Source organism: Coregonus clupeaformis, unplaced genomic scaffold (assembly GCF_020615455.1).
Source record: "Coregonus clupeaformis isolate EN_2021a unplaced genomic scaffold, ASM2061545v1 scaf0645, whole genome shotgun sequence".
Lineage (NCBI taxonomy): Eukaryota > Metazoa > Chordata > Actinopteri > Salmoniformes > Salmonidae > Coregonus > Coregonus clupeaformis.
In genome coordinates, this window is record NW_025534100.1 from 17501 (window position 1) to 145000 (window position 127500).

At 45.9% G+C, this 127500-nt stretch overlaps 2 protein-coding genes across 5 annotated transcripts in view; both read right to left on the minus strand.

Annotated features, from left to right (window-relative positions):
• Positions 1–17308: 17308 nt before the first annotated feature.
• On the minus strand, positions 17309–92516 carry LOC121554123 (SH3 domain-containing protein 19). 3 transcript variants are annotated; one of them, XM_041867568.1, is made up of 15 exons: positions 92130–92516; positions 74669–74702; positions 71679–71719; positions 71326–71374; positions 61834–61969; positions 52102–52291; positions 49475–50854; positions 47009–47210; positions 41223–41508; positions 33246–33341; positions 33093–33151; positions 21847–22085; positions 20427–20621; positions 20203–20294; positions 17309–17465 (listed from the first exon to the last, which is right to left on the minus strand). In XM_041867568.1, exons 1-15 carry the CDS (start codon positions 92233–92235, stop codon positions 17343–17345), a joined length of 3228 nt encoding a protein of 1075 aa, XP_041723502.1. In that variant the 5' UTR covers positions 92236–92516; the 3' UTR covers positions 17309–17342. The 3 variants fall into 3 exon arrangements, with proteins under 3 accessions (XP_041723502.1, XP_041723501.1, XP_041723500.1); XM_041867567.1 differs by having other exon boundaries at positions 20439–20621; positions 33246–33470; XM_041867566.1 differs by having other exon boundaries at positions 33246–33470.
• A 22639-nt stretch (positions 92517–115155) lies between these two features.
• LOC121554494 (F-box/WD repeat-containing protein 7) overlaps positions 115156–127500 on the minus strand; it is a 56128-nt gene continuing 43783 nt past the window's right edge. For both annotated transcript variants that reach the window (XM_041868097.2, XM_041868099.2), the window contains 4 exons: positions 126086–126311; positions 124834–125044; positions 119362–119533; positions 115156–116027 (listed from right to left, as the gene is read on the minus strand). In XM_041868097.2, the coding sequence (XP_041724031.1) occupies positions 115925–116027; positions 119362–119533; positions 124834–125044; positions 126086–126311 (712 nt within the window). In that variant the 3' untranslated portion in view covers positions 115156–115924. The remainder of the gene's footprint in view (positions 116028–119361; positions 119534–124833; positions 125045–126085; positions 126312–127500) is intronic.

Sequence of the window (127500 nt, forward strand, 5' to 3'; positions counted from 1 at the left end):
ATAATAACTTTTGCAAATAATTCCTAGAATTAGATTGATAATTATTTTAGGAGCGCTTGGGTTTGTTAATATATTCTTCCAAAAGGGCGATTCTGATACCTTTTGGGAAAATATATAATAGCTCGAATAACTGAAAAACAATAATAACTTTTGCTAAATAATTCCTAAAATTAAATTGATAATTATTTTGGAAGCGCTCGAGTTTGTTAATATATTGTTCCAAAAGGGCGATTCTGATACCTTTTGGGAAAATATATAATAATTCGAATAATTGAAAAACAATAGTACCTTTTGCAAAATAATTCCTAATAATAAATTATTGAAAAATTCTTTGTGTACGAGGGTGGAACATCAGAGATAAGTCTGAGTCAGCGCCAAGAATACATTGCTGGTTTCGGCCAGTGACGGGCTAAGTGCACCAAGATAGTCTAAAAACAACAACTGTATAACCATGGCAACCACTACCGTCCCAAAACTCAAGTTTAATGAATATCTAGATCAAAAATACAGGATAGAGCGGGAGGGAAAGAACAGTATAAGACAGTAAAGAAAGTGTGGGAGGGAGTGAAACTCAAATGGACACAGGCAGGTTACTTTAGCGGGGTGCCCCGTCTAAAGGGCAACTCACCTCTATGGAGAAAGAGCTAGGGGAGGCAGTGAGGGAAGGAACAGAAAGTGAAGTGGAAAGGAATAAGTCTCACTTATTCAAGAAGGAAGGGACTAAACACAGAGAGAGAGCAGAGGCTGAGCTAAGGATAGGTACGTGGGCAATTGAGGAAACACGACGAGCACACCCATACAAGAAACCAGACATGATGGGTGTGGTGATTGAACCCACAACTGAGACAACACCAATAGAGGGGACACAGTCCATGAGTGACATACCAGCGCCCTCAGCACCACTGTATCCGACCCTGCCACAGGAAGCGAAGAGCACACCACCCGCATACACACCCACTCCTCCAACTAACCCTTATAACCCATTCCTAAGTCCTGCAGTGGTACAAGCGCCTGTGTTCGTGGTGCAAGGAGGACACCTAGAGGGGAACATGGCACTAAGCGTAGGGCAAGGAGTACTTCACTGTGTGGAAGTCCGAGCCAACAGCGAGCCACAAGGACGAGAGGAGCCACACCCGGCCGGCGGAACCCAACCCAGACCCAGTCCCACAAGAGGGGGTTCCAACCCAGAGTCCCTGGTAATGATGACTCAAAACCAACCGTCAGATCTATACAGGAAAGGGGGGAGCATCTGGCCTAAGACAAGCAGCTGCACCCAATCAGCCTAAACCCAGACTCTCAGAATGGTTTGTCGAAAGAGAAAGGGGAAGTACCCAATCCATGACAGAAGGGGGGTGCAGGGGACAATGAGCTTTGGGGGTCGATAGGGTCTGGCTCATTAAGAAGCTCACGGGGGGGTCTCAATCGGGGACCCACCAAGTGAGGATGATGAAGGAGAACAAAGGAAGGAAGAAAAAACCTATGAGGCTGAGTGGGATGCGTGTCAGGGACAGGCGTCACATAACACCACCATAATAGAAGAAGCAGAGAAGGGGAAGACCTGGGCCTTGAAAGGGGTGATGGTGGGGGAAGTTGTTGACTTGCATGAACCCATCAGAAAATCTGCCAGACTTAGGGAAAGGGGATTGAATTCCCAAATGCCACTTAGACCAACAGCAGACCGACAACATGAAGAATACCAACCCTGGAAGATGACTGACCTGACCGCCCTGATGGATCAGATGCCCAGCCTCCATGGTGGAGCGTCTGCTTGGCTGTTGCAACTTCAAACCCTTACATCTGGATTTAGGCTTGCTCTGGCAGACATGAAGGCACTCTTGGCCAGGGCCACAGATCACACCACCATGATGGTACTGACAAGAGAGGCAGGTCTGGAAAAGAGCGGAGGTGTGACGCCACCGGAAGTCTATAGAACTGTGTTGTGGGAAGTTCTGAGGAGGGCATATCCTACCGAACGAAACCATGCAACACTGACCTCTTTTACCATCGGCCCTGGGGAACAGCCAGCTGCCTACCTGGACAGGGCCAAAACCACCTGGAGAACGGTCCATGACGAACCATATGATCACTCCGACACCACGTGCAGCATGTGGAAAGAGATGGTGGTGAGCGGGACCCCAAGTGACGTTCGAACCAAACTAAGGGGAACTGTGGGATTAATGGCACTCCCTAGGGCGCAGTTTAGCTCCCATGTCCATCATCACATCACCCAATACAATAAAGACAAGGGAGGGGCGGAAACACATGTCCAATCCCTGCAGGTGCAGCTGCTCAAACTACAACTGAAAGAGGCACAGAAGGGAGATAAGCCAAAGAAACAAATGGTGGCTGAAGACCAGCCTGACATTTCTCAAATAATTGAAAAAACTGTCTCACAAATGATACAAACACAACAACCGCCTCCAACAACACTCCCAACGATCGCAATGGTGCCTCAGCCATACTATCAAGCACCAACTCCACCATATCAGCCACCGGTGGCACCATACCAGACTCAATGGGGACAGCCAAGGACACAAGGTAATGGGGGGGCCTGTTACAATTGTCATCAATATGGCCACTCTGTCAGATGGTGTCCATTACCACCTAGTCCGCAACAACTACACTGGCTGGCAAACAGGGGTAGAGGATATGCCTTCAGAACAAGAGGAGGCCCAAGACCGATGTACCAGCCACATGCTGCCCTACCAGCATATAACCACCCACAACAAGACCCAAACCAACAGCCTAACCAGCAGCCAGCTCCTACCTTCCAGGGCATGTCAGACGAATATCCTCCCTGGCCCTGAAGCTGCCCACCACCACAGAACGGGAATGGGGGTCAGCATTTTCCACTCCACACTGAACCAACTGTCATGTGTGAAGTGGAGGGAGTTACCCACCAATTTTTGGTAGATACAGGATGTACGTACTCTGCCATAAGATCTCGTCAACCACTCTCTTCGGAATCAATACAGGTGGTGGGGGGTATCAGGAACACCGAAGCACAAAACAAGACCATACCATTGCTCTTCCAATGGGGCCCTTCCAATTTGAAGCATCAATTCCTATATTGTCCCAACTGTCCAATCAACCTATTAGGAAGGGACCTATTGTGCAAACTGAAATGTTCAATCTACCTTACCGAAAAGGGTGTGGAGGTTTCCATTGATCCCATTACCTCCACACCAGTTCATCCAGTTAGGGTGCTGATGCTACCCATCATCCCAACCCCAGTGCTCTCCTGACCCAAGAAATATACTGGTTGAAGTGCATCGAATCCGGCCAAGGAACCCCTGAGGTTCAATTCAAGTTCAACCAGCTGAGACAACTCATTTACACATTTCACCCATACAAGACTCCTCAAGCTGAAATCCACTGTACACTTAATGTGACTGACAATGATGTCAACCCATATACCGATGACTGGGATGAAAACATGATGCACCTGACACCAACAATCAGATGTTGTACCATAGTGTGTGGACAAGAAGGAGTGGCTGCCCCGGTTATCCTACCTTCCCATTTGAAATCCTGGTACCTACTGGGCGAAGAATCTGCTCCCCATGTTACACTGGCAGTTGGACACGGTTTTGAGGCAAGGAGCCTTGGGCCTATGATCAGAAGAGCATCCAAACTCCAGTGGGAACCCACCCAAACTCCAGGAATAACCAAAGCCACCACTGAGAACATGTGGAGGTTTATGACAGTTGACACAGAGGAACATTGCCTTCCTGAACGTTTGACTCTCCCAAGACACCATGGTAAACCCTTACACAGACCACCCCTCATCACAAGCACTGCTTTCCACCATTGATGAAGGCATATGGACACACACCCCATTTGATGTTGGACAACTACAGGTGGCACCAGTCACCATCACCTTACTCAACCCTGATCAAATTCCTATCTACCGAACACAGTACCGCCTGAAACCTGAACAGACCATGGGGATCAAACCAACCATAGATGGGTTGTTGGGAGCTCGTGTCATATATCGCACTGTGTCTCCATGGAACACACCAATCTTACCAGTCTTGAAAACAGGAGGCGAAACATACCGGATGGTACAAGACTTCCGAGCAGTGAACGACGTCACTGCACCCATTGACCTACCTGTCCCTGACCCTCACATTACACTGAGTAATCTCTCACCAAAACACCAATACTTCACCGTTGTGGATCTGGCTAATGCCTTCTTCAGCATTCCACTGGATGAGGCTTCACAGCCTCTCTTTGCCTTCACATATGAACATCAACAGTATACGTATTCGGTTCTTCCACAGGGTTACAGGTGTTCTCCCGGAATCTTCAATCATATCTTGAAGACACACCTGGCCGAATTGAAAATCCCTGAAGGAGTGATACTCATCCAATATGTAGATGACCTTTTGCTGGGGGCTCCCACATCTGATCTCTGTCTACAAATGACAAAAACCCTACTTGACTTCTTGGCTGTCAAAGGCTACAAGGTCAAAATGAGCAAAGTCCAGTCCTGTCGCAGAACTGTCCTTTTCCTTGGCAGAGAAATCTCAGGAGAAGGTGCTGGTCTCTCGAAATCCCACCGAGATTCCATACTCCATCATCCACGTCCCATCACAGTGTCAGGCATGTTGTCCTTCCTGGGGTTGACAGGGTACAGCCGTACCCACATCCCTGACTACACATCCAGGACTGAACCACTGAGAGAAATAGTGAGAGCTGACCAAGAAACCTACACTCCTCACTTACCTGGACACCTGAAGCATCAACAGCATTTGCTCTCCTAAAAACCGATCTCTCGGTGGCAGCAGCTCTGACAGCACCCGACTACAAAAACAAATTTCATCTTGATGTTTCTGAAAAGGAGGGGTTCACTTCTTCCATCCTTTTTCAGAAACAAGAGGGGGAGAGAAGAGTACTGATGTATCATTCCTCTAAGTTGGACCATATTGAAGCAGGTCAGACAACATGTTCCAGGTACGTGGCTGCAGTGGCAAAAGCTATTGAAAAAACCGCCCACCTGGTAATGTGCCACAAATTGGAAATCCATACGCACCATGGGGTTGCAGCATATCTGATGAGCAAGGAATTCACGTTCAGCGCTGAAAGAAAGAACAAAATCCAGAATAAATGCACCCAATCACACATTACTTTTGTCAACACCGACAAAAACATGGCAGACGCACTCAATGCAGAAGAAGGGGTTGGCACACTCCCTGCGAAGAGAGGGCGGCACAGGAACTGAAACTGCGACCAGACTTGGGAAACGAACCCCTTACCAATCCTGATCTATGGTTGTACACCGATGGATGCTGCTATAGAGGAGAAGAAGGGAACATAGCAGCATATGCAGTGGTACAGCAGCTTCCAGACGGGTCACACGTGACCCTGGAATCAGACATCATCCCACAACCTGCCTCAGCCCAACTAGCTGAGATCATTGGTTTGACTCAAGCCCTGGAAAAGGCTGAAGGAAAGACTGTGAACATCTACACTGACTCAGCATATGCTCATGGAGCAGTCCATACAGATGGACCACAATGGGTCAGACGTAACTTCACCACAACAGGAAACCTTCCGATCAAACACAAGGCACAAATGGAGAGACTGATAAAAGCAGTCTCACTACCTGAGCAGGTGGCCATCATGAAGTGCAAAGGACATCAGCAACTCAAGAACAAAGTCAGCGAGGGAAATGACGCAGCTGACAAAGCAGCCAAGAAAGCTGGGGGCTACACTCCAAGACAGATGGTGCTGCAGACTCAACCAGCTAGAACAGAACTCACAGACCAACACATAAAGGAACTACAATTCACAGCGGGCCCGTATGAGCACTCGGTATGGGGACAGATGGGAGCCACCAAAGGACCTGATGAACTTTGGAGATGCCATGACGGCAGGTTGGTGGCCCCAGCTAATCTCTGTCCCGAGCTGATACGTGAGGCTCATGGGCCCACCCATGAAGGGAAACTCAAAACTTTACAGAAGGTTTCCCATATTTGGTGGCACCCACACATTAAGGACATGACAGACTTGTTTTGTGATGAGTGCAGCATTTGTGGCAGCCACAACCCAAAGAAACCTTTCCAAACACCCATGGGTTCATACCCAGTACCTAATGCATGTTTTCAGGACATTAGCATAGATTACACTGACATGGGGGGCTGATAATGTAACTAATGGGAAAAGGTACTTATTGGTAATGGTAGATCGATTCTCCAAATGGGTTGAGGCAATACCAACAGCACGTGAGGATGCTAGGTCAGTTATTAAGTGGCTGCAGACTGAACTCATACCAAGGTATGGGGTTCCAAGACAAATTCGATCCGACAACGGGTCCCATTTCAGTAACCAACACCTGAGACAGGTGGAGGAGAGGTTCGGCATTGTGCACAAGTTTGGGTCTGTGTACCGGCCGCAATCTCAGGGCCTCGTGGAACGTGCCAATCAAACTTTGAAGGCTAAGATAGCCAAGGTATGTGCAGGTTCAAAGTTGACGTGGGTTGAAGCTCTGCCCCTGGCGTTGATGGCCATGAGAGCCTCTCCAGGAGCAGGCACCCATCTCTCTCCACATGAGATTATGACTGGTAGAGTCATGCCTGGTCCACCAAGGGAGGGAGGTCATATGCCCGCCCTTGATGTACAACAAATTGTAATGTCTGAATATGTGAGAAAACTAACGGAACTCTCTGCAGCTCTCTCCAGACAGATTCACAAGGTCCAAGAGGGGGAGCTGACGGGAGATCCGGGCGCCGCTGAAGGTAAAGGTTGGCGACTGGGTAAGGATCAAGGTTCACAAAAGAAAGTGGCAAGATCCCAGGTGGACTGGACCGTACGAAGTGAAGGAGGTTACTTCACACTCAGTCCAGGTCAAAGGTAAATCAGGCGCACCTTGGCACCACTTGACACATTGTACACCAGCACCAACTCCTTCCAGAACCCTGACTGAAGTCAGAAGTGATTTAATCACATTAAATTCGGATCAAATTCTTGACACCAACACTATCTGAATATGTGGAGGAGACTCCCATCTTCAGATACTGGAGGGGAAAGACAGAGGAGGGACAGACCACCATGGGAGAGACTGGGGTGCTCTGCTCCACTCCTTGTTTTGCTGATTGTAACTATTGGGGTTACTCTAGGAATCATACTCTGGTCAGTACAGCACATGACACAGACACCCATTACACCCACTAGTAAACCTAACGACACATTCAATGCCACAACCATACGTCCGACCGACCTGCACTCCGACACATTGAGCCCAGATCAGAATGTAAGCCACAGCCACCACGTAAATAAACGACAAGTTGTCTCTAACACCCTTTCCTGTGGGCCCAGACAATTGCATAGAAGCACCACATTATGTATACCCTTTAATGTTACCACTACTGCGACAGTGCCGTGGGTAGACTTCAGAGAACTTACCTACTACCGTGACTGGGACTGGTATATGACAGTGGGGGTCACCCATAGCGATTGGACTTGGACAAACTTGGTATGTGAGACTAATTATGACTGGTCCAGTTGCACCTCTACTACATTAGGAAAACAATGGAGGAAACTCTTGACTTTGACAAAAACTCTAAAGGACTCAAATTTACTATCTATCCTGGTATTGCATTAGGCTGCCAGGACTTTAGACTTGCTCCTTATGTAAGCTGTACCACTGCACCAGTCCATTGGAATGTTCGAATTTGTCATATTAATAACACAAAAGCACAGGCTATTAATGAAAATGGTAATAAGAATAATTCTATTATTTTACTTACCACTCCACCTACTTTGGATGATGCAATCCTGACCGCTACAGGTGTCTCCGGCCTTTCTAACAACTGGCTCTTGTTGACTGAGGAAGCGGCAAAGGTGACTCATCAGAGTTGTGTGGTTTGTATGGGGGCACGGCCATTGCTTCGCATTATCCCTGCCGCCATTACGCCCAGAATGCTTCCTGTCTGTCATGAAACATGACAACCCTTCCGCAAATTGTACACTATGGGACGTAGTTCATCCCTTGGTTACTAAAGCAACTAAGAAACCAATTTTTTCCTATCAGGTGGCTAGAGCTAACTTTACCTGTGTTAATCTCACGAAAGGTCTACCATTGTTGGGTATGGTACCTGTTGGATGGTGTCGGTTTATCTATACGCCTAATGCTGAGTTTAAACCTGTTTCCAGGGCTGATGTCTGGTGGTGGTGTGGAGGCGTTCATCTGTTTGATGGACTGCCTGGAAATGCCACAGGCACCTGTGCACTAGTCTCTCTTTTGCTACCAATTTCTGTGTATCCAACAGGTGTTCAGGAGCTGGTGACCCATGTGTCTGACTTAATTCCTACCAGGACCAGGGGCGCTGTGGGCCCTACTCATGGGGACCCAACCTACATTGATGCAATTGGGGTCCCTAGGGGGGTACCAGATGAGTATAAATTGATTGACCAAGTAGCCGCAGGTTTTGAATCTTCATTTTGCTGGTGGTGCACGATTAATAAAAATGTTGACAGAATCAATTATGTCCATTTTAATGTTCAAAAATTAGGCAATTGGACACAACAAGGTTTTGAGGCGGTGCATGGCCAGTTGGCTGCGACCTCTCTCATGGCTTTCCAAAATCGTATTGCTGTCGACATGCTCCTGGCTGAAAAAGGAGGAGTATGTGCTATGTTTGGTGAACAATGTTGTACCTTTATTCCCAACAATACAGCCACAGATGGCAGCTTGACTGTCGCCCTGGAAGGGTTACGAACTCTTAATGGCAAAATGAAGAGCCACTCAGGGGTGGATACTTCAATGTGGGACTCTTGGATGGATGCGTTTGGTAAATATAAAACGCTTGTTTCTTCTATACTTGTATCCATCTCTGTTTTTGCTGCAATTCTAGTGCTTTGTGGATGCTGTTGCATTCCATGCATACGGACGCTGACAACCAGGATTATAACCACCGCTATTGATCCACATCCTGCAGATAACGGTCAGATGTTTCCTTTGCTTGCTATTGACGATGCTGACCAAGGATATCTGGATGATGAATAGCATTTAAGCTTTTTGTCACGTCTCTTGTGAGACGTGAAGAGGGGGAATGTAAAACTTTATCTTCTGATAAAGTTTTCCCTATTTTGCCAATTGCAGCATTTAAGCTTTTTGTCACGTCTCTTGTGAGACGTGAAGAGGGGGAATGTAAAACTTTATCTTCTGATAAAGTTTTCCCTATTTTGCCAATTGCACTATTAAGCTTTTTGTCACGTCTCTTGTGAGACGTGAAGAGGGGGAATTAAAACTTTATCTTCTGATAAAGTTTTCCCTATTTTGCCAAATTGCAGCATTTAAGCTTTATGTCACGTCTCTTGTGAGACGTGAAGAGGGGGAATCAAAACTTTATCTTCTGATAAAGTTTTCCCTATTTTGCCAATTACACTGTTAGCTTGTGTCACGTCTTAAGTTTTCCTTCTTTACTGTTACTTGGTCACGTCTCTGGGGAGACGTGAAGAGAGGGATTTGTCGTAGTAAATATATAATGTTATAGCTTGGTCTGACTAAAATCTTGTGCATGACCCATCTTGTGTTGGGCCTTTGTATTTAATACAATACACAAGAGACTTCTATCTTGTCGGCCTTATCAGCAGGTGGCTATGGACAACACCCACGCCATAGGTCTCTCAGTTCTTCCAACTCACGAGTTCTTGCGCTGAGGACACACACACACACACCCCCACACACACACACACACACACATCATCATTGTTAAACATACACACACATACACACACACACACACACACACACACACACATACACACACGCACACACACGCACACACACGCACACACATCATCATTGTTAAGCACACACACACACACAAAAACCCCCTTCTCTTAGGCTGAACATCTGAAGACAGAGAACCCGACTCAGAGCCAATGCAATGGAGGTGACCTCGACCAACTCATCAGGACCAATCAGAAGATCAGAACTACTAGAATCAACCTACTTTATTTTATTGTATAAAATGTCAGCACACAATGTATTAGGGCTCTCTCTCAGATATCTCCCTACGAGATTGACGAACGGGTCCGTGCACGCTATTCTCAGATATCTTTACCTCTGAATAAACTGCCTTATATTATACAATTATCCACCTTGTCCAAAAGTCTCTACTTGGTCTCCGTTCTCCAGTAAACTTGTGATCATCAACACTAGCTAGCTATTTCACATGCTGATATTGACTTTGGTATTATTGGGTGTAGCTACGTTTGCTAGCCAGCCAGCCCATAGAGAGAGCATTGCATTGTGGGTTTTGTAGTCGACTTGAGCAGAAACATATTTCTACAACGATTTTTCACGTTGCAACCAACCTTACTTATAATGACAAAATGAAACATTTGTTCACAAAAAAAAAAAAAATGTTATCACATAGTGTTATTTAACACTGAATTATAGGAATGAGTGGTTTTGGTTGGATTTTTATTTTAAGGGGACTTTAAGCGGTTCTGGACGGGTTCAACCAACATGTTTGTGTACCAGAGTTGAGTGGTCAGAAATCCTGGTCACCGCTGGCCACAGCGCTCCACCTCCTTTCCAACCACTCCACTAAAAACCGCTCCTTGCACACAGGAAGAGAAAAAAAACCGCGCTCCAAATTCGCTCCATTCATTAAAATCACAATTTAACCAACAGCCATCTATTTTTGTGACCACCTGGATCTACCATTTGGTTTTGAAGTATTGAAACCAAACCATATGATTTGAATGAAAATTATTTGAATAAACATGAAAAGGTGACTGTAAGAAGCGCACATCATTTCAAATAGCCTACATGTCATATTAAAACAGCATATAAACACTCTAAATAGGTCAGGAGTCAGACAGGAAGCCTTAGAAGGAACGAAAATGAATAATTTAGGCTATATTATTTCAATTATTTCAAAGCTATAGCCTACAAAGAAATACATTGTGAAGCATTTGCGAGTGTGACACACTAGACTGGTCGGGACATAAAGCGTTCAGCATTTAAACACCATTTTGTTGTATTAAATCATTATAGTCTATAAATTGCGCAAATAGGCTGTGACTTACTTAGAATGAAATACAAATTAAACGGGAAAAAAAAGCCTAATAAGGCTCAGTGCCTTTGAATTCATTTTTAGAAACACGAGTTTGGCCAGTCTGTGGCTTCAGGCTCATGCAATGGTGAAGGTTGGACCGAAATCAATTAGGGCCCTATTGTATGCATTTTACATTTTTAGTCACTTAGCAGACGCTCTTATCCAGAGCGACTTACAGTTAGTGAGTGCATACATTATTTTTGTTATTATAATTTTCCATACTGGCCCCCCCGTGGGAATCGAACCCACAACCCTGGCGTTGCAAACGCCATGCTCTACCAACTGAGCTACATCCCTGCCGGCCATTCCCTCCCCTACCCTGGACGACGCTGGGCCAATTGTGCGCCGCCAGGGTAGGGGAGGGAATGGCCGGCAGGGATGTAGCTCAGCATGGTGTTTGCAACGCCAGGGTTGTGGGTTCGATTCCCACGGGGGGCCAGTATGAAAAAAAAATACTAAAACAAATTATGTATGCACTCACTAACTGTAAGTCGCTCTGGATAAGAGCGTCTGCTAAATGACGTAAATGTAAATGTAAGAGATCTGATTCTTAGTTATCTACCCCCATCCTTCCTTTCTGTTAGCATGTGGTCGTAGTAAGTACACCGTCATAATAATAATAAGCCATTTAGCAGACGCTTTTATCCAAAGCGACTTACAGTCATGTGCGCATACATTTTTAACGTATGGGTGGTCCCGGGGATCGAACCCACTACCCTGGCGTTACAAGCGCCATGCTCTACCAATTGAGCTACAGAGGACCACATGCTGTTGGGATACGTGTCTTTTCAGATTTCACAATGATTCTTTAGTTGTAGACACTACATCACCACACTCCCTCTCTTGCTCTTGGTCCTCATCTTTGTAAGTCACCTTGATTTAGCGCCTGTGTGTTTTATCAGTTTCTTGATGAAAATATTTAGCGAACTCCATGACAGTAGCTAAAGCAAGGGGCTATTAGCAGCACACAAGTAGACTACTTGAAGGGAGCGCTACTGGAGCGAAATTGTAGAGGGCCAGAAGGCTTTATGCTCCTCGCTCCGCTCAGCTGACATACTCTGTCGTGTACAGAGCGCCCTGTGAATGGAGCAACATCAATTGCTGCGCACTCTGGTTGTCCCGCTTCGCTTGCCGTTCTCCGCTCGCATCTTGAAACGCAGTATGTGAAATCTGACACCTCATTTGCATAGGGAGCGACACGTCACATTTTCTGGCCAATCCAGACAAAGGATTCCCCTGGTTGTGACCTTTCCAGCTACGGCAGATGAAACGCGACTAGCGATTACAGCAGACAGGTTCATCTCACTCAAATATTCTCATGCAGGATTTAGAGCTCTCAATATTAAACAATACTAAATCATTTCGTAGAATTGAAACAAGACCATTTTCTCTTGGTCACAGAGGGGCGAAATCACCCCGTGCTTAAAAGCTGAAGTTGTAACGAGTCAGTAGACATTTGAATGGTGGCTCTGCGCCTCAGACGACGCTGGGCAGACAATTCTCTGTCATATCAGTTAAATGAAATGGGGGCCAATTATGTACTGTCACTAAGTATGATCATATTTGTTTTACAGTTATAAGAAAGGTGAAATATGATAGTAAGTCGTTCATAATTTGATTGTTACTATATTTAGAAAGCATCTTCATGATGAAGATATGTATTGTGTTTCTGGGAAGGGGGTATATGTTAGTTAAAACAAACTGGTTTGATGATGAAAATGTTATGTATTGTGTGTCTGGTGGGGGGGTTATGGTTTGTATCTGCAACAATACATAAAACAGTGAGAATAAAGGATGCAACGATGACATCTTGACTACTGGTCATTGATTGTTTACTTGTAGACTACTGGAATTCTCCTTCCTGCCTTTCGCCAACTGCCAGAAAATCTTACATAACATGAGTCATAGAACCACTAGTATTAAAACATTATCATTTTTATTTGGATTAAAAAGCCTGTATGGAATATCCAGTTATACTGTAAATTGTAAGTAATATGACACAAAGCACTTAAACACAGAAAGAAAATCCTAACCGATTTTCACTTAGTCATGCGTTGATAATTCATGACAGACTAAGTGAAAATTCAAATGACGTGGAAGTTAGGATTAGCCCCATAGGAAACTGTTGAAGTGACCACTAGGTTACATGAAATACATGACCAGTTAGCACAGGTTAAAAACAAAGAAATATAAATCAATGGAATGGCCCTTCAGACAATGGCAATAGGACTGCATCCCCTTGGGTACACTCAAAATGGGCGCCGCACCACCCATTACAGACCCACAGACTTGAATGTGGATTACCATTCTAGTAATTATATTTCTATGGTTGAAAAGCAGTGTGCTGTAAGGCTGGCTTGCTGGTGATATTCTGATACTGGGATAGATTCAAAAGGATTCAGCAAACCATGTTTCCTATGTAGAATTACAACGGCTGCCATTTTGGCACCAATGTAAAGTTCTGAGATGTAAAATGGAGGATCGTTTAGTGTCAATATGGAGGGTAGTTGGGTGTCAATATGGAGGGTAGTTGGGTGTCAATATGGAGGGTAGTTGGGTGTCAATATGGAGGGTAGTTGGGTGTCAATATGGAGGGTAGTTTGGTGTCAATATGGAGGGTAGTTTAGTGCCAATATGGAGGGTAGTTTAGTGTCAATATGGAGGGTAGTTTAGTGTCAATATGGAGGGTAGTTTGGTGTCAATATGGAGGGTAGTTTGGTGTCAATATGGAGGGTAGTTTGGTGTCAATATGGAGGGTAGTTTGGTGTCAATATGGAGGGTAGTTTGGTGTCAATATGGAGGGTAGTTTGGTGTCAATATGGAGGGTAGTTTGGTGTCAATATGGAGGGTAGTTTAGTGTCAATATGGAGGGTAGTTTGGTGTCAATATGGAGGGTAGTTTGGTGTCAATATGGAGGGTAGTTTGGTGTCAATATGGAGGGTAGTTTAGTGTCAATATGGAGGGTAGTTTAGTGTCAATATGGAGGGTAGTTTAGTGTCAATATGGAGGGTAGTTTGGTGTCAATATGGAGGATAGTTTGTCAAACTGTTTTGTATCTATCCCTTATCATACTGAGATGTAAACAGAATGCTTCGCTCATCAACCACATCAGTGCTACAACCCTCAACTCATTCATTCTTTCGTTTAACAAACTCACACTTTCTCTCCGTCCTGTTACCTCTCACACCCACATCATACATATAGACCTGTTATATACACAGTGGACAAAACATTAGGAACACCTTCCTAATATTGAGTTGCACTCCCCTTTTGCCCTCAGAACAGCCTCAATTTGTTGGGGCATGGACTCTACAAGGTGTCGAAAAGCGTTCCACAGGGATGCTGGCCCATGTTGACTCCAATGCTTCCCACAGTTGTGTCAAGTTGGCTGGATGTCCTTTGGGTGGTGGACCTTTCTTAATACACACAGGAAACTGTTTGAGCGTGAAAAAACCCAGCAGCGTTGCAGTTCTTGACACAAACCGATGCGCCTGGCACCTAATACCACGCCCCATTCAAAGGCAATTAAATATTTTGTCTTGCCCATTCACCCTCTGAATGGCACACATACACAATCCATGTCTCAACTGTATCAAGGCTTAAAAATCCTTCTTTAACCCGTCTCCTCCCCTTCATCTACACTGATTGAAATGGATTTAACATCGATAAAGGATCGTAGCTTTCACCTGGATTCAGCTGGTCAGTCTGTCATGGAAAGAGGAATGCTTAGTATACTCAGTATATTGTTGTTGTTGTGTTACAGCCTTAATTTAAAATGGATTAAATTGAGATTTTTCACTGGCCTACACACAATACCCCATAATGTCAAAGTGGAATTATGTTTTTCAAATCTTTTTTTTTTTTTTTTTATACAAATGAAAAACTCAAATGTCTTGAGTGAATAAGTATTCAACCCCTTTGTTACGGCAAGCCTAAATAAGTTCAGGGGTAAACGTTTGCTTAACAAGTCACATAATAAGTTGCATGGACTCACTCTGTATGCAATAATAGTGTTTAACATGATTTTTGAATGACTACCTCATCTCTGTCCCCCCACACATATAATTATCTGTAAGGTCCCTCAGTCGAGCAGTGAATTTCAAACACAGATTCAACCACAAAGACCAGGGAGGTTTTCCAATGCCTCGCAAAGAAGGGCACCTATTGGTAGATGGGTAAAAAAAACAAAAAACAGACGTTGACTATCCCTTTGGGCATGGTGAAGTTATTAATTACACTTTGGATGGTGTATCAATACACCCAGTCACTACAAAAGATACAGGCGTCCTTCCTAACTCAGTTGCCGGAGAGGATGGAAACCACTCAGGGATTTCACCATGAGGCCAATGGTGACTTTAAAACAGTTAGAGTTGAATGGCCGAGTTTAAAGGTTGTGATAGGAGAAAACTGAGGATGGATCAACAACATTCTAGTTACTCCACAATACTAACCTAAATGACAGAGTGAAAAGAAGGAAGCTTGTACAGAATACAAATATTCCAAAACATGCATCCTGTTTGCAACAAGGCACTAAAGTAATACTGCAAAAAATGTGGCAAAGCAATTAAACTTTCTGTCCTGTATACAAAGTGTTATGTTTGGGGCAAATCCAATACAACACATTACTGAGTACCACTCTCCATATTTTCAAGTATAGTGGTGGCTGCATCATGTTATGGGTATGTTTGTAATCATTAAGGACTAGGGAGTTTTTCAGGATAAAAAATAAACGGAATGGAGCTAAGCACATGCAAAATCCTAGAGGAAAACCTGGTTCAGTCTGCTTTCCACCAGACACTGGGAGACAAATTAACCTTTCAGCAGGACAATAACCTAAAACACAAGGCCAAATCTACACTGGAGTTGCTTACCAAGAAGACAGTGAATGTTACCAAGAAGAGTGGCCAAGTTACAGTTTTGACTTAAATCTGCTTGAAAATCTATGGCAAGACTTGAAAATGGCTGTCTAGCAATGATCAACAACCAACTTGACAGAGCTTGAAGAATGTTTTAAAGAATAATGGGCAAATATTGTACAATCCAGGTGCGGAAAGCTCTTAGAGACTTACCCAGAAAGACTCACAGCTGTAATCGCTGCCAAAAGGTGATTCTAACATGTATTGACTCAGGGGTGTGAATACTTATGTAAATTAGACATTTATGTATTTAATTTTCACTAAATTTGCAAACATTTCAAAAGACATGTTTGACTTTGTCATTATGGGGTATTGTGATCCAGGTGTGGAAAGCTCTTAGAGACCCAGAAAGACTTACAATGTAATCCATTTTTTTGTAACACGACAAAATGTGGAATAAGTCAAGGGGTATGAATACTTTCTGAAGGCACATATTTATATACACACTACATTACGAAAAGTATGTGGACACCTGCTCATCGAACATCTCATCAAAAATCATGGCCATTAATATGGAGTTGATCCCCCCTTTGCTGCTATAACAGCTTCCACTCTTCTGGGAATGCTTTCCACTAGATGTTGGAACATTGCTGCGGGGACTTGCTTCCATTCAGCCACAACAGCATTAGTGAGGTCGGGCACTGATGTTGGGTGATTAGGCCTGGCTCGCAGTCGGTGTTCCAATTCATCCCAAAGGTGTTCGATGGGGTTGAGGTCAGGGCTCTGTGCAGGCCAGTCAAGTTCTTCCACACCAATCTCGACAAACAATTTCTGGGGCATTGTCATGCTGAAACAGGAAAGGGCCTTCCCCAAACTGTTGCCACAAAGTTGGAAGCACAGAATCGTCTAGAATGTCATTGAATGCTGTAGCGTTAAGATTTCCCTTCACTGGAACTAAGGGGCCCAGCCTGAACCATGAAAAACAGCCCCAGACCATTATTCCTCTTCCGCCAGATTCGTCCGTCGGACTGCCCGATGGTGAAGAGCGATTCATCACTCCAGAGAACGCGTTTCCACTGCTCCAGAGTCCAATGGCAGCGAGCTTTACACCACTTCATAATAACAGCCCTTACAGTTGACCGGGGCAGCTCTAGCAGGGCAGAAATTTGAAGAACTTACTTGTTGGAAAGGTGGCATCCTGTGACGGTGCCACGTTGAAAGTCACTGAGCTCTTCAGTACGGGCCATTCTACTGCCAATGTTTGTCTATGGAGATTGCATGGCTGTGTGCTCGATTTTATACACCTGTCAGCAACGGGTGTGGCTGAAATAGCTGAATCCACTAATTTGAAGGGGTGTCCACATACTTTTGGCCATGTCATGTATATATCAATCACATAGTGTACATAGTCCTATTTGTAGCTGTCAGGAAGCAGTGTCAGGTAGTTTTTGGGGACCAGGCCTCGCCTCCCTCCTGCATCCCCCAGATACCACTCCTCATCTACTGTCACCACCCCTGTCACTACCTCCCCCGCCTGGGAGAGAGAGAGGAAAAGACAGGGGGAGAGAGGGGGAAAAACAGGGGGAGAGAGGGGTAAAAACAGGGGGAGAGAGGGGTAAAAACAGGGGGAGAGAGGGGTAAAAACAGGGGAGAGAGGGGGAAAAACAGGGGGAGAGAGGGGGAAAAACAGGGGGAGAGAGGGGGAAAAACAGGGGGGAGAGAGGGGGAAAAACAGGGGAGAGAGGGGGAAAAACAGGGGGAGAGAGGGGGGAAAAACAGGGGGAGAGGGGGAAAAACAGGGGGAGAGAGGGGGAAAAACAGGGGGAGAGAGGGGGAAAAACAGGGGGAGAGAGGGGGAAAAACAGGGGGAGAGAGGGGGAAAAACAGGGGGAGAGGGGGAAAAACAGGGGGAGAGAGGGGGAAAAACAGGGGAGAGAGGGGAAAAACAGGGGGAGAGAGGGGGAAAAACAGGGGGAGAGAGGGGTAAAAACAGGGGAGAGAGGGGAAAAACAGGGGGAGAGAGGGGAAAAACAGGGGGAGAGAGGGGGAAAAACAGGGGGAGAGAGGGGGAAAAACAGGGGGAGGGAGGGGGAAAAACAGGGGGAGAGAGGGGAAAACAGGGGGAGAGAGGGTAAAAACAGGGGAGAGAGGGGTAAAAACAGGGGGAGAGAGGGGTAAAAACAGGGGGAGAGAGGGGGGAAAAACAGGGGAGAGAGGGGGGAAAAACAGGGGGAGAGAGGGGGAAAAACAGGGGGAGAGAGGGGGAAAAACAGGGGGGAGAGGGTAAAAACAGGGGGAGAGAGGGGTAAAAACAGGGGGAGAGAGGGGTAAAAACAGGGGGAGAGAGGGGGAAAAACAGGGGGAGAGAGGGGGAAAAACAGGGGGAGAGAGGGGGGAAAAACAGGGGGAGAGAGGGGTAAAAACAGGGGGAGTGAGAGTGAGAGAGAGAGAGGAAAAGACAGGGAGAGGGGTAAAAACAGGGGGAGAGAGGGGGAAAAACAGGGGGAGAGAGGGGTAAAAACAGGGGGAGAGAGAGTGAGAGAGAGAGAGGAAAAGACAGGGAGAGGGGGGAAAAACAGGGGGAGAGAGGGGGGAAAAACAGGGGGAGAGAGGGGTAAAAACAGGGGGAGAGAGGGGGGAAAAACAGGGGGAGAGGGGGGAAAACAGGGGGAGAGGGGGTAAAAACAGGGGGGAGAGAGGGGGAAAAACAGGGGGAGAGAGGGGGAAAAACAGGGGGAGAGAGGGGGAAAAACAGGGGGGAGAGAGGGGGAAAAACAGGGGGAGAGAGGGGGGGAAAAACAGGGGGAGTGAGGGGGGGGAAAAACAGGGGGAGAGAGGGGTAAAAACAGGGGGAGTGAGAGTGAGAGAGAGAGAGGAAAAGACAGGGAGAGGGGGAAAAACAGGGGGAGAGAGGGGGAAAAACAGGGGGAGAGAGGGGGAAAAACAGGGGGAGAGAGGGGGAAAACAGGGGGAGAGAGGGGGAAAAACAGGGGGAGAGAGGGGTAAAAACAGGGGGAGAGAGGGGGGAAAAACAGGGGGAGAGAGAGTGAGAGAGAGAGAGGAAAAGACAGGGGAGGGGGGAAAAACAGGGGGAGAGAGGGGGGAAAAACAGGGGGAGAGAGGGGTAAAAACAGGGGAGAGAGGGGTAAAAACAGGGGGAGAGAGGGGTAAAAACAGGGGAGAGAGGGGTAAAAACAGGGGGAGAGAGGGGTAAAAACAGGGGGAGAGAGGGGTAAAAACAGGGGGAGAGAGGGGTAAAAATAGGGGGAGTGAGAGGAGAGAGAGAGAGGAAAAGACAGGGAGAGGGGGAAAAACAGGGGGAGAGAGGGGGAAAAACAGGGGGAGAGAGGGGTAAAAACAGGGGGGAGAGAGGGGGAAAAACAGGGGGAGAGAGAGTGAGAGAGAGAGAGGAAAAGACAGGGGGAGAGAGGGGTAAAAACAGGGGAGAGAGGGGGGAAAAACAGGGGGAGAGAGGGGGGAAAAACAGGGGGAGAGAGGGGTAAAAACAGGGGGAGAGAGGGGTAAAAACAGGGGAGAGAGGGGGAAAAACAGGGGGAGAGAGGGGGAAAAACAGGGGAGAGAGGGGGGAAAAACAGGGGAGAGGGGGGAAAAACAGGGGGAGAGAGGGGGGAAAAACAGGGGGAGAGAGGGGGAAAAACAGGGGGAGAGAGGGGGGAAAAACAGGGGGAGAGAGGGGTAAAAACAGGGGGGAGAGAGGGGGAAAAACAGGGGGAGAGAGGGGGAAAAACAGGGGGAGAGAGGGGAAAAACAGGGGGAGAGAGGGGGGAAAAACAGGGGGAGAGAGGGGGGAAAAACAGGGGGGAGAGAGGGGGGAAAAACAGGGGAGAGAGGGGTAAAAACAGGGGGAGAGAGGGGGAAAAACAGGGGGAGAGAGGGGGAAAAACAGGGGGAGAGAGGGGGAAAAACAGGGGGAGAGAGGGGGAAAAACAGGGGGAGAGAGGGGTAAAAACAGGGGGAGAGAGGGGGAAAAACAGGGGGAGAGAGAGAGAGAGAGGAAAAGACAGGGAGAGGGGGGGAAAAACAGGGGAGAGAGGGGGGAAAAACAGGGGGGAGAGAGGGGGAAAAACAGGGGGAGAGAGGGGGGAAAAACAGGGGAGAGAGGGGGAAAAACAGGGGGAGAGAGGGGGAAAAACAGGGGGAGAGAGGGGGAAAAACAGGGGGAGAGAGAGTGAGAGAAAGTACACAAATCATTAAGACTTTGCTACTTAATTGGTAACAAAAGATGAACACACAGAGCTGAGCAGGCCCACCTTCAGTGAGAGTTCATCTTCACTCTCTGCACTGAAATCAAACAGGACCTTGGCCACGCCCCTGGCCACAGGCTGGCCCGTCATTGGCTGAGCTGCAGAGAGGAGCAGAAAGTATGGTTAAACTCTGTCCATGTTGTGTGAAACTTCCCCCCAATCTAAACCTTAACCATTAGTGAGGGGGGGAAAGCAAAAACTGAACCAGGATCAGTGTAACTTCACCCTACTCTGTGTGTCACCTGTGTTACAGGTGTGTGTGAAGGTAGTGGGGAACAGTCCCTCCCGTCCGTCCAGTGTTCCTCTGGTCCAGTCGGCGTCTACGCGCCGTGTTACTCTGATCAGCGCCCCCTGCTGGAACCACAGGTCCTCTGCAGTCTGACCTGGGAAATCATGCAGAGCCACAGCCCACTGTTCTGCACCTTCTGATACACACACACAGAGAGCGCATACACACACATATACACATTTAGAAATATTAACACACACACACACAAATCTTAATGTAGAGAAAGACAAGGCTATAGGATCACCAGCCTCACTGTAGAGAAAGACAAGGCTATAGGATCACCAGCCTCACTGTAGAGAAAGACAAGGCTATAGGATCACCAGCCTCACTGTAGAGAAAGACAAGGCTATAGGATCAACAGCCTCACTGTAGAGAAAGACAAGGCTATAGGATCAACAGCCTCACTGTAGAGAAAGACAAGGCTATAGGATCAACAGCCTCACTGTAGAGAAAGACAAGGCTATAGGATCACCAGCCTCACTGTAGAGAAAGACAAGGCTATAGGATCACCAGCCTCACTGTAGAGAAAGACAAGGCTATAGGATCAACAGCCTCACTGTAGAGAAAGACAAGGCTATAGGATCAACAGCCTCACTGTAGAGAAAGACAAGGCTATAGGATCAACAGCCTCACTGTAGAGAAAGACAAGGCTATAGGATCAACAGCCTCACTGTAGAGAAAGACAAGGCTATAGGATCACCAGCCTCACTGTAGAGAAAGACAAGGCTATAGGATCACCAGCCTCACTGTAGAGAAAGACAAGGCTATAGGATCACCAGCCTCACTGTAGAGAAAGACAAGGCTATAGGATCAACAGCCTCACTGTAGAGAAAGACAAGGCTATAGGATCAACAGCCTCACTGTAGAGAAAGACAAGGCTATAGGATCAACAGCCTCACTGTAGAGAAAGACAAGGCTATAGGATCAACAGCCTCACTGTAGAGAAAGACAAGGCTATAGGATCAACAGCCTCACTGTAGAGAAAGACAAGGCTATAGGATCACCAGCCTCACTGTAGAGAAAGACAAGGCTATAGGATCAACAGCCTCACTGTAGAGAAAGACAAGGCTATAGGATCACCAGCCTCACTGTAGAGAAAGACAAGGCTATAGGATCAACAGCCTCACTGTAGAGAAAGACAAGGCTATAGGATCAACAGCCTCACTGTAGAGAAAGACAAGGCTATAGGATCAACAGCCTCACTGTAGAGAAAGACAAGGCTATAGGATCAACAGCCTCACTGTACCGAAAGACAAGGCTATAGGATCACCACATACAGCTCACCACTAGAATCCAGTTGGCCAAATCTATGTAGGTCTATATGTTTGGCTTTGTAACTGAAGGACCTTGGGTCTAATCACCTGAGGATTCAGCTGTCTTCGTGGTCGTCTCGACAAGGTCGTGTAACCCTGCCGACGGGGGTGGTTCCTCCAGGATCTCGGTGAAGGCCAGGGGGAAGATTCCTATTCGCCCGTGGATCTGACCCCGCCCCCACTCCTGATCAATCACATCCGTCAGAGCGATGACATCACCCTCGGAGAATGTCAGCTCGTCTTCCTCCTCCCCCTCGTAGTCGAACCGCGCCACACACCTGGGACCACTACACACACACAGAGACAGGGGACAACAATACATTACACCTCACCAATACACACACACGGAGACAGGGGACAACAATACATTACACCTCACCAATACACACACACAGAGACAGGGGACAACAATACATTACACCTCACCACTACACACACACAGAGACAGGGGACAACAATATATTACACCTCACCAATACACACACACAGAGACAGGGGACAACAATACATTACACCTCACCACTACACACACACAGAGACAGGGGACAACAATACATTACACCTCACCACTACACACACACGGAGACAGGGGACAACAATACATTACACCTCACCAATACACACACACAGAGACAGGGGACAACAATACATTACACCTCACCACTACACACACACAGAGACAGGGGACAACAATATATTACACCTCACCAATACACACACACAGAGACAGGGGACAACAATACATTACACCTCACCACTACACACACACGGAGACAGGGGACAACAATACATTACACCTCACCACTACACACACACAGAGACAGGGGACAACAATACATTACACCTCACCACTACACACACACACAGAGACAGGGGACAACAATACATTACACCTCACCACTACACACACACAGAGACAGGGGACAACAATACATTACACCTCACCACTACACACACACGGAGACAGGGGACAACAATACATTACACCTCACCACTACACACACACAGAGACAGGGGACAACAATACATTACACCTCGGACCACTAACACACACACAGAGACAGGGGACAACAATACATTACACCTCACCACTACACACACACGGAGACAGGGGACAACAATACATTACACCTCACCACTACACACACACGGAGACAGGGGACAACAATACATTACACCTCACCACTACACACACACAGAGACAGGGGACAACAATACATTACACCTCACCACTACACACACACAGAGACAGGGGACAACAATACATTACACCTCACCACTACACACACACGGAGACAGGGGACAACAATACATTACACCTCGGACCACTACACACACACAGAGACAGGGGACAACAATACATTACACCTCACCACTACACACACACGGAGACAGGGGACAACAATACATTACACCTCACCACTAAAAAACACACAGAGACAGGGGACAACAATACATTACACCTCACCACTACACACACACAGAGACAGGGGACAACAATACATTACACCTCACCACTACACACACACAGAGACAGGGGACAACAATACATTACACCTCGGACCACTACACACACACGGAGACAGGCGACAACAATACATTACACCTCACCACTACACACACACGGAGACAGGGGACAACAATACATTACACCTCACCACTACACACACACGGAGACAGGGGACAACAATACATTACACCTCACCACTACACACACACGGAGACAGGGGACAACAATACATTACACCTCACCACTACACACACACAGAGACAGGGGACAACAATACATTACACCTCACCACTACACACACACAGAGACAGGGGACAACAATACATTACACCTCACCACTACACACACACGGAGACAGGGGACAACAATACATTACACCTCGGACCACTACACACACACGGAGACAGGGGACAACAATACATTACACCTCACCACTACACACACACAGAGACAGGGGACAACAATACATTACACCTCACCAATACACACACACAGAGACAGGGGACAACAATACATTACACCTCGGACCACTACACACACACAGAGACAGGGGACAACAATACATTACACCTCGGACCACTACACACACACGGAGACAGGGGACAACAATACATTACACCTCACCACTACACACACACAGAGACAGGGGACAACAATACATTACACCTCACCACTACACACACACAGAGACAGGGGACAACAATACATTACACCTCGGACCACTACACACACACGGAGACAGGGGACAACAATACATTACACCTCACCACTACACACACACGGAGACAGGGGACAACAATACATTACACCTCACCACTACACACACACGGAGACAGGGGACAACAATACATTACACCTCACCACTACACACACACGGAGACAGGGGACAACAATACATTACACCTCACCACTACACACACACAGAGACAGGGGACAACAATACATTACACCTCACCACTACACACACACAGAGACAGGGGACAACAATACATTACACCTCACCACTACACACACACGGAGACAGGGGACAACAATACATTACACCTCGGACCACTACACACACACAGAGACAGGGGACAACAATACATTACACCTCACCACTACACACACACGGAGACAGGGGACAACAATACATTACACCTCACCACTAAAAACACACAGAGACAGGGGACAACAATACATTACACCTCACCACTACACACACACAGAGACAGGGGACAACAATACATTACACCTCACCACTACACACACACAGAGACAGGGGACAACAATACATTACACCTCGGACCACTACACACACACGGAGACAGGCGACAACAATACATTACACCTCACCACTACACACACACGGAGACAGGGGACAACAATACATTACACCTCACCACTACACACACACGGAGACAGGGGACAACAATACATTACACCTCACCACTACACACACACGGAGACAGGGGACAACAATACATTACACCTCACCACTACACACACACAGAGACAGGGGACAACAATACATTACACCTCACCACTACACACACACAGAGACAGGGGACAACAATACATTACACCTCACCACTACACACACACGGAGACAGGGGACAACAATACATTACACCTCGGACCACTACACACACACAGAGACAGGGGACAACAATACATTACACCTCACCAATACACACACACAGAGACAGGGGACAACAATACATTACACCTCGGACCACTACACACACACAGAGACAGGGGACAACAATACATTACACCTCGGACCACTACACACACACGGAGACAGGGGACAACAATACATTACACCTCGACCACTACACACACACAGAGACAGGGGACAACAATACATTACACCTCACCACTACACACACACAGAGACAGGGGACAACAATACATTACACCTCGGACCACTACACACACACGGAGACAGGGGACAACAATACATTACACCTCGGACCACTACACACACACGGAGACAGGGGACAACAATACATTACACCTCACCACTACACACACACGGAGACAGGGGACAACAATACATTACACCTCACCACTACACACACACGGAGACAGGGGACAACAATACATTACACCTCACCACTACACACACACGGAGACAGGGGACAACAATACATTACACCTCACCACTACACACACACACGGAGACAGGGGACAACAATACATTACACCTCACCACTACACACACACGGAGACAGGGGACAACAATACATTACACCTCACCACTACACACACACGGAGACAGGGGACAACAATACATTACACCTCGGACCACTACACACACACGGAGACAGGGGACAACAATACATTACACCTCACCACTACACACACACGGAGACAGGGGACAACAATACATTACACCTCACCACTACACACACACAGAGACAGGGGACAACAATACATTACACCTCACCACTACACACACACGGAGACAGGGGACAACAATACATTACACCTCACCACTACACACACACGGAGACAGGGGACAACAATACATTACACCTCACCACTACACACACACAGAGACAGGGGACAACAATACATTACACCTCACCACTACACACACACGGAGACAGGGGACAACAATACATTACACCTCACCACTACACACACACAGAGACAGGGGACAACAATACATTACACCTCACCACTACACACACACGGAGACAGGGGACAACAATACATTACACCTCACCACTACACACACACGGAGACAGGGAACAACAATACATTACACCTCACCACTACACACACACAGAGACAGGGGACAACAATACATTACACCTCGGACCACTACACACACACGGAGACAGGGGACAACAATACATTACACCTCGGACAACTACACACACACGGAGACAGGGGACAACAATACATTACACCTCACCACTACACACACACGGAGACAGGGGACAACAATACATTACACCTCACCACTACACACACACGGAGACAGGGGACAACAATACATTACACCTCACCACTACACACACACGGAGACAGGGGACAACAATACATTACACCTCGGACCACTACACACACACAGAGACAGGGGACAACAATACATTACACCTCACCACTACACACACACAGAGACAGGGGACAACAATACATTACACCTCACCACTACACACACGGAGACAGGGGACAACAATACATTACACCTCACCACTACACACACACGGAGACAGGGGACAACAATACATTACACCTCACCACTACACACACACAGAGACAGGGGACAACAATACATTACACCTCGGACCACTACACACACACGGAGACAGGGGACAACAATACATTACACCTCGGACAACTACACACACACGGAGACAGGGGACAACAATACATTACACCTCACCACTACACACACACGGAGACAGGGGACAACAATACATTACACCTCACCACTACACACACACGGAGACAGGGGACAACAATACATTACACCTCACCACTACACACACACGGAGACAGGGGACAACAATACATTACACCTCGGACCACTACACACACACAGAGACAGGGGACAACAATACATTACACCTCACCACTACACACACACGGAGACAGGGGACAACAATACATTACACCTCACCACTACACACACACGGAGACAGGGGACAACAATACATTACACCTCACCACTACACACACACGGAGACAGGGGACAACAATACATTACACCTCACCACTACACACACACAGAGACAGGGGACAACAATACATTACACCTCACCACTACACACACACAGAGACAGGGGACAACAATACATTACACCTCACCACTACACACACACGGAGACAGGGGACAACAATACATTACACCTCGGACCACTACACACACACAGAGACAGGGGACAACAATACATTACACCTCACCACTACACACACACGGAGACATGGGACAACAATACATTACACCTCACCACTAAAAAACACACAGAGACAGGGGACAACAATACATTACACCTCACCACTACACACACACAGAGACAGGGGACAACAATACATTACACCTCACCACTACACACACACGGAGACAGGGGACAACAATACATTACACCTCACCACTACACACACACGGAGACAGGGGACAACAATACATTACACCTCGGACCACTACACACACACGGAGACAGGGGACAACAATACATTACACCTCGGACCACTACACACACACGGAGACAGGGGACAACAATACATTACACCTCACCACTACACACACACAGAGACAGGGGACAACAATACATTACACCTCGGACCACTACACACACTCGGAGACAGGGGACAACAATACATTACACCTCGGACCACTACACACACACAGAGACAGGGGACAACAATACATTACACCTCACCACTACACACACACGGAGACAGGGGACAACAATACATTACACCTCACCACTACACACACACGGAGACAGGGGACAACAATACATTACACCTCGGACCACTACACACACACGGAGACAGGGGACAACAATACATTACACCTCGGACCACTACACACACACGGAGACAGGGGACAACAATACATTACACCTCACCACTACACACACACAGAGACAGGGGACAACAATACATTACACCTCGGACCACTACACACACTCGGAGACAGGGGACAACAATACATTACACCTCGGACCACTACACACACACAGAGACAGGGGACAACAATACATTACACCTCACCACTACACACACACGGAGACAGGGGACAACAATACATTACACCTCACCACTACACACACACGGAGACAGGGGACAACAATACATTACACCTCACCACTACACACACACGGAGACAGGGGACAACAATACATTACACCTCGGACCACTACACACACACAGAGACAGGGGACAACAATACATTACACCTCACCACTACACACACACGGAGACAGGGGACAACAATACATTACACCTCGGACCACTACACACACACGGAGACAGGGGACAACAATACATTACACCTCACCACTACACACACACAGAGACAGGGGACAACAATACATTACACCTCACCACTACACACACACGGAGACAGGGGACAACAATACATTACACCTCACCACTACACACACACGGAGACAGGGGACAACAATACATTACACCTCACCACTACACACACACGGAGACAGGGGACAACAATACATTACACCTCGGACCACTACACACACACGGAGACAGGGGACAACAATACATTACACCTCACCAATACACACACACAGAGACAGGGGACAATACATTACACCTCACCACTACACACACACAGAGACAGGGGACAACAATACATTACACCTCACCAATACACACACACAGAGACAGGGGACAACAATACATTACACCTCACCACTACACACACACGGAGACAGGGGACAACAATACATTACACCTCACCAATACACACACACACAGAGACAGGGGACAACAATACATTACACCTCACCACTACACACACACAGAGACAGGGGACAACAATACATTACACCTCACCACTACACACACACGGAGACAGGGGACAACAATACATTACACCTCACCACTACACACACACAGAGACAGGGGACAACAATACATTACACCTCGGACCACTACACACACACGGAGACAGGGGACAACAATACATTACACCTCACCACTACACACACACAGAGACAGGGGACAACAATACATTACACCTCGGACCACTACACACACACGGAGACAGGGGACAACAATACATTACACCTCACCACTACACACACACGGAGACAGGGGACAACAATACATTACACCTCACCACTACACACACACAGAGACAGGGGACAACAATACATTACACCTCACCACTACACACACACGGAGACAGGGGACAACAATACATTACACCTCACCAATACACACACACAGAGACAGGGGACAACAATACATTACACCTCACCACTACACACACACGGAGACAGGGGACAACAATACATTACACCTCACCACTACACACACACAGAGACAGGGGACAACAATACATTACACCTCACCACTACACACACACAGAGACAGGGGACAACAATACATTACACCTCACCACTACACACACACACAGAGACAGGGGACAACAATACATTACACCTCACCACTACACACACACAGAGACTGGGGACAACAATACATTACACCTCACCACTACACACACACAGAGACAGGGGACAACAATACATTACACCTCACCACTACACACACACAGAGACAGGGGACAACAATACATTAGACCTCACCACTACACACACACAGAGACAGGGGACAACAATACATTACACCTCACCACTACACACACACAGAGACAGGGGACAACAATACATTACACCTCACCACTACACACACACAGAGACAGGGGACAACAATACATTACACCTCACCACTACACACACACGGAGACAGGGGACAACAATACATTACACCTCACCAATACACACACACACGGAGACAGGGGACAACAATACATTACACCTCGGACCACTACACACACACAGAGACAGGGGACAACAATACATTACACCTCACCACTACACACACACAGAGACAGGGGACAACAATACATTACACCTCACCACTACACACACACAGAGACAGGGGACAACAATACATTACACCTCACCACTACACACACACGGAGACAGGGGACAACAATACATTACACCTCACCAATACACACACACGGAGACAGGGGACAACAATACATTACACCTCACCACTACACACACACAGAGACAGGGGACAACAATACATTACACCTCACCACTACACACACACAGAGACAACAATACATTACACCTCACCACTACACACACACAGAGACAGGGGACAACAATACATTACACCTCACCACTACACACACACACACACAGAGACAACAATACATTACACCTCACCACTACACACACACAGAGACAGGGGACAACAATACATTACACCTCACCACTACACACACACACAGAGACAGGGGACAACAATACATTACACCTCACCACTACACACACACGGAGACAACAATACATTACACCTCACCACTACACACACACAGAGACAGGGGACAACAATACATTACACCTCACCACTACACACACACAGAGACAACAATACATTACACCTCACCACTACACACACACACACAGAGACAGGGGACAACAATACATTACACCTCACCACTACACACACTCGGAGACAGGGGACAACAATACATTACACCTCACCACTACACACACACAGAGACAGGGGACAACAATACATTACACCTCACCACTACACACACACGGAGACAGGGGACAACAATACATTACACCTCACCACTACACACACACGGAGACAGGGGACAACAATACATTACACCTCGGACCACTACACACACACGGAGACAGGGGACAACAATACATTACACCTCGGACCACTACACACACACAGAGACAGGGGACAACAATACATTACACCTCACCACTACACACACACGGAGACAGGGGACAACAATACATTACACCTCGGACCACTACACACACACAGAGACAGGGGACAACAATACATTACACCTCGGACCACTACACACACACAGAGACAGGGGACAACAATACATTACACCTCGGACCACTACACACACACAGAGACAGGGGACAACAATACACTACACCTCACCACTACACACACACAGAGACAGGGGACAACAATACATTACACCTCGGACCACTACACACACACAGAGACAGGGGACAACAATACATTACACCTCACCACTACACACACACGGAGACAGGGGACAACAATACATTACACCTCACCACTACACACACACAGAGACAGGGGACAACAATACATTACACCTCACCACTACACACACACGGAGACAGGGGACAACAATACATTACACCTCACCACTACACACACACGGAGACAGGGGACAACAATACATTACACCTCACCACTACACACACACAGAGACAGGGGACAACAATACATTACACCTCACCACTACACACACACGGAGACAGGGGACAACAATACATTACACCTCACCAATACACACACTCGGAGACAGGGGACAACAATACATTACACCTCGGACCACTACACACACACGGAGACAGGGGACAACAATACATTACACCTCACCACTACACACACACGGAGACAGGGGACAACAATACATTACACCTCACCACTACACACACACGGAGACAGGGGACAACAATACATTACACCTCACCAATACACACACACAGAGACAGGGGACAACAATACATTACACCTCACCACTACACACACACAGAGACAGGGGACAACAATACATTACACCTCACCACTACACACACACGGAGACAGGGGACAACAATACATTACACCTCACCACTACACACACACAGAGACAGGGGACAACAATACATTACACCTCGGACCACTACACACACACAGAGACAGGGGACAACAATACATTACACCTCGGACCACTACACACACACGGAGACAGGGGACAACAATACATTACACCTCACCACTACACACACACAGAGACAGGGGACAACAATACATTACACCTCACCAATACACACACACGGAGACAGGGGACAACAATACATTACACCTCACCACTACACACACACAGAGACAGGGGACAACAATACATTACACCTCACCACTACACACACACACGGAGACAGGGGACAACAATACATTACACCTCGGACCACTACACACACACAGAGACAGGGGACAACAATACATTACACCTCACCACTACACACACACGGAGACAGGGGACAACAATACATTACACCTCACCACTACACACACACGGAGACAGGGGACAACAATACATTACACCTCGGACCACTACACACACACGGAGACAGGGGACAACAATACATTACACCTCACCACTACACACACACGGAGACAGGGGACAACAATACATTACACCTCACCACTACACACACACAGAGACAGGGGACAACAATACATTACACCTCACCACTACACACACACGGAGACAGGGGACAACAATACATTACACCTCACCACTACACACACACAGAGACAGGGGACAACAATACATTACACCTCACCACTACACACACACGGAGACAGGGGACAACAATACATTACACCTTGGACCACTACACACACACGGAGACAGGGGACAACAATACATTACACCTCACCACTACACACACACACACAGAGACACGGGACAACAATACATTACACCTCACCACTACACACACACAGAGACAGGGGACAACAATACATTACACCTCACCACTACACACACACGGAGACAGGGGACAACAATACATTACACCTCACCACTACACACACACGGAGACAGGGGACAACAATACATTACACCTCACCACTACACACACACAGAGACAGGGGACAACAATACATTACACCTCACCACTACACACACACGGAGACAGGGGACAACAATACATTACACCTCACCAATACACACACTCGGAGACAGGGGACAACAATACATTACACCTCACCAATACACACATACGGAGACAACAATACATTACACCTCACCACTACACACACACGGAGACAGGGGACAACAATACATTACACCTCACCACTACACACACACAGAGACAGGGGACAACAATACATTAAACCTCGGACCACTACACACACAGAGAGACAGGGGACAACAATACATTACACCTCACCACTACACACACACGGAGACAGGGGACAACAATACATCATTGTGTGTCTGTGTGTGTCTCACCTGACAGGTGCTGTGACCGGTTGGGCCTTCTCTACACGGGGCTGAGATGGGAGGATGGACTGAAGGAGGAAACGGAGAGATAAACTAAATAGAAAGATTAATTAAGAAAAATAAAACTCATATTTTTTAAAAGGATATATGTGATGCATTTACCGGAGGTTCTGATTGGCTCTTGTATTCAGAGGGAGTTTTCAATTGGCTGTTGTCGTCCGAGGCGGGATCGAATTGGTTGTGTTGGTCACTGGGAGGCTGTGATTGGTCAGACAGAGGGGTGATGACAGTCATGTGTGACCCTTGTACCCGACCTGACTCCTCCCCCAGGAGACAATCTTTGTGGGCGGAGTCTGTCTTCTCCAACAGAACCAGGACGTCCTGTTTCTGAGACACACCCATATAAGGAGTTCATTAAATGGAATAAAGGGAAATGAGCTAGTCCCCTGGAAAAAGTATGGTGGAAGCTTTACCGCTACACTGATTATACCTACCCAGTCCCTTCAGACATGCTAACACTGCTTATACCTACCCAGATCCTTCAGACATGCTAACATGCTAACACTGCTTATACCTACCCAGATCCTTCAGACATGCTAACACTGCTTATACCTACCCAGACCCTTCAGACATGCTAACATGCTAACACTGCTTATACCTACCCAGATCCTTCAGACATGCTAACACTGCTTATACCTACCCAGACCCTTCAGACATGCTAACATGCTAACACTGCTTATACCTACCCAGACCCTTCAGACATGCTAACATGCTAACACTGCTTATACCTACCCAGACCCTTCAGACATGCTAACACTGATTATACCTACCCAGACCCTTCAGACATGCTAACACTGATTATACCTACCCAGATCCTTCAGACATGCTAACACTGATTATACCTACCCAGACCCTTCAGAAATGCTAACACTGCTTATACCTACCCAGACCCTTCAGAAATGCTAACATGCTAACCAAGCTTTAGGACCAAGGGGGAGGGAAAGGGGTAATTCGAACTAGCTGCTCTATTCTGTTCTGAATACATACCAACAACAACACATACATACACATTCTCTATAGAGGTGAAAGTCTATAATAGTTCCCTTTGCACCCATCCTCCCTCCTCTCAACACTAATGTTAAAGCCCCATTACCTACCATCCTCCCTCCTCTCAACACTAATGTTAAAGCCCCATTACCTACCATCCTCCCTCCTCTCAACACTAATGTTAAAGCCCCATTACCTACCATCCTCCCTCCTCTCAACACTAATGTTAAAGCCCCATTACCTACCATCCTCTCAACACTAATGTTAAAGCCCCATTACCTACCATCCTCTCAACACTAATGTTAAAGCCCCATTACCTACCATCCTCTCAACACTAATGTTAAAGCCCCATTACCTACCATCCTCTCAACACTAATGTTAAAGCCCCATTACCTACCATCCTCTCAACACTAATGTTAAAGCCCCATTACCTACCATCCTCTCAACACTAATGTTAAAGCCCCATTACCTACCATCCTCTCAACACTAATGTTAAAGCCCCATTACCTACCATCCTCTCAACACTAATGTTAAAGCTCCATTACCTACCATCCTCTCAACACTAATGTTAAAGCCCCAATACCTACCATCCTCCATCCTCTCAACACTAATGTTAAAGCCCCATTACCTACCATCCTCCATCCTCTCAACACTAATGTTAACGCCCCATTACCTACCATCCTCTCAACACTAATGTTAAAGCCCCATTACCTACCATCCTCTCAACACTAATGTTAAAGCCCCAATACCTACCATCCTCCATCCTCTCAACACTAATGTTAAAGCCCCATTACCTACCATCCTCCATCCTCTCAACACTAATGTTAAAGCCCCATTACCTACCATCCTCTCTCCTCTCAACACAAATGTTAAAGCCCCATTACCTACCGTCCTCTCTCCTCTCAACACAAATGTTAAAGCCCCATTACCTACCATCCTCTCAACACTAATGTTAACGCCCCATTACCTACCATCCTCTCAACACTAATGTTAAAGCCCCATTACCTACCATCCTCTCAACACTAATGTTAAAGCCCCATTACCTACCATCCTCTCAACACTAATGTTAAAGCCCCATTACCTACCATCCTCTCTCCTCTCAACACAAATGTTAAAGCCCCATTACCTACCACCCTCTCCTCTCAACACTAATGTTAAAGCCCCATTACCTACCATCCTCTCAACACTAATGTTAAAGCCCCATTACCTACCACCCTCTCCTCTCAACACTAATGTTAAAGCCCCATTACCTACCATCCTCCCTCCTCTCAACACTAATGTTAAAGCCCCATTACCTACCATCCTCTCTCCTCTCAACACAAATGTTAAAGCCCCATTACCTACCATCCTCTCAACACTAATGTTAAAGCCCCATTACCTACCATCCTCTCTCCTCTCAACCCTAATGTTAAAGCCCCATTACCTACCATCCTCTCAACACTAATGTTAAAGCCCCATTACCTACCATCCTCTCTCCTCTCAACCCTAATGTTAAAGCCCCATTACCTACCATCCTCCCTCCTCTCAACACGAATGTTAAAGCCCCATTAACTACCATCCTCTCTCCTCTCAACACTAATGTTAAAGCCCCATTACCTACCATCCTCCCTCCTCTCAACACGAATGTTAAAGCCCCATTACCTACCACCCTCTCCTCTCAACACAAATGTTAAAGCCCCATTACCTACCACCCTCTCCTCTCAACACTAATGTTAAAGCCCCATTACCTACCATCCTCTCAACACTAATGTTAAAGCCCCATTACCTACCATCCTCTCAACACTAATGTTAAAGCCCCATTACCTACCATCCTCTCTCCTCTCAACACAAATGTTAAAGCCCCATTACCTACCACCCTCTCCTCTCAACACAAATGTTAAAGCCCCATTACCTACCATCCTCTCAACACTAATGTTAAAGCCCCATTACCTACCATCCTCTCAACACTAATGTTAAAGCCCCATTACCTACCATCCTCCCTCCTCTCAACACTAATGTTAAAGCCCCATTACCTACCATCCTCTCAACACAAATGTTAAAGCCCCATTACCTACCATCCTCTCTCCTCTCAACACTAATGTTAAAGCCCCATTACCTACCATCCTCTCAACACGAATGTTAAAGCCCCATTACCTACCATCCTCTCAACACTAATGTTAAAGCCCCATTACCTACCATCCTCTCAACACTAATGTTAAAGCCCCATTACCTACCATCCTCCCTCCTCTCAACACAAATGTTAAAGCCCCATTACCTACCATCCTCCCTCCTCTCAACACTAATGTTAAAGCCCCATTACCTACCATCCTCCCTCCTCTCAACACGAATGTTAAAGCCCCATTACCTACCATCCTCCCTCCTCTCAACCCTAATGTTAAAGCCCCATTACCTACCATCCTCCCTCCTCTCAACCCTAATGTTAAAGCCCCATTACCTACCATCCTCCCTCCTCTCAACCCTAATGTTAAAGCCCCATTACCTACCATCCTCCCTCCTCTCAACACGAATGTTAAAGCCCCATTACCTACCATCCTCTCAACACTAATGTTAAAGCCCCATTACCTACCATCCTCTCAACACTAATGTTAAAGCCCCATTACCTACCATCCTCTCAACACTAATGTTAAAGCCCCATTACCTACCATCCTCCCTCCTCTCAACACTAATGTTAAAGCCCCATTACCTACCATCCTCCCTCCTCTCAACCCTAATGTTAAAGCCCCATTACCTACCATCCTCTCAACACTAATGTTAAAGCCCCATTACCTACCACCCTCTCCTCTCAACACTAATGTTAAAGCCCCATTACCTACCATCCTCTCAACACTAATGTTAAAGCCCCATTACCTACCATCCTCTCAACACTAATGTTAAAGCCCCATTACCTACCATCCTCTCTCCTCTCAACACAAATGTTAAAGCCCCATTACCTACCACCCTCTCCTCTAAACACTAATGTTAAAGCCCCATTACCTACCATCCTCTCTCCTCTCAACCCTAATGTTAAAGCCCCATTACCTACCATCCTCTCAACACTAATGTTAAAGCCCCATTACCTACCATCCTCTCTCCTCTCAACCCTAATGTTAAAGCCCCATTACCTACCATCCTCCCTCCTCTCAACACGAATGTTAAAGCCCCATTACCTACCATCCTCTCTCCTCTCAACACTAATGTTAAAGCCCCATTACCTACCATCCTCCCTCCTCTCAACACGAATGTTAAAGCCCCATTACCTACCACCCTCTCCTCTCAACACAAATGTTAAAGCCCCATTACCTACCACCCTCTCCTCTCAACACTAATGTTAAAGCCCCATTACCTACCATCCTCTCAACACTAATGTTAAAGCCCCATTACCTACCATCCTCTCAACACTAATGTTAAAGCCCCATTACCTACCATCCTCTCTCCTCTCAACACAAATGTTAAAGCCCCATTACCTACCACCCTCTCCTCTCAACACAAATGTTAAAGCCCCATTACCTACCACCCTCTCCTCTCAACACTAATGTTAAAGCCCCATTACCTACCATCCTCTCAACACTAATGTTAAAGCCCCATTACCTACCATCCTCTCAACACTAATGTTAAAGCCCCATTACCTACCATCCTCTCTCCTCTCAACACTAATGTTAAAGCCCCATTACCTACCATCCTCCCTCCTCTCAACACTAATGTTAAAGCCCCATTACCTACCATCCTCCCTCCTCTCAACACTAATGTTAAAGCCCCATTACCTACCATCCTCTCTCCTCTCAACACTAATGTTAAAGCCCCATTACCTACCATCCTCTCAACACGAATGTTAAAGCCCCATTACCTACCATCCTCTCAACACTAATGTTAAAGCCCCATTACCTACCATCCTCCCTCCTCTCAACACTAATGTTAAAGCCCCATTACCTACCATCCTCCCTCCTCTCAACCCTAATGTTAAAGCCCCATTACCTACCATCCTCCCTCCTCTCAACACGAATGTTAAAGCCCCATTACCTACCATCCTCTCTCCTCTCAACACGAATGTTAAAGCCCCATTACCTACCATCCTCTCTCCTCTCAACACGAATGTTAAAGCCCCATTACCTACCATCCTCTCTCCTCTCAACCCTAATGTTAAAGCCCCATTACCTACCATCCTCTCTCCTCTCAACACTAATGTTAAAGCCCCATTACCTACCATCCTCTCTCCTCTCAACCCTAATGTTAAAGCCCCATTACCTACCATCCTCCTTCCTCTCAACACGAATGTTAAAGCCCCATTACCTACCATCCTCTCTCCTCTCAACACTAATGTTAAAGCCCCATTACCTACCATCCTCCCTCCTCTCAACACGAATGTTAAAGCCCCATTACCTACCACCCTCTCCTCTCAACACAAATGTTAAAGCCCCATTACCTACCACCCTCTCCTCTCAACACTAATGTTAAAGCCCCATTACCTACCATCCTCTCAACACTAATGTTAAAGCCCCATTACCTACCATCCTCTCAACACTAATGTTAAAGCCCCATTACCTACCATCCTCTCTCCTCTCAACACAAATGTTAAAGCCCCATTACCTACCACCCTCTCCTCTCAACACAAATGTTAAAGCCCCATTACCTACCACCCTCTCCTCTCAACACTAATGTTAAAGCCCCATTACCTACCATCCTCTCAACACTAATGTTAAAGCCCCATTACCTACCATCCTCTCAACACTAATGTTAAAGCCCCATTACCTACCATCCTCTCTCCTCTCAACACTAATGTTAAAGCCCCATTACCTACCATCCTCCCTCCTCTCAACACTAATGTTAAAGCCCCATTACCTACCATCCTCCCTCCTCTCAACACTAATGTTAAAGCCCCATTACCTACCATCCTCTCTCCTCTCAACACAAATGTTAAAGCCCCATTACCTACCATCCTCCCTCCTCTCAACACTAATGTTAAAGCCCCATTACCTACCATCCTCCCTCCTCTCAACCCTAATGTTAAAGCCCCATTACCTACCATCCTCCCTCCTCTCAACACGAATGTTAAAGCCCCATTACCTACCATCCTCTCTCCTCTCAACACGAATGTTAAAGCCCCATTACCTACCATCCTCTCTCCTCTCAACACGAATGTTAAAGCCCCATTACCTACCATCCTCTCTCCTCTCAACCCTAATGTTAAAGCCCCATTACCTACCATCCTCTCTCCTCTCAACCCTAATGTTAAAGCCCCATTACCTGGAAAGAGACTTCTCTAGAATTCCTGCCATTGCAGTCCTGCTCTGCTATTTCCAGTGGTATTCCCATATGGGTATTAGACAGGGAAACACATGGATTATCACTCAGTCACAGGAAAAGACAATATGGAATATAGCCCTTCCTTACCAAAAATACCATTTAACTACTAAGCCAAACGCAAACCCTTACCTTGACCTTAAAAGAGATTCTCTGGTACTTAAAAAAAAAACAAAAAAAACTTTTTAGCCTGTAGTTCTGAAAGTAGAGCTAATGAGCGAAAAGTGGTCCACATAATTACGCACTACATCACAGATGCACACGCGTGCGCCACGTCACTGCTCTCTCTCTCTCTCTCTCTCTCTCTCTCTCTCTCTCTCTGCTGTGTGTGCATCTGGCTAGCTGTCACTCAAATGGGGAGGGGCTGAAGCTCACTGGCTAGAACTCAAATCACTAGGGGGCTGGCCCAGGTGTGGGAACATGGCGCAGCACAGCTTCCAGAAAAACAGTCGCTTTCAAACTAGGGATTTGGTGGCTAATTGAGGTAAGACAGTAATTCAGCTCATATAATGAACAAAAATATAAACGCAACATGCAACAATTTCAAAGATTTTACTGAGTTACAGTTCATATAAGGAAAATCAGTCAATTGAAATAAATAAATTAGGCCCTAATCTATGGATTTCACATGACTTGGAATAAAGATATGAATCTGTTGGTCACAGATACCTTTAAAAAAAAAGGTAGAGGGGCGTTGTTCAGAAAACCAGTCAGTATCTGGTGTGACCACCATTTGCCTCATGCAGCACGACACATCTCCTTCACATAGAGTTGATCAGGCTGTTGATTGTGCCTTGTGGAATGTTGTCCCACTCCTTTTCAATGGCTGTGCAAAGTTGCTGGATATGCTGTCATACACGTCGATCCAGAGCATCCCAAACATGCTCAATGGGTGACATGTCTGGTAAGTATGCAGGCCATGGAAGAAATGGGACATTTTCAGCTTCCAGGAATTGTGTACAGATCCTTGCGACATGGGGCCGTGCATTATCATGCTGAAACATGAGGTGATGGCTGTGGATAAATGGCACGACAATGGGCCTCAGGATCTAGCCAAGGTATCTCTGTGCATTCAAATTGCCATCGATAAAATGCAATTGTGCTGGTTGTCTGTAGCTTATGCCTGCCCATACCATAACCCCACCGCCACCATGGGGCAATCTGTTCACAACGTTGACATCAGCAAACCGCTCGCCCACACTACACCGTACACGTGGTCTGTGGTTGTGAGGCCGGTTGGACGTACTGCCAAATTCTCTAAAACGACGTTCGAGGCGGCGTATGGTAGAAAAACGAACATTAAATTATCTGGCAACAGCTCTGGTGGACATTCCTGCAGGCAGCATGCCAATTACACGCTCCCTCAAAACTTGAGACATCTGTGGCATTTTATTGTGTGACAAAACTGCACATTTTAGAGTGGCCTTTTATTGTCCCCAGCACAAGGTGCACCTGTGTAATGATCATGCTGTTTAAATCAGCTTCTTGATATGCCACACCTGTCAGGTGGATGGATTTCCCACTAACAGGGGCAGCCGCAGCAGGGCAGAAATCTGACGAACTGATTTGGAAAGGTGGCATCCTGTGACGGTGCCACGTTGAAAGTCGCTGAGCTCTTCAGTAAGGCCATTCTACTACCAATGTTTTTGTCTATGGCGATTGCATGGCGGCGTGCTCGATTTTATACACCTGTCAGCAACGGGCGTGGCTGAAATAGCCGAATACATTAATTTTAAGGGGTGACCACATACTTTTGTATATACAGTATAGCGTGGGTACGGCCAGTGTATAGCCTTAGTAGATGTTTGTGTTTACCATGTAGCTCTTGTACAGGGGATGTCCAGGCTTGGGTCGGGGGGGTAGAGGGGGGCCTCTCTTTGGTGCCCTCTGATCCTGCGGCTGATTGGAGGGGGCGGGGACATCCTGGGGAGGGGATGGCTGATTGGATGATATAGTAGAGGGGGCGGAGACAGCCTGGGCAGGGGGCTGATTGGCTAATGTGATGGACGAGGCAGAGACAGCCTGGGGAGGTGGGGGTCGACCAGGAACAGTCTTTATGGGAGGGGGGCGGAGGGGGAGCATCTTAACCCCTCCCTGGGTTCTGAGACACAAACAGAGAGAGAGAGAGACAGAGACAGAGACAGAGACAGAGAGAGAGAGAGAGAGAGAGAGAGAGAGAGAGAGAGAGAGAGAGAGAGAGAGAGAGAGAGAGAGAGAGAGAGAGAGAGAGAGAGAGAGAGAGAGAGAGAGAGAGAGAGAGAGAGAGAGAGAGAGAGAGAGAGAGAGAGAGAGAGAGAGAGAGAGAGAGAGAGAGAGAGAGAGAGAGAGAGAGGTTAAGAGTGTGTGTGGTCTGGAATATATAAAGAGAGATGTTCATGACTATTATACTATTTTATATTTTATTAGTATTGTATATTTCTACTACTTTGAGAGCAGCTACATGATACCCAGGAGGACTATACATATATATACACACTGCTCAAAAAAATAAAGGGAACACTTAAACAACACAATGTAACTCCAAGTCAATCACACTTCTGTGAAATCAAACTGTCCACATTTCACATGCTGTTGTGCAAATGGAATAGACAACAGGTGGAAATTATAGGCAATTAGCAAGACACCCCCAATAAAGGACTGGTTCTGCAGGTGGTGACCACAGACCACTTCTCAGTTCCTATGCTTCCTGGCTGATGTTTTGGTCACTTTTGAATGCTGGCGGTGCTTTCACTCTAGTGGTAGCATGAGACGGAGTCTACAACCCACACAAGTGGCTCAGGTAGTGCAGCTCATCCAGGATGGCACATCAATGCGAGCTGTGGCAAGAAGGTTTGCTGTGTCTGTCAGCGTAGTGTCCAGAGCATGGAGGCGCTACCAGGAGACAGGCCAGTACATCAGGAGACGTGGAGGAGGCCGTAGGAGGGCAACAACCCAGTAGCAGGACTGCTACCTCCGCCTTTGTGCAAGGAGGAGCAGGAGGAGCACTGCCAGAGCCCTGCAAAATGACCTCCAGCAGGCCACAAATGTGCATGTGTCTGCTCAAACGGTCAGAAACAGACTCCATGAGGGTGGTATGAGAGCCCGACGTCCACAGGTGGGGGTTGTGCTTACAGCCCAACACTGTGCAGGACATTTGGCATTTGCCAGAGAACACCAAGATTGGCAAATTCGCCACTGGCGCCCTGTGCTCTTCACAGATGAAAGCAGGTTCACACTGAGCACGTGACAGACGTGACAGAGTCTGGAGACGCCGTGGAGAACGTTCTGCTGCCTACAACATCCTCCAGCATGACCGGTTTGGCAGTGGGTCAGTCATGGTGTGGGGTGGCATTTCTTTGGGGGGCCGCACAGCCCTCCATGTGCTCGCCAGAGGTAGCCTGACTGCCATTAGGTACCGAGATGAGATCCTCAGACCCCTTGTGAGACCATATGCTGGTGCGGTTGGCCCTGGGTTCCTCCTAATGCAAGAAAATGCTAGACCTCATGTGGCTGGAGTGTGTCAGCAGTTCCTGCAAGAGGAAGGCATTGATGCTATGGACTGGCCCGCCCCGTTCCCCAGACCTGAATCCAATTGAGCACATCTGGGACATCATGTCTCGCTCCATCCACCAACGCCACGTTGCACCACAGACTGTCCAGGAGTTGGCGGATGCTTTAGTCCAGGTCTGGGAGGAGATCCCTCAGGAGACCATCCGCCACCTCATCAGGAGCATGCCCAGGCGTTGTAGGGAGGTCATACAGGCACATGGAGGCCACACACACTACTGAGCCTCATTTTGACTTGTTTTAAGGACATTACATCAAAGTTGGATCAGCCTGTAGTGTGGTTTTCCACTTTAATTTTGAGGGTGACTCCAAATCCAGACCTCCATGGGTTGATAAATTTGATTTCCATTGATAATGTTTGTGTGATTTTGTTGTCAGCACATTCAACTATGTAAAGAAAAAAGTATTTAATAAGAGTATCTAATTCATTCAGATCTAGGATGTGTTGTTTAAGTGTTCCCTTTATTTTTTTGAGCAGTGTATATACATATATACACACATACATATACATATACATTATGTGTATATATATATATATAAACCTTCTTGCCACAGCTCGCATTGATGTGCCATCCTGGATGAGCTGCACTACCTGAGCCACTTGTGTGGGTTGTAGACTCCGTCTCATGCTACCACTAGCGTGAAAGCACCGCCAGCATTCAAAAGTGACCAAAACATCAGCCAGGAAGCATAGGAACTGAGAAGTGGTCTGTGGTCACCACCTGCAGAACCACTTCTTTATTGGGGGTGTCTTGCTAATTGCCTATAATTTCCACCTGTTGTCTATTCCATTTGCACAAAAGCATGTGAAATGTGGACAGTTTGATTTCACAGAAGTGTGATTGACTTGGAGTTACATTGTGTTGTTTAAGTGTTCCCTTTATTTTTTTGAGCAGTGTATATATACATATATACACATATATATACACACATATATACAGTGGGGAGAACAAGTATTTGATACACTGCCGATTTTGCAGGTTTTCCTACTTACAAAGCATGTAGAGGTCTGTAAAAAAATCCAGAAAATCACATTGTATGATATTTAAGTAATTAATTTACATTTTATTGCATGACATAAGTATTTGATCACCTACCAACCAGTAAGAATTCCGGCTCTCACAGACCTGTTCGTTTTTCTTTAAGAAGCCCTCCTGTTCTCCACTCATTACCTGTATTAACTGCACCTGTTTGAACTCGTTACCTGTATAAAAGACACCTGTCCACACACTCAATCAAACAGACTCCAACCTCTCCACAATGGCCAAGACCAGAGAGCTGTGTAAGGACATCAGGGATACAATTGTAGACCTGCACAAGGCTGGGATGGGCTACAGGACAATAGGCAAGCAGCTTGGTGAGAAGGCAACAACTGTTGGCGCAATTATTAGAAAATGGAAGAAGTTCAAGATGACGGTCAATCACCCTCGGTCTGGGGCTCCATGCAAGATCTCACCTCGTGGGGCATCAATGATCATGAGGAAGGTGAGGGATCAGCAGGACCTGGTCAATGACCTGAAGAGAGCTGGGACCACAGTCTCAAAGAATATGTAATGTATGTAACAGTGTTGCTTCCGTCCCTCTCCTCGCCCCCTACCTGGGCTTGAACCAGGGACCCTCTGCACACATCGACAACAGTCACCCTCGAAAGCACCGTTACCCATCGCTCCACAAAAGCCGCGGCCCTTGCAGAGCAAGGGAAACAACTACTTCAATGTCTCAGAGCGGGTGACGTCACCGATTTAAATGCCACTAGAGCGCACCGCTAACTAGCTAGCCATTTCACACCGGTTACATTTGGAGGAAGAAGAAGGATGAGTACAACCCCAAGAACACCATCCCAACCGTGAAGCATGGAGGTGGAAACATCATTCTTTGGGGATGCTTTTCTGCAAAGGGGACAGGATGACTGCACCGTATTGAGGGGAGGATGGATGGGGCCATGTATCGCGAGATCTTGGCCAACAACCTCCTTCCCTCAGTAAGAGCATTGAAGATGGGTCGTGGCTGGGTCTTCCAGCATGACAACGACCCGAAACACACAGCCAGGGCAACTAAGGAGTGGCTCCGTAAGAAGCATCACAAGGTCCTGGAGTTGCCTAGCCAGTCTCCAGACCTGAACCCAATAGAAAATCTTTGGAGGGAGCTGAAAGTCCGTATTGCCCAGCGACAGCCCCGAAACCTGAAGGATCTGGAGGAGGTCTGTATGGAGGAGTGGGCCAAAATCCCTGCTGCAGTGTGTGCAAACCTGGTCAAGACCTACAGGAAATGTATGATTTCTGTAATTGCAAACAAAGCTTTCTGTACCAAATATTAAGTTCTGCTTTTCTGATGTATCAAATACTTATGTCATGCAATAAAATGCAAATTAATTACTTAAAAATCATACAATGTGATTTTCTGGATTTTTTTTTCTGGATTCCGTCTTTCACAGTTGAAGTGTACCTATGATACAAATTACAGACCTCTACATGCTTTGTAAGTAGGAAAACCTGCAAAATCGGCAGTGTATCAAATACTTGTTCTCCCCACTGTATATATATACATATATATACATACATACAGTGAGGGAAAAAAGTATTTGATCCCCTGCTGATTTTGTACGTTTGCCCACTGACAAAGACATGATCAGTCTATCATTTTAATGGTAGGTTTATTTGAACAGTGAGAGACAGAATAACAACAAAAAAATCCAGAAAAACGCATGTAAAAAATTTTATGAATTCATTTGCATTTTAATGAGGGAAATAAGTATTTGACCCCTCTGCAAAACATGACTTAGTACTTGGTGGCAAAACCCTTGTTGGCAATCACAGATGTCAGACGTTTCTTGTAGTTGGCCACCAGGTTTGCACACATCTCAGGAGGGATTTTGTCCCACTCCTCTTTGCAGATCTTCTCCAAGTCATTAAGGTTTCGAGGCTGACGTTTGGCAACTCGAACCTTCAGCTCCCTCCACAGATTTTCTATGGGATTAAGGTCTGGAGACTGGCTAGGCACTCCAGGACCTTAATGTGCTTCTTCTTGAGCCACTCCTTTGTTGCCTTGGCCGTGTGTTTTGGGTCATTGTCATGCTGGAATACCCATCCACGACTCATTTTCAATGCCCTGGCTGAGGGAAGGAGGTTCTCACCCAAGATTTGACGGTACATGGCCCCGTTCATCGTCCCTTTGATGCGGTGAAGTTGTCCTGTCCCCTTAGCAGAAAAACACCCCCAAAGCATAATGTTTCCACCTCCATGTTTGACGGTGGGGATGGTGTTCTTGGGGTCATAGGCAGCATTCCTCCTCCTCCAAACACGGCGAGTTGAGTTGATGCCAAAGAGCTCGATTTTGGTCTCATCTGACCACAACACTTTCACCCAGTTCTCCTCTGAATCATTCAGATGTTCATTGACAAACTTCAGACGGCCCTGTATATGTGCTTTCTTGAGCAGGGGGACCTTGCGGGTGCTGCAGGATTTCAGTCCTTCACGGCGTAGTGTGTTACCAATTGTTTTCTTGGTGACTATGGTCCCAGCTGCCTTGAGATCATTGACAAGATCCTCCCGTGTAGTTCTGGGCTGATTCCTCACCGTTGTCATGATCATTGCAACTCCACGAGGTGAGATCTTGCATGGAGCCCCAGGCCGAGGGAGATTGACAGTCTTTTGTGTTTCTTCCATTTGCGAATAATCGCACCAACTGTTGTCACCTTCTCACCAAGCTGCTTGGCGATGGTCTTGTAGCCCATTCCAGCCTTGTGTAGGTCTACAATCTTGTCCCTGACATCCTTGGAGAGCTCTTTGGTCTTGGCCATGGTGGAGAGTTTGGAATCTGATTAATTGATTGCTTCTGTGGACAGGTGTCTTTTATACAGGTAACAAACTGAGATTAGGAGCACTCCCTTTAAGAGTGTGCTCCTAATCTCAGCTCGTTACCTGTATAAAAGACACCTGGGAGCCAGAAATCTTTCTGATTGAGAGGGTGTCAAATACTTATTTCCCTCATTAAAATGCAAATCAATTTATAACATTTTTAACATGCGTTTTTCTGGATTTTTTTTCTGGACTTGCCGAGGTTCAGACTCTGTGGAGACCGGTGGGGTTTTCCTTTGGGCTGGAGCTGGAGGTAAGGCTGGGGGAGTAGACCTCACTGGGGCTGGAGCTGGGGCTAAGGTCGGGGGTGTAGCCTGGACTGGGGCTGCGACTGGAGCTGAGGTTGAGGTCTGGATGGAGGGTTTGGAGGCCAGAGAAGGTCTCCTGTTCTCTGGGACGGCTGGTCCAGACACAGGAAGTGGAGATGAGAGGAGGAAAGAGGAGCGTTCAAAACAAATGATTTTAGATTTTAATTACAGTCACAGTTAATAGTCATGTAAAGTTATGTGCATAATCACAGGAGGCTGCCGAGGGGAGCGACTGGAATGGTGTCAAATACTCAGAAATTATATTCAGAAAATATTCACACTCCTTCACTTTGTTGTGTTAATGCCCCTTGACTTATTCCACATTTTGTTGTTGCCAGAATTCAAAATGGATTCAATATTATTTTTCTCTCTCCACCATCTACACACATAATGACAAAGTGAATACACGTTTAAGAGACATTTTTGCAAATGTATTGAAAATGAAATACATAAATATCTCATTTAAAAGAAGTATTCACACCCCTGAGTCAATACATGTTAGAATCACCTTTGGCAGCGATTACAGCTGTGAGTCTTTCTGGGTAAGTCTCTAAGAGCTTCCCACACCTGGATTGTACAATATTTGCCCGTTATTCTTTAAAACATTCTTCAAGCTCTGTCAAGTTGGTTGTTGATCATTGCTTGACAACCCATTTTCAAATCTTGCCGATTTAAGTCAAAACTGTAACTAAGCCACTCAGGAACAATCAAGGTTGTCTTGGTAATCAACTCCAGTGTAGATCTGACCCTGTGTTTTCGGCTAACGTCCTGCTGAAAGGTGACTTTCAAATCAAATCAAATGTTAACTGTCACATGCGCCGAATACAACAGGTGTGTAGACCTTACAGTGAAATGCTTACTTACAAGCCCTTAACCAACAATGCAGTTTTAAGAAATAGAGCTAAGAAAATATTGACTAAATAAACTAGAGTAAAAAAAGTAATAACAATAACATGTATATACAGGGGGTACCGGTACAGAGTCAATGTGCGGGGGTACAGGTTAGTCGAGGTAATATGTACATGTAGGTAGGGGTAAAGTGACTATGCATAGATAATAAACAGTGAGTAGCAGCAGTGTAAAAACAAAGGGGGGATGTCAATGTAAATAGTCCTGGTGGCCATTTGATTAATTGTTAATTGTTCAGGAGTCTTATGGCTTGGGGGTAGAAGCTGTTAAGGAGCCTTTTGGACCTAGACTTGGCGCTCTGGTACCGCTTGTCTCCCAGTGTCTGGTGTAAAGCAGACTGAACCAGGTTTTCCTCTAGGATTCTGCCTGTGCTTATAGCTGTATTCCGTTTCTTTTTATCCTAAAAAACTCCCTAGTCCTTGCCGATGACAAGCACACCCATAACATGACGCAGCCACCACCATGCTTGAAAATATGAAGAGTGGTACTCAGTGATGTGTTGTATTGGATTTTCCCCAAACATAACACTTTGTATTCAGGACATAAAGTTAATTGCTTTGCCACATTTTTTGCAGTTTTACTTTAGTGCCTTATTGCAAAAAGGATGCATGTTTTGGAATATTTGTATTCTGTAAAAGCTTCCTTCTTTTCACTCTGTCATTTAGGTAAGTATTGTGGAGTAACTACAATGTTGTTGATCCATCCTCAGTTTTCTCCTATCACAGCCATTAAACTCTAACTGTTTTAAAGTCACCATTGGCCTCATGGTGAAATCCCTGAGCGGTTTCCTTCCTCTCCGGCAACTGAGTTAGGAAGCCTGTATCTTTTGTAGTGACTGGGTGTATTGATACACCATCCAAAGTGCAATTAATAACTTCACCATGCTCAAAGGGATATTCAATGTCTGTTTATTGTTTTTTTTTACCCATCTACCAATAGGTGCCCTTCTTTTGCGAGGCATTGGAAAACCTCCCTGGTCTTTGTGGTTGAATCTGTGTTTGAAATTCACTGCTCGACTGATGGACCTTACAGATAATCATATGTGTGGGGTACAGAGATGAGGCAGTCATTCAAAAATCATGTTAAACACTATTATTGCACACAGAGTGAGTCTATGCAACTTATTATTTGACTTGTTAAGCAAACGTTTACCCCTGAACTTATTTAGGCTCGCCATAACAAAGGGGTTGAATACTTTTATTGACTCAAGACATTTCAGCTTTTCATTTTTTATGAATTTGTAAAAAAAAGTCTAAACAATCATTTTTGTTTCACTTGGTAGGTTGAGTAACAAATTAGGACTATTTCACGTTCTCTGACACACATCCTATAAAAAGAGAAAAACCCCACGTTTGATGAAAACAACTCAGTTAGCAGGCGTTCACACTTCTCAAACACACCGTTATATCGCAGCCATAGATAGCTTTAGTGCTCAACACACACTTACCACTCGCTCTACCGGATGACGTCATGGCAGTGGGCTTCCGAGCAACACAGGGTTTAGTGTTGGTGCTGTGGAGGTCTGCGGAGGGTTTAGTGTTGGTGCTGTGGAGGTCTGCAGAGGGTTTAGTGTTGGTGCTGTGGAGGTCTGCGGAGGGTTTAGTGTTGGTGCTGTGGAGGTCTGCGGAGGGTTTAGTGTTGGTGCTGTGGAGGTCTGCGGAGGGTTTAGTGTTGGTGCTGTGGAGGTCTGCGGAGGGTTTAGTGTTGGTGCTGTGGAGGTCTGCGGAGGGTTTAGTCCTGGGTGCTACTGGAGGTCTTGGAGGAGGACAGGGGATTGCGGGGGTCCCCTCTGTCTGCCCCGCCTGGCGGTCTGGTCTTAGGGGTTCAGAGGGGGGCTTTCTAGGGAGCAGGGGTCGGGGTGCAGGGACTGGGACAATAGGGTTAAGGGTAGAGACAGGAGCAAGGACGGGGGCACTTGAGGTGGTCTCACTGGGTTTGGGCTGGGCGGTGGTTGTATCAACAGTCAAGTTCACGGCCATCGCCACCGAGCCTCCCCCTTGCCAGAGTCCTTTGCAGGAGGAGGGTTTGGGGGCGACGGGAGGGGCCGGTTTGGGCGGGGCCTGGACTCTGTGATGGGGTTCAGGTCTTCCCCGCCCTAGCAACGCTCCGTTGTCTCCATGGCTATCATCTGTACGGTTACCGTGGTCCTCTACCTGTTGCTGCAGCTCGAAGGCTTGTATCCTGGCTCTCAGAGTACCCATGTCTTCCTCCTCCTCTTCTCCTCCCGAGTCGCTCTCTCCGTTGTCGTTGCTATGGTGATCAGGGAAGCCCCAATCATCAGAGCTGAAAGCGTCCAGGAGCTCCTGAAGGTATTTCCCCTCCTGATGACTCAAATCCTGGTTCTCTGTGACCTCACTTCCAGTCTGTCCCAGCCTCACCAGGGTCTGAACCTTGACCTCTCGCCTGATTGGTCGAAGGCTATTCTTTGTGCGAGGGTGTGGCCTGGGATGGTTATGGAGCAGAGGAGGGGCGGAGGGAGTTGTCAAGGCAACAGTTGAATGAGGTGGCGGGACCAAGGAGGACTGCACCCAATGGTCGGTCTGGCTGCCAGAGGCAGAGGTCAGAGGTGAGAAAGGATCAGAGGTCAAGAGATCGCTGTGAAACGCTGCTGGTCTGGTGTCCTCGGTGTGTCTGCTGGTCGGAGTGTGTGTGTGTAGTGCTGGACTGTCTTCTAGGAAGAGCAGAGAGTCGACAGTAGCAGTAGCAGCCCACGTCGTGTCATCACCGTGCGACGTTGTGTCATCAGCGTGCGAAGTCGTGTCATCAGCGTGCGACGGTTTGGATATAAAGGGATAAGAAGGTCTGGGAGGCTTTGGAGCTCTCCTGGCTACAAACAAACATCAATTCACACATTGAAGCAACAAGCACCAGTACAAGTAGGATGAATTTGACCTAATGTCAGATGTTGGACCCCAAAACAGCCTCTCAACCATACCTCAAAACATGAAACTAATCTAGAACTCCACACCCCAAAACAGCCTCTCAACCATACCTCAAAACATGAAACTAATCTAGAACTCCACACCCCAAAACAGCCTCTCAACCATACCTCAAAACATGAAACTAATCTAGAACTCCACACCCCAAAACAGCCTCTCAACCATACCTCAAAACATGAAACTAATCTAGAACTCCACACCCCAAAACAGCCTCTCAACCATACCTCAAAACATGAAACTAATCTAGAACTCCACACCCCAAAACAGCCTCTCAACCATACCTCAAAACATGAAACTAATCTAGAACTCCACACCCCAAAACAGCCTCTCAACCATACCTCAAAACATGAAACTAATCTAGAACTCCACACCCCAAAACAGCCTCTCAACCATACCTCAAAACATGAAACTAATCTAGAACTCCACAACCTCAAAACAGCCTCTCAACCATACCTCAAAACATGAAACTAATCTAGAACTCCACACCCCAAAACAGCCTCTCAACCATACCTCAAAACATGAAACTAATCTAGAACTCCACACCCCAAAACAGCCTCTCAACCATACCTCAAAACATGAAACTAATCTAGAACTCCACACCCCAAAACAGCCTCTCAACCATACCTCAAAACATGAAACTAATCTAGAACTCCACACCCCAAAACAGCCTCTCAACCATACCTCAAAACATGAAACTAATCTAGAACTCCACACCCCAAAACAGCCTCTCAACCATACCTCAAAACATGAAACTAATCTAGAACTCTACACCCCAAAACAGCCTCTCAACCATACCTCAAAACATGAAACTAATCTAGAACTCCACACCCCAAAACAGCCTCTCAACCATACCTCAAAACATGAAACTAATCTAGAACTCCACACCCCAAAACAGCCTCTCAACCATACCTCAAAACATGAAACTAATCTAGAACTCCACACCCCAAAACAGCCTCTCAACCATACCTCAAAACATGAAACTAATCTAGAACTCCACACCCCAAAACAGCCTCTCAACCATACCTCAAAACATGAAACTAATCTAGAACTCCACACCCCAAAACAGAACTCTAGGAACTGATTAATATGTGCTTTCGACCTCCCCTCCCCCCTCCTCCTCCTCCCCCTCTCTTACCCACTGAGCCTCTCTGGACTGGGGCGTGACTGTGGGTTGGAACTGAGGATTCAGGTCCGGTGTCAGTCTGCGTGGCGATGGTAGTCGTGGAGACGGAGCGTAGGGATGATGAGGAAGAGGAGGAGGGAGGCAACCCTTGAACCTGTTCCTGTCTCTTCTCTCTAATCACCTCATCATAGGACGGGGGAGGCTGGGGGAGGGAGGGAGAGAGTGAGGGAGAAAGAACCCAGATTATAGCAAATCATCCAATCGACCCCAAAGTGTGTCAGGGCTAAACACAGTGAACATATTTAAAGAGATATTGAAAACCTCGACAGGAATTTATTAGGGTTGGGTGATGTCAACCTTGGTCGATTATCATAAAACATTGTGATATACGATGGTTTTGCCCCCCCACGCCTGATTCACACGGTTACTACATGATGTCATCAAGGCAAAAGGGTGGCTACTTTTAAGAATCTCAAATATAAAATATATTTTGATTTTTGAAACACTTTTTTGGTTACTACATGATTCCATATGTGTTATTTCATAGTTTTGATGTATTCACTATTATTGTACAATGTAGAAAATAGTAAAAAATAAAGAAAAACCCTGGAATGAGTAGGTGTGTCCAAACTTTTGACTGGTACTGTATATACAGTTGAAGTCGGAAGTTTACATACACCTTAGCCAAATACATTTAAATTCAGTTTTTCACAATTACTGACATTTAATCCTAGTAAAACTTCCCTGTCGTAGGTCAGTTAGGATCACCACTTTATTTTAAGAATGTGAAATGTCAGAATAATAGTAGAGAGAATGATTTATTTCAGCTTTTATTTTATTCATCACATTGCCAGTGGGTCAGAAGTTTACATACACTCAATTCGTATTTGGTAGCATTGCCTTTAAATTGTTTAACTTGGGTCAAACGTTTCGGGTAGCCTTCCATAAGCTTCCCACAATAAGTTGGGTGAATTTTGGCCCATTCCTCCTGACAGAGCTGGTGTAACTGAGTCAGGTTTGTAGGCCTCCTTGCTCGCACACGCTTTTTCAGTTCTGCCCACACATTTTCTATAGGATTGAGGTCAGGGCTTTGTGATGGCCACTCCAATACCTTGACTTTGTTGTCCTTAAGCCATTTTGCCACAACTTTGGAAGTATGCTTGGGGTCATTGTCCATTTGGAAGTTTTAACTTCCTGACTGATGTCTTGAGATGTTGCTTCAATATATCCACATAATTTTCCTTCCTCATGATGCCATCTATTTTGTGAAGTGCACCAGTCCCTCCTGCAGCAAAGCACCCCCCACAGCAGGATGCTGCCACCCCGTGCTTCACGGTTGGGATGGTGTTCTTCGGCTTGCAAGTTCCCCCTTTTTCCTCCAAACATAACGATGGTCATTATGGCCAAACAGTTCTATTTTTGTTTCATCAGACCAGAGGACATTTCTCCAAAAAGTACGATCTTTGTCCCCATGTGCAGTTGCAAACCATAGTCTGGCTTTTTTATGGCAGTTTTGGAGCAGTGGCTTCTTCCTTACTGAGCGGCCTTTCAGGTTATGTCGATATAGGACTTGTTTTACTGTGGATATAGATACTTGTGTACCTGTTTCCTCCAGCATCTTCACAAGGTCCTTTGCTGTTGTTCTGGGATTGATTTGCACTTTTCGCACAAAAGTACATTCATCTCTAGGAGACAGAACGCGTCTCCTTCCTGAGCGGTATGACGGCTGCATGGTCCCATGGTGTTTATACTTGCGTACTATTGTTTGTACAGATGAACGTGGTACCTTCAGGCGTTTGGAAATTGCTCCCAAGGATGAACCAGACTTGTGGAGGTCTACAATTGTTTTCTGAGGTCTTGGCTGATTTCTTTTGATTTTCGCATGATGTCAAGCAAAGAGGCACTGAGTTTAAAGGTAGGCCTTGAAATACATCCACAGGTACACCACCAATTGACTCAAATGATGTCAATTAGCCTATCAGAAGCTTCTAAAGCCATGACATCATTTTCTGGAATTTTCCATGCTGTTTAAAGGCACAGTCAACTTAGTGTATGTAAACTTCTGACCCACTGGAATTGTGATACAGTGAACTACAAGTGAAATAATCTGTCTGTAAACAATTGTTGGAAAAATGACTTGTGTCATGCACAAAGTAGATGTCCTAACCGACTTGCCAAAACTATAGTTTGTTAACAAGACATTTGTGGAGTGGTTGAAAAACGAGTTTTAATGACTCCAACCTAAGTGTATGTAAACTTCCAACTTCAACTGTATATATATTTTAGATGGTAAAACGTTTTCAATGTAAACTTAAATGACTAAAACCAGATATAAAGTCTGTAGAAAAGATAATGGTGCAATATATAAATTATAAATAAATACAATATATTTTCAAATAAGAATTTTAATTAATCTTTTTTAATTTTTGGTATTTATCCCCTTTTTCCTCCCAATTTCAATCTTGTCTCATCGCTGCAACTCCCCAACGGACTCGGGAGAGGCGAAGGTGGAGTCATGCATCCTCCGAAACATGACCCGCCTAACCTCGCTCCTTAACACCCGTCAGCTTAACCTGGATGCCAGCCGCACCAATGTGTCAGAGGAAACACTGTTCAACTGGTGACTGGGGTCAGCCTGCAGGCACCTGGCCCGCCACAAGGAGTCGCTAGGGCGAGATGAGCCAAATAAAGCCCCCCATGCCAAACCCTCCCCTAACCTGGACGACGCTGGGTCAAACCCTCCCCTAACCCGGACGACGCTGGGCCAAGCCCTCCCCTAACCCGGACGACACTGGGCCAAACCCTCCCCTAACCCGGACAACGCTGGGCCAAACCCTCCCCTAACCTGGACGACGCTGGGCCAAACCCTCCCCTAACCTGGACGACGCTGGGCCAAACCCTCCCCTACCCTGGACGACGCTGGACCAAACCCTCCCCTAACCCGGACGACGCTGGACCAAACCCTCCCCTAACCCGGACGACGCTGGGCCAAGCCCTCCCCTAACCCGGACAACGCTGGGCCAAACCCTCCCCTAACCTGGACGACGCTGGGCCAAACCCTCCCCTACCCTGGACGACGCTGGACCAAACCCTCCCCTAACCCGGACGACGCTGGACCAAACCCTCCCCTAACCCGGACGACGCTGGACCAAACCCTCCCCTAACCCGGATGACGCTGGGCCAAACCATCCACTAACCCGGACGACACTGGGCCAAAACCTCCCCTAACCCGGACGACACTGGGCCAATTTGCCACGGCCGGTTGTGGCACAGCCCGGGAATGAACCCGGGTCTGCGATGCTGCGCCACTCGGGAGGCCCAAAATAAGATCATCTTTGAGAACTAACAATCACCAAAATAAAAACTAGACAGTCAGGTCTGTGAACTTCACTGTTGATACAACCACCGCCCAAGCCCAAACATGTCATGGCATGGGACCCCCATTGATTTAGTTATAATCACTCAGATGACATAAGAACACGGAATAAGCTATGGCAAAATGTGTAGAATTGCAGGAAATTTGCTTTAAAGGCTCAGCGCACTCAAAAACGTGATTTTCATGTTTTTCAAAATTATATTTCCAAACTATGAGGACGAAATAACACTGACTTTTTTTTTTTTTTTTTTTCAATTTAAAGTTTTATTAAGTTTTCAATCAACCAACCAAACACATTCCACATTCACAGATGTGAATAAAAAAAAATAAAAAAAATAATAATAATAAAAAATTGTTTTATATATGTATATATATATATACACATACATATATATACATACATACATACATACATACACACACAAATAATAATTATAACAAAATTTAAATTATAGAACTTGCAGCAGCACTATCAAGGTTCTTATTAGCTATTTCCAGCCTTAGCTGAGATGACGAGCCAATAATTAGTTTTTAGGTTTTACAGCACCTTACACAACACGCATCTGCCCATCTCCCTGATTCCCCATTCACTCTGTCCAATTTGAAATATAGTTGAGTAGTGGAGACCAGAGTCTATCAAACTTGGGCTGTCTCTTGTGGAGGTCATAAGTGAGCTTTTCAAGAGGGAGAAAGTCAACAATCTGGTCAATCCACATTTTAAATGTAGGAGAAGTATTAGAGGCCCACAATAGAAGAATACATTTCTTAGCAAAGTATGTAATGGTCATGAGCAAATTTTCTCTGTCAGGATCAAGAACAAAGTCCTGCTGGGCATTAAGAAGATAGAGACACGGGGTCATATCAAACTGTACATCTAGTATTTTCTGTGCAGCAGTATGTATAGATTGCCAAAATCTGGCAATCTCTCTGCAGCTCCAAAATACATGCATATAGGTTCCACTTTCAGAGGTACATCTATTACAATTAGGAGAAATGTCTGTTTTCATTTTATGGAGTCTCAGGGGAGTGTAATAAAATTTGTAAAAAATTTGTAATTAGATTCTTTCATTTTTACATTAGTAGAGGAGCAGTATACCCTGTCGCAAACCTCCGCCCATAACTCATCACTGATAGTCAGACCAAGGTCCTTTTCCCATATTATTTTCAAAGGAGTAAGGAGGATCCTCCTTTCTCAGAAAGGAGTCTATAGATATAGGATATTTTGCCTTTAATGGATTGTGCTGTGACAAGAAGGGTTTCAACTTCATTCAACTGAGTTCTAAACCTCCTCTTGGAAGTAAATGAGGAGATGACATGTCTAATTTGTAGATATTTTAAAAAATGGGATCTTGGCACATTGAATTCATTGCAGAGCTCTTGAAAGGATTTCAGTGTAGTGGTCTTCTGATGAAATAGGTCTGAAAAGGTCCTGATTCCTAGAGTATGCCAAAGATTAAAGTTGGCATCTCTCAGGGCTTTTGGCAAGTCTGGGTTGCCTACTATAGGCGAGTGAGAACATATTTGGGAGGAGATGCCCAAGTATTTCTTACAGTCCCTCCACGCTCGTAGGGTACTGTAAATCACAAATGTTTTGGCTATGTTGCCCACTTCACTAAAGTTATCAATGAATATAGTTGAGCTTAGTGGCAATGAACCACAAGATTGGGCTTCTATCTGGCTCCACGTTGACTCTTGTCTGTTTGTGATCCATGTTAGCATGTTGCGGATTTGGGCAGACCAGTAGTACAATTGAAGGGAGGGAAGGGCAAGACCACCCTTAGATTCAGGTTTCGATAGAGTGGAAAGCTTGATCCTAGGTTTTTTATTGCCCCATATAAATTTGGTGATGCTTTGGTTAATTGTTTTGAAAAAGGAAGCTGGGAGATAGCATGGGAGCATCTGAAATAAATAGTTCAGTCTAGGGAGGATGTTCATACGGATTACATTAATTCTTCCTACTAAGCTAATTGGGAGGGAGATCCAGGTTTGGAGGTTGTTCTTGATTTGATCCAGGAGTGGAAGATAATTCTCTTTGAAAAGCCTATTCAGATCTGGTGTTATGAATATCCCAAGGTATTGAAACCCCTGTGTCTTCCATTGGAATGGGCATAGTGTCTTCATAGAACTGGTGAGTATAATATTGAGAGGGCAGACAGTGGATTTATTAAAATTAATCTTATAACCTGAAAACGTGCCATACTGAGCAATTGTATCTAAGATGGGAGGAAGGGATTTCTCAGGGTTGGATATGTAGAGCAAGACATCATCCGCGTAAAGCGAAATCTTGTGCTGCAGGCCGCCTGCAGGAACACCCATAATACTTGGATTGCTCCTTATCAACTCTGCCAGAGGCTCCGCCCCCAACAAGTAGAGCAGGGGGACAGCGAGCACCCTTGTCTTGTGCCCCGTCCCAAAGGGAATCTGTCAGAGTTCAGTCCGTTAGTAGTCACCATAGCATTTGGATGAGAGTATAGTGATTTGATCCATTTAATAAAGTTTGGGCCCATGTTGAACTTCTCTAAGACTGAGAACAGAAAGCTCCACTCCATCCTGTCGAACGCCTTCTCAGCATCCAGTGAAGCCAGCAGGACAGGGGGTCTTCTGTGCGTTTACTTGATCAATAATATCAAAAAGACGGCGAATGTTATCAGAAGAGTATCTGTCTCTAATAAATCCCGTCTGGTCCGCTTTTATTATTTTGGGAAGAAGAGTGTTTAGTCTTTTGGCGAGCAATTTGGTGATTATTTTGTAGTCGAAATCCAACAAGCTTATGGGCCGGAAGGAGGAGCAGGATAGGGGATCCTTGTCTTTTTTGAGCAACACTGTAATGCGAGCTGTGTACATTGAGTCTGGGAGAACTCCGTTTTTGCAAAAATCCTCCAGCATTGGCATGAAAATAGGGCTAAGCTGGGGCCAAAAAGCTTTGTAGAACTCTCTGGGGAATCCATCTGGGCCTGGGGACTTGTTAGGTGGCATGGAGGTAATTGCCTCCAGGATCTCCTCAGGAGTGAAGGGGGAGTTGAGATCTTCTTGGTCGGTCTCTGATAGTTTAGGTAGCGAGATTCCCTCTAGGAAGGAGTGGAGTTCTGCCTCCGTGTGTTTTCTCTCAGAGGTATATAGTTTGCAGTAAAAATCATGAAAAGTTAAATTGATCTTTTTTGGATCATATGTGACCTCATCCTCTGCTGTTCGGATAGCCATAATTGTACGCTCTGACTGCTCTTTTTTTAATTGATAAGCAAGCAATCTACTAGGCCTATTGCTATACTCATGGTATTTCTGTTTAGTAAAGAAAACTTTTTTTTAATCTCCCGAGTATAGTCCAAATTCAGTTTGGCTTTGGCTGCTTTAAGTTGACTCCAGGAGGTGCTGTCTGGGGATTGTTTATGTACTTTTTCACAGCGTTCCAGCTCCCTCTCCAGATCTAGCCTGTGTGCTTCCATTGCTTTTTTCTTAGAGGAAGCATATGCAATTAGATGACCTCTTAGTGTGGCTTTAGCAGCGTCCCACATTGTGGCCGGAGAAACAGGAGAATCTTTGTTGTCTTGTGTGTAGTTGTCTATCCATGTAGTTACCAATGTATGGAATGCTTCGTTTGATAGCATGGAGGTGTTGAATTTCCAGCTCTTTGATCTCGGGATGTTTTTGCAGAGGTCAAAGCGGAGGTGGACAAAGGCGTGATCCGAAAGCGCTATGGGTCCGATTGTACACGTGGCTGAATTTATGAAACTCTTTGGGATAAAAATGTAATCTATACGGGAGTAGGTGTTATGGACATTAGAGTAGTATGTATAGACCATAGCTGAGCTATTAGTCTCTCTCCAGATATCTATCAGTCCCATCTCTTTAGTAAGAGAGTTCAACATCTTTGCAGATCTAGGATTTGTGGTGGTGATTTGAGATGATTTGTCTAGGGTTGGGTTCAGGGTACAATTAAAATCTCCGGCCAACACTCCAAAGGAAACACAATGCTCATTGAACAGAGTTATCATTTTCGACATAAAAGCAGGAGTATCTGTGTTAGGGGCGTATATGTTTAAGATAGTAATTGGTTGCCCATACAGTGACCCAGTTATCAAGATAAATCTCCCCTCCGGATCAGATATGTTTTTGTCAATTATGAATGGAACATTCTTATGGATAAGTATTGCTGTACCTCTACTGTTGGATTTGAAAGATGAGAAATACACCTGTCCCACCCAAGCTCTGCGGAGTTTGGCATGTTCAGCATCACAGAGGTGTGTCTCTTGCAATAGCGCAATGTCTGCTTTTTCCTTTTTTAGAGCACATAGTATCTTTTTCCGTTTTATTGCATGGCCTAGACCGTGGCAGTTCCATGTCAATAGATTTAAGGTACTAGTCATCGTCATCGAACAGTAATCAAACTTTAGTGCAAGTCATCTCTGGGTAAAGGTGGATCGTAGTTACAGCTGCGTTCACATAAAAGGAAAATAAATGGTTTACATAAAATAACAATCTCTGAACACCCCAGCCGAGTTCCCAAACAACTCGACATATCCCGTTGGATCTATTACCTCCCGCTCAGTCACAATTCTGTGTTCCAACAAAAAAAAAAGACCGGGAACAGTTAGCAACGCACAACGTCTCCCCCCTCCCCACCAAAGAAATGCCTCATCCTCTCCGCCCGCATTGAGTAACTGACAACGTAGCCCCCGTCCAGACCACATTAAGAAAGGGAGAAAATAAAATCAATAGCCCAGCCTACATACAGTAGGCCTAAGTTATAATATGGGGCCTATCCCTCTCAGCTAAAGGAACATAAATATAGATTGGACGGCTATAATGAAATTTAGCAGGGCGGTGGGTCTTTGGATATCGGCTATATGTTGTCTTACCTCCTTTAGTAATAACAGTAATCGCATTAATCGCATTTAGTCAATGGTCCATTTCTCATTGACCGGGGTTGTCTTTCAAAAAAGCGTTTTGCCTCTTCGGGAGTTTTGAAGTGTCGCAGGGCTCCTTGGTGAAGAATCCTGAGCTCGTTTGGGTATTTGAATCCCCTAAAGATGCCTCGGTCAATGGAGCATTTCTTCACCTCGTCAAACTCTCGGCGCTTTCGGCGTATTCCAGCTGACAGGTCCTGGAGTAAGGTGAGTTTGGCGTTTCCCACTGTAATGGTGTTGGTTTTCGCCGCCTGTAGGACTCGTTCCTTGTCGGTGAATCTCAGGAAACGATGGTGATTGGGCGCGGTGGTTGTCTGGCTGCTGGTGGGGGCCTCAGTGCTCGGTGAGCTCTCTCGAGTTCTATGGGCCTGTCGGTGGACAGGTGGAGCCACTCGGGAAGTTTGTCTTGCAGGTAGCGGATCAGTGGCATGTTTCCCTCTTCTTTTCGCCCAGATTTAATAGAACACAATTATTCCTTCGCCCCCTGTTTTCCAGGTCCTCTGTTTTCTCTTCCAGCTGCTCTATTTTTTTTTAGCATATGCTATTGTTTCCATGGCGTCTGTCAATAAGTTTTCCGTGGATAGGATTCGCCCCTCTGCCTCGTCCAGGCGCCCCGCGTTTATGGTTATCTTGTTGTTTATGTCAGGCAAGGCATTTTCCAGGATTGTCACCTTGCCCCCTATCGCACTGAGCTGAGCGTTAATGGCATCTAGTTTAGTGTTGAGTTCTGTACGTTGGGATCTCAGCTCAGAAAAGATGTCTTCGACAGAGTGCGAGGTTGGCATTCGTTGGGCCTCGGGGGGGGACGGGTCCTCTTTCTCCTGGCTAATGGCGCTAGCTTTTTCTGAAGCTAGCTGCTTCTTGGAGGCTTTTTCCGTCGCTAGTACTCGAGTCCGGGTAAAAATGTCACCTGTAGTGTTGCCTTTTGAAGCCGCCATGACTTTTTGACTAAAGCTAAATGAGTTTAAACTTGAAGTGGAGGTAAGATTAGGAATTGGAAACTACTTGTGCGGAGCTCCTAGTTCATGCGGCCATCTCGTTCAAGGGTCACGTGATCCCCCACACTCAGACATTTTGAAAATTATGATAATGCACTTTTTGTGTAAGAGTTGTTTGAAAAAAAAAATCCTGGAATTTCAGCCTGAACAGGTGGGATGGAACTTTTGCCCCACATCATGACATCACAATGTGATCTGATTATAATTGTCCCAGTCGGTATTCACGTAATAATAAGCAATTCCCCTCGACCACGCCCACAAATTGACGGAAAACCAACATTCAGGGTTAGTTACCTGTATAGTTGGAGGTATACTGCCTGCTCCAGGTCATAGTGGTGGGAGGAGGAGGAGGAGGAGGAGGAGGAAGAGGAGGGTTAGTTACCTGTATAGTTGGAGGTATACTGCTGCTCCAGGTCATAGTGGTGGGAGGAGGAGGAGGAGGAGGAGGAAGAGGAGGGTTAGTTACCTGTATAGTTGGAGGTATACTGCTGCCCCAGATCTGAGCGGCGGGAGGAGGGGGCGGAGGGAATCCCCCAGAAGCCCCGGGGAACCAGGTGTTAGACACCAGCGGCTCTGCTGAAAGGATGGTGATCTCTGGACGCCTGACGTAGAAATACAACACATAAGGAGGACATCAGCATAGAGCTAGGACAACATAGAGGACATCAGCATAGAGCTAGGACAACAGAGGACATCAGCGTAGAGCTAGGACAACATAGAGGACATCAGCATAGAGCTAGGACAACATAGAGGACATCAGCATAGAGCTAGGACAACATAGAGGACATCAGCATAGAGCTAGGACAACAGAGAGGACATCAGCATAGAGCTAGGACAACAGAGAGGACATCAGCATAGAGCTAGGACAACAGAGAGGACATCAGCATAGAGCTAGGACAACATAGAGGACATCAGCATAGAGCTAGGACAACATAGAGGACATCAGCATAGAGCTAGGACAACAGAGAGGACATCAGCATAGAGCTAGGACAACAGAGAGGACATCAGCATAGAGCTAGGACAACAGAGAGGACATCAGCATAGAGCTAGGACAACATAGAGGACATCAGCATAGAGCTAGGACAACATAGAGGACATCAGCGTAGAGCTAGGACAACATAGAGGACATCAGCATAGAGCTAGGACAACATAGAGGACATCAGCATAGAGCTAGGACAACAGAGAGGACATCAGCATAGAGCTAGGACAACAGAGAGGACATCAGCATAGAGCTAGGACAACATAGAGGACATCAGCATAGAGCTAGGACAACATAGAGGACATCAGCATAGAGCTAGGACAGCATAGAGGACATCAGCATAGAGCTAGGACAACATAGAGGACATCAGCATAGAGCTAGGACAACAGAGAGGACATCAGCATAGAGCTAGGACAACATAGAGGACATCAGCATAGAGCTAGGACAACATAGAGGACATCAGCCTGGAGCTAGGACAACATAGAGGACATCAACCTGATGGAGAAATAGAAGAGAAAGATACATACAGGTAACTGCCAAAATAAAGGAAACAGTAACATAGTGTCTTAAAGGGTTGGAACCAAAAATAATTATTTTCCTGAACAGAACCTTTATTTATAGCAAATTGTATTTTTCTGTAATAGCATCACAATGACAGACAAACACCCACCCACACACACACACACTGTGCAGCCAGTCACTATGGACATGTTGCGAGAGGGGAGAGAGTGAGAGAGGGTTGAGGAGGAGTCTTGGCTTGAAGCGCTGGGCATCTTGTTATGACATGCATTATCTGAATTAGGCCCACAGAATTATACCTACGGAGGAGCGGCTTCTATGGAGGAACTTTGAATGTCTTTGTACTTCCAAGAGTTGGCTTAACGTTGGGCCAGAGCAAACGTTAGCTAGACAGCTAGCTTGTGCGTGCAGAGCGGCACTACAATTAAAAACACGTCTTACGATTTTTGTAATTAATAAACCCAAAGTGAAACGTGATAACTATAGTATCCTTAACTAGCATTGAAAAAGTGAATCCATTCTTCTCTATTTAAACATCTCTCTCCCTAATTTCTGAATCACCCTTGTAACGTCGTCAGTAGGCTACAGTAACCTATGCTTCGGAGGGGAAGAGGCAGGTAGCCTACATACACGCACACAAAGGCAAAGATTTCCAGCAGGCGCTGGAATGAGTGACCGAGTGAGAGCTTTGCATAGGTGCTTTGTTGCGATTTTTGTGGGACTGGAAAAAAAAAAATGCCCGGGAACGTAACCAGTTCCCATGATTTTAAAATAACGGTTTGGATTACGGAACAGTATAGTTCACTTTGGTTTCCGGTTCTGATTCTGTTCTTTCCCGGTTTTGTTGCAAATGCAAAAATGCACTATTTCTCAACGTCATATGGTAGCTAGCTCAAGCTGGCTAACGTTAGCCACACCTCATGCTCTTCTAGTCACAGGCTCTGGTGCCTTCTTGCCGTGGGCTCAAAACGAACGAGAAAATCCTACCTGCTCTAATTGTGTAGTACCTCGTCTGTTCTCCTTTTTACTTTTTGATGAGGGGTGGTCGTTTGACCGCGGACCCGTTACGGACGCAGGCAATAAGGCAGTGATCGCTGAGATCCTGGTTGAAGACAGCGCAGGTGTATTTAGAGGGTAAGTTAGTCAGGATGATATCTATGAGGGTGCCCATGTTTATGGATTTAGGGTTGTACCTGGTAGGTTCCTTGATAATTTGTGTGAGATTGAGGGCATCTAGTTTGGATTGTAGGACGGCCGGGGTGTTAAGCATATCCCAGTTTAGGTCACCAAGCAGTACGAACTCTGAGGATAGATGGGGGGCAATCAGTTCACATATGGTGTCCAGGGCACAGCTGGGGGCTGAGGGGGGTCTGTAGCAAGCGGCAACAGTGAGAGACATTTCTGGAAAGGTGGATTTTTAGAAGTAGAAGCTCAAACTGTTTGGGCACAGACCTGGATAGTATGATAGAGCTCTGCAGGCTATCTCTACAGTAGATTGCAACCCCACCCCCTTTGGCAGTTCTATCTAGATGGAAAATGTTGTAGTTGGGGATGGACATTTCTGAATTTTTGGTGGCCTTCCTAACCCGGGATTCAGACACTGCTAGGACATCAGGGTTGGCGGAGTGTGCTAACGCAGTGAATAACTCAAACTTAGGGAGGAGGCTTCTGATATTAACATGCAAGAAACCAAGGCTTTTACGGTTACAGAAGTCAACAAATGATAGCTCCTGGGGAGTAGGAGTGATACTGGGGGCTACAGGGCCTGGGTTAACCTCTACATCACCAGAGGAACAGAGGAGGACTAGAATAAGGATACGGCTAAAGGCTTTAAGAACTGGTCTTCTAGTGCGTTGGGTACAGAGAATAAAGGGGGCAGATTTCCGGGCGTTGTAGAATAGATTCAGGGCATTATGTACAGACAAGGATATGGAAGGATATGACTACAGTGGAGGTAAACCTAAGCATTGGGTAACAATGAAAGAGATAGCATCACTGGAGGCACCGATTGAGCCCGTCTCGGCGTGTATGGGGGGTGGATCAAAGGAGCTTTTTGAGGCAGTTTGAGAATGACTTGGTTCTACAGTGAAATTGTATAATAAGAACTAACTGGAACAGCAATAGGCAAGGCATATTGACATGGGAGAGAGGCATAAAGCAATCACAGGTGTTATTAGAAAGAGCTAAGACAACAACTGGTAATGGCGATGAAAGTTTGGGCTGAACAGGACAGGGTACCGTGTAAAGGAACAGTCCAGCAGGCATCAGCTGTGCAGCTGAGTGATCATAAGGTCCAGTGAACAGCAATATGTGAGTCCGAGAGCAGTTCGAATTGGTGCTACAGCACAGGCAGACCAGTCGTGATGGATCGGCGGGGCTCCGTGTCGACTCTCGGAGGTCCCGTCCGGTTGACAGAGAGGTAGATAGCCGGGAGATGTGCCTGACTCGAGGCTAGCTCAAGGCTGATTAGCCAACATCAACATCCAGTTGGTTGCAGCTAGCTAGTTGCGATGATCATGTGTTAAAGGTCCAGTGATTTAGTGATTCCGATATGTTCTGGGTCGATAACGCGCTGTGCAGACAGTGCAGACTGGCCGATAATAGTCCAGGCTAGAGCTGGCTGGTAGGTAGTGCAGGCCACAGACAATGGTGAAAAAACCGCTAACGGTGGCTAATAGCAAGTTTCAACCTTGCAAGTTGATTTGTAACAATACATTCATAAAGTATTTGTGTGTACTGTAGGTTGGCAGGAAATGTAATTGAAACCAGTAGTCATGAGTGCAAACTATTTGGTTTAATTTGAAGTTATACATTTGAAGTTATTTCTGTTGGAGTTTACATTATAGTGAATAGGCTGGCTTGCCGGGTCCTCCATATTACATCACAGCCCGAAAAAAAAAAAAGAATCCCACATGACTTCGGCATTCTGACCAAAAATAGAAAATGTGAGGTGTAACTTTGCATTGGGACATTTGATGCGTATACTAATGCAAATCCATACGTTACATGTGGTTACATTTATGCTACCTACCCATTAATAGGGCGTTGGGCCACCACGATCCGCCAGAACAGCTTCAATGTGCCTTGGCAGAGATTCTACAAGTGTCTGGAACTCTATTGGAGGGATGCGACACCGTTCTTCCATGATAAATTCCATATTATATATATATATATATATACACACAGTGGGGAGAACAAGTATTTGATACACTGCCGATTTTGCAGGTTTTCCTACTTACAAAGCATGTAGAGGTCTGTAATTTTTATCATAGGTACACTTCAACTGTGAAAGACGGAATCTAAAAACAAAAATCCAGAAAATCACATTGTATGATTTTTAAGTAATTAATTTGCATTTTATTGCATGACATAAGTATTTGATACATCAGAAAAGCAGAACTTAATATTTGGTACAGACACCTTTGTTTGCAATTACAGAGATCATACGTTTCCTGTAGGTCTTGACCAGGTTTGCACACACTGCAGCAGGGATTTTGGCCCACTCCTCCATACAGACCTTCTCCAGATCCTTCAGGCTGTCGCTGGGCAATACGGACTTTCAGCTCCCTCCAAAGATTTTCTATTGGGTTCAGGTCTGGAGACTGGCTAGGCCACTCCAGGACCTTGAGATGCTTCTTACAGAGCCACTCCTTAGTTGCCCTGGCTGTGTGTTTTGGGTCGTTGTCATGCTGGAAGACCCAGCCACGACCCATCTTCAATGCTCTTACTGAGGGAAGGAGGTTGTTGGCCAAGATCTCGCGATACATGGCCCCATCCATCCTCCCCTCAATACGGTGCAGTCGTCCTGTTCCCTTTGCAGAAAAGCATCCCCAAAGAATGATGTTTCCACCTCCATGCTTCACGGTTGGGATGGTGTTCTTGGGGTTGTACTCATCCTTCTTCCTCCAAACACGGTGAGTAGAGTTTAGACCAAAAAGCTCTATTTCTGTCTCATCAGACCACATGACCTTCTCCAATTCCTCCTCTGGATCATCCAGATGGTCATTGGCAAACTTCAGATGGGCCTGGACATGCGCTGGCTTGAGCAGGGGGACCTTGCGTGCACTGCAGGATTTTAATCCATGACGGCGTAGTGTGTTACTAATGGTTTTCTTTGAGACTGTGGTCCCAGCTCTCTTCAGGTCATTGACCAGGTCCTGCCGTGTAGTTCTGGGCTAATCCATCACCTTCCTCATGATCATTGATGCCCCACGAGGTGAGATCTTGCATGGAGCCCCAGACCGAGGGTGATTGACCGTTATCTTGAACTTCTTCCATTTTCTAATAATTGCGCCAACAGTTGTTGCCTTCTCACCAAGCTGCTTGCCTATTGTCCTGTAGCCCATCCCAGCCTTGTGCAGGTCTACAATTTTATCCCTGATGTCCTTACACAGCTCTCTGGTCTTGGCCATTGTGGAGAGGTTGGAGTCTGTTTGATTGAGTGTGTGGACAGGTGTTTTTTATACAGGTAACGAGTTCAAACAGGTGCAGTTAATACAGGTAATGAGTGGAGAACAGGAGGGCTTCTTAAAGAAAAACTAACAGGTCTGTGAGAGCCGGAATTCTTACTGGTTGGTAGGTGATCAAATACTTATGTCATGCAATAAAATGCAAATTAATTACTTAAAAGTCATACAATGTGATTTTCTGGATTTTTGTTTTAGATACCGTCTCTCACAGTTGAAGTGTACCTATGATAACAATTACAGACCTCTACATGCTTTGTAAGTAGGAAAACCTGCAGAATCGGCAGTGTATCAAATACTTGTTCTCCCCACTGTATATACACTGCACAAAAATTATCAATGGAAATCAAATTTATCAACCCATGGTGGTCTGGATTTGGAGTCACCCTCAAAATTAAAGTGGAAAACCACACTACAGGCTGATCCAACTTTGATGTAATGTCCTTAAAACAAGTCAAAATGAGGCTCAGTAGTGTGTGTGGCCTCCACGTGCCTGTATGACCTCCCTACAACGCCTGGGCATGCTCCTGATGAGGTGGCGGATGGTCTCCTGAGGGATCTCCTCCCAGACCTGGACTAAAGCATCCGCCAACTCCTGGACAGTCTGTGGTGCAACGTGGCGTTGGTGGATGGAGCGAGACATGATGTCCCAGATGTGCTCAATTGGATTCAGGTCTGGGGAACGGGCGGGCCAGTCCATAGCATCAATGCCTTCCTCTTGCAGGAACTGCTGACACACTCCAGCCACATGAGGTCTAGCATTGTCTTGCATTAGGAGGAACCCAGGGCCAACCGCACCAGCATATGGTCTCACAAGGGGTCTGAGGATCTCATCTCGGTACCTAATGGCAGTCAGGCTACCTCTGGCGAGCACATGGAGGGCTGTACAGCCCCCCAAAGAAATGCCATCCCACACCATGACTGACCCACCGCCAAACCGGTCATGCTGGAGGATGTTGTAGGCAGCAGAACGTTCTCCACGGCGTCTCCAGACTCTGTCACGTCTGTCACATGTGCTCAGTGTGAACCTGCTTTCATCTGTGAAGAGCACAGGGCGCCAGTGGCGAATTTGCCAATCTTGGTGTTCTCTGGCAAATGCCAAACGTCCTGCACGGTGTTGGGCTGTAAGCATAACCCCCACCTGTGGACGTCGGGCCCTCATACCCCCCTCATGGAGTCTGTTTCTGACCGTTTGAGCAGACACATGCACATTTGTGGCCTGTTGGAGGTCATTTTGCAGGGCTCTGGCAGTGCTCCTCCTGCTCCTCCTTGCACAAAGGCGGAGGTAGCAGTCCTGCTGCTGGGTTGTTGCCCTCCTACGGCCTCCTCCACGTCTCCTGATGTACTGGCCTGTCTCCTGGTAGCGCCTCCATGCTCTGGACACTACGCTGACAGACACAGCAAACCTTCTTGCCAAAGCTCGCATTGATGTGCCATCCTGGATGAGCTGCACTACCTGAGCCACTTGTGTGGGTTGTAGACTCCGTCTCATGCTACCACTAGAGTGAAAGCACCGTCAGCATTCAAAAGTGACCAAAACATCAGCCAGGAAGCATAGGAACTGAGAAGTGGTCTGTGGTCACCACCTGCAAAACCAGTCCTTTATTGGGGGTGTCTTGCTAATTGCCTATAATTTCCACCTGTTGTCTATTCCATTTGCACAACAGCATGTGAAATGTATTGTCAATCAGTGTTGCTTCCTAAGTGGACAGTTTGATTTCACAGAAGTGTGATTGACTTGGAGTTACATTGTGTTGTTTAAGTGTTCCCTTTATTTTTTTGAGCAGTGTATATATATATATATATATATATATATATATATATATATATATATATATATACATACAGTGGGGAAAAAAAGTATTTTGTCAGCCACCAATTGTGCAAGTTCTCCCACTTAAAAAGATGAGAGAGGCATGTAATTTTCATCATAGGTACACGTCAACTATGACAGACAAATTGAGAATTTTTTTCTCCAGAAAATCACATTGTAGGATTTTTAATGAATTTATTTGCAAATTATGGTGGAAAATAAGTATTTGGTCACCTACAAACAAGCAAGATTTCTGGCTCTCACAGACCTGTAACTTCTTTAAGAGGCTCCTCTGTCCTCCACTCGTTACCTGTATTAATGGCACCTGTTTGAACTTGTTATCAGTATAAAAGACACCTGTCCACAACCTCAAACAGTCACACTCCAAACTCCACTATGGCCAAGACCAAAGAGCTGTCAAAGGACACCAGAAACAAAATTGTAGACCTGCACCAGGCTGGGAAGACTGAATCTGCAATAGGTAAGCAGCTTGGGTTGAAGAAATCAACTATGGGAGCAATTATTAGGAAATGGAAGACATACAAGACCACTGATAATCTCCCTCGATCTGGGGCTCCACGCAAGATCTCACCCGTGGGGTCAAAATGATCACAAGAACGGTGAGCAAAAATCCCAGAACCACACGGGGGACCTAGTGAATGACCTGCAGAGAGCTGGGACCAAAGTAACAAAGCCTACCATCAGTAACACACTACGCCGCCAGGGACTCAAATCCTGCAGTGCCAGACGTGTCCCCCTGCTTAAGCCAGTACATGTCCAGGCCCGTCTGAAGTTTGCTAGAGTGCATTTGGATGATCCAGAAGAGGATTGGGAGAATGTCATATGGTCAGATGAAACCAAAATATAACTTTTTGGTAAAAACTCAACTCGTCGTGTTTGGAGGACAAAGAATGCTGAGTTGCATCCAAAGAACACCATACCTACTGTGAAGCATGGGGGTGGAAACATCATGCTTTGGGGCTGTTTTTCTGCAAAGGGACCAGGACGACTGATTCGTGTAAAGGAAAGAATGAATGGGGCCATGTATCGTGACATTTTGAGTGAAGACCTCCTTCCATCAGCAAGGGCATTGAAGATGAAACGTGGCTGGGTCTTTCAGCATGACAATGATCCCAAACACACTGCCCGGGCAACGAAGGAGTGGCTTCGTAAGAAGCATTTCAAGATCCTGGAGTGGCTTAGCCAGTCTCCAGATCTCAACCCCATAGAAAATCTTTGGAGGGAGTTGAAAGTCCGTGTTGCCCAGCGACAGCCCCAAAACATCTCTGCTCTAGAGGAGATCTGCATGGAGGAATGGGCCAAAATACCAGCAACAGTGTGTGAAAACCTTGTGAAGACTTACAGAAAACATTTGACCTGTGTCATTGCCAACAAAGGGTATATAACAAAGTATTGAGAAACTTTTGTTATTGACCAAATACTTATTTTCCACCATAATTTGCAAATAAATTCATTAAAAATCCTACAATGTGATTTTCAGGATAATTTTTTCTCATTTTGTCTGTCATAGTTGACGTGTACCTATGATGAAAATTACAGGCCTCTGTCATCTTTTTAAGTGGGAGAACTTGCACAATTGGTGGCTGACTAAATACTTTCCCCCCCCCACTGTGTGTGTATATATATATATATATATATGTTGTTGTTTTTTTATAGTGGTGGAAAACGCAGTCTCAGGAGCCGCTCCAGAATCTTCCAGAAGTGTTCAATTGGGGTTGAGATCTGGTGACTGAGACACACACACACACACACACACACACACACACACACACACACACACACACACACACACACACGCCCTTTAAACCCCCTATGCTACTTTGAGACCCCTCTTTTCAAAGTTACTGAGATTTCTTCTTCTAGCCATTACAGCCAAAATAACGGGCAACTGGGCATTTTTATACATGACCCTAAGCATGATGGGATGTTAACTGCTTAATTAACTCAGGAAAAAAACACAGCAGTGTGTCAATATACTTCGTATCCCTCATTTCTTTACTTTGGCAGTTACCTGTATCGTTCATAGAAATAGACCAATATAGATAGTGTAGGATGTGTCTGTAGGATGTGTCTGTAGGATGTGTCTGTAGGATGTGTCTGTAGGATGTGTCTGTAGGATGTGTCTGTTTTCTTTACTCTGTAAAACGGAGATGTACTGACCTCCGGTCTCTGGGAGTACTCTCGCTCAGGGAAGTGGGTCTAGACGACGCTGAAAGAAACAACAGACAACTACTGACACCAGGGGAGATGACCTCACTATAGTACTGACAACAGTTCCCATATACAATATAACAACAACAGACTGCTACTGACACCAGGGGAGATGACCTCACTATAGTACTGACAACAGTTCCCATATAAAATATAACAACAACAGACTGCTACTAACACCAGGGGAGATGACTTTCACGATACATTTTGTAGCACAGACACAAACAATACAGAACTGCCCAGTCATCACTTGTTGTGTAGAGTAACAAAGGAGTGGTAAAAAGAGAGGGCTGCAGACTCACTCCTCTTAATGGCGGCCCTGATTGAGGACAGAGGTCCTTGGCTGGAAGAGAGGAAAGAAAAAAAAGTCAGTGATTACAGTTGGGGGTTCATTCACCTTCTGTATCTTACCATTAGAGAACACCCACCCAGCAAGGCGCTGAAGGCTTCTCTCCATGTACACAACACACATCTGGGCTTAAAATGATCTGAGCAGTTTCCTTTCCCTTTGTTGCATTCCTTCATACGCGGACCCAAGACTGATCAGCCTATACACTCTCCAACCTAGAGCTAAACGTGTGTTAAAAATCTACTAACATTGATTAAACCAGCAGGTAAAAGTGTATTCTGTGTATGTTTCATTTTAAGCTGTTCTGAAACATGCAGAGGTATGACCACACCAACACAACACCCCCTATAATCATTAGAAGCCTCCATAGAAACATTACTGCTGTTCTCTCTGCCTCCGCTCTCTCTCTCTCCATCTCTCTTTCCTTCCCTCAGAGGAAACCCAGAGTATTTAGGGAAAGATAACGGCGGAAAAGTCCTAGCTCATATCCTTCCGAGTGAAACTTCCCGACAAACAATCACAAAACAACGTTGAACGTTGACAAAGCTTACATACCCAAACTGTTGTAGAGTCTAGCAGTCCACTGTTCTCTCTTTATCCCTCTCTCTCTGCTCTACTCTCTGAGTCTACTGCTGGTTTCTACAGAGCTGAGCAATGTTGACTTGTAGCTGCTAACTATGTCCAGACCCATGAGTCACACATAACACATCCCAGCTAGCAGTCCACTTCTAACACGGGACGGGGAGGGGGAGGGTGAAGGAACACCCCCTTTACCCTCTTTGAACCTTCTTCTTTCCCTCCTCCTCCTCTCCCTCTACCTCCTCTCCTCCTCCTCTCCCTCTACTCCTCCTCTCCTTCTCCCTCTCCTCCTCCTCTCCCTCTCCTCCTCTACTCCTCTCCCTCTCCTCTACCTCTCCTCCTCTACTCCTCATCTCCTCTACCTCTCCTCCTCTACTCCTCCTCTCCTCTACCTCTCCTCCTCTACTCCTCCTCTCCTCTACCTCCTCTCCTCTCCTCTTCTACTCCTCCTCCTCTCCCTCCCTACCTCTCCTCTCCTCTACCTCTCCTCCTCTACTCCTCCTATCCTCTACCTCTCCTCCTCTACCCTCTACCTCTCCTCCTCTACTCCTCATCTCCTCTACCTCTCCTCCTCTACTCCTCCTCTCCTCTACCTCTCCTCCTCTACTCCTCATCTCCTCTCCTCTCCTCTCCTCTTCTACTCCTCCTTCTCCTCCTCCTCCACACTATTAACTTACATAAACCAGTATATACTTCCTGACATTGAACAACAATCTCCTAAACCTCTGGATAGAAGTTGCCTTCTAAGGTCTTCTAATATCAGGTTAGGCTAAACTGATCCCAGATCAGCGTCTGAAGAGGGGAAACTTCTATCCACCGCCAGAGTTACCTCTCCAGCCTGTTACCATGCCAACCGCCAGAGTTACCTCTCCAGCCTGTTACCATGCCAACCGCCAGAGTTACCTCTCCAGCCTGTTACCATGCCAACCGCCAGAGTTACCTCTCCAGCCTGTTACCATGCCAACCGCCAGAGTTACCTCTCCAGCCTGTTACCATGCCAACCGCCAGAGTTACCTCTCCAGCCTGTTACCATGCCAACCGCCAGAGTTACCTCTCCAGCCTGTTACCATGCCAACCGCCAGAGTTACCTCTCCAGCCTGTTACCATGCCAACCGCCAGAGTTACCTCTCCAGCCTGTTACCATGCCAACCGCCAGAGTTACCTCTCCAGCCTGTTACCATGCCAACCGCCAGAGTTACCTCTCCAGCCTGTTACCATGCCAACCGCCAGAGTTACCTCTCCAGCCTGTTACCATGCCAACCGCCAGAGTTACCTCTCCAGCCTGTTACCATGCCAACCGCCAGAGTTACCTCTCCAGCCTGTTACCATGCCAACCGCCAGAGTTACCTCTCCAGCCTGTTACCATGCCAACCGCCAGAGTTACCTCTCCAGCCTGTTACCATGCCAACCGACTGAAGCTGGAGCCACATAGTTCCAGGGTTGTGTCATAAGCAGTCCCGGCCCAACCTCAGCACCGCACCGGGATACTTAACTGCTACAGCTGTGAGATGGCTGAGCGAGAGAAAGTAGTCCCAGTTATGTTTTAAATAAAATAGTTTAAAAGGGGAATGGAAACACTTCCGGATGTAAAGCAAAGACATGTATTCATCCACTAATACAAAACATATGCTTGTAACACAGAAATGTTCAGTATTTTGATCTTGAACAACGTTTATTAGGAGGTATGGGAAGCGCCATCTTGAATTGCCATAGTAAAAGGTTTTACTATTCAAAATAAGCGAGACTCAATACGCTGTAAAAGTCTCTAGCTTCATTAGGATTAGTGGTGTTATTTATTGCATGTCATTTCATTTGAAAGGGTTGTTCTTAGCTTTCAAAATACTGTATGAATCATGTCTCCATATATGGTTGGACACCAGCAAATGATGCTAATTAATGGACGCAGAGGTCCTGGTCTCAGTAAATTCAGGAATTCCAAAACTATTTTACAGACGACGCAACAACGCCAATATGGCGATTTACATTTACAGTCAGCTGGTGTTCTAAAACTTGGTGTTTCCATTTCCCTTTTAAATGGTTAACCTGCTTTATGCGTCATGGAAATATTGTTCAGAAGGGTGATTTCACAGTTGTACAGTCCCAAACCAGCCAACCATATAAAACCACTAGCCATGAGAACAGCTCCTAGCCTGACAGCAAGCGTGTCCGCGCAAAGCAAGGTCATCAGTAATGGCAGAGGACAACTAGGCTGTATCCCAAACTGCAACCCCGTTCCCTTTATAGTGCACTACTTTTCCCCGGGGCTCATAGGGGCTCGGGTCAGAAGTATCGCACTATAGAGAGAATAGGGTGTGGTTTGGGAGACAGATTATATATGTCAGTCAAAACTGGCAGATCTCTCACCTGAGTCTTTGTTCTTTGTGCCTCTCTGAGCGCTCTGTGGAGAGAGAGAAATAGACAGAGAAAGAGAGAGAGTAAAGAGAGAGAGAAAAGAGAGAGAGAGAGAGAGGAGGAGAGAGGGGAGGAGAGAGGCCTTGGTCAAGATAACATCACACTAGCTCATTCATCTCTTCTCCCCTGTAACTCCTCCCTCGTTATTTCTGTAAAAAGGAGAATCGATTCTCAAGTCAAACAGGTCCAACAGAATAAAGACGGATAACTCCCCAGCATCTAAAGTTCCTCTGTCTCTGCTTCGGATAAAACAAACATCCACACAACGATTACAGCAGAACTCCAGCAGTTCTGGTGTATCTAACCTTTTCCAGAACGTAGCAGAGTAAACTGAAGACCCAGCGGAAAGAAAGTCAACCGCTGTCCAACGGAACTCTCCCTCTCTCTCTCTCTCTGTGTTCCAGAATGTGGAAATTATGATTGGAACCCTCTGCCATTCCCTGGATCTGGTTGGCTGGTTAAAATACACTGTAGCTGTGATTGGCTAGTGAGGGCTGAGTAGCAGAAAACACCAGCCAGTCAGTCTGGGGTAGTCAATGTTTCCAGCTGCACTATAACTTATTATAGCCTGTTAACTACAGCTCTGAGTGCAGAGAGTATAGAGGCTTAAAGTTTTAATATGCATGAGTTATAAACGCATTATCAAATCAAGACCATTATAAAACGGGGTGGTTCAAACCCTGAATGCTGATTGGCTGACAGCCGTGGTATATCAGACCGTATAAGACGGGTATGACAAAACATTTCATTTTTACTTCTCTAATTATAATAAGGCACCTCAAGGGTTTGTGGTACGTGGACAATATACCACGGCTAATGGCTGTATCCAGACAGTCCCACGTTGCTTCGTGCGTAAGAACAGTCCTCAGCCGTGGTATATTGGCCATGTGTATCCCAACACCTCGGGGCGTTGTATTGCTTCAATATAACGCTGCTATGAAAGGTGTTATGAAGATATCCATGTACAGGTTATAATGCATTATACTGCTTATATGACATCTGGGGGTAGTGATCAACATACAGGACAGCAGGATGAAATAGTTGAACTACTCCTTCCTGCTGCCTGTTAACTGTGGTTGAACTACTCCTTCCTGCTGCCTGTTAACTGTGGTTGAACTACTCCTTACTGCTGCCTGTTAACTGTGGTTGAACTACTCCTTACTGCTGCCTGTTAACTGTGGTTGAACTACTCCTTACTGCTGCCTGTTAACTGTGGTTGAACTACTCCTTCCTGCTGCCTGTTAACTGTGGTTGAACTACTCCTTCCTGCTGCCTGTTAACTGTGGTTGAACTACTCCTTACTGCTGCCTGTTAACTGTGGTTGAACTACTCCTTACTGCTGCCTGTTAACTGTGGTTGAACTACTCCTTCCTGCTGCCTGTTAACTGTGGTTGAACTACTCCTTCCTGCTGCCTGTTAACTGTGGTTGAACTACTCCTTCCTGCTGCCTGTTAACTGTGGTTGCATCCCAAATGGAACCCTATAAAGGGCTCTGGTAAAAAAAATTATGCTCTATTTAGGGAATAGGGTGCCATTTTGGAAGAAACGGGCAACTTTCAGTTGTTAAGAAGAAAACAAAACAATACTTAATATCTATAGTTCTTAGAGAGACTAAAACAATACTAGCCTCTCAGACAGTAGACAGTATTCATGTTCTTGTGAGTCTCCCTAAGAAGGGTTCGATCCCAGGCAGTGTCACAGCCGGCCGTGACTGGGAGACCCATGAGGCGGTGCACAATTTGCTTCGTCCGGGTTAGGGGAGGGTTTGGCCAGACGGGATTTCCTTGTCCCATCGTGCTCTAGCGACTCCTTGTGGCAGACTGGGCACCTGCAAGCTGACTTCGGTCGTCAGTTGGATGGCGTTTCCTCCGACACATTGGTGCGGCTGGCTTCCGGGTTAAGCGAGCAATATCTCAAGAAGCAGTGCGGCTTGGCAGGGTCGTGTTTCGGAGGACGCGTGGCTCTCGACCTTCGCCTCTCCCGAGTCCGTAGGGGAGTTGCAGCGATGAGACAAGAGATCACGAAATTGAGGAGGGAAAAAAAGGGGTAAAAGTTGTTTTAAATCTAGTACATAACATCTGAATTGGACCCCTAAAAATTCTAACAATGAGTTAGACATGAGGATTCCAAAGAAATGGTTGAAAGGCACCCACGGACTCCCTCGACACCCACGCTTTGGATTTGTTTACCTGGCCACCGTTTTTTTCAAATGATAATCTTTTTGGCACAAATGTAACGCAAGTCAATGGTAACCATATTAGCATTTTCACGCCCCCAGTACACACACCTGATACGTCAGGTAAACATCCTAGAGAGAGAGAGAGAGAGAGAGAGAGAGAGAGAGAGAGAGAGAGAGAGAGAGAGAGAGAGAGAGAGAGAGAGAGAGAGAGAGAGAGAGAGAGAGAGAGAGAGAGAGAGAGAGAGAGAGAGAGAGAGAGAGAGAGAGAGAGAGAGAGAGAGAGAGAGAGAGAGAGACAGAGACAGAGACAGAGACAGAGACAGAGACAGAGACAGAGAGAGAGAGAGACAGAGAGAGAGACAGAGAGAGAGAGCCAGAGCATTAGGCTACAAATACGCATACCACGTAGCCGTACAACTATTAGGCTATAGGCCTAATGCAAATTCTTGTTTGTTCCTGGAATGGCAGAGCTAGCCTTCAGCCATCCTTGGTTCAACTTCTTTAACATTATTGCGCAATCCTGGTACTGTGCTATCAGCACCACGCTCCAATCGCTTAAAATGGCCCTCATCAAGATCTGCTGCCTAATAATCATACTCATCACTTATTATTCAATTTACAAATAGAAGATAATCACTTCTCACAATGGTGCTTGCTTAGTAAAGTTAGATCAAAGCTGGATCAATGTCTCGTAAGATCACATAACGATGAATTAGTATTTTACATAACATAACCGAATACAGTGGGGAAAAAAAAGTATTTAATCAGCCACCAATTGTGCAAGTTCTCCCACTTAAAAAGATAAGAGAGGCCTGTAATTTTCATCATAGGTACAGTGACCTATAACGTTACTGTTACACAAATAAAAACTCATTTCTGACATTAAAATTGACATTTTAGGATGGTTAGCTGAAGCTGAATAGTCACCCCCAAAAAATCTCAAGCGCCAAAACTCTGAGCTTTACAGGATACACATCATCATCATCACCACCACCACCCTCTCTCACAGAGTCCTCCTGATCTAAAATACAACATATAATACAGTGCATTCGGAAAGTATTCAGACCCCTTGACTTTTTCCACATTTTGTTACGTTACAGCCTTATTCTAAAACGGATTAAATAGTTTTTCCCCATCAATCTACACACACACACAATACCCCATAATGACAAAGCTAAAACTGTTTTTTAGAAATATTTGCACATTTATTTAAAAAAACAAACAAATATGACATTTACATAAGTATTCAGACCCTTTACTCAGTACTTTGCTGAAGCACCTTTCGCGGCATTTACAGCCTTGAGTCTTCTTGGGTATGACGCTACAAGCTTGGCACACCCGTATTTGGGGAGTTTCTCCCATTCTTCTCTGCAGATCCTCTCAGGCTCTATCAGGTTGGATGGGGAGCGTTGCTGCACAGCTATTTTCAGGTCTCTCCAGAGATGTTCGATCGGGTTCAAGTCCGGGCTCTGGCTGGGCCACTCAAGGACATTCAGAGACTTGTCCCGAAGCCACTCCTGCGTTGTCTTGGCTGTGTGCTTAGGGTCGTTGTCCTGTTGGAAGGTGAACCTTCGCCCCAGTCTGAGGTCCTGAGCGCTCTGGAGCAGGTTTTCATCAAGGATCTTTCTGTACAAGCTCTCTCTTGATCCTGACTAGTCTCCCAGTCCCTGCCGCTGAAAAACATCCCCACAACATGATTCTGCCACCACCATGGTTCACCGTAGGGATGGTATTCGCCAGGTGATGAGCGTGACGCTTGGCTATCAGGCCAAAGAGTTCAATCTTGATTTCATCTGACCAGAGAATCTTGTTTCTCATGGTCTGAGAGTCTTTAGGTGCCTTTTGACAAACTCCAAGCGGGCTGTCATGTGCCTTTTACTGAGGAGTGGCTTCCGTCTGGCCACTCTACCATAAAGGCCTGACTGGTGGAGTGCTGCAGAGATGGTTGTCCTTCTGGAAGGTTCTCCCATCTCCACAGAGGAACTCTGGAGCTCTGTCAGAGTGACCATTGGGTTCTTGGTCACCTCCCTGACCAAGGCCCTTCTCGCCCAATTGCTCAGTTTGGCTGGGCGGCGAGCTCTAGGAAGAGTCTTGGTGGTTCCAAACTTCTTCCATTCAAGAATGATGGAGGCCACTGTGGTCTTGGGGACCTTCAATGCTGCAGAAATGTTTTGGTACCCTTCTCCAGATCTGTGCCTCGACACAATCCTGTCTCGGAGCTCTACGGACAATTCCTTCGACCGCATGGTTTTTGCTCTGACATGCACTGTCTACTGTGGGACCTTATATAGACAGGTGTGTGCCTTTCCAAATAATGTCCTATCAATTGAATTAAAGGGGAACAATCAAAAGGGCAGTGGAACTGGTTGAGGTCCAGAGTTGAGTTTGAGGGATGTAGGCTCCCCGATTCTGTCTGGACCAAAAGGGTATGGTAATTGTTTTAGGCTCCGTCGGCCGCTGCATGTGGCTATGAAATATGATTCTGTATGGACCAATGGTGATGAAGCCTGTGATTCCAACTGATTCCTACATTGTAATTTTTCTCGTTTGATGACTCTGATGAGGCAGCCTCTTCAGAATTGGAAAAGAGTGTTGGCGTGGAAACCAGGATGCTGGTTTCTCCTAAAGTAAATTGATGTTTTGCCAAAATTGTATAATTACTCCTGTCTAAATAAAATCATTCAAAATACTCACCATATTCACCAGAGAACATGACCGCCACAGAGGATCATTAGCTTCTTTATTTATTTTTGCTGTGGATCGTTTCAAATCACAAGCCCATAGCCCTCTGCCTATTGGGGAAGCCAGCAGCTTGGGCAGTGTGCATGGCGATAGGTCTAGCTGATTATTGGAGTTGCGGCAGTCAGTGAAAAGCATCTAAAATGTGTGAAGATAATGTGTCTTGAGTATAATTTAAAATGTTGAGACAAGGGGAGGGGGTGTATGGCGAAGATATGGAACATCTCTTTCCAGAATACACTCAGCTCTGCAGAATACTACATGCACTCACCTCTCCAGAATACTACATGCACTCAGCTCCCCAGAATACATGCACTCAGCTCCCCAGAATACATCCACTCTGCTCCCCAGAATACATCCACTCAGCTCCCCAGAATACATGCACTCACCTCTCCAGAATACTACATGCACTCAGCTCCCCAGAATACTACATGCACTCAGCTCTCCAGAATACTACATGCACTCAGCTCTCCAGAATACATGCACTCAGCTCTCCAGAATACATGCACTCAGCTCTCCAGAATACATGCACTCACCTCTCCAGAATACTACATGCACTCAGCTCTCCAGAATACTACATGCACTCAGCTCCCCAGAATACTACATGCACTCAGCTCTCCAGAATACATGCACTCACCTCTCCAGAATACTACATGCACTCAGCTCCCCAGAATACTACATGCACTCAGCTCCCCAGAATACTACATGCACTCACCTCTCCAGAATACTACATGCACTCAGCTCTCCAGAATACATGCACTCAGCTCTCCAGAATACATGCACTCAGCTCTCCAGAATACATGCACTCAGCTCCCCTGAATACTACATGCACTCAGCTCCCCTGAATACTACATGCACTCAGCTCCCCAGAATACTACATGCACTCAGCTCTCCAGAATACCAAATGCACTCAGCTCTCCAGAATACATGCACTCAGCTCTCCAGAATACATGCACTCAGCTCTCCAGAATACATGCACTCAGCTCTCCAGAATACATGCACTCACCTCTCCAGAATACTACATGCACTCAGCTCCCCAGAATACTACATGCACTCAGCTCTCCAGAATACTACATGCACTCAGCTCTCCAGAATACATGCACTCAGCTCTCCAGAATACATGCACTCACCTCTCCAGAATACTACATGCACTCACCTCTCCAGAATACTACATGCACTCAGCTCTCCAGAATACTACATGCACTCAGCTCCCCAGAATACTACATGCACTCAGCTCTCCAGAATACATGCACTCACCTCTCCAGAATACTACATGCACTCAGCTCCCCAGAATACTACATGCACTCAGCTCCCCAGAATACTACATGCACTCACCTCTCCAGAATACTACATGCACTCAGCTCTCCAGAATACATGCACTCAGCTCTCCAGAATACTACATGCACCCAGCTCTCCAGAATACATGCACTCAGCTCCCCAGAATACATGCACTCAGCTCCCCTGAATACTACATGCACTCAGCTCCCCAGAATACTACATGCACTCAGCTCTCCAGAATACCAAATGCACTCAGCTCTCCAGAATACATGCACTCAGCTCTCCAGAATACATGCACTCAGCTCTCCAGAATACATGCACTCAGCTCTCCAGAATACATGCACTCACCTCTCCAGAATACTACATGCACTCAGCTCCCCAGAATACTACATGCACTCAGCTCTCCAGAATACATGCACTCAGCTCTCCAGAATACATGCACTCAGCTCCCCAGAATACATGCACTCACCTCTCCTGGCTCTTATCCAGAGCGACTTACAGGAGCAATTAGGGTTAAGTGCCTTGCTCAAGGGCACATTTACGTCATTTAGCAGACGCTCTTATCCAGAGCGACTTACAGGAGCAATTAGGGTTAAGTGCCTTGCTCAAGGGCACATCGACAGATTTTTCACCTAGTCGGCTCGGGGATATGAACCAGCTACCTGCCGCCCCGGGTTTTTTCAACTCACAGTCGCCGAAGTCAACCAAGTCTGTTTTAACATCCATTGTGAATGATGATGGTTCCTCACAGTATTAGTAAAATCATTCCAGCACTCACCAAGCCTCGATGTGAAAGAGCACAATGTAAGGATCTGATGATCCCATATCTCCAGGGGAAACATCATAAAAGGTAAGGATCTGATGATCCCATATATCCAGGGGAAACATCATAAAATGTAAGGATCTGATGATCCCATATATCCAGGGGAAACATCATAAAATGTAAGGATCTGATGATCCCATATATCCAGGGAAACATCATAAAATGTAAGGATCTGATGATCCCATATATCCAGGGGAAACATCATAAAATGTAAGGATCTGATGATCCCATATATCCAGGGGAAACATCATAAAATGTAAGGATCTGATGATCCCATATATCCAGGGGAAACATCATAAAATGTAAGGATCTGATGATCCCATATATCCAGGGGAAACATCATAAAATGTAAGGATCTGATGATCCCATATATCCAGGGGAAACATCATAAAATGTAAGGATCTGATGATCCCATATATCCAGGGGAAACATCATAAAATTCCTGAACATTTTTGCACAAAAACAGCTGTCTGTCTGTCCTGAGCTCACTGACGCTGGAAACTCTGAGGGCCTGGAATAGAATGTTGTGGGAAACTGAGGGCCTGGAATAGAATGTTGTGGGAAACTGAGGGCCTGGAATAGAATGTTGTGGGAAACTGAGGGCCTGGAATAGAATGTTGTGGGAAACTGAGGGCCTGGAATAGAATGTTGTGGGAAACTGAGGGCCTGGAATAGAATGTTGTGGGAAACTGAGGGCCTGGAATAGAATGTTGTGGGAAACTGAGGGCCTGGAATAGAATGTTGTGGGAAACTGAGGGCCTGGAATAGAATGTTGTGGGAAACTGAGGGCCTGGAATAGAATGTTGTGGGAAACTGAGGGCCTGGAATAGAATGTTGTGGGAAACTGAGGGCCTGGAATAGAATGTTGTGGGAAACTGAGGGCCTGGAATAGAATGTTGTGGGAAACTGAGGGCCTGGAATAGAATGTTGTGGGAAACTGAGGGCCTGGAATAGAATGTTGTGGGAAACTGAGGGCCTGGAATAGAATGTTGTGGGAAACTGAGGGCCTGGAATAGAATGTTGTGGGAAACTGAGGGCCTGGAATAGAATGTTGTGGGAAACTGAGGGCCTGGAATAGAATGTTGTGGGAACCTGAGGGCCTGGAATAGAATGTTGTGGGAACCTGAGGGCCTGGAATAGAATGTTGTGGGAACCTGAGGGCCTGGAATAGAATGTTGTGGGAAACTGAGGGCCTGGAATAGAATGTTGTGGGAAACTGAGGGCCTGGAATAGAATGTTGTGGGAAACTGAGGGCCTGGAATAGAATGTTGTGGGAAACTGAGGGCCTGGAATAGAATGTTGTGGGAAACTGAGGGCCTGGAATAGAATGTTGTGGGAAACTGAGGGCCTGGAATAGAATGTTGTGGGAAACTGAGGGCCTGGAATAGAATGTTGTGGGAAACTGAGGGCCTGGAATAGAATGTTGTGGGAAACTGAGGGCCTGGAATAGAATGTTGTGGGAAACTGAGGGCCTGGAATAGAATGTTGTGGGAAACTGAGGGCCTGGAATAGAATGTTGTGGGAACCTGAGGGCCTGGAATAGAATGTTGTGGGAAACTGAGGGCCTGGAATAGAATGTTGTGGGAAACTGAGGGCCTGGAATAGAATGTTGTGGGAAACTGAGGGCCTGGAATAGAATGTTGTGGGAAACTGAGGGCCTGGAATAGAATGTTGTGGGAAACTGAGGGCCTGGAATAGAATGTTGTGGGAAACTGAGGGCCTGGAATAGAATGTTGTGGGAAACTGAGGGCCTGGAATAGAATGTTGTGGGAAACTGAGGGCCTGGAATAGAATGTTGTGGGAAACTGAGGGCCTGGAATAGAATGTTGTGGGAAACTGAGGGCCTGGAATAGAATGTTGTGGGAAACTGAGGGCCTGGAATAGAATGTTGTGGGAAACTGAGGGCCTGGAATAGAATGTTGTGGGAAACTGAGGGCCTGGAATAGAATGTTGTGGGAACCTGAGGGCCTGGAATAGAATGTTGTGGGAAACTGAGGGCCTGGAATAGAATGTTGTGGGAAACTGAGGGCCTGGAATAGAATGTTGTGGGAACCTGAGGGCCTGGAATAGAATGTTGTGGGAACCTGAGGGCCTGGAATAGAATGTTGTGGGAACCTGAGGGCCTGGAATAGAATGTTGTGGGAAACTGAGGGCCTGGAATAGAATGTTGTGGGAAACTGAGGGCCTGGAATAGAATGTTGTGGGAAACTGAGGGCCTGGAATAGAATGTTGTGGGAAACTGAGGGCCTGGAATAGAATGTTGTGGGAAACTGAGGGCCTGGAATAGAATGTTGTGGGAAACTGAGGGCCTGGAATAGAATGTTGTGGGAAACTGAGGGCCTGGAATAGAATGTTGTGGGAAACTGAGGGCCTGGAATAGAATGTTGTGGGAAACTGAGGGCCTGGAATAGAATGTTGTGGGAAACTGAGGGCCTGGAATAGAATGTTGTGGGAAACTGAGGGCCTGGAATAGAATGTTGTGGGAACCTGAGGGCCTGGAATAGAATGTTGTGGGAAACTGAGGGCCTGGAATAGAATGTTGTGGGAAACTGAGGGCCTGGAATAGAATGTTGTGGGAAACTGAGGGCCTGGAATAGAATGTTGTGGGAAACTGAGGGCCTGGAATAGAATGTTGTGGGAAACTGAGGGCCTGGAATAGAATGTTATGGGAAACTGAGGGCCTGGGTTGATACAATGTTGCAAGTTCGCTAGCGATATCTGAAGTCAAGATAGATATAAAAGGGAGACAGGCGGAGTAGAGATGAATGGATTGAAAGTATGTATTTTACTTAGTTGACGTTGGAAGTTATAGGCCTCCTGCTGCATTGGCCTACAGGCTATCTCGGAGTTCTATGGTAGTTCTAGGCCTACAGGCTATCTCGGAGTTCTATGGTAGTTCTAGGCCTACAGGCTATCTCGGAGTTCTATGGTAGTTCTAGGCCTACAGGCTATCTCGGAGTTCTATGGTAGTTATAGGCCTCCTGCTGCATTGGCCTACAGGCTATCTCAGAGTTCTATGGTAGTTCTAGGCCTATAGGCTATCTCAGAGTTCTATGGTAGTTATAGGCCTATAGGCTATCTCAGAGTTCTATGGTAGTTCTAGGCCTCCTGCTGCATTGGCCTACAGGCTATCTCAGAGTTCTATGGTAGTTCTAGGCCTATAGGCTATCTCAGAGTTCTATGGTAGTTATAGGCCTATAGGCTATCTCTGAGTTCTATGGTAGTTATAGGCCTCCTGCTGCATTGGCCTATAGGCTATCTCAGAGTTCTATGGTAGTTCTAGGCCTATAGGCTATCTCAGAGTTCTATGGTAGTTCTAGGCCTATAGGCTATCTCAGAGTTCTATGGTAGTTCTAGGCCCTGCTGCATTGGCCTATAGGCTATCTCAGAGTTCTATGGTAGTTCTAGGCCTATAGGCTATCTCAGAGTTCTATGGTAGTTCTAGGCCTATAGGCTATCTCAGAGTTCTATGGTAGTTATAGGCCTATAGGCTATCTCAGAGTTCTATGGTAGTTATAGGCCTATAGGCTATCTCAGAGTTCTATGGTAGTTATAGGCCTATAGGCTATCTCAGAGTTCTATGGTAGTTCTAGGCCTACAGGCTATCTCAGAGTTCTATGGTAGTTATAGGCCTATAGGCTATCTCGGAGTTCTATGGTAGTTCTAGGCCTACAGGCTATCTCAGAGTTCTATGGTAGTTATAGGCCTATAGGCTATCTCTGAGTTCTATGGTAGTTATAGGCCTCCTGCTGCATTGGGCCTATAGGCTATCTCAGAGTTCTATGGTAGTTATAGGCCTATAGGCTATCTCTGAGTTCTATGGTAGTTATAGGCCTCCTGCTGCATTGGCCTATAGGCTATCTCAGAGTTCTATGGTAGTTCTAGGCCTATAGGCTATCTCAGAGTTCTATGGTAGTTATAGGCCTATAGGCTATCTCTGAGTTCTATGGTAGTTATAGGCCTCCTGCTGCATTGGCCTATAGGCTATCTCAGAGTTCTATGGTAGTTCTAGGCCTATAGGCTATCTCAGAGTTCTATGGTAGTTCTAGGCCTATAGGCTATCTCAGAGTTCTATGGTAGTTATAGGCCTACAGGCTATCTCAGAGTTCTATGGTAGTTATAGGCCTCCTGCTGCATTGGCCTATAGGCTATCTCAGAGTTCTATGGTAGTTATAGGCCTACAGGCTATCTCTGAGTTCTATGGTAGTTATAGGCCTCCTGCTGCATTGGCCTATAGGCTATCTCAGAGTTCTATGGTAGTTATAGGCCTATAGGCTATCTCAGAGTTCTATGGTAGTTATAGGCCTATAGGCTATCTCAGAGTTCTATGGTAGTTATAGGCCTATAGGCTATCTCTGAGTTCTATGGTAGTTATAGGCCTCCTGCTGCATTGGGCCTATAGGCTATCTCAGAGTTCTATGGTAGTTATAGGCCTCCTGCTGCATTGGGCCTATAGGCTATCTCTGAGTTCTATGATAGTTATAGGCCTCCTGCTGCATTGGCCTATAGGCTATCTCTGAGTTCTATGGTAGTTCTAGGCCTCCTGCTGCATTGGCCTATAGGCTATCTCAGAGTTCTATGGTAGTTCTAGGCCTCCTGCTGCATTGGCCTATAGGCTATCTCTGAGTTCTATGGTAGTTCTAGGCCTCCTGCTGCATTGGCCTATAGGCTATCTCTGAGTTCCACATGCTCATTTCTTTAGCCGCCGATGGATCACACTGTTTCAATGAGTCCATACGGCAGAGGCTGGTGCTCTAGCATTAGTTGAATTTTAACTTTTTAGATTTCTAGCATTTTTATTCTGATTAACCACGTGACAATGATTTTTAGAAACAAAATGTTTTATTATTGAAATGAAACTGTTCTGCGAAAATGCACATATGAAAATCATAACTGCCACGCAGATCGGTCGAAATGGTAGGATAATTCTAAGCTTCTCCAAACTTGAAACTCACGCGCCGTCTATCGTCTTTACGGTACGTTTCGACCAGAACCAGCACCTCTGCTTGACAACACTTCGCTCCAAAAGACTGTCTGCTTCATGGGCATGGGCGTAGGTGTGAACCCATTCAAGTAAGTAAATACATTTTGAAAATGTAAAAAAAAAAACGATGTAGCTTTGACTTGCAAACATTGTTGTGCAAATCTCTCTTCACCCACCATCAACACCAACAATTTCTGCAATCCCCCTCCATGCCATTGACCTTCTGATTTTGTCTCTGTATTCTAGCAAAGCGACGTCAGAACCAGAAACAGCGATGACTGGCTTTTCCTCCATCTTTTTTGGTTGTGCCTTGTCCGGAACTAATGGCAGGCGGAACTACGATTTTCAAGCAAACATCTGCTCCTCACCTGATTGGCTAACGGCAGCGGTAGTCACGTGCAATTTGCATAAAGTAGAGCAGAGTACTTTTTCAGCCGCTCCGCTAGCGGGGTTCTCGCCTCTCACCTTCCCACAATCCCCTGCGCTTTGCCCCACGTGTCCCCAACTTGAAAATTAATGGGAAAGGAATTCGTCTCACGAATTTGGAAGTGGTGAAAACACCTTTGTTACTGTAACAACTAATTAAAACAAAATGTGCAAGCGCATGCACACATAGGAGGTCCCGTGATTTTAAAAAAACGTGCCCGCCTACGGAAATCAAATCCAACTGATTCGTTCTGCCTCAGGCACCGGGCTCACGAAACAGTAATTCAAGAAGATCAAACGCATATTCCCATGAAACTGACTGAGATCAATAACATGATTTGCATGCAGATGCGGTTTTGGACGTTTCACCATTAAAACGTGAATGATTATAATTCACGATCGACAGCGATGATATTATGAAATTAATGAACGCATAACTTGTAATGCTGATTATTAGTAATTAGTAAATGTGGGTTTTGGTTTTGGTTTTTAAACAACTAATTGACAGAGGTTGGTTCAGTTATTTGAATTCCGTTTAGTTCTGTTTTTTCTGCGTGCCCAATGCGCACATTGTAGTTTCTCTAGAGATAAATCAGATCCATCCTGAACTGTGTGATGTAGTTGGGAGTTGTAGTTTCTCTAGAGATAAATCAGATCCATCCTGAACTGTGTGATGTAGTTGGGAGTTGTAGTTTCTCTAGAGATAAATCAGATCCAGCCTGAACTGTGTGATGTAGTTGGGAGTTGTAGTTTCCAACAGGCCAATATTCGACATAGTTTAGCGCATAAAACGTAGTAATGAACTACAATGACCATAATCCATTGCGAATCTACTTGTCATGTCTGTGTTCCTTTTTCACCTGCTACAGAAGAGACCGAAGAATGTGCAATAATCCTTAGGGGATACAGAGAGCAGCTGTTTCTCTACCTGAAAATACATGATATACAGTACCAGTTAAAAGTTGACACACCTACTCAGTCAAGGGTTTTTCTATATTTTTACTATTTTCTACATTGTAGAATAATAGTGAAGACATCAAAACTACGAAATAACACATAACTCCTGAGTGGCGCAGTGGTCTAAGGCACTGCATCGCAGTGCTAACTGTGCTACTAGAGATCCTGGTTCGAATCCAGGCTCTGTCGCAGCCGGCCGCGACCGGGAGACTCATGGGCGGCGCACAATTGGCCCAGCGTCGTCCAGGGTAGGGGAGGGAATGGCCGGCAGGGATGTAGCTCAGTTGATAGAGCATGGCGTTTGCAACGCCAGGGTTGTGGGTTCGTTTCCCATGGGGGGCCAGTATAAAAATAAAAAAAATGTATTCACTAACTGTAAGTCGCTCTGGATAAGAGCGTCTGCTAAATGACTAAAATGTAAAATGTAAATGTAATATGGAATCATGTAGTAACCAAAAAAGTGTTTAAAAAAAAAATCCTAATATATTTTATATTTGAGATTCTTCAAAGTAGCCACCCTTTTGCCTTGATGACATCATTGCACACTCTTGGCAAGTATAAAATATATATTTTGACATGATTCCATAGGTGTTATTTCATAGTTTTGATGTCTTCACTATTATTCTAAAATGTAGAAAATAGTAAAAATAAAGAAAAACCCTTGAATGAGTAGGTGTGTCCAAACTTTTGACTGGTACTGTATACAGTTGAAGTCGGAAGTTTACATACACTTTGGTTGGAGTCATTAAAACTCGTTTTTCAACCACTCCACAAATTTCTTGTTAACAAACTATAGTTTTGGCAAGTCGGTTAGGACATCTACTTTGTGCATGACACAAGTAATTTTTCCAACAATTGTTTACAGACAGATTATTTCACTTATAATTCATTGTATCACAAATCCAGTGGGTCAAAAGTTTACATACACTAAGTTGACTGTAGGGCTGAACGATTAATTGCATTCGCGATAATATCGCGATTTGACTGAACGCGATTTTCTAATCGCAACGTGCGCGATTTGAGGTGGTCACGTGACGCGACTTTTCATGCTGTCCAGCGCAATGGCCTCTTGCTCGACGGAACAGTCAGAAACTGACACAGCTGATACTTTAATATCGAAGAGGAACAGCACGTCGGTGGTGTGGAACTATTTTGGTTTTAAAAAGAAGATGCTGAGCAGCATCAGGTGTTGTGCAGAGCATGCCGTGCTCCGATTGCTACTTCACGGGGTAACACTACAAACCTGTTTCAGCACTTAAAAAAATACCACAAATCAATGCATGACAGTTGTATGACCAAAATGCCGAGCATCAGTGCGCGAGACAAGCCAAATACCTCAAGACAGGGATCACTGACAGAAATGTTCGAAAGTGTCACTCCGTATGAACGTAATTCAAAACGGCACGGAGAAATCACTCGGACAATAACCGAGTTCATAGCCAAAGATATGATGCCTCTCAGCACGGTGACCAAGCCTGGGTTCATGGCATTAATACATACGCTTGATAAACGTTACAGTATACCCTCCCGCACATACTTCAGTCAGACTGCCATACCGGAGCTGTACAAAAAGTGCAAAGAGAAAGTCGCCGCGGAACTTAAAACGGTGGAGTTTTTTTGCTAGCACTACTGATATGTGGTCAAGCCGCACAGCTGAGCCGTACCAGAGTCTTACAGTCCATTTTATTGATCAGAACTGTTGGATAAGTATGGCTGGCAGTGCCATACTCGTAGTGAACTTTAGTCTGTGTGGTGTGTTATTGTTGTGTACTTGAGATAAGTGAGGCTCATCTATTTTATATTATAATATTCAAATCGTTTATAAAAAATAGTTTGTCTAAATTAAAAAGTGCATTTCTCATTTTTTATTTATAACTTTATTTACTTTGATTTTACAAAATATTTTCAAAGCAAATTCCTTGTTTCAGTTGTGTGAAATGTTACTGACTTGGGAGCAGTAAGATACATACAATTTAAAATTATTTTTTTCTTAAGACTGTACCTTTTGCACACAGTGTTTACAAAGTTCATGCCTTTCTTTAAATTATTTAAATGCACAGTGGCAAAGCCACAGATGTTTCTGTAATGAGCAGTTCAATAAAAATGTCATTTATTTCAAGTCATACATGTTTGAATTTAATTCTAACAAATAGACCCAGCCTATGGGAAAGAACATTTCACACTAAATGTATATACTATTGTGTTGGTCATATTTAAATCATTCATTATGTTTTGTAGGGGAAAAAGGATAAATAAATTAAATCGCATATTAAATCGCAATCGCAATATTGGGGGCAAAAAATCGCAATTAGATTATTTTCCAAAATCGTTCAGCCTTAGTTGACTGTGCCTTTAAACAGCTTGGAAAATTCCAGAAGATGATGTCAGGGCTTTAGAAGCTTCTGATAGGCTAATTGACATCATTTGAGTCAATTTGAGGTGTACCTGTGGATGTATTTCAAGGCCTACCTTCAAACTCAGTGCCTCTTTGCTTGCCATCATGGGAAAATCAAAAGAAATCAGCCGAGACCTCAGAAAAATAATTGTAGACCTCCACAAGTCTGGTTCATCCTTGGGAGCAATTTCCAAACGCCTGAAGGTACCACGTTCATCTCTACAAACAATAGTACGCAAGTATAAACACCATGGGATCACGCAGCCGTCATACCGCTCAGGAAGGAGACGCGTTCTGTCTCCTAGAGATGAACGTACTTTGGTGCGAAAAGTGCAAATAAATCCCAGAACAACAGCAATTATGTGAATATATTGAAGCAACATCTCAAGACATCAGTCAGGAAGTTAAAGTTTGGTCGCAAATGGGTCTTCCAAATGGACAATGACCCCAAGCATACTTCCAAAGTTGTGGCAAAATGGCTTAAGGACAACAAAGTCAAGGTATTGGAGTGGCCATCACAAAGCCCTGACCTCAATCCTATAGAACATTTGTGGGCAGAACTGAAAAAGCGTGTGCGAGCAAGGAGGCCTACAAACCTGACTCAGTTACACCAGCTCTGTCAGGAGGAATGGGCCAAAATTCACCCAACTTATTGTGGGAAGCTTGTGGAAGGCTACCCGACATGTTTGACCCAAGTTAAACAATTGCTACCAAATACTAATTGAGTGTATGTAAACTTCTGATCCACTGGGAATGTGACGAAAGAAATAAAAGCTTAAATAAATCATTCTCTCTACTATTATTCTGACATTTCACATTCTTAAAATAAAGTGGTGATCCTAACTGACCTAAGAAAGGGAATTTTTACTAGGATTAAATGTCAGGAATTGTGAAAAACTGAGTTTAAATGTATTTAGCTAAGCTGTATGTGAACTTTAGACTTCAACTGTATAAAACATTTGATTGATAGTTGGTATTCATAAAAGTCTGCCTTATTTACTTTGATGAACTACTAAAATAGTGATTTTGTCAGACAGCAGCTCCTATAGAGATGAGATGATGACTTGGAATTAAATAATAGTTATCAAATAAAACAAATGTAATATACAGAACTGAAATATTTTATTAAAGTAATGTGAATAAATGATGGTTAATAAGTGATAAGCAGTAATGGTCGGTCACTACCATCATGGGACTTTGATTCATTGTTTTATTCTGTGTTACAGCATTCTACCCAAATAATCGAAACCTGGGATTTTTTTTGTAATAATCGAACCGAACTCAAAAGTCACTAATCGCTCAGCACTACTTACTTGGTGATTCAGGGTATTAAACATATCAAATGTTATTGTGGGTATATGCAGACTTTGCAATTGGAGGATGCACTTTATGCATATTCTATAATGATATAGAATTATCTTATACATAATGATATAGTCATCTGTTGGTACGAACGATGAGGAAATGATGACGCTCCCCCCCTCTCGCACCTAAAAAAAAAAATAACACTAAACTGATTGTATCATTTTCTCATCATGCAATCCATCCATTACACTGACAAAGTACTTTAAAACTAAATACATAGCACATCAACTATTCTGTGGGAATGGTGTCTGGTGAAATGTTCCCTACCTCCAGATGAGTTGGCCGTTCTAGGTTGTCGTCTTACGACAGGTTCCCTCGGTTCCCCTGTCAAAGTGTCCTGGTCTTCGTCCTCCAGTCTCCTCGCCTCGGCCATGGCAGAGAGACACACTATTCTAGTGAACGAAGACAGCTAGTGCTCTAAAACAATGGATAGCAACATGTCCTACAAACCAAACTCTCCTAAACAACACAACAACTCGCGTTACTTTTCACAAAACAAGTTGACTACCGTCAATATCCTTCGCCAACGTTGGGAGTGTGTAAAAGTATCATAAAGAGATGGAAAAACAATTTATTGCCAATAATAACCGGAGAGACTATCGAATAATAGCTAGTTTGTCTGAGCTGTGTCGCTCCAAGCACGTCCCTACGTCAGAGCAGGAAGAGCTGTCGGGATATGGACGGCCGTCACTAGTTAACACAGCCACTAAATCATATGCTTGTCTACATTTTTTTTTTTTTTACATTTACCCTACTTTTAATAATACTTCAGATAAATTGCGGTAAACATGCTGTTTAGAGGCGTAACCAGACCTCCGTTGACTCTCCAGTAGGAAAAAAAATTGTCAATAATATCTGTTGGAAAAAGGTTTGGTTACTAACCACACAAACACCTGCTTGATAATAAGGTCAAAGGTCTCCTTTAGAATGATCCCTAAGTATTACCCTGCGAATCATTTACCCGAAGAAACTCAAAGAAGACATTAACATTAACTGTAGAACACTTTTTGTGTTGAGCATCCAGAAACAGTTTTTGCATTTATTTTGGCAAAGAGATTATGGCAAGATATTTGTAGATTTATAAATGTATAATATTCTTGATTACTTTTGTTTATTGTGGGAGAATGTGCTGCTCGGTTTCCTTTACTATAATAAGGATTCAATAACAAATAATTCTACCTCTTAAATGTAATGGTGCTAATAGAAACGTTTCATATTCATGAATGTAAAGAACCACTCTTCCTTGTTTTCTATAAGGAGTTCGATCAGTACATTAAGACCATTCTACATTCTTCCAATCAGAAAGCTGTTAAAACAATCAATACAATGTGTATTTTAAGGTCTTTGTATAATCTGTCATTTCTTGTACCCCCTAGCATATATGTTGTCCTTGTTTGCTTGTTTGTATACTTCCTGAATGAATAGGTGTGTTATTTGTTTAAGTCATAGGCCTGTTCATGTGCTATCTGAGTTATCAGAAGCTCCTAGTTCCCAGTGGGAAATATCACTTGAAAAGACCCTCCAAGTCGGAATTACAAGTGAGAAACTCTGAGAAAATGTTCTAACCCGAGTTGGCCGAGTTGTGACGTTTCACCACCTGACATTTTACCTTTTCAACCAAAAGTAAATCCGTTTTTGATTACAACCTTATCAATATGGAAAATGTTGCTAGTTTGATACATATGTCAATGTTAAGCAAGTTAAGTTTATTATTAGCATAACAGTGTTTATCTAGCTAGCAAGCTAAGAAGTTTATCAAGCTAGCTAAAATCTTATTGGTTGAATAATTATTCTGACTTCAAAGGCACGTGAACACATTAAAGTCGGATGTATGACGTCACACTTCCCAGTCTCCCATTTTCAACGAGCACACCCATAATTATGGCTAAACCCCACCCCTTTTTTACAATTTATCTTCTTAAAATGCGATTTTAACCCTAACCTTAACCACACTGCTAACCCTATGCCTAACCCTAACCACACTGCTAACCCTATGCCTAACCCTAACCACACTGCTAACCCTATGCCTAACCCTAACCCTAACCACAGTGCTAACCCTATGCCTAACCCTAACCACACTGCTAACCCTATGCCTAACCCTAACCTTAACCACACTGCTAACCCTATGCCTAACCCTAACCCTAACCACACTGCTAACCCTATGCCTAACCACACTGCTAACCCTATGCCTAACCCTAACCCTAACCACACTGCTAACCCTATGCCTAACCCTAACCACACTGCTAACCCTATGCCTAACCCTAACCTTAACCACACTGCTAACCCTATGCCTAACCCTAACCCTAACCACACTGCTAACCCTATGCCTAACCACACTGCTAACCCTATGCCTAACCCTAACCCTAACCACACTGCTAACCCTATGCCTAACCCTAACCTTAACCACACTGCTAACCCTATGCCTAACCCTAACCTTAACCACACTGCTAACCCTATGCCTAACCCTAACCCTAACCACACTGCTAACCCTATGCCTAACCCTAACCCTAACCACACTGCTAACCCTATGCCTAACCCTAACAATTTATTTGTAGCCAATTTTTTGACTTTGTGGCTGTGGAATCTTACTTTGTGGGAATATGTTTAAAAAAATAAAAAATGACTTGGTTGGTTTTCTATGATATTGCTCAACATTTTCATGAGAAATGCTCCACAGGCGTTGACTGGAAACTAGGAAAACTAAGGAGGGTGCTTGACATGTTTGTTTTCATAGTTTGAAATATTGCACAGAACTAGGCCTAAACACTTGAAAAAGTTGTCTGTGTCCGCTTCCTGTGACCGCAGACATATAGTTATAGTTATAGTAGTCTCCCGAGTGGCGCAGTGGTCTAAGGCGCTGCATCGCAGTGCTAGCTGTGCCACTAGAGATCCTGGTTCGTATCCAGGCTCTGTCATAGCCGGCCGCGACCGGGAGACCCATGGGGCGGCGCACAATTGGCCCTGTGTCGTCCAGGGTAGGGGAGGGGATGTAGCTCAGTTGGTAGAGCATGGCATTTGCAACGGCAGGGTTGTGGGTTCGATTCCCACGGGGGGCCAGTATGAAAAAAAAATATATATATATAATAATGTATGCACTCACTAACTGTAAGTCGCTCCGGATAAGAGTGTCTGCTAAATGACTGTAATGTAAAGAGTAAGAACTATGTTAAACTGTAACGTCAGGCTTGGTCACCGACATGTTTAGACTGGTGTGGAAGATCATTGTTCTTATCCCCGATGTGAAGGCTACGGTCTGTCTGTGGCTGTCCAGCACAGGCATATAATAAATAAGCCATTTAGCAGACGCTTTTATCCAAAGCGACTTACAGTCATGCGCGCATACATGTTTACGTATGGGGTGGTCCCGGGGATCGAACCCACTACCCTGGGCGTTACAAGCGCCATGCTCTACCAATTGAGCTACAGAGGACCTCATATAGGGCCTATGGGTCCAGGTTATGTCCTATGATTGGTTATTATAGACCTACAACCAGGGGCGGTGTGTTCATTAGGGCGATATGGGCGACGCACTGCCAAATGGGAAAAGGAAGGGATTTTTTTTCTAATCAATTATATCACGGCAACAGTAGTTATCAGTGTTCTAATCTAGACGTCTGATCTGCCACTAAATGTCCAATCAGGCTAAAGTCGTGCTTCAAATGGCCCCGCCCCTTTTGGGGCGATTTCAGTCAGGTTGAAAATCGCCCCAGAAGTCTCTCATAGACTCTCATGTAAAATCTTTTTTTTTCAAATATCAGAGCTTTCAATACAATCTCTATGGGTTCCGGGAGGGCTTGCACTTACGGCGCTTTCGTCATACGTAACATAACCATGAACGTAACTAAGAAAAGAGCGGGTAGCAGCGTCAATCAATTCACGTACTACTGTCAAGATGGCTAGCGTTCAGTGCAACTCGATTGTCTCTTTGAAAGAAGTTCCTTTTTGTCGGCGAACAAATCAAGATAAATTGGCAACGAAACAATTAGGACCTCCCAGACCAAATTTAATAATTCAACAGGTTTCTACTAAAAGGGGGAAAGTCCTACACCCGAGGATTTTCCAAAAATTGGTACTGAACGAAAAACCTGGCTAGCAGGCTGCGATGTAGCTAATGCAGTCTTCTGCTACCCCTGCTTACTCTTTCACCCTGAAGGCGGCACGGCAGACAGCACCGCTTGGACAGCGACTGGTGTAACCGACATGCACCATCTTTCAGAAAAGATTAAGAAACATGAGCTGTCAAAGACCCACATGGATAGCTGTTTGAGATTGTCTGCTTTGGGGAGAGTGAACATTGCCACTCAACTGGATGAGGGATACAGGCTAGCTGTCCGCCGCCACAACGATGAGGTTAGCAAGAACCGCCACATCCTCAGCCGGCTAATCCAGTGTGTGAAGTTTTGCGGAGTGTTTGAGTTAGCTTTGCGAGGCAAAGATGAAACTGAGGGCTCCACCAACCCTGGTATTTTTCTTGGACTTGTCAACTTTGTGGCACAATTAGATGAGGTGTTTTATGGAAATGCATATTGTTTATGCAGTGTTGAGGAATGTGAAAGAACACCCTTGATTATTTTTACTGTGATAACTTATTTTGCTTTTGTAAGCCAACACTTTTGAGATCAGTCAATAAATGCTTCTGGCATTGACTTACAGGTAAAAGTCAGTAAATTAGAATATTTTGAAAAACTTGATTTATTTCAGTAATTGCATTCAAAAGGTGTAACTTGTACATTATATTTATTCATTGCACACAGACTGATGCATTCAAATGTTTATTTCATTTAATTTTGATGATTTGAAGTGGCAACAAATGAAAATCCAAAATTCCGTGTGTCACAAAATTAGAATATTACTTAAGGCTAATACAAAAAGGGATTTTTTAGAAATGTTGGCCAACTGAAAAGTATGAAAATGAAAAATATGAGCATGTACAATACTCAATACTTGGTTGGAGCTCCTTTTGCCTCAATTACTGCATTAATGCGGCGTGGCATGGAGTCGATGAGTTTCTGGCACTGCTCAGGTGTTATGAGAGCCCAGGTTGCTCTGATAGTGGCCTTCAACTCTTCTGCGTTGTTGGGTCTGGCATTCTGCATCTTCCTTTTCACAATACCCCACAGATTTTCTATGGGGCTAAGGTCAGGGGAGTTGGCTGGCCAATTTAGAACAGAAATACCATGGTCCGTAAACCAGGCACGGGTAGATTTTGCGCTGTGTGCAGGCGCCAAGTCCTGTTGGAACCTGAAATCTCCATCTCCATAGAGCAGGTCAGCAGCAGGAAGCATGAAGTGCTCTAAAACTTGCTGGTAGACGGCTGCGTTGACCCTGGATCTCAGGAAACAGAGTGGACCGACACCAGCAGATGACATGGCACCCCAAACCATCACTGATGGTGGAAACTTTACACTAGACTTCAGGCAACGTGGATCCTGTGCCTCTCCTGTCTTCCTCCAGACTCTGGGACCTCGATTTCCAAAGGAAATGCAAAATTTGCTTTCGTCAGAAAACATGACTTTAGACCACTCAGCAGCAGTCCAGCTCTTTTTTTCCTTAGCCCAGGTGAGACGCTTTTTGCGCTGTTTCTTGGTCAACAGTGGCTTGACACGAGGTATGCGGCAGTTGAAACCCATGTCTTTCAAGCGTCTCTTGGTGGTGGATCTTGAAGCCCTGACTCCAGCAGCTGTCCACTCCTTGTGAATCTCCCCACATTTTTGAATGGGTTTTTTTTCACAATCTTGACTAGGGCGCGGTGATCCCTATCGCTTGTACACTTTTTCTGACCACAGTTTTTCCTTCCCTTTGCCTCTCTATTAATGTGTTTGGACACAGAGCTCTGAGAACAGCCAGCCTCTTCTGCAATAACCTTTTGTGTCTTTCCCTCCTTGTGCAATGTGTCGATGGTCGCCTTTTGGACAGCTGTCAAATCTGAAGTCTTCCCCATGTTTGTGTAGGCTTCAGAACTGGACTGAGAGACCATTTAAAGCCCTTTGCAGGTGTTTTGAGTTAATCAGCTGATTAGTTTGTGGCACCAGGTGTCTTCAAAATGTAACCCTTACACAATATTCTAATTTTGTGACACACGGAATTTTGGATTTTCATTTGTTGCCACTTCAAATCATCAAAATTAAATGAAATAAACATTTGAATGCATCAGTCTGTGTGCAATGAATAAATATAATGTACAAGTTACACCTTTTGAATGCAATTACTGAAATAAATCAAGTTTTTCAAAATATTCTAATTTACTGACTTTTACCTGTATATGCTGCCCCTGTCTTCATGTTGTTGCTGGACATATCTTTTTTAAAATGTGTGTAGGTCACCTAAATCATCAGAAAAATTGCCCCCCCTGAGAATTTTTTCAGGAGCCGCCACTGCCTACAACAGAGGAAAACAACTAACGGGACATTTCAACACTGTAAGATTCAGATTCAGAACACTTTAATGTCCTCAAGGAGGCAATTCAAATGTAAAAACACAGCAACAGTAGAAAAAAAAATGCAACCAATATTTGCAGAATATTTACAAACAAGTCGCCAGGATAGTGCAAAGTCTTAACATTTCTGAATAAGGCTTGTATTTGCATAAGTAAGTAGGCCATAACCACTATGTAGCCTGTGTTATGTTATGTCCAGTAAAGAGGTTACAGTTCATCGACACTTTATAGAGTTGTCCTGTAATGTATCAACTCAACATCAATCAATATGGATCATGTTGATAATCCACAATAAAAGTTGCGTGCAATTGGTCAATCTCAATCATCAATATGGATAATCTCAATCATCAATATGGATCATGTTGATAATCCACAATTAAAGTTGCGCGTAATTGGTCAATCTCAATCATCAATATGGATAATCTCAATCAATATGGATCATGTTGATAATCCACAATTAAAGTCGCGCGTAATTGGTCAATCTCAATCATCAATATGGATAATCTCAATCAATACGGATCATGTTGATAATCCACAATTAAAGTCGCGTGTAATTGGTCAATCTCAATCATCAATATGGATAATCTCAATCAATATGAATCATGTTGATAATCCACAATTAAAGTTGCGCGTAATTGGTCAATATCAATTATTAGTTATCAATACGGATAATCTCAATCAATATGGATCATGTTAATAATCCACAATTAAAGTTGCGCGCAATTGGTCAATCTCAATCAATATGGATCATGTTGATAATCCACAATTAAAGTCGCGCGTAATTGGTCAATCTCAATCATCAATATGGATAATCTCAATCAATATGAATCATGTTGATAATCCACAATTAAAGTTGCGCATAATTGGTCAATATCAATTATTAGTTATCAATATTTACATTTTAGTCATTTAGCAGACGCTCTTATCCAGAGCGACTTACAGTTAGTTATTTTTTCATTTTATTTTTTTTATACCCCCTGTGGGAATCGAACCCACAACCCTGGCGTTGCAAACGCCATGCTCTACCAACTGAGCTACATCCCTGCCGGTCATTCCCTCCCCTACCTTGGACGACGCTGGGCCAATTGTGCGCCGCCCCATGGGTCTCCCGGTCGCGACCGGCTATGACAGAGCCTGGATTCGAACCAGGATCTCTAGTGGCACAGCTAGCACTGCTATGCAGTGCCTTAGACCACTGCGCCACTCGGGAGCATAGACCACTGCGCCACTCGGGAGCTAATATGGATCATCTCAATCAATATGGATCATGTTGATAATCCACAATTAAAGTTGCGCGTAATTGGTCAATCTCAATCATCAATATGGATAATCTCAATCAATATGGATCATGTTGATAATCCACAATTAAAGTTGCGCGTAATTGGTCAAATCTCAATCATCAATATGGATAATCTCAATCAATATGAATCATGTTGATAATCCACAATTAAAGTTGCGCGTAATTGGTCAATATCAATACGGATAATCTCAATCAATATCAATCAAAATGGATAATGTCGACAAGCTACCTGGGGCGGCAGGTAGCTTAGTGGTTAAGAGCGTTGTGCCAGTAACCAAAAGGTCGCTGGTTCTAATCTCTGAGCCGACTAGGTGAAAAATCTGTAGATGTGCCCTTGAGCAAGGCACTTAACCCTAATTGCTCCTGTAAATCGCTCTGGACGAGAGCGTCTGCTAAATATGATTAAAATGTTTGTTTTTTTAAAAATCCACAATTAAAAGTCGTGAATAATTGGTCAGCTGTTTAGTTTAGGTAGATCTGTCCATAAGATATTTGTGTACAACATGAATATTGTAGGAAATCGCGCTAATGCTTAATAGCCTACTGAGGGAATGCAATAGATCCAATAGTTTTGTTTACAAGATGAAGTTTGAAGGCGACACCAGTGACCAGACAAAGCCGATCAAGGGGGGAGCCACAGCGGAGCTACGTAGACAGCGGGCACTTCAACTACGTAAAACAAAATGCTGCACATGCGCAGAAATGTCCGTATTTTTTTGCTTGGGCAAAATTGGGATACAGAAACTCCATATTCGTAGCCACTTCGTATCTTTTATCCATCACCTATTGTAGTTATAGCATTTCAACACTAGATGTCACTATAGCTTTTGCACCAGGGCACGTAGTGTGAGGAAAATATCTGAGCGCATTTATGATGGACTGCTCATGGCAGGGTTAAATGGGGAATAGAACATAGGTTGGGGGGGGGGCTGGTACATGATAGTGGAGGGTTGTCTAACTTTGTAATTTTTTGCTTTGGGCAGGGTTGTGTGATTTTTTTTTATAGGGCACAGAGGAGGGTAGTGCATTTTTTCGATGGTTTACATTTTCCCATTCTGCAGGTATTACTATATAATTTCTGACAGATTTCCTCATCTGCTGCTTGTGAATCGCAAAAATGCAGCTGTAGCGTTCCTTTCTAATTGTGTCGCTGCAAAACTAATTTTGTAGATACTTCATGTTGATTTGGACATTACATTGATGGGACATTGCAATTCAATAGATGCTAGTAGGCAACCTGAAGTAAACACTTTTTTGTTGTATTTTACCCCCCTTTTTCGATCTTGTCTCATCGCTGCAAAGGTGGAGTCATGTGTCCTCCGAAACATGACCCGCCTAACCGCGCTCCTTAAGTCAGCCACACCAATGTTTCGGAGGAGATGGCTGCCGTTTTACGGCCCCCTAACAAATTGTGCTATTATGTGTGTTTTTTCACGTTATTTGTAATTTATTTTGTACATAATGTTTCTGCCACCGTCTCTTATGACCAAAAAGAGCTTCTGGATATCAGGACTGCGATTACTCACCTCGTATTGGACTAAGATTTTTTCTTCAACGAGTCGGACTCGAAGGATATTCTACAGACACCCGACAAGGCCCAAATCCCCGTCATTCGCATGAGAAAGAGACAGAGATATCGTGGACGTAGGTCGGGGTGCCTTGTAAGGATCCGACGGCGAGCGAGTACTCTGCCTCTACCATCAGTTCTATTAGCCAACGTACAATCATTGGAAAACAAAATAGACGACCTACAATCACGGATATTCTACCAACGGGACATTCAAAACTGTAATATCTTATGTTTCACTGAGTCGTGGCTGAACAACGACATGGATACAGCTGGCGGGATATACGCTACATCGGCAGGATAGAACGGCTGACTCCGGTAAGACCAGGGGTGGCGGTCTGTGTATATTTGTAAACAACAGCTGGTGCACGAAATCTAATACTAAGGAAGTCTCAAGGTTTTGCTCGCCTGAGGTAGAGTATCTCATGATAAGCTGTAGACCACACTATTTACCAAGAGAGTTTCCATCTATATTTTTCATAGCTGTCTATTTACCACCACAAACCGATGCTGGCACTAAGACTGCACTCAACGAGCTGTAGAAGGCCATAAGCAAACAGGAAAACGCTCCTACTGGCCGGGGACATTAATGCAGGGAAACTTAAATCCGTTCTACCTCATTTCTACCAGCATGTTATATGTGCAACCAGAGAAAAAAAAAACTCTAGACCACCTACTCCACAAAACAGAGACTCGTACAAAACTCTCCCTCGCTCTCCATTTGGCAAATCTGACCATAATTTTATCCTCCTGATTCCTGCTTGTAAGCAAAAACTAAAGCAGGAAGCACCAGTGACTCGGTTAAAATAAGGAAGTAGTCAGATGACGCAGATGCTAAACTACAGGACTGTTTTGCTAGCACAGACTGGAATATGTTCCGGGATTCTTCCGATGGCATTGAGGAGTACACCACATCAGTCACTGGCTTCATCAATAAGTGCATCGATGACGTCGTCCCCACAATGACCGTACGTACATACCCCAACCAGAAGCCATGGATTACAGGCAACATCCGCACTGAGCTAAAGGGTAGAGCTGCCTCAGCCTCTAACCCTAGGAAGCTCTTTGCCACCTTCTCCTCCCTGCTGAATCCTCCTACTCCCTCCTCCCTCTCTGTGGATGACTTCGTCAACCATTTTGAAAAGAAGGTTGACGACATCCGATCCTCATTTATTAAGTCAAATGACACCGCTGGTCCTGCTCACACTGCCCTACCCTATGCTTTGACTTCTTTCTCCCCTCTCTCTCCAGATAAAATCTTGCGACTTGTGACGGCCGGCCGCCCAACAACCTGCCCGCTTGACCCTATCCCCTCCTCTCTTCTCCAGACCATTTCCGGAGACCTTCTCCCTTACCTCACCTCGCTCATCAACTCATCCTTGACCACTGGCTATGTCCCTTCCGTCTTCAAGGGAGCGAGAGTTGCACCCCTCCTCAAAAAACCTACACTCGATCCCTCCGATGTCAACAACTACAGACCAGTATCCCTTCTTTCTTTTCTCTCCAAAACTCTTGAGCGTGCTGTCTCTAGCCAACTCTCCTGCTATCTCTCTCAGAATGACCTTCTTGATCCAAACCAGTCAGGTTTCAAGACTGGTCATTCAACTGAGACTGCTCTTCTCTGTGTCACAGAGGCTCTCCGCACTGCTAAAGCTAACTCTCTCTCCTCTGTTCTTATCCTTCTAGACCTATCTGCTGTCTTTGATACTCTCACCACTGGTGTCCCCAATGGCTCAGTTCTAGGCCCTCTCCTATTCTCTCTATACACCAAGTCACTTGGCTCTGTCATATCCTCACATGGTCTCTCCTATCATTGCTACGCAGACGACACACAATTAATTTTCTCCTTTTCCCCTTCTGATAACTAGGTGGCGAATCGCATCTCTGCATGTCTGGCAGACATATCAGTGTGGATGTCGGATCACCACCTCAAGCAGAACCTCGGCAAGACGGAGCTGCTCTTCCTCCCGGGGAAGGACTGCCCGCTCCATGATCTCGCCATCACAGTTGACAACTCCATTGTGTCCTCCTCCCAGAGTGCAAAGAACCTTGGCGTGACCCTGGACAACACCCTGTCGTTCTCTGCTAACATCAAAGCGGTGACCCGATCCTGCAGGTTCATGCTCTACAACATTCGCAGAGTACGACCCTACCTTACACAGAAAGCGGCACAGGTCCTAATCCAGGCACTTGTCATCTCCCGTCTGGATTACTGCAACTCGCTGTTGGCTGGGCTCCCTGCCTGTGCCATTAAACTCCTACAACTTATCCAGAACGCTGCAGCCCGTCTGGTGTTCAACCTTCCCAAGTTCTCTCATGTCACCCCGCTCCTCCGCACACTCCACTGGCTTCCAGGTGAGGATCGCATCTACTACAAGACCATGGTGCTTGCCTACGGAGCTGTGAGGGGAACGGCACCTCCTTACCTTCAGGCTCTGATCAGACCCTACACCCAAACGAGGGCACTACGTTCATCCACCTCTGGCCTGCTAGCCCCCCTACCTCTACGGAAGCACAGTTCCCGCTCAGCCCAGTCAAAGCTATTCGCTGCTCTGGCACCCCAATGGTGGAACAAGCTCCCCCACGACGCCAGGACAGCAGAGTCACTGACCACCTTCCGGAGACACTTGAAATTCAACCTCTTTAAGGAATACCTGGAATAGTATAAAAGTAATCCTTCTATCCCCCCCCCCCCCTCCCCCACAAAAAAAAGTGGTTGTCCCACTGGCTATCATAAGTTGAATGCACCAATTTGTAAGTGGCTCTGGATAAGAGCGTCTGCTAAATGATGTAAATGTAAATGTAGAGCTGCCGCTTTCAAGGAGCGGGACTCTAACCCGGACGCTTATAAGAAATCCAGCTATGCCATCCGACGAACCATCAAACAGGCAAAGAGTCAATACAGGACTAAGATTGAATCGTACTACACCGGCTCCGACGCTCGTCGGATGTGGCAGGGCTTGCAAACTATTACAGACTACAAAAGGGAAGCACAGCCGCGAGCTGCCCAGTGACACGAGCCTACCAGACACTTCTATGCTCGCTTTGAGGCAAGCAACACTGAAGCACGCATGAGAGCATCAGCTGTTCCGGATGACTATGTGATCGCGCTCTCTGTAGCCGATGTGAGTAAGACTTTTAAGCAGGTCAACATTCACAAGGCCGCAGGGCCAGACGGATTACCAGGGCGCGTACTCCGAGCATGCGCTGACCAAGTGTCTTCACTGACATTTTCAACATGACCCTGACTGAGTATGTAATACCAACATGTTTCTAGCAGACCACCATAGTCCCTGTGCCCAAGAACACTAAGGTAACCTGCCTAAATGACTACCGACCCGTAGCACTCACGTCTACAGCCATGAAGTGCTTTGAAAGGCTGGTCATGGCTCACAACACCATTATCCCAGAAACCCTAGACCCACTCCAATTTGCATACCGCCCCAACAGATCCACAGATGCAATATCTATTGCACTCCACACTGCCCTTTCTCACCTGGACAAGAGGAACACCTACGTGAGAATGCTATTCATTGACTACAGCTCAACACCATAGTGCCCTCAAAGGTCATCACTAAGCAAGGACCCTGGGACTAAACACCTCCCTCTGCAACTGGATCCTGGACTTCCTGACGGGCCGCCCCCAGGTGGTAAGGGTAGGTAACAACACATCTGCCACGCTGATCCTCAACACAGGGGCCCCTCAGGGGTGCGTGCTCAGTCCCCTCCTGTACTCCCTGTTCACCCATGACTGCATGGCCAGGCATGACTCCAACACCATCATTAAGTTTGCCGACGACCCAACAGTGGTAGGCCTGATCACCGACAACGATGAGACAGCCTATAGGGAGGAGGTCAGAGACCTGGCCATGTGGTGCCAGGATAACAACCTCTCCCTCAACGTGATCAAGACAAAGGAGATGATTGTGGACTACAGGAAAAGAATAGGACTGAGCACGCCCCCATTCTCATCGACAGGGCTGTAGTGGAACAGGTTGAGAGCTTCAAGTTCCTTGGTGTCCATATCACCAACAAACTATCATGGTCCAAACACACCAAGACAGTCGTGAAGAGGGCACGACAAAGCCTATTCCCCCTCAGGAGACTGAAAAGATTTGGCATGGGTCCTCAGATCCTCAAAAAGTTATACAGCTGCACCATCGAGAGCATCCTGACTGGTTGCGGCACTGCCAGGTATGGCAACTGCTCGGCCTCCGACTGCAAGGCACTACAGAGGGTAGTGTGTACGGCCCAGTACATCACTGGGGCCAAACGTCCTGCCATCCAGGACCTCTATACCAGGCGGTGTCAGAGGAAGGCCCTAAAAATGGTCAAAGACTCCAGCCACCCTAGTCATAGACTATTCTCTATGCTACCGCACGGCAAGTGGTACCGGAGTGCCAAGTCTAGGTCCAAAAGACTTCTTAACAGCTTCTACTCCCAAGCCATAAGACTCCTGAACAGCTAATCATGGCTACCCGGAATATTTGCATTGTCCCCCCACCCCTTCTTTTTACGCTGCTGCTACTCTGTTTATTATCTATGCATAGTCACTTTAACTCTACCCACATGTACATATTACCTCAATTACCTCGACTAACGTGTGCCCCCGCACATTGACTCTGTACCGGTACCCCCCTGTATATATAGCCTCCCTACTGTTATTTTATTTTACTGCGGCTCTTTAATTATTTTATCTATTTTTTACTTAACACTTATTTTTCTTAAAACTGCATTGTTGGTTAAGAGCTTGTAAGTAAGCATTTCACTGTAAGGTCTACACACCTGTTGTATTCGGCGCATGTGGCAAATAACAATTTGATTTGACTTGAACACTGTTCAACTGGCGACTGTTGTCAGCCTGCAGGCGCCCGGCCCGCCACAAAGAGTCGCTAGAGAGCGATGAGCCAAGTAAAGCCCCACACCGGCCAAACCTTCCCCTAACCCGGACGACGCTGGGCCAATTGTGCGCTGTCCTATGGGACACCCGGCCACGGCCCGGGAATGAACCCAGGCCTATCGACGCTATCATATCCGCGATGCATGCTGAAACAGTCATTTTCAACGTTTCCCCCCCAAAAACCATCCCAATTAAATGTCGACTGCAAAGTAGGCTTACCTGGCAGAATTATATCATGATGATTTGTGTCAAATCGGGTGCACATTTGTTTGACATACTCTGCCAACGCATGTGCAGTGCAGAAACCTGACAGAAACGCCGTTAGCCCAAATGTACTGTGACTAAAACTCGGCTGGGACATGCTCTCAACGGTGCTCTTCAACACCCGACACCAATATAGTGAATTAGGAGGGTACACCGACTGGGACTCAAACCCTGGTCCCTGTGACTGTCATTCCAAAACCATAATACTGTCACAAGCCTCGCTATATGAACCATGACGAGGGCGGCAGGTAGCGTAGCGGATAAGAGCTTTGGGCTTTGTAACTTAAAAGGTCGCTGGTTCTAATCCCCGAGCCGACTACGTGAAAAATCTGTCGATGTGCCCTTAAAGCAAGGCACTTTAGCCTAATTGCTCCTGCAAGTCGCTCTGGATAAGAGCGTCTGCTAAAAATGTAAAATGTAATAACGCTATTCCTACCAAGTGGGTTAACCCTATTGGCACGATGCATAGGGTGTTTTGCCTTTCACGCCAGTGACCCGGTTTCACTTCCTTGTCCTCCCGTTTGCTACATTAGAAGGGGGTAGTGCTAGCAAACCTCGCTACATGAGCCATGTTACAATTCCCACCAAGTGGGTTAACCCTATTATCATGATGCGTAGGGTGTTAGTCTTTCACGCCAGCGACCCGAGTTGTATTCCACCGTTTGCTACACAACCAAAAGGCTAACATCTCCTGGGGAGGTCGCTAGGTGTTGTTTAGTATTATTTTTACAACTTTAAAATTAGATTATTTTTTATCACGATAATGCATTCTTTTTTTTTTTTTTTTGCTGGCTCACCTCACTTTTCAAAAACATAAATCTGTCATGTAGTTAATTACATTTTGTATGGACTTAGGGAATATTACTTAATATGTTGTGAAATCTGTTTGTGAAGGTATTGTCATGTTTTAAAATATGTATAACTGCCTTTAATTTTGCTGGACCCCAGGAAGAGTAGCTGATGCCGAAGGAACAGGAACTAATGATCCTACCTTTTGCATTATTGTTTGAGCACAATTCTACTCTAGGCTGTGAAATGCTTTGAAAATGTAACTTGAATAATGGAGCAAAAGCACTGTTATTTGAATGTTTTCAGTCCATTCATTCCATTTGGATCAGTTGTGAGTCTATTCTCCACAGATTATAAGGAAGGCAGGCCACAGTACAGGACTGTCTGGCTGTATTTTTACTTCTGTTGTCATCATTGTCAGCAAGTCGTCCTATAGAGTGTTGCTCACAGCAGGCCCAGTTATTCAGGAAAAGCTTCATGCAATTGCCGATGCTCCAGATACTCAACTAGTCTCAAGAAGGCCAGTTTTATTGCTTCTTTAAAATCAGCACAACAGTTTTCAGCTGTGCGAACATAATTGCAAAAGGGTTTTCTAGTGATCAATTAGCCTTTTAAAATGATAAACTTGGATTATCAAACACAACGTGCCATTGGAACACAGGACTGATGGTTGCTGATAATGGGCCTCTGTACGCCTCTGTAGATATTCCATAAAAAAAATTAAAAAAAAATCAGCAGTTTCCAGCTACAATAACCATTTACAACATGAACAATGTCTACACTGTATATCTGATCAATTTGATGTTATTTTAAAATGGACAAAAAAAATGCTTTTCAATTGAAAACAAGGACATTTCTAAGTGACCCCAAACTTTTGAACGGTAGTATTCAGTGGGGGAAAAAAAGTATTTAGTCAGCCACCAATTGTGCAAGTTCTCCCACTTAAAAAGATGAGAGAGGCCTGTAATTTTCATCATAGGTACACGTCAACTATGACAGACAAAATGAGAAAAAAAAATCCAGAAAATCACATTGTAGGATTTTTAATTAATTTATTTGCAAATTATGGTGGAAAATAAGTATTTGGTCAATAACAAAAGTTCCTCAATACTTTGTTATATACTCTTTGTTGGCAATGACACAGGTCAAACGTTTTCACAAGGTTTTCACACACTGTTGCTGGTATTTTGGCCCATTCCTCCATGCAGATCTCCTCTAGAGCAGTGATGTTTTGGGGCTGTTGCTGGGCAACACGGACTTTCAGCTCCCTCCAAAGATTTTCTATTGGGTTCAGGTCTGGAGACTGGCTAGGCCACTCCAGGACCTTGAGATGCTTCTTACGGAGCCACTCCTTAGTTGCCCTGGCTGTGTGTTTCGGGTCGTTGTCATGCTGGAAGACCCAGCCACGACCCATCTTCAATGCTCTTACTGAGGGAAGGTTGTTGGCCAAGATCTCGCGATACATGGCCCCATCCATCCTCCCCTCAATACGGTGCAGAAAATCATCCCCACCTCCATGCTTCACGGTTGGGATGGTGTTCTTGGGGTTGTACTCATCCTTCTTCCTCCAAACACAGCGAGTGGAGTTTAGACCAAAAAGCTCTATTTTTGTCTCATCAGACCACATGACCTTCTCCCATTCCTCCTCTGGATCATCCAGATGGTCATTGGCAAACTTCAGACGGGCCTGGACATGCGCTGGCTTGAGCAGGGGGACCTTGCGTGCGCTGCAGGATTTTAATCCATGACGGCGTAGTGTGTTACTAATGGTTTTCTTTGAGACTGTGGTCCCAGCTCTCTTCAGGTCATTGACCAGATTTTAGATTTAGATTTTAGTCATTTAGCAGACGCTCTTATCCAGAGCGACTTACAGGAGAAATTAGGGTTAAGTGCCTTGCTCAAGGGCACATCGACAGATTTTTCACCTAGTCGGCTCGGGGATTAGAACCAGCGACCTTTCGGTTACTGGCACAACGCTCTTAACCACTAAGCTACCTGCCGCCCCAGGTCCTGCTGTGTAGTTCTGGCCTGATCCCTCACCTTCCTCATGATCACTGATGCCCCACGAGGTGATATCTTGCATGGAGCCCCAGACCGAGGGTGATTGACCGTCATCTTGAACTTCTTCTATTTTCTAATAATTGCGCCAACAGTTGTTGCCTTCTCACCAAGCTGCTTGCCTATTGTCCTGTAGCCCATCCCAGCCTTGTGCAGGTCTACAATTTTATCCCTGATGTCCTTACACAGCTCTCTGGTCTTGGCCATTGTGGAGAGGTTGGAGTCTGTTTGATTGAGTGTGTGGACAGGTGTCTTTTATACAGGTAACGAGTTCAAACAGGTGCAGTTAATACAGGTAATGAGTGGAGAACAGGAGGGCTTCTTAAAGAAAAACTAACAGGTCTGTGAGAGCCGGAATTCTTACTGATTGGTAGGTGATCAAATACTTATATCATGCAATAAAATGCAAATTAATTACTTAAAAATCATACAATGTGATTTTCTGGATTTTTGTTTTAGATTCTGTCTCTCACAGTTGAAGTGTACCTATGATAAAAATGACAGACCTCTACATGCTTTGTAAGTAGGAAAACCTGCAAAATCGGCAGTGTATCAAATACTTGTTCTCCCCACTATATATTTATGTTTATTTATTTTCCTTTTTGTACTTTAACTATTTGCACATTGTTACAACACTGTATATAGACATAATGACATTTGAAATGTCTTTATTCATTTGGAACTTCTGAGTGTAATGTTTACTGTTAATATTTATTTATTTGTGACAGTACATTTTTATTGTTTATTTCACTTTAGTTTACTATCTATTTCACTTGCTTTGGCAATGTTAACATACGTTTCCCATGTCAATAAAGCCCTTAAATTAAATTAGAGAGAGAGAGAGAGAGAGAGAGACAGAGAGACAGAGAGACAGAGAGACAGAGAGACCAACAATTAACTTCCAGTAATTAAGAATCTAATCAAGCTTGCTACTAATAACCTGTGTGTTTGTGTGTGTCGGTTCTACGGTTTTTCATTTACGTCAGTCACTTTCAGTCAGCTTTGTGAAAGAGTCCACCGTCGACTGTTTGTCATATAGTTCGTTCCCAGACATCATCAGCCATCAATGATGTCCATGATGCATTTTATAAACTAAGTGCTTTTCCATCAAAGGCCATCTCAACCCCCCCCCCCCTCCCCCACTACACCGTCCTCTTACAGTATCTAGGTTTAGTAATGGTCCTTGGTAAGACTTCTCTGTTGCCCTGGCAACTGTTGCTATACAGACTCGCTGTAGCGAATGAGGCTCTGAGTTGAATTAGGATTTATCTAAAGTCCAGTCCACTCAGAGAGCACCACATACACACACAGTGCATGAGGACATGAACAATCACTGGCCGAGAGAGCTAGCAACCTCTCCCTCGCATTACACAACATTTACATTTTAGTCATTTAGCAGACGCTCTTATCCAGAGCGACTTACAGTTAGTGCATACATTTTTCATACTGGTCCCCTGTACACCCTTGCCCATCCTGGAACAGACAGACAAAAGGGAGGGATTTAGCCTCGCATCTGGGTTCAGCACAGTTTTCAGATCATTTAACGGGAACTGAAGGACAGGGTTGTATTTCTATATTATACTATCAGTGTTTCTATAGTTCCAGGCAGTACAGTTGAATACTAAAACCAAATCACTGACAATATACTGTATCTCCTCTCTACAGTGGTTTGCAAAAGTATTCACTCCCCCTTGGCATTTTTCCTATTTTGTTGCCTTACAACCTGGAATTAAAATGGATTTTTGGGGGGTTTGCATCATTTGATTTACACAACATGCCTACCGCTTTGAAAATGCGAAATATTTTTTTGGGGTGAAACAAACAAGAAATAAGACAAAAAAACTGAAAACCTGAGCGTGCATAACTATTCACCCCCCCCAAAGTAAATTCACCCCAAAGTCAATACTTTGTAGAGCCACCTTTTGCAGCAATTACAGCTGCAAGTCTCTTGGGGTATGTCTCTATAAGCTTGGCACATCTAGCCACTGGGATTTTTGCCCATTCTTCAAGGCAAAACTGCTCCAGCTCCTTCAAGTTGGATGGGTTCTGTTGGTGTACAGCAATCTTTAAGTCATACCACAGATTCTCAATTGGATTGAGGTCTGGGCTTTGACGAGGCCATTCCAAGACATTTAAATGTTTCCCCTTAAACCACTCGAGTGTTGCTTTAGCAGTATGCTTAGGGTCATTGTCCTGCTGGAAGGAGAACCTCCGTCCCAGTCTCAAATCTCTGGAAGACTGAAACAGGTTTCCCTCCAGAATTTCCCTGTATTTAGCGCCATCCATCATTCCTTCAATTCTGACCAGTTTCCCAGTCCCTGCCGATGAAAAACATCCCCACAGCATGATGCTGCCACCACCATGCTTCACTGTGGGGATGGTGTTCTCGGGGTGATGAGAGGTGTTGGGTTTGCGCCAGACATAGCGTTTTCCTTGACGGCCAAAAAGCTAAATTTTAGTCTCATCTGACCAGATTACCTTCTTCCATATGTTTGGGGAGTCTCCCACATGGCTTTTGGCGAACACCAAAAGCCATTGCTTATTTATTTCTTTAAGTAATGGCTTTTTTCTGCCCACTCTTCCGTAAAGCCCAGCTCTGTGGAGTGTACGGCTTAAAGTGGTCCTATGGACAGATACTCCAATCTCTGCTGTGGAGCTTTGCAGCTCCTTCAGGGTTATCTTTGGTCTCTTTGTTGCCTCTCTGATTAATGCCCTCCTTGCCTGGTCCGTGAGTTTTGGTGGGCGGCCCTCTCTTGGCAGGTTTGTTGTGGTGCCATATTCTTTCCATTTTTTAATAATGGATTTAAATGGTGCTCTGTGGGATGTTCTAAGTTTTTTTATAACCCAACCCTGATCTGTACTTCTCCACAACTTTTGTCCCTGACCTGTTTGGAGAGCTCCTTGGTCTTCATGGTGCCGCTTGCTTGGTGGTGCCCCTTGCTTAGTGGTGTTGCAGACTCTGGGGCCTTTCAGAACAGGTGTATATATACTGAGATCATGTGACACTTAGATTGCACACAGGTGGACTTTATTTAACTAATTATGTGACTTCTGTAGGTAATTGGTTGCACCAGATCTTATTTAGGGGCTTCATAGCAAAGGGGGTGAATACATATGCACACACCACTTTTCCGTTATTCATCTTTTAGAAGTTTTTGAAACAAGTTATTTTTTAAATTTCACTTCACCAATTTGGACTATTTTGTGTATGTCCATTACATGAAATTCAAATAAAAATCAAATTTAAAATTACAGGTTGTAATGCAACAAAATAGGAAAAACGCCAAGGGGGGTGAATACTTTTGCAAGGCACTGTTTATACTGTATCTCTTCAACTCACATCTAAAGAGTTCAACTTTACCATGAGAGAGAGATTGATGGACAGAGACTGGACATTCAGAGAGCCACATCTCCCTGCCTTCTCTCTGGACGTTTGGCTTTCAGTCCCAAATGGCAACATATTCCATATGTTGTGGTCTAAAGTAGTGCACTACATAGGGAATAGGGGGCCCTTTGGGCTCTCTCTCTTTCACACACACACACACCAACAAGAAGAGGTAGAGCCATTTAAAACAGTACTGATGTTTGGTCCAAATCTGCTCAAAGTTAAACAAGCAACACAGAGAAACTAATTTCACCAAAATTAAACCGTTCCAGAGTAAAGTTTCCCCTCAGATCCAGGATCAGCTTCCCCTCCCCTAATCCAGGATCAGCTTCCCCTCCCCTAATCCAGGATCAGCTTCCCCTCCCCTAATCCAGGATCAGCTTCCCCTCCCCTAATCCAGGATCAGCTTCCCCTCCCCTAATCCAGGACCAGCTTCCCCTCCCCTAATCCAGGATCAGCTTCCCCTCCCCTAATCCAGGATCAGCTTCCCCTCCCCTAATCCAGGACCAGCTTCCCCTCCCCTAATCCAGGACCAGCTTCCCCTCCCCTAATCCAGGACCAGCTTCCCCTCCCCTAATCCAGGACCAGCTTCCCCTCCCTAATCCAGGACCAGCTTCCTCTCCCCTAATCCAGGACCAGCTTCCTCCTCCCTAATCCAGGACCAGCTTCCTCCCCCAATCCAGGATCAGCTTCCCTCCCCTAATCCAGGACCAGCTTCCCCTCCCTAATCCAGGATCAGCTTCCCTCCCCTAATCCAGGACCAGCTTCCTCCCCTAATCCAGGACCAGCTTCCCCTCCCTAATCCAGGACCAGCTTCCCTCCCCTAATCCAGGACCAGCTTCCCCTCCCTAATCCAGGACCAGCTTCCCTCCCCTAATCCAGGATCAGCTTCCCTCCCTAATCCAGGACCAGCCTCTCCCTAATCCAGGACCAGCTTCCCCTCCCCTAATCCAGGACCAGCTTCCTCCCCTAATCCAGGACCAGCTTCCCCTCCCTAATCCAGGACCAGCTTCCCCTCCCTAATCCAGGACCAGCTTCCCCTCCCTAATCCAGGACCAGCTTCCCCTTCCCTAATCCAGGACCAGCTTCCCCTCCCCTAATCCAGGACCAGCTTCCCCTCCCCTAATCCAGGACCAGCTTCCCCTCCCCTAATCCAGGACCAGCTTCCCCTCCCCTAATCCAGGACCAGCTTCCCCTCCCCTAATCCAGGACCAGCTTCCCCTCCCCTAATCCCAACATTAACTATTAGTGGGGAAATGCTAAACTGAGCCAAGAGCAGTACAGGGTAACCTCACCCTTCTCCAATAAAAATCCACCACATCCATATTTTAGAAAAGTCAACATATCTTTATTCAACAATCTCTCCCTTCCCCCAACAATATCTCGGCACAATTATTTCCTCTTTTCATATAAAAAAACATTATGTACATTTCTTTATATGTACATTCATATTTTACACTATATCACAAACGCTATTGCTGAGTCCCAAATGGCAACCCTCGTTCCCTAATGTAGCGCACTTACCTTCAACCAGTCTTACAGGTCCCCCTATGGGCTCTGGTCTAAAGTAGTGCACTACATAGGGAATAGGGTGCCATTCTCTGGTCTAAAGTAGTGCACTACATAGGGAATAGGGTACCATCTGGGAGACAAGGTGAAGTCTCATCTCAGTCAATGTCCAGTATTCAGTGGGTGCAGGAGGTTTTCCTTGGTAGGTCAATGAAGGGAAAACTCTGCACCTCCATCCTGTATATGGATCCGGCATGTATCAGACTGGCAGGAGAGAGTGAGTCTGAAATGGCACCCTATTCCCTATATAGTGCACTACTTTAGACCAGAGAATGGCACCCTATTCCCTATATAGTGCACTACTTTAGACCAGAGAATGGCACCCTATTCCCTATATAGTGCACTACTTTAGACCAGAGAATGGCACCCTATTCCCTATATAGTGCACTACTTTGGACCAGAGAATGGCACTCTATTCCTTACATAGTGCACTACATTAGACCAGAGAATGGCACCTATTCCCTGCTATAGTGCACTCATATAGACCAGAGAATGGCACCCTATTCCCTATATAGTGCACTACTTTAGACCAGAGAATGGCACCCTATTCCCTATATAGTGCACTACTTTAGACCAGAGAATGACACCCTATTCCATAGGTCTCTGGCCAAAACTAGTGCACTACTACACACGTGTACATTGACTGGTCATGTAGAGGTCTGGTCAAAAGTAGTGCACTATATAGGGAATAGGGTGCCATTCTCTGGTCTAAAGTAGTGCACTATATAGGGAATAGGGTGCCATTCTCTGGTCTAAAGTAGTGCACTATATAGGGAATAGGGTACCATTCTCTGGTCTAAAGTAGTGCACTATAGGGAATAGGGTGCCATTCTCTGGTTCTAAAGTAGTGCACTATATAGGGAATAGGGTGCCATTCTCTGGTCTAAAGTAGTGCACTATATAGGGAATAGGGTGCCATTCTCTGGTCTAAAGTAGTGCACTATATAGGGAATAGGGTGCCATTCTCTGGTCTAAAGTAGTGCACTATATAGGGAATAGGGTGCCATTCTCTGGTCTAAAGTAGTGCACTATATAGGGAATAGGGTGCCATTCTCTGGTCTAAAGTAGTGCACTATATAGGGAATAGGGTGCCCTTTGGGACACATCCATAGAGTCCAGTGTCTCTCCAGTCCAATAGACTGTCTCAGTCCCTTTAGTCACTTCAGACCATCATGCTGATCAGATGGGGTTTGGCTGAAGACCGAACAGATCTGGTCTCAGACCTGTAGTCACTTCAGACCATCATGCTGATCAGATGGGGTTGGCTGTCTCTCTAGATCTGTAATCGGCCTCATATACAGTCTATACATCCTGCAGTAGTCTGGGTGGAGTTACAGAAGTCACACTCAGTTTAGGCCTTTGGGTTGTCGGCCGGTCGGTCAGCCGGTCGGTCAGCCGGACGGTCGGTTAGCTGGTCAGCCACAGCCAGACGGGTCAGTCGGTTGGCCAGTGAGTCCTCTCGTGGTTTCTTCCAGTCACAGAGAGTTGATCTTGTGTACCATCTCTTCACTGGTCAGTATCAGCGTAGCAGTGTTTTAGGTCAGAAAGAAAAGATGGGGGTTTGGTGACCCAGGGTTGTGGTGAGGATAAGGAAGGGGGGACATTTTGGAGTCATCTCCAGATGGCACTCAGTCCTTCCATTGGGGGATTCTTACATTGTCCTCTGTCATAATTCCTCCTCCTCACCCCCTTTCCTCATCATCACAAGTTTTCAGTTCCCATATGAAGATATTGGGTCCCTCTTTGATTACCTCACATCCTTATCGAATGACATCGCATCCTCTCCTGATGACATCACTTGTGGTTGTCAGTGAGGTCAAAGTCCAGCACCATGAGTTTAGTCTCCTCTGTCCCGTTCCTGCTGCCAACGGCTGCTACCAGTCTAGTGTTAGACACCCTGGAGAGAGGAGAGAGAGGGTTAGTGTTACCAGTCTGGTGTTAGACACCCTGGAGAGAGGAGAGAGAGAGGGTTAGTGTTACCAGTCTGGTGTTAGACACCCTGGAGAGAGGAGAGAGGGTTAGTGTTACCAGTCTGGTGTTAGACACCCTGGAGAGAGGAGAGAGAGAGGGTTAGTGTTACCAGTCTGGTGTTAGACACCCTGGAGAGAGGAGAGAGAGGGTTAGTGTTACCAGTCTGGTGTTAGACACCCTGGAGAGAGGAGAGAGAGAGGGTTAGTGTTACCAGTCTGGTGTTAGACACCCTGGAGAGAGGAGAGAGAGAGGGTTAGTGTTACCAGTCTGGTGTTAGACACCTTGGAGAGAGGAGAGAGAGAGGGTTAGTGTTACCAGTCTGGTGTTAGACACCCTGGAGAGAGGAGAGAGAGAGGGTTAGTGTTACCAGTCTGGTGTTAGACACCCTGGAGAGAGGAGAGAGAGAGGGTTAGTGTTACCAGTCTGGTGTTAGACACCCTGGAGAGAGAGAGAGAGAGAGGGTTAGTGTTACCAGTCTGGTGTTAGACACCCTGGAGAGAGGAGAGAGAGAGGGTTAGTGTTACCAGTCTGGTGTTAGACACCCTGGAGAGAGGAGAGAGAGAGGGTTAGTGTTACCAGTCTGGTGTTAGACACCCTGGAGAGAGGAGAGAGAGAGGGTTAGTGTTACCAGTCTGGTGTTAGACACCCTGGAGAGAGGAGAGAGAGAGGGTTAGTGTTACCAGTCTGGTGTTAGACACCCTGGAGAGAGGAGAGAGAGAGGGTTAGTGTTACCAGTCTGGTGTTAGACACCCTGGAGAGAGGAGAGAGAGAGGGTTAGTGTTACCAGTCTGGTGTTAGACACCCTGGAAAGAGAGGAGAGGGTTAGTGTTACCAGTCTGGTGTTAGACACCCTGGAGAGAGGAGAGAGAGAGGTTAGTGTTACCAGTCTGGTGTTAGACACCCTGAGAGAGAGGAGAGAGAGGGTTAGTGTTACCAGTCTGGTGTTAGACACCCTGGAGAGAGGAGAGAGAGAGGGTTAGTGTTACCAGTCTGGTGTTAGACACCCTGGAGAGAGGAGAGAGAGAGGGTTAGTGTTACCAGTCTGGTGTTAGACACCCTGGAGAGAGAGAGAGAGAGGGTTAGTGTTACCAGTCTGGTGTTAGACACCCTGGAGAGAGAGAGAGAGAGGGTTAGTGTTACCAGTCTGGTGTTAGACACCCTGGAGAGAGGAGAGAGAGGGTTAGTGTTACCAGTCTGGTGTTAGACACCCTGGAGAGAGGAGAGAGAGAGGGTTAGTGTTACCAGTCTGGTGTTAGACACCCTGGAGAGAGGAGAGAGAGAGGGTTAGTGTTACCAGTCTGGTGTTAGACACCCTGGAGAGAGGAGAGAGAGAGGGTTAGTGTTACCAGTCTGGTGTTAGACACCCTGGAGAGAGGAGAGAGGGTTAGTGTTACCAGTCTGGTGTTAGACACCCTGGAGAGAGGAGAGAGAGGGTTAGTGTTACCAGTCTGGTGTTAGACACCCTGGAGAGAGGAGAGAGAGGGTTAGTGTTACCAGTCTGGTGTTAGACACCCTGGAGAGAGGAGAGAGAGAGGGTTAGTGTTACCAGTCTGGTGTTAGACACCCTGGAGAGAGGAGAGAGAGAGGGTTAGTGTTACCAGTCTGGTGTTAGACACCCTGGAGAGAGGAGAGAGAGAGGGTTAGTGTTACCAGTCTGGTGTTAGACACCCTGGAGAGAGGGAGAGAGAGAGGGTTAGTGTTACCAGTCTGGTGTTAGACACCCTGAGAGAGAGGAGAGAGAGGGTTAGTGTTACCAGTCTGGTGTTAGACACCCTGGAGAGAGGAGAGAGAGGGTTAGTGTTACCAGTCTGGTGTTAGACACCCTGGAGAGAGGAGAGAGAGAGGGTTAGTGTTACCAGTCTGGTGTTAGACACCCTGGAGAGAGGAGAGAGAGAGGGTTAGTGTTACCAGTCTGGTGTTAGACACCTTTGAGAGAGGGAGAGAGAGGGTTAGTGTTACCAGTCTGGTGTTAGACACCCTGGAGAGAGGAGAGAGAGAGGGTTAGTGTTACCAGTCTGGTGTTAGACACCTTGGAGAGAGGAGAGAGAGAGGGTTAGTGTTACCAGTCTGGTGTTAGACACCCTGGAGAGAGGAGAGAGAGAGGGTTAGTGTTACCAGTCTGGTGTTAGACACCCTGGAGAGAGGAGAGAGAGAGGGTTAGTGTTACCAGTCTGGTGTTAGACACCTTGGAGAGAGGAGAGAGAGGGTTAGTGTTACCAGTCTGGTGTTAGACACCCTGGAGAGAGGAGAGAGAGGGTTAGTGTTACCAGTCTGGTGTTAGACACCCTGGAGAGAGGAGAGAGAGAGGGTTAGTGTTACCAGTCTGGTGTTAGACACCCTGGAGAGAGGAGAGAGAGGGTTAGTGTTACCAGTCTGGTGTTAGACACCCTGGAGAGAGGAGAGAGAGAGGGTTAGTGTTACCAGTCTGGTGTTAGACACCCTGGAGAGAGGAGAGAGAGAGGGTTAGTGTTACCAGTCTGGTGTTAGACACCCTGGAGAGAGGAGAGAGAGGGTTAGTGTTACCAGTCTGAAGCATCTAGGGCCTATGTTAACTTTGATTGTGTTAAAATGATAGACCTTTCTAACGTGGTATGAAACATTGTTGAGAAGTGACGTGATGCCTACTGTGTCATTCAGAGTTGTTTAACGGGAGTGACGAGTGTGTTGATATTTAACGGTAATATTATCAAAATTCCGCTTTCAAATGGCATCATCCTGTATGATTCAGTGGAATATGCCATCACATTATTGAAAAGTGATTGTGTCAGGCTAAAATGATATCAAACGTTTTATCAATGCAACATTTTGACGTACAGTCAACATTCACCGTGGTTGGTCTGAAACCCGCTGTAGAGGTCACAGCTGGCGACGCCTCATCCTGATTGGTTATTTCCCATCATTTGCAACAATGTCAATGAGCGTCAACACCGTCTTTCCTCTCCGGTACCTCCCAACTGTCATGAGTTGAGTTTACTCCTGGCTCTGTTTGTCTGAGCAGTGTTTTTAAAATCATCCCAAAACCCGGAGCTGTTTGACAGGATTCCAAGGACCTTTTCTGAGACGCTTCGTGGGTCAGTTTTGCCAATTCGACTATAATGATAATGAATGGCTAAGGGGACATGATCCTAGATCAGCAGTCCTAGTCGGACGCTTTGTGAATATGTCCTGGTTTTTTACCTGATCCCCCCCCCCCCCAGCCTCCACTCTGCCGGGTCACCAGGTCTCTGAGCCACTCCCCCCTGTACGTCTCATTTCTTTACCTGATCCTCCAGACCACTCCCCCGGATCCTCCACTCTGCAGAGCCACCAGGTCTCTGAGCCACTCCCCCGTCGCCAGGCTCCACAGCTTCACTGTACCGTCATCTGATGACGAGACCACCAGGGAGCGAGAGAACTGGAGACAGGTTACTGCCGACTGGTGCTTATGGGGACCTGGAGAGAGAGGAGAGAGAAGAGGGGGAGTGGGACAGAGAGGGAGTGGGACAGAGGGGGACAGAGAGGGAGTGGGACAGAGGGGAGGGGGACAGAGGGGGAGGGGGACAGAGGGGAGGGGGACAGAGGGGAGGGGGACAGAGGAGGAGTGGGAGAGAGGGGAGGGGGGACAGAGGGGAGTGGGACAGAGAGGGAGGGGGACAGAGGGGGAGTGGGAGAGAGGGGAGGGGGGACAGAGAGGGAGTGGGACAGAGAGGGAGTGGGACAGAGGAGGAGTGGGAGAGAGGGGAGGGGGACAGAGAGGGAGTGGGACAGAGAGGGAGTGGGACAGAGGGGAGGGGGACAGAGGGGGAGGGGGACAGAGGAGGAGTGGGAGAGGGGAGGGGGACAGAGGGGGAGTGGGACAGAGGGGGAGTGGGACAGAGAGGGAGTGGGACAGAGGAGGAGTGGGAGAGAGGGGGAGGGGGACAGAGGGGGAGGGGGACAGAGGGGGAGGGGGACAGAGGGGGAGTGGGACAGAGGGGAGGGGGACAGAGGGGGACAGAGGGGGAGGGGGACAGAGGGGAGGGGGACAGAGGGGAGGGGGGACAGAGGGGGAGTGGGACAGAGGGGGAGGGGGACAGAGGGGGAGTGGGACAGAGGGGGAGGGGGACAGAGGAGGAGTGGGACAGAGAGGGAGTGGGACAGAGAGGGAGTGGGACAGAGGGGGAGGGGGACAGAGAGGGAGTGGGACAGAGAGGGAGTGGGACAGAGGAGGAGTGGGAGAGAGGGGGAGGGGGACAGAGAGGGAGTGGGACAGAGGAGGAGTGGGGAGAGGGGGAGGGGGACAGAGGGGAGTGGGAGAGAGGGGGAGGGGGACAGAGAGGGAGTGGGACAGAGAGGAGTGGGACAGAGGAGGAGTGGGAGAGAGGGGGGGGGACAGAGGGGGAGTGGGACAGAGAGGGAGTGGGACAGAGAGGGAGTGGGACAGAGAGGGAGTGGGACAGAGGGGGAGGGGGACAGAGGGGGAGGGGGACAGAGGGGAGTGGGACAGAGGGGAGGGGGACAGAGGGGGAGGGGGACAGAGAGGGAGTGGGACAGAGGGGGAGGGGGACAGAGAGGGAGTGGGACAGAGGAGGAGTGGGACAGAGGAGGAGTGGGAGAGAGGGGGAGGGGGACAGAGGGGGAGGGGGACAGAGGGGGAGTGGGACAGAGAGGGAGGGGGACAGAGGGGAGGGGAACAGAGGGGGGGGGGACAGAGGGGGAGGGGGACAGAGGAGGAGGGGGACAGAGGGGGAGGGGGACAGAGGGGAGGGGGACAGAGGGGAGGGGGACAGAGGAGGGGAGGGGGACAGAGGGGGAGGGGGACAGAGAGGAGTGGGACAGAGAGGGAGGGACAGAGGGGGAGGGGGACAGAGGGGGAGGGGACAGAGGGGAGGGGGAGAGAGGGGAGGGGGACAGAGGGGGAGTGGGACAGAGAGGGGGGGGACAGAGGGGGAGGGGGACAGAGGGGGAGGGGGACAGAGGGGAGAGGGGACAGAGGGGGAGGGGGACAGAGGGGGAGGGGGACAGAGGGGGAGGGGGACAGAGGAGGGGAGGGGGACAGAGGAGGGAGGGGGACAGAGGGGGAGGGGGACAGAGAGGGAGTGGGACAGAGAGGGAGTGGGACAGAGAGGGAGTGGGACAGAGAGGGAGTGGGACAGAGGGGAGGGGGACAGAGGGGGAGTGGGAGAGAGGGGGAGGGGGACAGAGGGGAGGGGACAGAGGGGAGTGGGACAGAGAGGGAGGGGGACAGAGGAGGAGTGGGAGAGAGGGGGAGGGGGACAGAGGGGAGGGGGACAGAGGGGAGGGGGACAGAGGAGGAGGGGGACAGAGGGGGAGGGGGACAGAGGGGGAGGGGGGACAGAGGGGAGGGGGACAGAGGGGAGTGGGACAGAGAAGGAGTGGGACAGAGGAGGAGTGGGAGAGAGGGGAGGGGGACAGAGGGGGAGTGGGAGAGAGGGGAGGGGGGACAGAGGGGGAGGGGGACAGAGGGGGAGGGGGACAGAGGAGGAGTGGGACAGAGGGGGAGGGGGACAGAGAGGGAGTGAGAGAGAGGGGAGGGGGACAGAGGGGGAGGGGGACAGAGGGGGAGTGGGAGAGAGGAGGAGGACAGAGGGGGAGGGGGACAGAGAGGAGTGGGACAGAGGAGGAGTGGGAGAGAGGGGGGGGGGACAGAGGGGGAGTGGGAGAGAGGGGGAGTGGGACAGAGGGGGAGGGGGACAGAGGGGGAGTGGGAGAGAGGGGGAGTGGGACAGAGGGGGAGGGGGACAGAGGGGGAGTGGGAGAGAGGGGGAGTGGGACAGAGGGGGAGGGGGACAGAGAGGGAGTGGGACAGAGGAGGAGTGGGAGAGAGGGGGAGTGGGACAGAGGAGGAGGGGGACAGAGGGGGTTTAGTTATAGTAGGAGAACTGTAGACAGGTTAGTGCTGATTGGTATCTGGGAGGTATGATACATACAGGGCCTCCAGACAGTGTTCACACCCCTTGGCTTTTTCCACATTTTATTGTGTTACAGCCTGAATTTAAAATGGATTAAACAGAGATGTTGTGTCACTGGTCTACACACAATACCCCATGATGTCAAAGTGGAATTATGTTTTTAGATTTTTTCTCTCTCCAAATTAAATACAAAATGAAAAACTAAAAATGTCTTGAGTCAATAAGTATTCAAGCCTTTTGTAATGGCAAGCCTAAATAAGTTCAACAGACAGTCCCCAAAAACAAATCAAAAGGAAGTTTGTTCTGAAGTGTCTACTATATATATATATATATAATTTTTTGAGTCATTTAGCAGACGCTCTTATCCAGAGCGACTTACAGTTAGTGAGTGCATACATTTTTCCATACTGGCCCACCGTGGGAATTGAACCCACAACCATGGCGTTGCAAACGCCACGCTCTACCAACTGAGCTACACGGGGCCTGAGATATAAGATCAAGAAACTCGTTTTATTTTATTTATTTTAATGTAGAACTCCATCGTGTTTCAATAGAGTCATAATAGTTTTTAGGCCAAACCGTTCGGACGCTACAGACGTTTTTTAGGCCAAACCGTTCGGACGCTACAGACGTTTTTTAGGCCAAACCGTTCGGACGCTACAGACGTTTTTTAGGCCAAACCGTTCGGACGCTACAGACGTTTTTTAGGCCAAACCGTTCGGACGCTACAGACGTTTTTTAGGCCAAACCGTTCGGACGCTACAGACGTTTTTTAGGCCAAACCGTTCGGACGCTACAGACGCTTTTTAGCCAAACCGTTCGACGCTACAGACGTTTTTTAGGCCAAACCGTTCGGACGCTACAGACGTTTTTTAGGCCAAACCGTTCGGACGCTACAGACGTTTTTAGGCCAAACCGTTCGGACGCTACAGACGTTTTTTAGGCCAAACCGTTCGGACGCTACAGACGTTTTTTAGGCCAAACCGTTCGGACGCTACAGACGTTTTTTAGGCCAAACCGTTCGGACGCTACAGACGTTTTTTAGGCCAAACCGTTCGGACGCTACAGACGTTTTTTAGGCCAAACCGTTCGGACGCTACAGACGCTTTTTAGGCCAAACCGTCGGATGCTACAGACGCTTTTTTAAGCCAAACCGTTCGGACGCTACAGACGCGTTTTTAAGCCAAACCGTTCGGACGCTACAGACGTTTTAGGCCAAACCGTTCGGACGCTACAGACGTTTTTTAGGCCAAACCGTTCGGACGCTACAGACGTTTTTTAGGCCAAACCGTTCGGACGCTACAGACGTTTTTTAGGCCAAACCGTTCGGACGCTACAGACGTTTTTTAGGCCAAACCGTTCGGACGCTACAGACGTTTTTTAGGCCAAACCGTTCGGACGCTACAGACGTTTTTTAGGCCAAACCGTTCGGACGCTACAGACGTTTTTTAGGCCAAACCGTTCGGACGCTACAGACGTTTTTAGGCCAAACCGTTCGGACGCTACAGACGTTTTTTAGGCCAAACCGTTCGGACGCTACAGACGTTTTTTAGGCCAAACCGTTCGGACGCTACAGACGTTTTTTAAACCAAACCGTTTTAAACTACAGACGTTTTCGTGAGAAGACCGATTTTTCGGGATGTCACATGGTCTGACACACACCGCTCTGAGCTCTGTCACCTTTCACCGCAGATGAGGAAGGGCGATATCGGCGGATGTGGTGGATTGAGACGCAGCCCATGCAACATATCTCTAGCTTAAACAGGCAGATTTTGATGGGGATTTCTTTATTATGTCAATTAGATTTCCACGGGGACGCCGACATTGTAGGCCGAGGGCTGTGATAAGAGAAAACTGAACGTCCTCGACTAATGATTACACCCCAGATTAGCTCGATGACCTGCCCCTTTCAACAGTGTTCAAGGCGGTATTGAATGTGTCACTGTCTGTCACCTTAATTACAATTTGTCTTTCGACCTGTGCACCTACGTTGTAAACTTTCATTCATAGGCTAGGTTGTAGCAACCTCATGATGGGTACAGGGAACATTAGAGTATCATGTTGTAGCCTAAACCTATCGATGTTACATTGAACTGGGTGAATGGAATACGGATGACAGTCATCCAATATGCTGTAATAGAAATAAGGCCACGCTCATGAAAAATTAAAACCAGCCTCTCTAATATTGAATGGCACCAACCACCAATGACCCCCCCCCCCTTTCAAAATGGAAGAGACTATAAATCAGTAACATACTCCAAGCCACTAAAACAGAGAACCACACCCCTCTGAGAACGAACCACACCCCCCTCTGAGAACCAACCACACCCCTCTGAGAACCAACCACACCCCTCTGAGAACCAACCACACCCCTCTGAGAACCAACCACACCCCTCTGAGAACCAACCACACCCCTCTCAAAGAGAACAAAACACACTTGTTCACCAAGACACACAGGAATGTTCCATTGTTTCTTTATTGTAAGGATGAATGGGGGACCACTAGAGGTGACCCAATTATACAGCTGACCTTGACCCCCCCAATGTTACTAATGAGACCGTCAGCTCTCAACCCCCCCTCATCTCCTCCACTGTTACTAATGAGAACATCACCCCCCCCCCCACCCACCTTCAGCTCCATCAACTCACAAGTACCCCCCTACCCAAAACATCGCTCTAAACTAAGGTTTAAACCACAGACCTGTAGACTTGGACTAGATAGGACATTCCAGTCTAGTCAGAAGTATATTTCAGCTTCATTCCAAACCGGTCCTTGGAGACACTGTCCTGTCCATATATCCAAGACAGTATACTGCTGTATATACAGTGTGTATAATCTCACCTTGTAGTGTGTGGAGACACTGTCCAGTCCGTATATCCCACACCCTGACAGTAGAGTCCGCGTTGCCAGAGACCAGGATGTTATTCTTTAGTTCCATACCACTGGTCAGTGATTGGTGGCCGGTCAGCGTGTGGACACACCCCCCCGTCTCGATGTCCCATACTCTGATGGAGGTGTCCAGAGATCCACTGACCACGTAGACACCGTCAAACTGGTGGAGGAGAGGAGGGTTAATGTCAGGAGCACCAAATCCACATACAACTAAGACACAAGAACTGGGAAGTCTCTGTTCTAACGCCTACCTGTAGTGAATAGACTCTGTCAGTGTGTATATTCCTACCTGTAGTGAATAGACTCTGTTAGTGTGTATATTCCTACCTGTAGTGAATAGACTCTGTCAGTGTGTATATTCCTACCTGTAGTGAATAGACTCTGTCAGTGTGTATATTCCTACCTGTAGTGAATAGACTCTGTTAGTGTGTATATTCCTACCTGTAGTGAATAGACTCTGTTAGTGTGTGTATTCCTACCTGTAGTGAATAGACTCTGTCAGTGTGTATATTCCTACCTGTAGTGAATAGACTCTGTTAGTGTGTATATTCCTACCTGTAGTGAATAGACTCTGTCAGTGTGTATATTCCTACCTGTAGTGAATAGACTCTGTTAGTGTGTATATTCCTACCTGTAGTGAATAGACTCTGTCAGTGTGTATATTCCTACCTGTAGTGAATAGACTCTGTTAGTGTGTATATTCCTACCTGTAGTGAATAGACTCTGTTAGTGTGTATATTCCTACCTGTAGTGAATAGACTCTGTTAGTGTGTATATTCCTACCTGTAGTGAATAGACTCTGTCGGTGTGTATATTCCTACCTGTAGTGAATAGACTCTGTTAGTGTGTATATTCCTACCTGTAGTGAATAGACTCTGTTAGTGTGTATATTCCTACCTGTAGTGAATAGACTCTGTTAGTGTGTATATTCCTACCTGTAGTGAATAGACTCTGTTAGTGTGTATATTCCTACCTGTAGTGAATAGACTCTGTTAGTGTGTATATTCCTACCTGTAGTGAATAGACTCTGTCAGTGTGTATATTCCTACCTGTAGTGAATAGACTCTGTTAGTGTGTATATTCCTACCTGTAGTGAATAGACTCTGTCAGTGTGTATATTCCTACCTGTAGTGAATAGACTCTGTTAGTGTGTATATTCCTACCTGTAGTGAATAGACTCTGTTAGTGTGTATATTCCTACCTGTAGTGAATAGACTCTGTTGGTGTGTCCCTGTAGTGTGTGTAGACAGGTCTCTGTCTCAGGGTCCCAGACTTTGACCATGAAGTCGTATCCACCGCTGACCACCCTGCGCCCGTCGTACTGGACACACCGCACCGCCGCCACATGACCCGTTAGGACGTGGAGACACTCGCCAGACTCTACGTCCCACAGACGCAACGTAGCATCACGGCTACCGCTCACCACCCTGGGGGGAGAGAGGGGAGAGGAGGGGGAGGGAGAGATGGAGATTAGATAGAGAGATATAGAGATTAGATAGATAGAGATTAGATAGATAGAGATATGGAGAGATAGAGATTAGATAGAGATATGGAGATTAGATAGAGATTAGATAGAGAGATATAGAGCTTAGATAGATAGAGATATGGAGAGATAGAGATTAGATAGATAGAGATATGGAGAGATAGAGATTAGATAGAGAGAGAGATGGAGATTAGATAGAGATAGAGATAGATAGAGATTAGATAGAGAGAGAGATGGAGATTAGATAGATAGAGATTAGATAGAGAGATATAGAGATTAGATAGATAGAGATTAGATAGATAGAGATATGGAGAGATAGAGATTAGATAGAGATATTAGATAGAGAGAGCGAGATCGAGATTAGATAGAGATATTAGATAGAGAGAGCGAGATCGAGATTAGATAGATATTAGATAGAGAGAGCGAGATAGAGATAGAGATTAGATAGATAGAGAGAGATTAGATGGATAGAGATTAGATAGAGATTAGAGAGAGAGAGAGAGAGAGAGAGAGATAGAGATTAGATAGATAGAGATTAGAGAGATAGAGATATGGAGAGATAGAGATTAGATAGAGATATTAGATAGAGAGAGCGAGATCGAGATTAGATAGAGATATTAGATAGAGAGAGCGAGATCGAGATTAGATAGATATTAGATAGAGAGAGCGAGATAGAGATAGAGATTAGATAGATAGAGAGAGATTAGATGGATAGAGATTAGATAGAGATTAGAGAGAGAGAGAGAGAGAGAGAGATAGAGATTAGATAGATAGAGATATAGAGAGATATAGAGATAGAGATTAGATAGAGATATAGAGATTAGATAGAGATTAGATAGAGAGAGATAGAGATTAGATAGAGAGATTAGATAGATAGAGAGAGATATAGAGATTAGATAGATAGAGAGAGATATAGAGATTAGATAGATAGAGATTAGATATAGAGATATGGAGAGATTAGATAGAGATTAGAGAGATAGAGATTAGATAGATAGAGAGATATAGAGATTAGATAGAGAGATATAGATATAGAGATTAGATAGAGAGATATAGATATAGAGAGATATAGAGATTAGATAGATAAGAGAGATAGAGATTAGATAGATAGAGGATAGATAGATTAGATAGAGATT

Bases quoted from the DNA above. Each gene is read 5' to 3' on its own strand.
- LOC121554123 (XM_041867566.1), bottom strand. From the start codon at position 92,235: ATGGCCGAGGCGAGGAGACTGGAGGACGAAGACCAGGACACTTTGACA. The intron at 74,703-92,129 runs GTAGGGAACATT...CTCTCTCCACAG, and splicing joins AACGGCCAACTCATCTGGAG to AGCGCTCAGAGAGGCACAAA. The intron at 52,292-61,833 runs GTAACTAACCCT...TCCCTCCCCCAG, and splicing joins GTATACCTCCAACTATACAG to CCTCCCCCGTCCTATGATGA.